Source organism: Lissotriton vulgaris, chromosome 3_1 (genome assembly GCF_964263255.1).
Source record: "Lissotriton vulgaris chromosome 3_1, aLisVul1.2, whole genome shotgun sequence".
NCBI classification, from domain to species: Eukaryota; Metazoa; Chordata; class Amphibia; order Caudata; family Salamandridae; genus Lissotriton; species Lissotriton vulgaris.
The window spans coordinates 1,599,574,850-1,599,719,028 of record NC_141689.1 but is presented as its reverse complement, the minus strand read 5'-3'; the positions used below and the strand labels follow the sequence as shown (position 1 = coordinate 1,599,719,028).

The 144,179-nt window shown below is 45.3% G+C and overlaps 1 pseudogene; it reads left to right on the top strand.

Moving 5' to 3' along the window:
• The first annotated feature begins 32,278 nt into the window (after nt 1-32,278).
• On the top strand, nt 32,279-101,522 carry LOC147728235 (uncharacterized; annotated as a pseudogene).
• Nucleotides 101,523-144,179: the final 42,657 nt, after the last annotated feature.

The window sequence follows — 144,179 nt, the reverse complement described above, 5'->3', positions numbered from 1 at the left end:
CATTCAGCCGTTCGAGCTAAAAGTGAGTCCAACCGCCCTATGGAAAACTCAATGTAAAAAACGCGTTTTGGGACCCCCCTTTTTTCTCAGCCCCCCCTTGACGAAACCCCACCAAATTTTCAGGGGCTGCTCAGAAACAAAATGTGCCATTTTCCTGGAAATTTCAGCCGATTCCGTCCACAAACGCCAAAGTTATTAGACATAGAATTTTCAGAAATCCCATAGGGAATTAATCCTAACTATATATACCTACTGGCGATAGCCAGTAGGTAATATATATATATATATATATATATATATATATATATATATATATATATATATATATATATATATATATATATATATATATATATATATATATATATATATATATATATATATATATATGTATGTATGTATATATATATATATGTATGTATATATATATATATATATATATATATATATATATATATATATGTATATATATATATATATATATATATATATATATATATATATATATATATATATGTATATATATATATATATATCCAACAAAGAGCGAGGCCACTACACGATAATAGTTTGAACATCTTTTTTTGGCAGCTTGCCAGCAGGGATTTTAAACAGGCACACAGCAATATTGATCAAGCCAGACGCGTTTTAGAACATAAGTGTCCTTTCTTCAATGGCAAGTATAGAAACAACAACATTGGCAAAAATCGGCACTTAAATATTCACAGTCCTGCCAAAATAGGTGTGGCCAAACACATGGCCTTCTGGATCTGGTAGTGATTCCGTTCATCGTTGTTTCCCCATACCACAAATCATATTCCCAGTGGTACTGTGAGCAAAGTTCAAACCACCTGCCTCTGCTTTTTAGCTGTAAATATGAACATTGCGCTGAAAACGCTGTGTAACCTTTATGCAGACACCACCTGGCGCCTGCATGGACCTGCTTGGATGCGGTGAGCCTCTCTCTACAGCAGCTGGACGTAGCTGCTAATTTAAATCCAACAAAGAGCTCCCCACGGAGAGAGGTCACTACACGATAATAGTTCGAACATCTTTAATTGCAGCTTGCCAGCAGGGTAGCAGGGCAGCATATGTATATTTGTATATGTATATATATATAAGCAAAACATATAAAACATAAGCAGATAATTAAGGTAAAATACATGCTGATAATAAACACTTACAAGTAAGATATCCTCTCACAGTAACAAATTCCACATCGAAGAGAGTTCAGTTATAAAATATGCACTTTATTTTGCCAACTTTGCACAAAAATTATCCTTTATATAACATTAATTTTTTAATATTTTAAAGGGTATGTGTCTATATGAAATAATATGTAAATTGATGTTGGTGTATATAGATGTCATAACTGGAACGCTGATAAATATTTATTATATTGAGATTGCAAGTTTGCACATATTTATATATTTTAAATATGTATCCTATTTATTGTGAATTTTGCACATATCTGTGGAGCAGCAAACAATGAGGAAATGGTTAAGAATGAAAATACAAATGTAAATAATTCTTAAAATGCTTTTGTTAAAAACTTTGGATTAGGCTGAAGTATTTTGTTTATTTCTATAGGCTTGGGAGCATGTGACCTTTTCTGCACTACAAATCACGAGGTGAATTGCGACCATGTCATGTGATCAAGGGCTCCAGGGCCCGAAACGCGTCATGGCGGACAAGAGGGTGCACAAAAATAAATAAGCGCTGAAACCAACCTGATTGGGTCCGTTTCGTTATTCTGGTTCCAGTTTTCTTGGGGCGGACAACGAAGTTCTGGGCATGTATATGTATATATATATAAGCAAAACATATAAAACATAAGCAGATAATTATGGTAAAATACATGCTGATAATAAACACTTACAAGTAAGATAGTAATGAAACATTCACAAGTGAAATGCACAGGAGCAAAACCTAAAGATAATAATAATGGGCATCCAATGCAAGAAACAAGGGCTGTCAAAAGCAAGTACTCAAATGCAAGAAATAAACACTATCAAATGAAAGGCTCAAATATAAAGAGCATGTGTACACAGAATGGAATCATATTAAAAACATACACAGAATACATCAGATAATGCCAATGAACAAGAACCAATGAATACAAATACTTCACAGGCTGGTCACTCAGCACACAGACAAATACACATGTAGAAATCACTCTATATCTATACATATATCTCAATACCAATAATCAGAGAAAATACCTCACTGGCTGCAATATCTTTATCTTAGCCGACACAAGACTGAGGGATCCTGGACAAAGGGAGGGTGGTGTGTGTTTCTTGCATGGCCAATTGTAGTGTTTTCTACGTTAGCCTAACTGTGCATGTTGCAGTTCTTATTTTCCTTTGCACAGATGGCTATATAAACACTTATGCTTCCGTGCCACATTGTACTTTCACACAGAACCTGCATATGTATTTGCGTTCTGCTCTTTACCTTGGATTTAGTCTGAACACAATAGACAAGGTCAAATAACAATGTCCCTTGTTATTCTTTGTGGCCAGGCACTAGAACCTAGACATAACACAAGAATACAGCTTTTGCTTATGTGCACACATGTCCTATCATATAGATGATCATATGAGCAGTAAAGAGACACAAGGAACAAGAGTTCTGAGACAAGAGCACTGCATCTGCTGAGATGTAGAGTGTCCATCTGTGTATGCTAAAGTATGGGGTCTGCAGATCCCAAAGATCTTTGATGTATAATGATTTAGCTTCACTAGAAAGTAAGGGGGCTTATGTTACTCTGTCTTATAAAATGACAGGGCTTTCTTTAAAATATGGAATAATAACCATCCTAAAATTATTTTTAGTATGCATTTATTTTCTAATTGTGGCATGCATACTCCATTTCACAGCTCAATAGTTCAAATAAATATTATAAGCTGCCTTCATGTCTCTTGGTTATCCTATTGTGGATGAGTACGAGTGAGAGAGCAAAAGGATGTGTCCTGTTCCACGAGCCCTGAGAGGGCCAAAAGTGTTGTGTTCCTGGGGTGCTAATTCACTTGTTTCTTTGGTAAGGTTAAAAGAGTAAGTGAAGCAATATAGCTAGTCGAACTCTGTCTCATAGGTACTAAGGTGGTATGGTGAATCAGGGCCCGTTTCATAGAACTAACTTAAGACAAAATCTAAAACTTAATACCATTTTGGTATTCACAGAAGGCACTTACTCATTTTGGTATTCACATTAGGCACTATGGGCCATATGTATGAAGCTATATTCGTCGAATTTCGGCCTTTGCGAATCGGAAACGGCCATTTTTGCACATTTGCAATGTATGAAAAAGTAGCAAAATAAGGAATTGCAAAATTTTGCAATTCCTTATTTTGCCATAGCATTTAAGGAATCGCAATTTTCCGATTCCTTAATTGCTATGTAAGAAGCTTTTTTCTCTTGCGAATTTGGTTTAAGGAATCGCAATTTACCACCAACTGAAATTTGGTGGTAACTTGCGATTCCTTTTCAATAAGCACAAATTGGCATTTTTCATTGTGGCATGTGACGCACATGCGTGCCCTTAGGGCATGTATGTGCGCCATATGGCGCACACATGCCATTTTCAGGGAGACACCCCCTGCACCCTTGAAAATTCGCACAATTTGCGATTAGCAAATTGCGATTAGCAAATTTCCCCTTCATTCCTATGGGCCTCCTGGCCCACAGAAATGAATGGGAAGTATTCCTTTTTTGCGAATTCGCAATTTGCGAATTCGCAAATAAGGAATAGTAAGGAATCGCTAAAATTCCTAGATTACCTACATATATACCGTTTTGCGAATTCCAAATAGCGATTCCTTAAAATTCGCTATTTGGAATTCGCAAAACGGAACTATGATACATATGGCCCTTACTCATTACGGTACACACAGAAGTCATTTAGGAGTCCTAAAGTTAGCACTCCTTACTTTACTACTCCTAAACTGAGAAAAATCATAACTTTAGGACTTTCGGTATTCACAGAAGGCATTTAGTAGCCCTAAAGTTAGGACTCCTAACTATACTACTCCTAAACTGAGAAAAATCTTAACTTTAAGACTTTCGGTATTCACAGAAGGCATTTAGTCCGACTCCTAAATGCCTGCTGTGAATACCGAAAGTCTTAAAGTTAGGATTTTTCTCAGTTTGAGAGTAGTAAAGTTAGGAGTCCTAACTATACTAGTCCTAATCTGAGAAAAATGCTAACTTTAAGACTTTCGATATTCACAGAAGGAATTTAGGAGTCCTACTGAAGCGACACTTAATCGTGCTACTACAACTGCTAAAAATACAAGGTACCTGAATGGATAGCAATCTTGGCCCGATTTGGTATCCCCCTGACTCCTGTTCACATTACCTTTTTAGAAATGTACATCCACCCCCATAATTTCAGATTGTATCCGCTCAATATGTCTTCTAAATTGTACAAGACCTATACATTCATAAAAAATATTTATAACATCAGTCCCATCCATAGCACATCTGAAACACTTCACATCGTTTGCCCCCCCCCATTTCATCATCCTTGCTGGTGTATGATATAGATTGAATAATTTCTTGTATTGTTGAGCTCTCAAACTAGCTGTCAACAGAATTTTACCAGAAATATCAATTGATTGTTGCACATATATGCCTTCATGTCCTAATTGGGCTTCCCATTTATTATCTTGAATCTTATTTATTTTTAACATCTATAGAGCGCACTGTAACCCTGCGGGCATCCCGGTGCTAAGACCCGGAAAAAAGCTGGCGGATAAGCTACGGAGCTGAACCAGAGAATCATACTTTAGGGAGAAGCCACGTTTTGACTTTTCTATGGAACACCATCTATATTATCCTGCTGTGTTTCCATTTGCACTCTATATAATGTACCTATCTTTGCCCTTTTTTTGATTGTCTCCACTAACGAGTTAGGGGCTATCTCTTCACGCTTATGACGTCTACATAAAAAAATCACATATTTGTAAATATTTAAATAAATCATTTTTTAGCAGTTTATCGCGATCTATTAAGTCTGAAAAAGAAGTTAGTACCCACAAATATGTCTCCTAATTGCCTAATCCCCTTAGCCCTCCACCTTTCCATCCTTAAATCCCAAAAGATGCAGGGAATATAGCTGTAAAGTTCATGGGGGTATAAGAACATATCCCTGTTAAAGCTAACGTCCTGCGAACTGATTTCTATACCGTGTATGCTGTCATCATAACCTTAAATCGTGTTCTTTTAAAATAACTAGACTCCAAAAACGTAAATGAAGAATTTTTAATATCTAACCCCATCAGCCTTTGATAATTAGTTGGTGTTTCCGCCAGCTGCCCTTCCTCTCCCGTCAACAGGATCGCATATTATGCAATAAACATACATAGTAGTAAAATATCAATTGATTGTTGCACATATATGCCTTCATGTCCTAATCAGGCTTCCCATTTATTATCTTGAATCTTATTTATTTTCAACATTTATAGAGCGCACTGTAACCCTACGGGCATCCTGGTGCTAAGACCCGGAAAAAAACTGGCGGATAAGCTACGGAGCTGAACCAGAGAATCATACTTTAGGGAGAAGCCACGTTTTGACTTTTCTATGGAACACCATCTATATTATCCTGCTGTGTTTCCATTTGCACTCTATATAATGTACCTATCTTTGCCCTTTTTTTGATTGTCTCCACTAACGAGTTAGGGGCTATCTCTTCACGCTTATAACGTCTACATAAAAAAATCACATATTTGTAAATATTTAAATAAATAATTTTTTAGCAGTTTATAGCGATCTATTAAGTCTGAAAAAGAAGTTAGTACCCTCAAATATGTCTCCTAATTGCCTAATCCCCTTAGCTGTAAAGTTCATGGGGGTATAAGAACATATCCCTGTTAAAGCTAACATCCTGCGAACTGATTTCTATACCGTGCATGCTGTCATCATAACCTTAAATCGTGTTCTTTTAAAATAACTAGGCTCCAAAAATGTAAATAAAGAATTTTTAATATCTAACCCCATCAGCCTTAGATAATTAGTTGGTGTTTCCACCAGCTGCCCTTCCTCTTACGTCAACAGGATCTGCATATTTTGCAATAAACATACATAGTAGTAAAATATGAAGTTCGGGACTGCCCATCACCACCGGTCTCGTGGCAGCATCATATATTTCAAAGCTCGACTAGCTTTTTTTTGCCCCCATATAAACCTATCGCATACAGATTGTAGTTTCAATAATTATACTCGAATCAACTCCAATGGAACTGCCCTGAAGCAATACATAGCCTTGGAGAGAATACACATCTTAAGTACATTACACCTCCCGACCAGCGAGAGATGTAGGCATTCCACCTTATCCAGTTGTCATTGGGCCGCAGAAACTATACCACCCAAGTTGACCTCAATTAAATCATGCACTGACATCCTAATTTTAATCACCAAATACATTGCTTCATCAGTAACCCATGCATCTCCAGTGCTAGCTCCTTCAGTGCACACAATCTGGGTTTTGGATGAATTCAATTTATAATCCAGCCACTTCCCCAAACACCCAAGTCAAGCTCTCTATCTCTACAACCGCTCGCTCTGGATCTGGTGTTGCCACCGCGATATCATCAGCATAGGATAATACCCGCACTTGATATTGCCCACAGGTCATAACATTTATCCTGTTAGTTGTTTCCAACATTACCAGGAGTGGATTGATATGTATAGCAAAAAGTAAAGGAGAACAGGGACACCCCTTTCTTGCCCCCTACTAATGTACACCAGAGCTGATTCTCTACCCATTACACATTGCCGGCAAGCACCTTTCATCCAGAATTACTACTACAAAAGGTCTAAAGCAGGGATGTGTACACTACTGTCTGCTATGGCCCACCTCCCAAAATTGGTTGCCAGTTTCTTGCCCGTCCCAGAGATTCCATGTCAGGCAAAGATAGCGACGCCACTATTCATGGTAGATTGCCTAATTGCTGCAATCAGTGTATATCCAAGCTCTTTTAAGATCTTACATTTACTCCAGGGTAGGTGTACCTGTTACAGTGGCACCATTAGCCAGGGAGCTACAAGCTGCGAGATTTGCCAATGGTTTTCAATTGCCGGCACCATGCCACTTCGCCCCCGTTCCAAGCTATTGTCGACTCTGCCGCTTCTCCTTACTACCACCTACACACTGTTGCCGAGCTATTACCGAGCCACCAGGGATGCCTCTGTTCCTCCAATCCGCCGCTTCCACAATGCTTGAGACAGCCATGCAGATACCTCTGCTTTACCTTGGCTCCCTCGGCTTGCAGCTTTTGAACATCCTCCAATAAGGTCTTCAGCCTCCGGTGACCGTGCCTTCCCAGCTGTATGTAGCCTAGTCCGGCATGTCTTACAGACTGCCACGTTGAAAACTTTTCACGGTACTTCATTACTGCTTTTTTTCCCCCTTCTCCAGGCCATTATCACTTTAAATTTTCTCCACGGGCAGTACTCCGTCTTCTCAGGCCTTTTAGACAGCAGAATGTGGTGGATAGGTGAACAGTATGGGAGCCACTCACACACACATCTAACCAGTGGACGCCATCTTGCATACATATTTTTTAAAACAGAATTGAAAAATTGTACATCTTTTGAAGCATAGTCATGTAATATTAAAGTAAATATAGTAATAGTTTATTCATTTTAAACAATTTGACTTTCATTATTTATTATTTTTTATGAGAAAAAGTGAACACATTTTCTAAAAACATTTTTTAATACATTTTATATCATTTTATTTTTTAATACAATGATATAATATGTATTTTACATATTTTTTGTTAATTTTATTATTTAGTATATTGAATATTATTTTTATTCGAAAAATATTTAATATATTTTCACATAAATGTTTTCATTATACATTTTAAGATTTTGGTAAATTTACAGTGCATGAATTAAACATACATTTGAATATATATTAAATATTATTTTGATAATATAATATTTAATATAGTGTTTATTTTTGTGCATATTTTCTGAACATTTGTCATTTTTTATAATATATATATATATAAATACGCATTTCGTTTTTTTGCAATTTAATATTATTTCTCCATTCTTTTCTATGGGGAGTAAGTCTTTTATTAATTTTTAGAATGCAGCCTTTTTTTCAATTTGCCTCAATTTACTGACTATAAATTTCGTATTTAGGTAATTTTGGAAGATGGAATCTCGGGGTTGGGAGCTCCGTTTCATCGCTTAAGGTAAGTTTGTTTTAATGAATTTTAAGGTAGCTGTAGGGTAGGGGTGAGTTACTAGTGGTGTAGTAAGGTTTGTGAGAACCGCGTTTGTTCGTTCTAGGTGTTGTTTTGGTAGTTTAGTGTTTTTTGTGTTTGCCGTAGTGTTGGATTAGAGCAGAGTGTTATATTGTGTTTTTATTTGTTTATTGTTAATGTTAATGTTACTGTTTTTGTACTTGTTATTGTGGGTGGGTGTTCTTTTTTTTTTAAGGTTTTCCCAATCGTGAACTTTTTTTATTTTTTTACAAAAAAGGACAATGTATTTTGTTTATTTAAAACAAGGATTTTTATATTTACTATTATTCTTTGTTTTTTTTTAAAGCAATTTTTTGGGTTTTTGATGGTTTTGTTTTTGAGAGGATTGCGTTGTTGAAGCCTTTTTTCCACAGTTTCATTTTTGAATTTTTTTAAAACTTCTTTTCGGGTTGTTGAGGATTTCGATATTGAGAGGATTGCATCATTTGAACATTTTTTCTACAGTTGTATTTTTGCATTTATTTTGGGTTCCCTTTTTGAATTGATTTGTATTTCGATTAATCTTCTATGGATTTATTGGATTTCCAGGATTGTCTACTGCTACACAACTGTAAGTTATTTTAAATTATTATGTATTGGACATTTTTTTTACATTGATTTATTTGTATTTTTTTTAATTTAATAATTATAATATGTCATATTTATTTGTGTTATTTTTAAAATTTTACATGACATAGTTATAATTATTAATTTAAAAGAGTAGAATTATGTTGTTTAAATGTTTTGAAGTTTTAGATGTTTATGGTGTTTAGAATTGTTTTTTATCAGTATGGATTTAGCTTTCATGTCTAAGTATTCTAGACCTTTTGGGGTCCATTAGGATGGCGGGCGGACTTCAGTCCGCCCACCACCCTATCGGTACTAGAACCAGCTGCAAGTGGTGCGGCTGTCCACCAATTAGGATGCAACCACCACCCTGGTTGTCACATCCGCATATTCAACATTGTGGCGGGCAGTGCTGTGAGCAGCACACACCGCAATGTAGAAAAATGTATGTTGTGCATTGGCATGCACAACGTGACAGGAACCGTGAGGTGCCTGCCACCTTGTGTATGCCAATGAAGGGGTATCATGGGTACCCCCAAAGTGCAGCTCCCCACTCCCTGGGGGCCCACAATGGGCCGCCAAAGCGATTCCTGCATGCCTTTCCATGGCAGTCTCCGCCATGGAAAGGCATAACATCACCCACATCATAATATGGATGGCATATTATAGGCCTTTTCTGCCCAGTAGGCAATCGTCACGATTGCCTACTGGCGGAAAAATGGAGGACGGTCTTTCATCCGCTGCAGTACCCCCCGCCATGCTAATGTGGTGGCGGTTAAAAGGCTGGTGATCCACCCACCATGCTAATGGGCCCCTTGGTGTTTGCAAATAGTCTAGTTTTATGTTGTAGATATTCATACATCGTTTTAGTTTGTTTACCTAGTTTAGAGCTGATTTTTGTTAGGGATTGCTCTAGTCTGAGCTCTTGATAGCTTTGTTCTTTTTTAATAGCTTCTATAGGCTTATGTAGGGTTGGTTGTCCTCTTCCAATTTTGGCTTGGAAGGCATTGTGCTATCCTCCCACTGCATTGTTTGTTTTTGCTTTTTGAGCTAAAGTACTGTCATATACGTTCCCACCAAGGTATTTGGGATTTGGCTTGCCTACGGCGCCCTGACCTATCTTACCTTCCCTCCGAAATATCTGCCAAGTAATCGAGGAAGGGAATTAGTTTAGTTTCATTTACGTGATAGAAAGGGCTGTCAAGAAGTAGGTTGTAATGGTTTGCTACTTCAGTTGTTGGTACATAGGCTAGGGCAATACAATGTTTAATTTGGTAGGCGAAGTTGCTATTGGTGGCATAGTCTATGTTTAAGGTTCATTTTTGTAGGTGACTGCAGAAACTCTGATTAAAGTGGTAGTAGCAGCTTTGAATTTCAGTGCATGCTTATAATTTTGAAACTGATCTTTGATCAAAAGCATTTTTTGCGGGAAGTAGTTGTCGGTGTATTGTTTTACTACTGTTGGGAGCTCTATGTATGTGGCGTTCTGTTTATTAGGTAGTAGTGTGTATATGAAAGGTATGTTAGTACATTCATATTTATTGTGGATTGTGTATAATTGATAAAAAGTCTTGGGGCAAACTTTGAATGTGCGATCCATCATCCACGATTAGCAGTTATTAGGTTGCCATTTGTTGCAAAGATGATAATTAGTTTTTCAAGACTTTTGTTATCATGGAGAAAGATTTTTTTAATCTTTGTGAGTGATGGTATATTCAGCTAATATTTGTATTTCAGCAAAAGTTTGAGGGGTGGTTTGTGTTTGAGCTGTAGCTCTTTTAGTTCAGGGAAATTCATCTTTTCAGAACGAGTATTGATGGTAGTTGTCTAGTAACATGCTCAGGTACCCTAGTTAACACATTTTAAAGTATTTGGGTACTTGTTTGTTGTGAGGTGGTACTTGCTTCTCTTATTGTCTTCAGAGCATCTCTAACTTCAATTTCAGTTACATTGGGGGGATGGTTATGTTCTTTGATATTTACTACATTGGTTTCTATTGTAGTGGCTCTACCATGTTAGAGTTAGAGTAATATATCCTGCATTTCCAGGGTGTTTTGCTCCACTCATGCTCTCTTGAAAACAAGTCTATCCCATGTAGCAGAGCAGTAGTTTCCCCGTTTGTGGAGTTATGAATTTTGCCCTGCTATATTTTGGTTAATCTGTGAATATGTCTATATATTTACAAAGCAGACATAAGATGATGATGGACTGAGTGCTGAAACGTTTCAAACACTCACTCCCAGTCACAGATCTGGATTGAATCCATCATCATTCTTTAGCTCACTTTGCAACCCCAGTTCGGACACACCTATATGCAAATCAGTCTTGACCCTGTGACTCATGAGAACAGTCCAGCCCGCACTGCCAAGCCATGTCTTCCCTGGACTAGAAACAAGTATCATGGGACTGCTTTCGGGCTATCAGCCCTCATCAGCCAGGCTACCTTGAATCCAGTGGTAAAGTGAGCAAGGGACTCACATCTGGGCATACCCTGACAACTTAGAGAAAAACATTTGTTAGTTATAATTTCTTTTAATTTTGTTAATTAGTTTGTTGTGTTTGGTGGTTAATTTATATACTTACTTAATGTTGTCTTTCTCTGTAATGTTGATTTTGTTTTCAATGTAAATACTTACTTTGTTGTTTCAAGGTGGACTTTTAATTAAAGTGTAATCTGTGAAATATATAATAGAAGGAGTTAGTTTTAGTTTATTTGTTATACTTTTTTGATCTATTTATTTTATTGAAGAAAAACCAATACTTACTGAAAGCAGTTGGTGAAGTTTCTTTTGTTAAATTTTGTAGATGCTGTTAAGAGAAAAGTGTTTGTTAGTGATTATTTGTTTTTTATTAAATGAATAGTTTTGTAAGAGTAAACTTTAATTGTTGTTTATTTTAAATACTTTGAGGTTGATTACGATGGCGGGTGATTTGCCACCGCCGCCCCGACTGTGCCAATCCACCCAACATCATAACCTGATTTATCCCCTACTACATTATAATGGTGGGGGGTATCGCGGCAGACGCAAAGTACATTAACCGCTTTTCCGCCGGTTGGCAATCGTTCTGATTGAAGGCCGGGCGTACTTGGGCCACAATATGTTGGCGGTGCCTAGCAGGCACCGCCATCCACATTAGGATGTGTAGCTTTTAAGGCCTTTCCATCTCGGGGATGGCGCTATGGAAAGGCTGGTGGAGATTTCCTTTGGGGGCCTGTTGCGATCCCCCGGGGGGTGGGGAGTGCACTTGGGGGGTACCCATGGTACCCCCCTCCATTTCCATGCACAAGGTGGCCGGCACAGCACGGTACCTGAAATGTTCCTGATTTACGGTGCGGGACCACCGCATATCTGGCGGCTGGTCCCAACACAGCGGGGATGGCAAGTGGAATTAAGTCCGCCCGCCATCCTAATCACCACCTTACTTTGTGTTATAATTTTCTAGTATGTTGATATTATATATTTTTTCAAACGTGATGTTTGTTTTGGGGTTTTGAGTGGAGTTTTTGTGACTTATAATCTGTGAAAAATAAAACATTACATTGTAATTTTAGTTCATTTGATTAGTTATATTATTAAGTAATTGTTTTTATTTGTAATTAAATAAATATACTTACTTTTTTGTTGATGGAGTGTCTTTGGTAGATGTTCTATTTTTATTTTTGTAGAAGCTGTTAAAAAAAGAATATTTGTTAGCTAAGTTTTGCTATTTTTTTTCAGTTTAGTTCTTTTAAATAATTTACTTTATTCATTGGTTAGGTCATATACTGACTTTGTGTTAGTTATTTTATTGTTTTTATAGTTTTTGTTTAACTAGTTAGAGTTTTCTATTGGTTTGTGCTTGTGTGTTTTAAATTTATTGGTTGAGGTAGCCTTTTTGAATTTTTTTTAGCTGTTACAGTGTAATTAATTTTATGTATATTATGTTTATTTTATCATTGTTGTTATTTAATTTTATATGTCGATAAATGTGTTATATTTTTTTACATATTATATTTAATTATGTTTTTTTTCATTAGTTGTCATTTATTTTTCATGTTATATTGTTTGTTTTAGAATTTGTTTTTGTATATTTTATTTAGTTGTTTAAATTAATGTGGGTAATTTGTTATTAATTGTATTGTTTATATGAAATATTTGGTATATTTAATTTTATTGTATTATTGTTATAGTATTTTTCTATGTTTACATCTTATTTTTGAAATAGTTTATTTTTTTTTATATATTTTTTTTCAATGTTTGTGGTGTTGATATTGTTTGTATTGATATTTTTAATGTGTTTCATTTTATTTTAATGTTATCAATATTCTTGTATTCTATATGTTTGTTGTCGATATTTTTGTCATCGAGATTTATTCAAACAATAATTTTTTATCGATATTAGTGTAATTTCTATATTGTGTGTTGTGAGTCAATATTTTTGTTTACGGTACTGTTGACTCAATATTTTTGTAGTTCAATGTTATAATAGTCTATGTTGTATCAGTGATCCAAAATGAGAGTTTTTTACTACCATGACTTATAAAATTTAGGGCCCAATTCTGATTCCGCTCGAAAACCCTTCCGACCGACACAGAGCGGAAATGGCTCCCGATCGAAGTAGTACGATGCAACCCGTGTAAAATACAAACGACTCGCAAAGAGCACAAAACGGACAACCGACACATATGGGATTCAACCGGTCCGAGCGAAATGTCCGGAAATGAGCCCGATGCGAATGACTCGTACGCGAACACAGTGCAGCATAAATCGCACTACCCCGCTAATACATGAAAAAGCATATGTTGCGGTCAATGGAACGTTTCCGTCATGCTCAACAAAATGCAACAGAAACAGACAGTAAAAGTCCAAACAAGCTTGTCAAAGGCAAAAAAAATTAAGACACACCCACATCTCCACCTATATAAAGGGCAACAATCCTTGCCATGATCCTTTGCCATTCAACAGACCTGCCAGCAGATACCACTACCATGCTGCACTGATACATACACTCACAACCCACCCACCACACAACCTATACACCACTAGCACCAGTCAAATACCACAAACACACACCTTTACTCATACTCCTTTACTCCTTTACCTTTACTCATACTATTTGTCATTTCCCAGCATGACATTACCACTTTCTCCTCGGAACGACCTCTGCAGCCGTCTGGTATTACATTCTCTCCCTACTCTCTCTTGGGATGGGTTTGTCAAGCTGGCACAACGTGTAAAGTCCGGCTCCCCGGCGGACCCACTCAGACCTGCTCTCTTCAGAGATCCGTCTTTTCAGGGGCGCTCGGCAGTGTGTTCATTAATCAATCTTTCCCTGACTTCAGGCACTGTTCCTGCCAAGTGGAAGCAGGCGGTGGTTTCCCCGATCCTGAAAAAACCATCTTTGGATCCTTTAAAACCGGAAAACTATCGCCCGATCTCATTGCTTCCCTGGTCGGCCAAAGTCATGGAGGCCCATGTTAACCTAGCCTTATCTGAGCATCTGGCCCTGGCCAATGTTCTCGATCCTACGCAGAATGGGTTCCGTGCTGGGCACAGCACGGAGACCGGCCTACTGGCAATGGTGGAACATCTGCGGAGTGTGTTGGATGCAGGTCAAACGGCAGCGCTTATTTTATTAGATCTTAGTGCTGCCTTTGACACAGTGTCCCATCGCATCCTCCTACACCGCCTGGAGAACATTGGCATTTGTGGCCCCGCTCTGCAGTGGTTCCGTTCCTTCCTCAGCGATCGTACCTTCTGCGTTGCCACCCCTCCTTTCCAGTCCAAATTCCATCAGTTGGACCTGGGGGTTCCCCAAGGCTCCTCGCTGAGTCCCACGCTTTTCAATCTCTACGTGCGGCCGCTGGCTGATGTCGCCAGGCAGTGGGGCCTTACTATGGTCTCATATGCCGACGACACACAGCTAGCGGTCACGATCAGCGGGGACGCCGAACTGGATGCCCCCAGGTTCCGAGATGGGCTGAGAGAGGTGGCCAGCTGGATGAATAACAACTGTCTCCAGCTGAACGCAAAAAAAAACGAGGTGATGATCGTGGGAAGAGGAACGGACTGCTGGGGGGACAGTTGGTGGCCACAGGAGCTCGGGCCTGCCCCCACACCGGTGATGGAGCTCAGAAACCTGGGAGTATGGCTCGACCACACCTTATGTTTTACCACCCATACTAAGAGAGTGGCAGCATGCTGCTTTGGTGTTCTGCGCGGACTGAGGCCGGTGCTTAAATTTTTCGATGCTCCGACGAGACAGTTGGTCATCCAAGCGACGATCATCTCCCGGCTGGACTATGCCAGCTCGCTCCTGCTGGGAGCTAACCAAGCTGAGATCGTCCGCCTGCAGCGCGTCCAGAACGCGGCTGCGAGAGCAGTGGTGGGCCTGCCGAGGTCATGTCCCACGTCCAATACTCTGAGGTCCTTACACTGGTTACCAGTGAAAAGCCGAATCCATTTTAAGGTACTCAGCCTTGTTTTTAAAATTTTAAAAGGATCGGCACCTGAGATCCTCAATAACCTTATATCCCCTTATGTCCCGACTCGCTCCCTCAGATCCCTAGGGCAATCCCTTGCGGTTACCCCGCGTTTCAGGCTTAGCCGGATGGGCGGCCGCTCCTTCCGTGTGAGAGCTGCGGCTCTCTGGAATTCGCTTCCTTTGGAAATCCGCCTTTTAGAGGATCTACTAGCATTTCGCAGGGCCGTGAAAACCTACCTGTTTTAATCTTCTTATGTTGACTTTCACTTTTTTCCGCGTTGTGTTATGTTCACCTTTTCCATGCGCCAGGACGCTCCTTCGCTGGAGCAGCTGTGCGCAAAATAAATGCAGCTAACATAACATACTCACTTACCCTCACTTTCATACTCACCCAAACATCCATCTCCACCACCACCCATTCACCATGTCACAAAGAAGAATCCAAAGTTCATAGACAGTGAGTTGGAAGTCATGGTAGATGAAATTCTCAGAGTAGAGCCACGGTTATTTGGTACCTTGGTCCAACAGACCCCGTCCCAGAAAACCAAGATGTAGGAGAGGATTGTCAACAAGGTGAATGCTAAAGCACCTTGCCTGCGCACAACAGACAATATCAGGAACAGGTACTATGATGTGCGAAGGAGGGTCAAGAAGCTTATCAACAAAGACCATGAATTGAGTCAGTGGACTGGCAGTGGCCCTCCTGCACCACCTGTGTACTTCACTTCCTGGGATGAGAGGTGCAGGCCTTCCTTCCAGCGGAGGGGGTCCATGGAATATCAGGAGTACCAGCCCCTGGTGAATCCATACTCAAATAGCCATTATTGATAGCAAATACACTGTCAAGGACACAGTAATACTAATCACTGTCAGCAAAGCCATAACAACATAGAGCAAATGATCATGTGATGCATTTGCCAGTTTGACAAACAAAATACCTGTAATCTCAGAGTAATATGTAACTATTTCATGACATGTACAAACTTACTAAAAACACAGCAAGGCTTTAGGCTCAAAACACCAACCACCAGTGGCAACCATCTTGCCAGCGCTGTTTCATGCACTCACAGGGAAGCTGAGTCACAGGAAGGAAGGTTGGGTTTGCTGGGAAGGTATGTGTAGCTGAAAGTATGATGGGAGTTGTAATCACAGCCAACAGTCCTCCTCCCACATGGCCCAACAATCCTAATTTCAACCATGCTCATCTCACAGAGAGTGGAAAAGTACTGCCAAGATGGCTGACACTGGGCTCTGGTGTGGGGAGCACAAAGTCCTGTTGGGAGTTGTGCTCACACAAACACCAGGCACCACTGTCAGACATCTTGAACGTAAAATTTTACTCACTGTCATGGAAGCATGGTTCATGGTAGTCTATTTGGCCTGGGTGGGAGGAGGAGTGCTAGCTCTGACTACATCTACCAGGAGGCCCTGTCCTACACACACCCCTTCCACCAACACCAGACACCACACCTGGAACTATGCTGTCCCTGAGAAAATGTACTGCCAAGATGGCTGAAACTGGGCTCTTGTGTGGGAGCACAAGGCCCTGTTGGGAGTAGTGCTCAAAGAAACATCAGGCCACCACTGTAAGACATTTTGCCATCACTGTTTCACTCACTCAAAGGGAAGCGGAGTTACCAGAAGGAAAGTAGGGTTTGCTGGGTAGGTGTGTGTAGCTAAAAGCATGATGGGAGTCATAGTAACAGCTAACAGTCCTCCTCCCACATGGCCCAACAAGAACACCTTAAACCATGCTCATATCACAGGGAGTGGAAATGTACGGGCAAGATGCCAACATGGGCCTTATGCAGAAATTGACCACAAGTCACACCTAGGCTCTGGGCCTCTCACACCAGTAACCAATCTCAGCCATTTTCACTGTACATTCCAATCACTGTCTAGGGATGCATTGTTCCAGGTGTGCTCCCTGGGCTGGATGGAAAGTTGTGTGGAGGACAGGACATGGTGTGAGTTGCAGTCATAGCACACAACACTACCCACACACAAAGCAACATGTCCATCTGTGACAAGGGATACCTGACAGTGAATGGAATGGCCACAACAAGATGGCTAACACTGTTGCATGGTGTTATTTTCACAAAGCACCGTTAAGAGTTGCATTCAACTCCTACATCATGCAGCATTGTCAGCATCCTTAGCACTTCACTCCCCTCACTGTCATTGATACTTTCTCCATGAGGAGTACGTTGGCCTGGGTGGGTGAAGGGGTACAACTTCCAGCAGCGTAACACAAGCACACAAACCTATGTATCTCACAGTTCTGACCATGGAAAAGCAAGAAAGCAGCCTAGGTTAACTCATCTGTGGAGGACAAGGACAATATACATGTGATCAGGCACAAAGCTAATCAGCAACACCTTTTGCTACTGAAACCTATTCACATGTGTGCAATGAGATGAGAACTAGGAACACACTTGTCAAAATACTACATACAAAATGCTCACATACATACTGGACTGTGAGTCTGTTGGTAGCCACACCAATGTGTCTCAAAAATACTTGCACAAATGCCAGAACACATGCACAAATCGTGCAACACATTGTAAGAGGAAGAGTATATATGTCATTTTTAAAACACAGATGTAGGAAATTACAACACACCTGTGTCAGGCACAGGATGGCACTTGCCTTTCATTGTCTATCTACAGTCAAAGAAACAACACATGACCTATTTATGCACAGAGCTCGACATGCACAGCAAAATTACAATGTTCTCTTAAAAAGTAGGCCTGTGTCTGTGACAATTGAGGACAATACAATGTACATACACTCTTCATAATGTACAATAGCACATGTAATGTGTAAGATACGTTGACCTATGAAAAAAACACAACAAATATTGTGTTTCTCTTCTGCCCACAGGGCCTGCTAGGGACACTGCAGGAACAGAACAAGAATCTCAGGCCCAGACACTGGTTGACCCTGAGGATGTCTCTCAGCTCTCAACGGACCACGATGAACTACCAGGCCCCTCTGGTATGGGTCAGCATGCATCACAAGCAGCTGTGACAGCAGCACCCCCTGCGACCACTCCTGCAACATCTGTCAACCCCCGGATGACCTCTACAACATGGACACACCAAGGCAAGAAAACACCGACAGCACAGCAACACAAGGCACTCGGGAGTTGGTGGACAACAACACCAGTGTCAACAATGAAGTGTTGTCTGTGCCTGCAACAACAGGTCCTGCTCATGTGGGTAGGGGTGGTGGGAGGGGTCATGGGGAGGGGCCCCGTCAGGAAGATGGTGCTGCTGATCAAGCTGACCCACAGTTGGCACGCATTCTACATGCATATTGAGAATGCACCAGAGACTTTGGTCAGGTTGTTGGGATCCTCAAGGACATGGAACAAAATCAGGCTGCCCATCATGCCAAAATGGACTCACACATGTCCAGAATGGAGACCAAATTGGAACAAATTTATGACCTCACTTCGGTGCACAGGGACATACTCACCTGCCTTTGTCAGATTGCTGACAATATGACCCACCTCCCTGTGTGCCCACTACATCTTTTGCTCCTACATCTGCAAATGCCACAGGGAAGGATGAGGACTTGGGCGGAGAGTCCCCTGCACCGCAGCAGCCTGCACCTGAGGGTCCCCCGTCTAAAATGAGAGGGGTAGTTTGAAGAAGGACAAATGAGAGACAAATGGCCATGCATCCCCCAGGAAGTGAAAACCTGCTCCTGATATCCTCCATTGTGTGTGAAGTGTTCACTTTGTTGACTGTCACTGAACTCTCCCACATATGATGGAGGGTCTAAGTAGGATCAATGGCTCAAATGACTGTGGACCTGTCTCTGAAAATGTCATCTACTACCACTAACAACTCCTCTGTGAATTTGGATTAATAAAATTGGTACAATTTCACACATGCACTGCAATAAATTTATAATCACACAGTACTTGCTTCTGTCATGAATTAAACACTGTTTACAAACTGTTTTGTGAGTAAATGTAACATGGCACATTAATTATTAATGCTGATTATAGAGCGCACGGCTACCTCTGGCGGAGGTGTCCCGGTGCTAGTAGTGGTGAGGACCAAAACTTAGGAAGGAGAGCATTAAGGAAGTACAAATAGCTATGATTTTAAGGTTGTAATAAACCTGAATTCCGAATCAATCCTCCTCAGATGTTCCGTCATGGAGTTCCAGAGTCTTGTTGTTTTGACCACAAAGCCCGGCCACCAATCCTGGCCTTTGCGAACCGTGGAATGACCAGAAGTTTCTGGTCATTTGATCTTGGAACTCTGTTCTTGCTATACTTTTGAAGTCTGTGCCTCAGATACTGTGGACTGGTGTCATTCATTGCTCTATGGGCCAGAGTGAGCGCTTTATGTTCAATTCTGCTTTTTATGGGAAGCCAGTGCAGACTGAGCAAATGAGGGGTTATGTGGTGATGCTTTGGTACGTTCCGGACTAGCATAGCTGCCGCATTTTGGATGATCTGTAGCCTTCTGAGTAGATTCTCCGGGGGCCCCTGGTAAAGGCTATTCGCATAGTCAAGTTGGGATGGAACCAAAGCGTACACCACTGTCTTCTTACAGTCCATGGGAAGGTAAAGGAGAAAGGAGAAAGTTCCTTAAAGCCTTCAACTTCCAAAAGCATTGCGCGGAGACATGAGCAATTTGCGCTTTGCCAGTCAGCTGTGCATCAAACTTGAAGCCGAAATTCCTGGCCACAGCAACAGGAGAGGGAGGGCCACCAGAGCTCAGGCCGTGGGGTAATCAGTTGGTTGAAAAACAAGACCTCCGTCTTCTCTGTATTCAACATTAGGCAGTTCTCCGTCATCCAGGACGAGATATTCAGCAGACACTGCCTAAAGTTGACAAAGGCTATTTCACTGTGATCCCCAAATGAGAACACCAGTTGTGTATCGTCCGGGTACGAGACAACCTTCACCCCATATTGTTCAAATTACTGCCACAAGGGGGGAAAGATACACAGTAAAAAGCATTGAGCTCAAGGTCGAACCCTGCGGGACCTCACATACCAGTGGACTGGAGGTAGAAACATGAGGATGGAGAGTCACCTAGTGCTACAAAGAGACGCCCCATGCGAGCGCGCAGCGGACGCTGATAACCCAGTGGCAGTGGGTTCACGGTTGCTGTGGTCGCGTGTGGGCTCGCTTCTTTTTTTTAATTGTTGGAAATGTTTAAATTATTATTTGTGCTATTCTTCTTACTTGCTGCCGCTGCCTGCCCCCCTAGTCCTTCTCCTGCTCCCCTAGCCCCGGTCCGGCACGGCTGAGTGCCGCTTGTTCCGGAGGGCTGATGGGGTTGCGGGCGCCATTTTAGGAGGGGCAGTGGTGGCTCACAGGTCAGCGCACCAGTCATCGCGCACCTAGTGCTAAAAAGAGACGCCCCATGCGAACGCGTGCAGCTGGTGCGCCGAAGGCGCACCAAAGGCAACCCCATCTGCGCCCGTCCGCGGCCAGCCAGGGCTAGGGGCACCCCACTATGCAGGTTTTATCACCTACTCATCAGCCCAGCTCCATTCTCTTCAAGGTTCGTGGCCACTGGCATCCTCCACCATTGCCCATATTGTTACTCTCGGTCTCAGGCAGACACCTCCCACTCCTTTACTCACATCCCATTCCCCTTCCTTGCCCTCCCCTCACCTTCCCCCCCGGCAACGGCCTTCCCCATCCTGTGGTGTCCCTGCCATCTCGGTCTGCCTCCTGAACACCAGATCGGCCGTCAAACACCACCACAAACTATTTGTTTTGCTGGACACTCACAAACCGGATCTTCAGTTTCTTACAGAGACCTGGTTTTGTCCTGATTCTCTGCATCTTATTTTAGCGGCCCTCCCCTCGTCCTATTATGCTCTCCGCGCTGACCGACCCACGGGGAAAGCTGGTGGTGGCGTTGTCTTGATTGTTCGATCTGAACTTCATTTTCAGTTGCTAACAACCCCCCCGTCCCCCTCAATTAATACCTCATTTTATCCCCGCTGTACAGGAACTACTGGCTACCCTAGCTGTGAACCATTCCTCCATTCTAGTGCTAGGGGATTTCAACTTTTGGCCTTCAGATCCTGCCGAGGACCATATGTCCAGAGAATTCTCGGAATCTCTTTATAGCCTCAACTTCTTATCTCACGTCCATACCCCTACCCACACTCAAGGCCACATCTTGGACCAGGTTTGGTCACTTAATTGGCTTGTCTCTCCCCCTGTAGTAACCCCATGTTCCTGGTCCGACCACTCTTTAGTTTACTTCCTCCTACACCCTACTATTGTTAAAAGATCCCCTCTCCTTAGGAACACCTGGGCGCACAATTGGAACCATGTTAACATGGTCTCCCTCTGCTCTTCTCTCTCTGCCTTAATTCCCCGTATTGAAGACCTCCCCTCTTCTGCTCAAGCAGACACTATCAATAAATGGCTTTCTAGTGGATGTGACCAAGTAGCCCCTCTAAGGAGCGTTACCACCAGGCGTGCCAAATACGCAAATAGGTGGTTCAACGCTGATCTCAAAGAGAGGAAACTTGCGGTTCTGCAGGCAGAGCGCGCCTGGACGCGCGCCTACTGCCCTACACTCAAACTAAAATACACCTCACTTCTCAATCAATATAAAAAAGTCATTCTCTCTGCCAAGACCAATTATTTCTCCTTGAAAATCTTGTCCGCCGAAAATCAACCAAGAGAAATCTTTTCAATTGTGCAGGACTTAGCTTTCTCTGATAGAGCTACCCTCAAACCTTCCCCTTCCCAGGCCCTCTGCGATTCGCTCAATAACTTTTTTATCGAGAAAATTACTACTATCAAGTCTAACATCTCACCCCCTTCCCCCTCCTTTTCCGACCCTCAGCCTCCGCCCAACCAGTTATTTCTTGATTGTATTCCTCCTCTGACCAGGGAGCTGTTCTTGTCCCTACTTCTAAGGGTCAAGTCCGGATCTCCCTCGGACATCTGCCCTGCACGAATCCTTAGACAAATTTACCTGGCCTGTCCTATTCCCCCTCTTACCTTTCTTAACGCTTCCCTTGCCCAGGGCATCGTACCTCAATCTCACAGATTTTGCAACTATAATTCCCATCTTAAAGAAACCCGGTGCAGACCCCACCTCTATGGCCAATTATCGCCTCATCTCCCTCCTTCCCTTTTTAGGCAAAATACTGGAGCGACACGTCACCAAAGTGCTCAGTGCCTTTGCTGAGGAAGCAGGTTAGCCCCGTGCCAGGCAGGCTTTCGCCCCAGGCACTCTACGGAGTCGGTAGTCCTCTCCGTTATGGACAAACTCAGAGAGGGTATGGACACCAATCTGCCCCAGGCCTTGGTCCTTCTTGACTTATCCGCCGCCTTTGACACGGTTGACCATTCCATCCTGCTCACCCGTGTCAGGGCGGCTGGCATCCGGGGATCGGCCCTGGTTTGGCTCTCTTCCTTCCTGAGGGACCGTACTCAGGCCGTCCATCTAGCCGACTTCTCTGCACCTTCCCGCAAGGTTCAATGCGGTGTACCGCAAGGCTCCTCCCTGTCCCCCCTTTTGTTTAATTTGTAAATTTTCCCTCTTGTTTTAGCACTACAGCAAATGGAGGTCACGGTGTATAACTATGCAGATGACTTCCAGCTTATTTTTAATTTGTCCTCTTCCCCATATTCCACTCATAATTTCCAATCCGTTATGATTTTCATCAGGGACTGAATGAATCACAACCACCTGAAGTTAAATCCAGAAAAAACTGAACTGGTCCTTACAGGTGGACGCTCCAGTCCCTGGAACCCTTCATTTTGGCCTTCCTCCCTGGGTTCTCCTCCGGTCCCCTCTTCCTCAGTAAAGATTTTAGGCATAAAATTGAATGATCATCTTACCTTGCACTCCCAGATTAGTTCTGTTGTTTCCTCCTGTTTTATGATTCTCCGCACTATCCGAAAGATTTCACTCTTTTTCTCCCTTCCTGCCCTTAAACTTATTCTTTTAGCCATGGTCATATCCCGTGTTGACTATGGCAATGCTTTATACTCTGTTATCCCTGCTTATGATTTACGGCGACTTCAGTTGGTTCAAAACCAGGCTGCCCGACTTGTCTACACCTTCCCAAATCCCATCACGTCACCCCGTTGCTCATAGCCTTACATTGGCTTCCCATTCGGGAACGTTCCCTCTTTAAGATAGGCTGTATCACCTTTCAGGCCCGGGCAGGGATGGACCCCACATTTATCAATTCAGAAATCAAGGCCTATCTCTCTTGTAGAGAGCTGCGCTCTTCCTCCCAATTCCTTCTCTCGGTTCCTTGATTCAGGAGGAAGAAACTGGGAGGTATGAAATTCTCCACCCTCGCCCCCGTATTTTGGAACACCCTTCCCTTTTCTCTTAGTTCCTCTTCTCATTATTTAGAGTTTCGAAAAGCTCTTAAAACCTTCCTTTTTTCCCAAGCCTTCCCACACTAGCGGCCCACTTCCTGCCCTTACCATGGGTCTGCATCCTTAGCGCCAAGAAACCGCTTGGTAGTCGAGCGCTTTATAAATATTTTAAAATTCAAATTCAAATTCACCTGCTGATTGCCTCCTTCTTAGAAAGAGCAAAACCAAGCCCAGACCGTGCCCATCACCCCTAGACATTTCAGTCTATTTAGGAGAATCCTGTGCAATATCGTATCAAAAGCTGCGGACAAGTCCAACAGCACCAGCATCGCACAGCTTCCTTTGTCTAGGGTTTCACAGATAGATTCGGCAACTTCCAGCAGAGCCGCTTCTGTGCCAAACCCGGTTCTGAATCCAGACTGGGAGTCATGCAGAAGACCATTAAACTCTATGAAGTCCCCAAGTGGTTTCTGGACTTCCTTCTCTAGGATTGTAGCTGGTAGATACACACAAGATGGTCAACACAACACAAAAAGTACATGGCATACATCCTCATTGCCTCCACTGTTGAAAATTAAAACCACATTTCAATGCACAAACACGATTCATTGTTAGATAAAGTGAACACCAGGGCACATATACAGTATTCAAATGAATGTTGGATGTGTGTATACAGACGAGGCATACCTCAAAGTGGAGCAAAGGTTTACTACACAGGCACAACATGTTGCCTCCGCAACAGATCCAATCCAATCACACTGTGACAATAAGGACAGATTAACTGAGACTTCACAAAAAGTTCAGAATTGAGGGTGTGGCACAGATTCCTGATCCCGAGAAAAGTTGCACACTGTAACTGCATTGTGTGTCTGGAAGGTTACATGTCTCCATACAACAGTCGAAGGACCTTGTGAAGGAGAGACACAGAACAGTCTTGAAATATCTAAATTTGTGCATACATCTCCAAGAGACATTTCATACTTACAACTCATGAACTGTGAACACTAGCTAGGAGTCATGTCAACACTGTACTGGTGAACATACTAACTCAATGGACACCTAACAACTCCAAGGATCATGTTAAGTAGCATGCACCCACACATATACATAGATATCATACAACAGGCACATATCATGCAAAGAAAGTGATTTAACACCTCATCATTGCATACTTACAATCATGAGAAAAAGTTGTTGATGAGCTGTCTAAGAACATCCTCCTTCCCCTCATCATCACTGGCAACATGCCCCAGGCCTAGATCCTCCCCTGCTGGAGGCTGCTGGTCCCGTCATCTTGGATGAGAGGTAGCTCATTCCACACTGCCAGGTTATGTAGCATGCAACACACAATAATGATCGTACACACCTTTGCTGGTGCATATTGAAGGGCTCTTCCTGTACGGTCCAGGCAGCAAAATCTGTTTTTCAGTAGCCCATATGTCCGCTCAATCACTCGCCTGTTTCGTCCATGTGCTTCATTAAAACTAGACCCAGCAGGGGTGACAGGGTTCTTGAGTGGTGTCAGCAACCAAGGCATGTTGGGTTATCCAGTCTCCTAAATTTAAACAGAAAATACTTCATGTGTGCGAAAACAGGGTACAACCTGACATACAAGCAACACACAAGATAAACAGACATTACCCACCAACAATCCAGGCACGCTGATTTGGCAGCTGAAAAAATAACAAAGTCCCAATTCGGAGGACAAATAGGATTTGTCCTATTTTAGTGTTGGTGCTACGAGTTTAATCCTTTTAATGAGCATGCCGAGAAATCGACGGGAAAGGCAAAGGTACAAGGAAGTGTGATTGATTATCGATATATATCAGTTCCACACTATAATATCAGGGACAAACATAGGCTATGGCAGGTTCTGTATAATTATTTACAATACTTTCAAGAAGACTATGAATTTAATTAAGACTTATCACAATGTATATTTGGTAACGTTTTTAGATTTTATTACACATTATCAATTTACAGTTCACAATTCATATACAAAACATCATTAAAAAAAATTTGCAATGTGCATATTGATAAAAAATATTTTGCATAAATAAAAACAAAAAAGAATCACAAAGTCGACGCGGCGTTTCGGCTTTCTTTTGTACACCTTCCTCAGGACTGATTCTAAACAGTTAAAACCATTGAAAACACAAAGTTACCAAACAGTTTTGATTGACTAAGATTTTATCTTCTGTATATGAACACATTTCATTTCATTTTCCCAGTTTGTCACACTGATGTTTTTTTACCTTAATATGAAACAATGCCCCTTATTTTTAAAAAACAAGTACATAAACAGTTGGGTACATGATTGAACTCCTGTGCCATACCCCCATTCTCTTTTGCATTTTTTTTTGTTATGACAATTTTATATACACATTGTTGAACATTTGGTTTGCCTCTCCCTTGGAACTGAATCCAATGCTTAAAGACCCATAGTACCACCACTAAAAAAGCATGACGTGTCCTATCGTACATGCATACCTTATTGATCCAGATGGAGTTATTGCCCATGTGGAGATTGTTGTTTAAGCGAAAGGTCCTGTGTAATATGGGACGATCAACTGAGCACAAGATGCTAGCATCAATTTGCAAGGTGTGCTGTCTCTAAATGAAGACATAAAATTTACCGGTAAGTTTTACGTATTGTCAACCCCCATCGGTTTATACTAGGTGGGCGATATTGTTATTACGTACCTAATACCAAAGGAGTAAATTCAATTTCCTTTTGGTCTCGTTTTCTATTTATTAATATATCCATTGTTCACATCTGTTGATGTAAGGAAATAAAGGAAAGGATTGTTTTAAATTACCACTACCCATATTCACATACTCTTGATTATTTTGATATGTTAAGCCTTGTACCTGTGTATAATCCTGCCGGATTTAGCTGCTAGAAGGAGCCACCGTTTTTATGAAGGTTATCGGTAATATTCTCCCTGCAGGGTTACAATTGAATTCCTTATTATAGTTCTTAAAAGCAGATTTTAATAAAGCGGTCTAATGTTATATCAAAATTGCACCAAAATTTCACTCACCATAAGACCTGGGTGATCGGTCATTACAGTCGGAGACTTCTTTCAATTAGGTCTGCGTCTAACGGAGAGACGATCAACACGCTAGGGATTCGCCTCACAGGGTTGTCGTTCACTGTGGAAGTATTACTTACATTAGTTTATCTCCCTGAAAGACTTCTTACTCTGGTTAAATCTGGGAGATGCGAACCTGAAATTCACATCACATGCAAGTAAACAATACGTTGAATTTCTTGATATCATTATCAAACAGACAGATGTCCGCCTGACTGTGGAGTTATATACAAAACCCACAGATAGGAATACCATGCTGCACTTTGATAGTAACCATCCTGCTTCTCAGAAGAATAATATTCCCTTCGGGCAATTCCTGAGGTTAAAAAGAAACTGTACCTCCATGCAAGACTATGAAAGACATGCGGCAACCCTGAAAATTAAATTCCAAGAGAGGGGTTACCCCAAAAAGATGATTAGGCATGCCTATAAACGGGCTAAATATTTTAATAGAGACAACTTGTTCCTACCGAAGGAGAATGCCCAAATAAATCAACAACCCATCATGTTCGTAACCAACTTCTCACAAGTTAGTCATAAAGTCAAAAACATTATAAATAGAAATTGGCATCTGGTGAGGGATAAAACTCAGATTCCAATTCCAAAGCCTATCTTCTCATACAGAAGAAATAAAACAATCAGGAACTCTCTTGTGCACACATATAGAGAAAGTGCCAAGAACTCACAACCAACGATTAATGATACACCCTTACCAACAGGAACGTACCCCTGCTTGGAATGCAGCAACTGCGCAAGCATCATTAAAGGTAACAAAATAACAGTCAACGATAGATCCGCTAATATCAAAAGCTTTATGAATTGTCGGACAAAAAATGCTATTTATTTGATCCAATGTCCTTGCTAAAAATCATACATAGGAGAGACGTCCAGGGAACTTGGACTACGACTTAATGAGCATCGATCCGCCAAAAGAAACAATAAAATAGGAGCACCCCTCACTGAACATTGGCGCATGGCCGGACACCACATTGATGATCTGAAGTGGTGTGGGTTAGAAAAAATTATAGGGAGCAGGAGAGGAGGCAATTTAGACAATAAGAGGAAAAGAAGGGTACAATTTTATATGTCTTCTTTCAACAGTGTAAGATGTGGTTTGAACTCCAGAGAGGATTGGGAGAAAGTAATCAAGAACTAAAGATACCCCAGGATATATAGGTGAGAATGCACATAAGGAAACTAGATAACGGCATATTGACACTTACAGAACAATAACTCACATTTAAATAGGCACATAAAGAAACTAGATAACGGCATATTGACACTCACAGAAAAACGCTTATATTTAAATAGGCACCAGTATGCGATAACGCGGGGGGCAGAAAAAACATCATAGACTATAAGCTCCATGACCCGTAAACTAAGTATCATAGAAACGCGAGGGCACATTACACTGAGGAACACAATCATTTAAGAATCGGGACGTTTGACTGAAAGAAGGCAAACAGTAGTTCAAGCGCCGATAGTATCTCCCACGACAACAAAGAATATCTCTATAGAAACGCATTTGGCTTAAAAACCAATGGGGTCAGCCATGAGCAATAGATCTGTCCAATAGGAGCAGACTGCGAGAGGTAGCAGTAACCATAGTAACTTTACACGAATTAATGAATCCATGACCAATCAGGAGGCGCGAGGTATGCGTCCAATTCCACAGCATGTAGCATATAAGCAGGGAATACGGTAGTTGATTATTTCTCTTGAATGTCGTGTGATTGAAACGAGGACAGGCTGCCAGAAGACAGGAGCAGGGAGGCCGGAAATTGTAACGAAGGTGAGTAAAAGAGGTAAACTGGGGGCTTGATTCAAGTAGTTACCCCGCAGCTTAAGTTTAGTTAATCGGCCTTTAAAACAAATAAGAGCTGGAAGGGACGGTCGAGTGATAAGGAGTGCGAGTAGAAGTCAGCGCCCTTGTCGCAATGAGCATTTAGTTCAGCATACACTGTGCAAATAGCAGTATTGATACTTTAAACAAACTATCAGCCAAGAGAGAGGTAAGTGCAGCCATAAAAAACTATTCCTGAATATAAATGATACGCATAGGATATATCCATAGAACAGTGGACATCTAACTTTGAAGTGATGTTAGCCTAGCCCTATCATGTAAATTGGATAAAATGTCAAGGGTAAAACACACAGATGAAACTAGGACGTATGCCATGATGAAATATGAGATAAACTAATGTAAGTAATACTTCCACAGTGAACGACAACCCTGTGAGGCGAATCCCTAGCGTGTTGATCGTCTCTCCGTTAGACGCAGACCTAATTGAAAGAAGTCTCCGACTGTAATGACCGATCACCCAGGTCTTATGGTGAGTGAAATTTTGGTGCAATTTTGATATAACATTAGACCGCTTTATTAAAATCTGCTTTTAAGAACTATAATAAGGAATTCAATTGTAACCATGCAGGGAGAATATTACCGATAACCTTCATAAAAACGGTGGCTCCTTCTGGCAGCTAAATCCCGCAGGATTATACACAGGTACAAGGCTTAACATATCAAAATAATCAAGAGTATGTGAATATGGGTAGTGGTAATTTAAAACAATCCTTTCCTTTATTTCCTTACATCAACAGATGTGAACAATGGATATATAAATAAATAGAAAACGAGACCAAAAGGAAATTGAATTTACTCCTTTGGTATTAGGTACGTAATAACAATATCGCCCACCTAGTATAAACCGATGGGGGTTGACAATACGTAAAAATTACCGGTAAATTTTATGTCTTCATTTAGAGACAGCACACCTTGCAAATTGATGCTAGTATCTTGTGCTCAGTTGATCGTCCCATATTACACAGGACCTTTCGCTTAAACAACAATCTCCACATGGGCAATAACTCCATCTGGATCAATAAGGTATGCATGTACGATAGGACACGTCATGCTTTTTTAGTGGTGGTACTATGGGTCTTTAAGCATTGGATTCAGTTCCAAGGGAGAGGCAAACCAAATGTTCAACAATGTGTATATAAAATTGTCATAACAAAAATAAATGCAAAAGAGAATGGGGGTATGGCACAGGAGTTCAATCATGTACCCAACTGTTTATGTACTTGTTTTTAAAAAATAAGGGGCATTGTTTCATATTAAGGTAAAAAAACATCAGTGTGACAACCTGGGAAAATGAAATGAAATGTGTTCATATACAGAAGATAAAATCTTAGTCAATCAAAACTGTTTGGTAACTTTGTGTTTTTAATGTTTTTAACTGTTTAGAATCAGTCCTGAGGAAGGTGTACAAAAGAAAGCCGAAACGCTGCGTCGACTTTGTGATTCTTTTTTGTTTGTATTTATGCAAAATATTTTTTATCAATATGCACATTGCAAAATGTTTTTAATGATGTTTTTTATATGAATTGTGAACTGTAAATTGATAATGTGTAATAAAATCTAAAAACAACGTTACCAAATATACATTGTGATTAGTCTTAATTAAATTCATAATCTTCTTGAAAGTATTGTAAATAATTATACAGAACCTGCCATAGCCTATGTTTGTCCCTGATATTATAGTGTGGAACTGATATATATCGATAATCAATCACACTTCATTGTACCTTTGCCTTTCCTGTCGATTTCTCAGCATGCTCATTTAAGGATTAAACTCGTAGCACCAACACTAAAATAGGACAAATCCTATTTGTCCTCCGAATTGGGACTTTGTTATTTTTTCAATATTGTTTTCCCCCCGGTCCCTTATAACACTGTGTGGGGTCCTCCTTTTTCTCCGATTTGGCAGCTGAGACATCATCTATGGGATCTTACTGTTTCTCATAATGTATGCGCCATGTGCTGATCCCAGGAAACACGCACAGACATGTGAGATTGTCATGTCAGCAGATATACCACCAAGGCATTTATGAAGTGATAATGCTTATGATTCCTGTATGTTTGTTCCTTTGCCTGTGGTGGGACCAAAGCCACATGTGTACGCTCAATGGAGCCAATGATGTGGCATTCTTCCCAAAGCATAAAAGTCACTCTTGTCGTGGTGTTGGGAATTTGATGTACCGGTTCAGAAAATGTAACATTGCCTCCAAAAAATCAAGAAGCACATGGCAAAACATTGCCTGTGACATCCCACCAGCAGAAGCCACATTATACTGGAAGGTTCCCGTGGCAAAGAAATGTAGGGCTGCCATCACCTTCACTTTGGGGGTCAGCGCAAATGGATATGGGCGTACAGGTAGAAAATGTGGCACCAACTGCTGTACCAACTCCTCAATGAGTGGTCTGGTGATGCGGTAACATCTGATGCTGTCACGTTCTACCATGGTCTCTAGGTCAGGGAAGGGCCTGTGGACAGCTGGCCTCCTGTGGTACATAGGTAACAAATCAAAACATTATCAATTCATTTTCCAATGTGGTAAGCAACATGCAAAATATCATATGCTACATCAAAGCAAGACTCAATGAAGTCAGATGTGTAATATTGAGCATTGACACAAAGGCCAGCTATGTGACCTTCGCAGAACATTTAATTTTATAATGGTTATTCCACAAATGCAATGCTGTGCTGTGACTAATCAGTGGTGTCTGTCACAGTCCATGTTATCAAAAATTACATACTAAACACACACCTAATTAACCATCAAAGATAGATGTTTGTAATAACTAACATGAGGTGGTAAGGTATACACACAGGGAACATGTACTGCCACCTGGACACTGTCATGATGTAATGTCTGACATACATGTACCATCACATACATAAAACAATCATGGTGTGTAGCAGATTTTGTTTGACAAACATACATGTATGTCTGTGACCCAAAGACACAACAGCCACTCACATGCCTAATACAAGATGATGTCTTAAGTAAATATCATTAACAACCTCAACAATGGAGTGCCTGCATTGTACAAGACTCAGATACTGTGGAATCACTCAAAATAACTTTAACAGTGCACTTTCTAACACACAGTCCAATAAAGCAGTTATTATCAGTGTATGCAACCTGTGTTAACACAATGGTCCCCTAGGACTGTGTCCAGGCCTCGGAGGGTGATCTGTGAAGTGGTCACACACAGTTGTGATGTTCTTCACAAACAATGTATTGGGTGCTCATGAAGGTTGGCTCATCATGGGATTGTGAGTTATAAAGTGCTCTGTCCAATATGGCATGTGAATCACTGTACCCAGACATGTAATAAAGCAGAACATGAAGAGTCGCTTTACTGTCTGACATGCTGATTGATTAGTGTAGGGCACCAGAGCCTCACCCAAAATGTGTGATTTGCATCCTTTGGCTTTTGACTATAATGGTGACAGACGCGGGTGGGTATTCAAACCACGCATTCTACACATCCAAACTGAGCCGAATGCACACATTGGCTATTGGTCGTCATGGAGACAGACGTAGGTGAGTATTCAAAAGACGCGTTCTACACATCCAAACCGAGCCGAATGCACACATTGGCTATTGGTCATCATGGGGACAAACGCGGGTGAGTATTCAAAAGACGCGTTCTACACATACGAACCGAGCCAGATGCATACATTGGTTATTGGTCGTCATGGGGACAGACGCAGGTGAGTATTCAAAAGACACGTTCTACACATCCGAACCAAGCCTGGCCCACACATTGGCTATTGGTCGTCATTGGGACAGACGCGGTTTCGCTTCGTGTACAAATCGCGTGCAAACCTATTCTGTTGGCTTATAACAACAATGTATCAAACTCAATAGTGTCATGATGCGGAATATTTAAGCGACGCAGTAGGCATATCAGATGCGCGCAACGTTATGGATTGGCCACATTCGGATAATGTGAACGTCTCGGACCTATAGCTTTGGACGCATTGATCCGAACCCACCTCTGCTGCACAGATATAAGCCTGTCTGTTCCCAAGAGACTTCACTTGCCTGTACTACATGCTACTTTACAACATCTCTAGCTACCACTGCTGCTGTTTTGACATCCTCTGGGATCTACAATGGCACATACTGTGATGAGAGCACCAGCTTTCACAGAGGAGGAGAACCAGGCTCTGCAGGACAGCCTCCTTCCACAGTAGAGCAAACTGTATGGGAAATCAGGAGAGCAGGTGAGTGTTGATTACACTGCCTTTTCAATTGACCATGTTTAAAAACATTAAAGAAATGGGGTAACCCAAAAGTACTGGACCTGGGTATCAAATTGATAACAACATACAATGGTCTGAGACCTATAACTTAATATAAATGGAATGAATCAAACCATAATTGATTAGAGAGCATATACAATTAGTCGCTGCTCAACTCAACTAATGAAGAAACATAAGAATTGGCAACAACAACACCACGGTCCAAGAATATATGCAATATTTTAATCTATTGTCATATATAGCATTTGTATTGCAAATTACAAATTTTTATGTATTTTTTGTTTTAATATATACATCTAGAATTATAATAGTAGTTGCCCCATATAGAGCGTGCAGTAGAAAAGGGGTGTCAAAGAAAGTGCCAGTGATAAGGTGAAAAAGGGAAAAGAAATCACACAAAGTTAATAGAAACAACAATTTCTGCTTTTTCAAAAAAATGCCAGCCAGTAAGTGCTGGATCAGAGAACCTGACCACATTCAAATAGTCCAAAAAGGCTTCTTAATCATTGTTAATAGACATAAGATGTAACCATTGTCTGCACTATATCACAAGGAGAGGATATAGGTAGTGGTCCAGGTATTAGACAAAGTGTCGACGTTTCGACTCGTCTTACGGCCTTGCGGTCAGTTGTGCCTGGGCCATGCGAGTCTTCTTCAGGACATAAAAGATGGGGCAACGCAGGGTATCTTGTTGACCCCTGTTGATGAAGTAGTGGTCGTATTTTACTCAAGTAGGGATTATTTCATGCAGTCCAGTGGCTTCTATTGAAAGCCCAGATACCAAAAACCTGCACAATGAATCTGATGGGTGTATGTTCCCAGGTGAATTTCAAAGTTACCACGAGGCAGATAGTCAGAGTCCAAAGATTCAATCAAGAGGGTACTGTGTGCAGCTATTGTTAAAAATCCTCAAACTTGTTCCATGGATTTCGGTCCTATTAATGGCATGAGACGCTAGCGTTCAGGAGTGAGCTGCTGCCACTCTAACGCTTGGAGGCGCGTTGGCGATTGGGAAGCCCTGACTGTGATACCGCTCCATCCAAGGGAGTTGACGATTCCGATTGAAATCGGCTCAGTGGGTTTACGTTTGACCCTCTAAACCACTGATTTGGGATGCCATTAATAGGACCGAAATCCATGGAACAAGTTTGAGGATTTTTAACAATAGCTGCACACAGTACCCTCTTGATTGAATCTTTGGACTCTGACTATCTGCCTCGTGGTAACTTTGAAATTCACCTGGGAACATACACCCATCAGATTCATTGTGCAGGTTTTTGGTATCTGGGCTTTCAATAGAAGCCACTGGACTGCATGAAATAATCCCTACTTGAGTAAAATACGACCACTACTTCATCAACAGGGGTCAACAAGATACCCTGCGTTGCCCCATCTTTTATGTCCTGAAGAAGACTCGCATGGCCCAGGCACAACTGACCGCAAGGCCGTAAGACGAGTCGAAACGTCGACACTTTGTCTAATACCTGGACCACTACCTATATCCTCTCCTTGTGATATAGTGCAGACAATGGTTACATCTTATGTCTATTAACAATGATTAAGAAGCCTTTTTGGACTATTTGAATGTGGTCAGGTTCTCTGATCCAGCACTTACTGGCTGGCATTTTTTTGAAAAAGCAGAAATTGTTGTTTCTATTAACTTTGTGTGATTTCTTTTCCCTTTTTCACCTTATCACTGGCACTTTCTTTGACACCCCTTTTCTACTGCACGCTCTATATGGGGCAACTACTATTATAATTCTAGATGTATATATTAAAACAAAAAATACATAAAAATTTGTAATTTGCAATACAAATGCTATATATGACAATAGATTAAAATATTGCATATATTCTTGGACCGTGGTGTTGTTGTTGCCAATTCTTATGTTTCTTCATTAGTTGAGTTGAGCAGCGACTAATTGTATATGCTCTCTAATCAATTATGGTTTGATTCATTCCATTTATATTAAGTTATAGGTCTCGGACCATTGTATGTTGTTATCATGTTTAAAAACAGGCACTACTAGCATTGTGATCCCCAAGGGCAATCATGCACACATAGTTATTGTAAGTCTTACAGTCTGTAGATTCATGTTCTCGACAGGTACAGTGACGTAGAAGTGTATTTGGTGGGATTGATTTTCCTCAACTGTTTTCATGTTATTAAGGGAGACTTGCATACAGGACAACTGCCCATGATGATACTTGGCCAACCTTTAGACATTATAGCATGTGTAGTAATGGTGTGTCAACATGTCATCCTTACCGGTCAACACCCATCAGAAGCATGACATTTGGCAGACCATTGTCCGGGCTGTAAGATCTGTGGGGGTCTTCAAACGCCGCATCGGCCACTGTCAGAAGAGGTGGCGAGACCTCCGTGGCTGGACCTGGAGGATTGCAAAAGTCCAGATGAATCTGTCACCTCCTCACAAAAGGGGTGAACGACGGTATCTGACCCCCCACATAGTCCGGATACTTATGGCGGTCTTCCCTGACCTGGATGGGCAGTTGAAGGCCAGACAGAAGCAAGGAGGGGGTGGGTATGTGCCATGTTGCTGAACTATGTTTGATATGCATGTTGCACCCCCTACGCCTGGTATCCCTCTCACACGTCATCTGTCTGCTGAGACACCACTTCTGTGGCAAAATGTAATGATGCAGCATTATCATCTGTTATCCAGGTGTGTCACATTCCGTCTGTGACAGGTGTCACTTAGGTCCTGTGTATTCCCTGTAGTCCAAGGTTAACATTATAAGCACCATATACAACAGGTGCATTGAGTTGGCCATAATGAGTGATGTAATTGTCTGACATGTGTCAGCACATTGACTGAAATATGAACTGTACTCTGTGTGGAGCATACATTTACGTTCAAAATGGTGATCTTGGTAAACACAGGTTTGTGAGAAATATGCTACACACCCGTGCTGCAGGTGAGACCAATGTTGATGTTTCAGGCAAATAAAAAGGATGAGTGTTCAAAATGTGTAGTCATCTGCATAGTGCTCCGTGTAATCACATGTTTCACATGGACCAAGGACAGGCATGCCAACTCATGCCATCTGAGACACTGTCACATCAGATTTTTGTTTGTCAGGCAACACTTTCACCATTGTAAAATTAAAAATCATGTGTCAGATTCTGTGACAGTGTGTGCAGGCAGAACCTTTTTTAAAACACAGGTAGTAAATATTTGTAATATAGACAGACATCTAATATATGAAATGTGGCTCAGATACACAGAACAGATCATGTTTGTGTCATCCTTTGACTCTGCATAATGATAACTTCAACATATATGTGTATGCAGCAGTACTTTCTTCCAGAGAGCTATAAAAACAGTTCATGTAAACGGTTTTGTTAATTCATATACTCCAATGTCTAAGTTGAACAATGTGAGCTTGTCAAAGTCTTTAAATTGGATGTAGCACATAGGAGACATGTATACTTGAACACTACAGATGTAGCTTTAAAAAGGATTACATGATTGTGACACGTGCTGACTTTAAAGTTGTGATTCACTGCCCCTGTAACAAGAGTCAGTACAGATTGAATAGATAGAATTTTTGTATTTGTACTTGTCTGTTGTTGTACATGCAGACCATTATAGCATTGACGTTCAAGACATAAGCCCATCATGATGGCTGGGGATGGAAGTGTGTTCCACATATCAACTTATTAATTTGTCCATCCCATTTGCTCTGTCACTTCCAGACTCCTTTGCATGAGATGAGACATGTTTGTAATGACACAACACACTCAGGAACATTACAGATCAGACAACAGGCAAATAAGTGCGCTGGTGGACATGTATTTAGTGGTCTTTGAAATACATCTAAGAGATGGTTCCATTGCCATCCTTTGTTTGTGAACCATGGTTTAAAGGGCAGACTGACAAGGGCCATGTTCACATATGTGTAATGAATATAAAAAGTGCCATGAACATTATGCAATGGCTTGCTCTGTGATGTGTTGTGCTGAAACTCATGTCAAGTCTTTGCAGATAACTGATGTGAATATCTTTCTCATCCTTGTTCACAGCATCATCTACGGCCACTGGAGGAGACAGTTCCATGGACCAAAGCTGGGTCTAAAGTGGAGGAGGAGGGCCCCAGTGGCACAGAGGGTGAGGGGAGCAACACTGAGGGCCGGTCTGAAACATCGACATCTGTAGAGGACCAAACAAGCTCCAGTGATGACTCCCTTGTAGTGGTGGGTGTTACCAGAGCAGAGGCCACAACATCAGAGTCTGCTCCCGCCACCACCACCATCTCCACCCTCACAGCTGCTCCCATTCCAAGTGTCCATGGACCATACCGTGTTAGGGAGCATGTCTCCTTTGGGCTAGGCACTGCACCCCCTGCATCTGTCACCCCTACTGCCCTGAGGGTGGAGACTGTGGATTTGCTCAAACAGATACATGTGGGGCAGATATCCATGCTGAGTGTTCTCCATACACACACCAGTCTTTTGACACAATTGGTGTCATAGATGGAGGGCATGTCATCAGACATGTCGGCCCTACAGCGAACAAATATGTCCATGGCCTCCTCACTGATGGCAGCAGCGTCCCTCCTACAGCAGTTTCTCACCCTTCCTACCTCTGCCCCATCAACAGTCCCCACTAACCTACCTGACCAAAGAACACTCACACAGGCACATGCATACACACCAACAGACACAAGCAGCACACAACCACCTAAAATAAGTCCAAAAGATCACACACACACACACTCAGGGGACATACATCACACACACAGGGGAGATGGCCAAGAAACACACACATCCATCCACAACCACTCCGCGTTCCTCAGGTACCTCTCCCTATAAAACCCCTACCCTTGACTCTACTGCAACCCCCCTTACCAGAGGGTCTTCCTCTGTGACCTTGGCCTCTTCCCCACTGATACATCAGACCAGACTTGCAAGGGGAAGAGGAAATCCCCCGGTGCAGAGAGGAGATTCGCCCCTGCACGCTCACCCTCCCCTAAGAGTAGGAACACTGAGGCCCCCACCCATACATCCCCCAGAACAAAGATATCTAAAACCCCACACCTCCACCACAATACTTCCTCCCAAGCCAAGGCTACCCTCCCAAAGTTCACACATCACAACCCATCCCAGGTTTCACCTACACACCATTACACCATCTCCAAGATGATAAGGCCCTCTCCTTACCACCAGCACTTCCCCTCCCACAACACCACACCTTCTGTCAGTTACAGGCACTGCAGCGGAGCCCCCACCCCCTCAATCAGACCTATCCACTGCAGTGGAGCACCCGCCCGCTCAATCAGACCTATCCACTGCAGTGGAGCCCCCACCCCCTCAATCGGACCTGTCCACTACAGTGGATCCCGACACTCCAGTAGCCCCCATCCCTCCCATAACCCAAACTGGTACACCCTAGTCCTGTCCAGGCAGTGCCTGGCATGCCCCTAAAGATGCCACTCCAAGGGGAGATTTCCCCTAGTTGTAGAAGTGCAGGCAAGCGAGGGAGGCAGAATCATTAGTTCAACCCCCTAAAGGACTCAATAAAATGGACTGGCCATTGGCAGTATTGTTCTGCATGTTTTGATTTCTTCGATGCAAATGATAAGTAAAGCATTTTCTTTTCTTTTCTTTTGTAGATTTGCATTTTGTGTACCTAATTGTGTTAAAAAGTCAAATGAAATTGCAGTGGAAATCTTGTTTAGTGAAAATAATTAAATTCAATTAAAAATATCTTTATTTCAGCCAATTTGGCCATAAAAGTATATAAAAAATGCAAGATATTACATACAGTTTAGTTATGCAGGATTAAATAAAATGCTGGACAGTGAAATATTAAAAGGTCTCAGTAAGACGTTAAAAACTACTCATTTCATATGATAAAAAAAGGATAAAAATTGCTTAAAAGTTAAAAAGATCTGATTAGGCCACTCTAGATTTTTAGTACAGTTGAATGAACACACCACATAGAGAATAAATATTGGGAAACTGAATACACAATAGGGAGGCTGGTATCATATTCTAGTATCCTGTATGCCTCCCCACAGTGAGTTTTCCCAAAATTCTCGCAGGCCTCTTGCAGCAATCAGTGCCTTCATCTATACTGGACAAACAAACAGTACATGTTTGTCTGATTCAGAGAAGCTCTCACATACCGGACACCCCTTAGACTGTGCACCCCCCCAGTTATTTGTAAGGGCACGGAGTGGTAGTACCCCGTGCCTAAATTGCAAATAAAGTTTGTTGGCTAGGTGTGGCTGAATAACGTCAAAAACAGGTTCTAACCTATATTGGTCCTTGACTTCTAAAAATGGTGTAGTCAGTATAACAATGGTGGACTTTCCCTTAATCTGGTTTATCTTAAATTCTCTAAAAAGCTTTGAAAGAGCCTTCCTAGGAATTGTCGGGCAAGCTAGGTCAGTGATTGCTTAGCTCTTCGACATTCGCCATTATACCAGGAGTCGCCCATAGACACCTTGTTTTTGGATTTTACAACAGGAAAAAAGACGCTTGCCAGGTCACACACTAGGTCTTTGTGGTTTCTCCCAATTTCTGATATAACTGTATTAGGGGCTGTTGCATAACTACATTGATTGGCAACCTCAAGGTATGGAGTGACAATTTTATAAAAGGAGGCCAACTTATCCTGGGAATTATAAATGGCCCCCATTTTCACTCGCCTCCTACAACCAGTCAGGGTTAACCTGGGCCCATTTAAATGATGATTACCTACTTGGACACCCTTAGAGCAAGGTTATATCAGCTCTAAGACCAGGGCATTGTGGTCGTTATCATGTCTAGGTATAACCTTAAAATCGATCACCCAACACCAAGATTTAGTATCCATTAGGATGTAATCTAAAATGGAAGAACTTCCGGGTCTATCATAAGTGTGGTTTGCTCGGGAATCGGATTTAGGTCGGCCATTACAAGCCCTAAAAGAATGGGTCAATGTAAGAGTGTTCATTTGAAGCACCAAGGGGGTCCAGGCTCGAGTTAGTCGGGCATTCAATTCTGGGATTGACCAGTGCTGGTCTTCCTCATCAATATCACCCCCAATTAAGACCTTCAGTGGCTCATTCTGGCAATTAAAATCACTGGCAAGTACCACCAGAGTGCCATCAGTGATGGTGTGTAAGAAGCTTGTCAAATGCTCAAGAGTTGATGACTCCTGGCTATAGGTGACCATAGGTGACCGGACCGAGTAAACATTGATTAAGGCTATTCTAGTCTTGGTGGGGAAGCTCAGGAGGACACAGAGTATGTTGTGTGAGGATGTGTCAATCTGTTTTGCAGTGCATCCCAAGTGCACAGCAACCTAGACACAAAGCCCTCCTGAAGGTCTTCCCCTTCCCCCACTTGTGGCTGCCAAACAAACAGTCGCACAACCCACTCTATGGGTGTCCTCTCTAGCCCAGGTCTCCTGAACATGCAGATGTTGTGTGCATCAACAAGGGGCACCCACTCTGGGTTGCCCTGTTTGGAAATCAAGCCCGCAATGTTCAAGTATAAAACATGGAACTTGGGTTTGTTGCCACATTGGTAGTTGTAAAAACTGGAATCAGCTGCTGGTGGCCTATGGAGGTTTGTGATATCGATGGAGGTGTGCCTGATGCAATATGATCTAGGTGGGCCCCTCCATTTTCTCACTAAAGGTAGCTTCTACTCTCTCAGCCCTCCTTGCTATATGTTCTTTTCCTCTTGATTCCGAATTTAATTGATGTATTGGTTCTAGTCAGTCAACGGAATCCATGGGTGCATATCTATTTGCAAGTGGAAGGTTAAAAAGTGGTTGATTCCTATGCTCTTGCCTCCTGGTGTAATTTGCTCATATTGGTGTCTGTGCCCTTCTCCACTGACTGTCCATAGATTATTGACTGGAGCAAGTCTTGGGGGGTAAAAGTACCCTAATGGAAGGGGCCTAATGTCCCCTTCGTACCTGTAATGGGTTCACATTACGAGTGACCTGACAACCTGTAGGTTTCTAAAACTGATCACAATGGTATCACCATCTAAATCTTTTTGCTCTTTGGCCCACCCACCTCACGCGAGAATACAATCTCACTTGCATCCTCATAGGAAAATTGAAGTTGTTTGGACAGCCAAAAAAGACATTTATTTTTTAGCTCATAATGCGATTCCCTTTGCCCCCTTTTGAGTTCTGGCACATTTGTTAGAATTATAACATGTGGTGTAGAGTCGGGTGGGAGGTTGATGCATGGTAAGTCTGAACTTCTCTCTGCGGACACATTTCGCAGATCTTGCCCCTCTCTAGTTCTGCACTTTGAACCCAAATTTTGCATATTTGTTCCTGCTTGGGAATCTTCTGCTGGGGATCTTTGCTGTCTACCAGTCTCCTACCTCCGACTTGGTTCCTGGCTTTCCAGGCTAGTGATGCTATTAGTTGGTTTATTAGATGTTATTTAAGTGAGCCACTACTTCTTCCCTAATGCTCTGGGCTTGTGGAGTCGAATTACAGGTGGTTACTAGAGCATGGCCATTTCTTAAATGGGCTAGGTGGGCTAGGGGCTTGATCTGATGGTGGGGGTCTTTCTCCCTAGGACCTGCCTTACTAATGAAGTCATCTAGTAAGATTATCTAACTTTGTGGTCAGAGTGGTCAACTCCTCCTTGATTATATTTCTTATTTCCAAATGCAGGTCCCTGACCAAATTTGACACACACTGTGGTTTTTCTGTGCCTTCATTCACATGCCCCCCCCAGCCGTACATTTCCTGGTACCCCATCATCTGCAGGAGTTTTCCCAGCTTTTGCGGCAGTTTAGCAATCCCTCTTTTTTGAGAGTCCACAGAGGTATCCCTCCAGGTCCAGGGTTTGCACGTCGTGCACTAGTGCACGTGTACTAACTTGGGACCTTGGAATCTGGATTGATGACTGGCAGAACATATTTCAATTCAGTGTGAAAGCTGGGTAGGGCTAAATCTGGTGTAATCGATAAGCGTCTTTCACTCAGTTAAATCTCATTTGAAACTACCCCTATGGCCCTCTGAAAAATCTAGTCGATCGAGGTAGGCTGGTGGCTTGTTGGTGATTGCGCGGATACTTCCGCTTTTTTCCCTGAGCAGATACGCCTCCCCATTTTAGTTGGCAAGCGAGGGCTCCTTGTGGGTCAGGTTGGAGAGGGGACAAGAATTCAGTCACAATATAATATATTCTGCTTTGGGGGTTTCACAAGGGGAGAAATTAGAACAAATTGTATAACTCTATGTCATTGAGTAGTTAGTCCTGGCAATATGTGGATCAATTGTACGATGAGGACACCCACCTTAAAAAGCAGTTCCTACACGAGTCCAGAAACGGCAGGGTGATCTTACTACAAGACCAACGGGAATGGCCCAGCCCGGTCTCCTTCGGGGTCTGACAGGCTTCGCCCAGCCGCCGCCCTCGCACGTTGCGTGCTGCGGGAGGTGCGCTGTGCTTTTGTAGCACCTCCGGGCGCTAGTGTAACGTCAGCGTCCAGGCCGCCAGGGGCTGCCGGGCGCTGTAGTTCTCATAGCCTTTCCCCTCAGGGCGCGTGGTGTAGAGTAAGAGCTGTTCCCCTCACGGTGTCTGATGAAATGACAGGCAGCCGTTCCCTCACGCCAATCGGGTATCCCGCGCTGTGGGAGGCGCTCTGTGCTTTTGTAGCGCCTCCTGGCGCTAGTGCAATGTCAGCGTCCAGGCCGCCAAGGGCTGCTGGATGCTGTCGTTCTCCTAACCGTTCCCCTCACAGCGCGTGGTGTGGAGTAACAGCTATTCCCCTAACGGCGTCTAGTGAAATGAAAGGCAGCCGTTCCCCTCACGGCAATCGGGTATCCCGTGCTGCGGGAGGTGCTCTAGGCTTTTATAGCATCTCCAGGCGCTAGTGCAACGGAAGCGGCATGTCCGCTGGGGGCTGTCGGTTGCTGTGGTTCTCCTAGCCGTTCCCCTCATGGCGCGTGGCGTGGAGTAACAGCCGTTCCTCTCACGGCGTCTGGTGAAATGACAGGCAGCGGATATCCTGCGCTGCGGGAGGCGCTCTGTGCTTCTGTAGCGCCTCTGGGCGCTAGTGCGACATCAGCGTCAAGGTTGCCGGGGGCTGCCTGGCACTGTAGTTCTCCTAGGAGTTGCCCACACGGTGCGTGGTGTGGAGAAACAGCTGTTCCCCTCACGGCGTCTGGTGAAATGACAGACAGCCATTCCCCTCACGGCAATCGGGTATTCCGCGCCACGGGAGGCGCTCTGTGCTTTTGTGGCGCCTCCAGGCGCTAGTGCAATATCGGCGCTGTAATTCTAGCCGTTCCCCTCATGGCATGTGGCGTGGAGTAACAGCCGTTCCCCTCACGGAGTCTGATGAAATGACAGGCAGCTGTTCCCCTCAGGTATAAATTCTCTGCCTGTGGGAGGCTATTTCCATGTCCGTTTCTTCTGCGTCCACAGCAACAGAGTCCTTAAGTGAAAATAATGATGTAGCGATGTGATGTACTGCATGTTGTCCATGGTATGTATGTAACATTACAGTATGTATGAGAGTCAACATTGACTGCAATTGCAGGTTGTCATGATCCACAATGTTTTGGACAAGGAGTGTGACATGCTTTTAACAACCTCCCATCTTTGACTTACACTTTTGCCCATAGGATGTGCTGACATTTGTACACATTGTATAAGATTTCAATGGTACAAGCATCTACGATGGACATGCAGAATAGCACATTGATGATGAACAAGTCATCTGTCTCATCAGTACAACTTGGTAAACATGGAGTTTGACTACATGCAGATGACTTTGGGGACACATATGTAAACAGGCTGATGGAAACAAAGGCCTAGATGTAGGTATCCAAATACTGGTCGGTAACGGCCGAAAATCGGTATTTTCGGCCGTTACCGACCGGTATTTGGAAACTGAGATGTGGGGAATCTCAAAATACAGATTCGGTAATTTTACCGAATCAGTAATTTTACCGAATCGGTAAAATTACTGATTCAGTAAAATTACCAAATCTGTATTTTGTAATGTAGGTAGCACTGTAAACAGTGCTACAGGGCTTTAAGGATTTGTTGTTTACCACCAACTATTAGTTGGTGGTAAATAACGAATTCCTATGTAAATGCAAATATGTGCATTTACACCTGTGCCATGTGGCACACATACATGCCCTTAGGGCATGTATGTGTGCCACATGGCACACAAGCACTAATCAGGGGTGCAACAGGTGTCAAAGTGACACCCTGCCACCCTTGAATTTTTTGGTATTTACCGAATCAGTAATTACCGATTCGGTAATTGACATTCATTCCTATGGGCCTACAGGCCCATTAGAATCAATGGAAAATACCGAATCGGTAAATACCGATTCAGTAAATACCGAATCCTACCGATCCGGTATTTTTTACCGAATTATTACCTACATTGGATTTACAGATTCATAAATACTGAATCGGTAAAATTCAGTATTTATGAATCAGTAAATCCAAATTACCTACATCTAGCTCAAAGTATTCTGTGTGTTGTAATTGTTGGATCCATGTCTGAGTCTCATTCTGACATGGTAGACCCCTGCCAAAACCAAGCTTGACACCGCTGTCCTTCCATAGTAGTGAAATCACCTCATGGCAGTGTGCTAATCTGTGACATATCCTGAGCCCATGGTGTGTGTCATGTGAGCATTAATCTCTGTCTTCAAACCCCATTTTCTCCAAGACTGTAATCGCTGCAGATGTTCCTGTTTGAGAAGCTTTTGTGTGCTGAGTAGTCCAGTGCTTTCTCAACCTATTTGACTTTGAGTATCCGAGATGTGGGCGCCCCAGTAGAATGGAGTTAAGATGGTGACATCCCTGGTTGGTTTGAGACAAGGGCCTGCACTGTGAGCAAACACACATGTGACACATTTTTAATTCCCCGAGCCACATCTGTGCCACCAAAATCAGCGTGTTTTTAATATGCTATCTGTTTTTGCAAGTTTGACACTTGTATGTGTCTATGACTGCTCACACTCAGCAGATTCTACCCTTTCCTGTAGCCTGATGGCAACATGTCTTATTTGTAGGTCTCCTTGAGTGTTTCATTATTCTGAGACAGTTTTAAATTTCGAAATGTGTCCAATACGTATCATGTTATGCACATGTACTCCATCCTAAATGGATGTACAAATTTCACCATGTGTAAGGCCTAGCTATGTGTATAGTGTTTGTTAAGCACAGATCCCACCACCACCCCTGGGGTTGTCAACAGAGTAAAAACTATTAACTTACACGTTTGCCTGTGCATTGGAGTCTACTGACACAGTTGTTGTGTCCTCTATCTGGTGAGCCATATGTCTTCCAAGTCTTCAGCAGTAAACAGTCAGCATTGTCAATTTGACAATAGTGATGATCTGCACATTATGCAAATTTTGTAGTTAGATGCAGAGTTGGTGTGATAGACATGCAAACAAGTTAACATTGTAAATGGACTGATCTTGAGTTGCCTGCAACACACATAGTCACCACATGTTGACTGTCTCATACTTTGTTGTTGGTCCATGCTTTTCTACACAGCTAGTAGGAATCTTGCCTACAGATGTAGTGCTGACAGCTGTGACACAACCACTTCGTGGTTGTTACAGTGGGAGGCTCAAGAATGTATTTTGAGTGTCTGTGGACTTGTGTGGTGTCGTGGACTGTCTCCTGTGTGCTTCATTGTAAATTAACTCATCAAAATGTCATTCTTCCGGGAGTGTGTTTACTCCTGTTGCCCTGCAGGGTTTGAGTGTTGGGCAGATGCTGGAAATTTGTGTACCATACATATGTGTGTCTGGCACCTCTTGTTCAACCATCAAATGTGTGTGTCCTAGTATGTGGCATGCTGGGTCTACCTTGCTGATATAGAGATTACCACATTGGTCATACACTACAGTAAATGGACCATTGTTTGTATTGTGATCACAATGATGTGTGATCAATAATGTATTCCTCATCATACACCCAGTGATCCACGCTGTCATTGATGCCTGTGCAATGTCACAAGTCAATGTAGGCTTAGATGAAGCCCATTGCTGCTGATCAAGGTGTGTGGTGTTCAGACTGACCAAATGTGACTTGTCTCTTGGAAGGGCCCTACCTACAATGTGGCCTTACATTACAGGCCATGCCCTGGGAGTAACGTTTGGGTATGTGAGATGACAATGGTTCTTGCAAGGCATGTGACACAGTGCACAAGAGTGAATGTGCTCAAAAGTATGGCCTATATCCTAATTTAGCATCACAGAGGGTCAGCAGACAGGATATTCTCACCACAGTGTTGTGGCCTTGAGGGTACAGTGCACCAGCTCATCACACATTGCCTGATTGCCCACATTCACTATCCCAATTCATGAAATACTTCTGGATTGTACTCAACACGCATATGTCTCAGTGGAATTCAGCCCCCCATCATGTATGTGGTCTCAGCCTAGCGACACTTCCACACACACACACACATGTTGTGTTAGTTCTGCAGAGTGTGGCTAGTTGGTTGTCTTTATGCATCTTCATCCATGTATTTCAACTGTCTTTGAAGGGCATTGAGTGGATGTTTTGTTGAGTTTTTTTTCTCTAGTGGCCCTGGGACTCCGACATCTTCAATCTGCACATTCCTTATGTTTTGCAGTTGCCATTGCTGCCACATTGTGCTACTGGATCTAATTAAAACTGTAGTTTCAGATTGGATCCTTGGCATTTGTGTCTGTTTGTGACAAAAATGTGTGATTTATGCATTTTGTTGGTCACATGTTACATTGTCTAATTGAACATTGCTGGCAGTGTTAGCGCCCAAGAGCACTGATTGGCTGCACATAGCTGAGGGTATGTAACACAAACAATAATGTTTGCCTCAACAGTTTTTTGTTGTTTGGCAAACAATCACTACTTTATCACTACATTGCTTGTGGTTTTAGGCCCAAACAATACATGATTGGTTGGACATGCTGGGGGTGTGAGACCTACATTCACCTTTTTGTCACTACAGTGATTGGTGGTTATACCCCCTAACCCCTATGTGCCTGAAAATGCTGGGGGATTGAACCCCTCACTCACCTTTTTGTCACTACAGTGATGGGGGTTATACCCCATAACCCCTATGTGCTTTTCAATTCTGGGGGATTGCACCCCACACTCACCTTTCTGTCACTACAGATATGGGTGGTTTGTCCAATATATCTTTTTATGTGTCACTTTTGCAGGCAGTTTACACACAAAACACAGTTTAGGCAAGACAGCACTGGGGGTCTGTTTGGCATCCAGCCCCTATGGGGTGGAAAATGGTGGTAGTGTTAGACATCCACCCCCTTTGGGGTGGACAATGGTGGTAGTGATAGACAGTCACCCTTCCTATGGTCTAGAGAATGCGGGTAGTGATAGACCTCCACCCCTATGGGGTGGACAATGGTGGAGTGATAGACATCCACCCCCTATAGAGTATACAATGGTGGGAGTGATAGACATCCACCCCCTATGTGGTGAATAATGCTGTGAGTGTTAGACATCCGCCCCTAAGGGTTGGACAATGCTGGTAGTGATAGACATCCACCCCCTATGGGGTAGACAATGCTGGTAATGTTAGCCATCCACCCACCTATGGAGTGGACAACACTGGTCGTGTTAGACATCCACCCCCAAAGGGGTGGAGAATGGTGGGAGTCATAGACATTCACCCCCCTATGGGTAGAGAATATGGTAATGATAGATAACCACCCCCATGGGGTGGACAATGGTGGAGTGATAGACATTCACCTCCTACGGGGTGTACAATGGTGGTAGTGATAGACATCCACCCCCTATAGGGTGAACAATGGTGGTAGTGTTAGACATCCATCCCCCTAAGGGTTGGACAACGCTGGTAGTGATAGACATCCACCCCCCTATGGGGTGGACAATGCTGGTAGTGTTAGACATCCACCCCATATTGGTGGAGAATGCTGGTGGTGATAGACATCCACCCCCCTATGGGGAGGACAATGCAGGTAGTGTTAGACATCCACCTCCTATGGGGTTGACAATGTTGGGAGTGATAGACATCCATCCCCTATGGGGTGGACAATGTTGGTAGTGTTATACATCTACCCCCCTATGGGGTGGACAATGCTGGTACTGTTAGATATCCACCCCCCTATAGGTAGAGAATGCTAGTGGTGATAGGCATCCACCCCCTATGGGGTGGACAATGGTGGTAGTGATGGACATCCACCTCCTACGGGTGTGTTGCCTTTTTCTGGGTTGTGGTGTTTTTGTGTGTGGTAGGTATCTGACGTACCGTGTGTGACAAATGCGTTGGTTATGGTTGTTGATTAGACCATAGGCATACAGTATGTGTATGACATGCACTACGGATATATAACTGCTTTGTCTCATATGCAGTGATCGTGTTGTGGCACGAATCCGAGCTGAATTACAGCTCTTCCGGATGCTGTGACATGGTGGAGGTGGCGACCTGTTTGGCACGTAGGAAATACGCATTGCACTTGGCAAGCCAGAACGGCTTTGGAAATTGCTCAGGATGACTCCATTCAGCGTTTACTGAGCCGGGTCGTACGGAAAATGGTGCTGGAGTTGGAGCGTATGTGTCGCTCAGGAATTGGAGACATTTGAGCATCGCACTTCGTTGTTTGGTTGGACCGGCTCCCGGAACGAGTCGGTTGGAAGGTAACCCTACGGCTGGTTCTCGGAGGGCCTTCTGGGCGAGATCGGAATCGACTCCTTCGAAGCACATGTGCAACTTTTTTATTATGACACACCCTTTCATATAGGGGTGACATATGTATTAAAAAGGAAGTTTTAGGTCTGGCAAAAGGTGTCTTTTCCAAGATTGAAATGGTAGTTTAAAACTGGAAAGACAGGCTGCAATGACAGGCCAGAGGCATGTTTAAAAAATCTACTTAAGTGGGTGGCACAATAAGTGCGGCAGGCCCACTAGTAGCATTTAATTAACAGGACCAATGACAAAAATCCAAACATGGGGAACAGGAGAGAGGATTTTTTAAACAAGAGACAAACCAACAAGAAAAAGAAAATTGGTCATATAAATAATCACTGTTTTCAGGTGATGAGGACTTAGATGTGTTTTCAGGCCAAATGCAAGGGACCATGGGTTAGAGACACCAAGCATGACTTGACTGAAATTTAACATTCTCCAGAAAGACAAGGTTGCAGGCTGTATCCAAGGAAGCCCTTGTGAAGCCGGATAGCCAATGGATGGCGGATCTTGTTGAAGCCATTGGTACTGGTGGGAAAAGATCAAATTTCACATCCAGAGAGCTCCGCTCATCAGCCAGATACTTTTAACTCCTTCACCTGATTAAGGTTTCCATGCCTGAACTTAGTCTAGTTCTCAGAGCTCAGAATCCTCTAGCGGGGCAAGGCTAGAAGGCTGTATTCAACACTGGGTTCCAAGAGACCGAACACCTTCTTGCCGAGGTCCCGCTGAAAAAGATTTGGTGCTGCCAAAAAGCTTCAAGTTAGAGAGCATGGTTTCTTTTGCCCAGTGAAGTAGCACCTCAGCTAGATTCGCTTGGGTGATTGGTCCCAGGGCTGGAAGTCCAAAAGGTATTCTAAATATCGACTTTTCAGAGATGGTCTCAGGTACTCAGGAACTGCAGTTAAGGATCAAGATCCATCTCAGCAGAGGCCACCAGCAGCGTTCAGCCAAGATTCAGTTGTAAGTCGTTAAATGGAAACTTCATAGGAAAGAAGTCTTGCAGCTTGTTGTACCTCTGTAGCCACACAGGAGGTCAGTGAGGTGACCCTTGGAATCTACTTCTTTGACCTAGATGCAAGTGTAGGCAGGTCCAGCACCTCATCTTTCATCAAAGATCTAAAAATGCAGGTACAGTCCTTCTGATCTTTCATAGGGCCCGGAACTGCTGAGAAAAGGGTTTCATGTGGTGCCACATTTACACTTGACACTAGATAGTGGGTGGGGGTAACTCCTGGGTCTTCCCTAACTAATGGGGTAAACATTCCCTGAGGCAACCAAACCCACCTATTCAGCAGTTCAGACTTTTCCTACTGCACACTATCCCCTAGTGCGCATTACTCCTAAAATCTAAGATGGGGAAACCCTTTCTCCTTTGCGCAGAACCTGCGTGCCTGCCCATATGTGCACCCAAGGATGGGCTTGCAAAACGGGTTCTGTTGGTAGCTTTCCTGCCACTACGTTTGGAGGTAGTGTGGCTGGGAAAACTAAGGTTTGCATTTCCCAGGTCTCACATTAAATTTTATTGTTGAAAGGCAGGACTTTTACAAGTTATTGAAGTTCCTGGGTCCACCTAAACTGGTCTTATTGCAAGTGGAAGAAACATCTTCCCACATCCAGGCTATTGTTTCAGCTCCAACGCAGTTTTGACACCTCATGAAGGTCAAGCACTGACTGGGCAGCTGCTGTCAGGTGAATGCAAATTAGCATCCAGGAGCTTTAGGTAGGAAAAAGGCAACTTTCTAAAAGGTATTCTTCCTAAATATGCATTACAATTCTGGCTTCAACATTAAATTGAATCTTAGTAAGTATTAGAAATAGTGGTTGAATCATTCTCATGATTGCATAATAAATATTTTATTCTGTACCACATTTTCTCGTAGGACAGCAAGTGAATATATCTTTCAGGTGTCTTTTGCTGCAGTGACAAGATAACATTACATTTCTATGTTTTGCAATTTTAAAGGCCATGCACCCTACCTTGTGGTCTATAAGGCCTTCATAGTTGTGACTTATTAATGATGTAAAAGGTAGGTTTTTCTCCTGTAAAAATAGTTATTTTGACAGATCAGGCTGTAGGTATAAACTGCAGCAGTCAGACAACATTAGAAAGACTGAATGTATCTTTTCCTTGTCAGAGTAGTGGATAGCACAGTAAGCGCTGCAGTCTACAGGCCACATTTATTTTCCATACAATGGGCGTAGGTTCTCCACCTTACAGACGATTTAAATATGTGAGACAGGAGTTTTTCATGTTTATGGAGTATTTACTCATACCACATCAATAATTACATGCAAATAATGTACTTCTTTTCAAACAAATGTAGAAAATGGGTGAAAACTGTAAATATATATAAAGAAATTATTAAAATAGTCATATTGTAATAAAACATATATTAAAAATAGTGTTATATAAACGATTTTTATTTACAATTATTTTTATATATTAAAAAATTGAAACATAAATGGAAAATGTAACATTGTTGTGGTAACAATCTATTAGCAACAATATACATGTAACTATATATGAGAGTTTATAAAAATGTGTATGCTAACATAAATATTACAGTGAACTTTTCTTTAAAAAAGTCAGAAAACGAGAATTTGATAAACAATTCTATAGAAATATGATAGCATTGCAAAAAAAAGAAATGTATTAACTCTAAACTTAACAACGTAACCAAATTAAAAACAATTATGTTACTTACACTAAGTATTCCCTATCCAAACTTAACAACAATGTGTAAAGTGTTGGACTTTGAGTGTCGTGGTAGACTTACTATTTCTTCTTCCAACCTTACCACATTTGGGAAAGAGTTGGAATATGAGGTTGGGGTAAATGTACTATTCCCACTCCGAATTCTGAATGGTGCTGACTCTTTTTACAATGAACTGTGCTGTAACATCTATTATATTGGTTTTATGAAATATTTTTCGTAAAGTTTATGCACATGTGCACTTTGATGGTACTTGGATACGGAAAATTTAATTTAGTACTACTACTACTATTCCGACTCCAAACATAACCAAATTGGTGACGGTGTTGGACTTTCAGGGGTCCATTTACTATTCATAATCCAAACTTAACCACACTGGGGAAAGTGTAGGTGGTTTGGGGGGGATTAGATTTTTCTATTACCACTCCATACTTGTTCACACTGGGGAAACTGTTGGACTTTAGGGGAATAGATGCTCAATTCCCATTCGAAACTTAACCACATTGTGTAAGATGTTGGACACTGGGGGGTAAGATTTAATATTCTACACCAAACGTAAGCATATTGTGGGAAAGTGTGCACGTTTAGGTATTGGGGCATAGATTTACTATTCCCTACTCTGGACAGAGCGAACTGGAGAAAGGGTTGGACTTCGAGCGGGCTAGATTTACTTTTCCTACTCTAAATTTAACTACTTGGTGGAACGTTTTGAACTAGGGGAGTGGGGCAGATTTACTACTCCCACTGTAAAATTATTCACTTTGGGAAAGTGTTATTTTTTTGGTGGGGGTGGTAGATTTATTATTTTACTGCAAACATTATCACATTTCAGTAAGTGTCAGCCCTTGAGGGTTTACCTTACTATTCCCACTACACACTTATCTACATTAGGAAAAGTGATAGATTTGTTTAGGGAAGGGGTAAAAAAAATATTTTCTTTAAAATCTTACAATTAGAAACCTTTAACACACTTATACTTACAACCACATTACATACAAACAGGAAAAATACATCATACATAATGAAAATGTAAAAAGAAAAAATACATAATAAATGACAAAAATATAATTAGCAACATTATGTATAATGATAATTAAAGTCTCAACATTGTATCTACTATAAAAGGTTCTGGTAAAAAAATACTCTTGCCTGAAATAAATATGTTTCCCATTGTATGAATGACATCACAACATTACATCAACTATATTAATGACTTGCAAACTTTTTGACACAATGGTTAGTTTTTACATTGTGCTGGTGGCCTTAGGGTTGGGTAATCTGCGTTTTAACAAGGTGAAGTGAGATAAGTTTAGGGGGTATGTTGGGTCATACAATCGGGTGCTATTGCAACATGATGGATAACTATTCTAAACCCTTCTTGGAATCAAGCATAGTTAAGGAATGATTGCTTTCTATGTGGATTCTTTTGTGTTAATGTTATTCACCTCCTTGGATTTTCCCATATTACTAAGCAGGGAAATCAAGAAGTATGACAATTTACAATTATCCAATGGTGCAGGGGACCTTTTCCTGTCATGTTGTGGCCATGGTCGTTAGATTTGCATAGATTGCTGCTGAGGGATTTCTTGGAATGTTCCAGTTTCTTGCTAACAGTTCTCTTTGGGTTTATCTTTCCAAAGCAGGATATAATTTCCTTATAGTTAGGCACATAGATCACTCCCCCACGTATTGTGCCATTATACTATTGTTGGTATTTCTTCAAAGTGCTAGTGCCAATAAGGTAGCACAACAATTCTTTTGCAGCTCATGGTTCACTCCAGTTTCTAACATACTCAAAAAGTTGGCACATTCTTTTCTGTACTCTGCTGTAGATCATAATTCATTTTCAAAATCTATACGGCATATTATCAAGGACCGGTGTTAAAATTATCGTAGTTTTATCCGCAGGAAACTGCAGATAAAACAGCGATAATGGGCTTGATAATACACCCTTGTTAATTCCCATAGAAGCCCATGTTAACATCAGAACATGGGCTTCCATGGGAATTAACAAGGGCGTATTATCAAGCCATTATCGCCGTTTTATCGGCAGTTTCCTGCCGATAAAACTGCAATAATTTTAACACCGGTCCTTGATAATATGCCCCCAAATTCCGTTCTTGCTTTAAAGCATTTGTTAAAAGTGAACATTGTTTTGAAACATTTGGAGTAAGCATCTCACATCCTTTCACCACTCAATTCAAGTTGCACTTTCATTTCTGATATTGATATCAGATCCTTTGGGGGGCTGCAGGGAAGAGGTACAGCCTGACCCTCCACCCTCCCCTCAGGTACTCCAGGCATAGAAGTTGATGCTCCCCTTAGAGAGCCAACTGCCGCCCAAACCTCAGGCCACTTCCCCACCACCTGATCCACAACCTTCGGGACCTGCCAGCCCATCTCAGATATTTACTACCTTCCACCAGCAGGAAGTCAATATATGTATCAAATTACCTGGAAATTGGGAAAACCTGCACATAAGGACCTGGTAAGTCTGGATCAAGTAGGTTATTCCCTGGAGGGAAATTGTGATCATCTTTATCTCACTGCGAGACACCAGCTAGAATATTTAATTACAGCCCTGGCATCCTCCTGCAGAGATAACAGCTAACTCATAATGGAGGCATTAGACTGTGTTTAGGAGGTCAATATCCTCCAGCAGGTCAAGGTCTAAGGCTGAAGCCAGTCAGTGTCCTTGAAATAAGATATTTCAGCCTTGCGATCAGAAAAAAGCTGTTGGTTTTAATGCCAAAAGGTCTGAGCCTGACAAAGCTGGATCTCATGCCCATTCAGTTCACTTCTTTACGTTATAGATTTGGCTTTACCTTCAAATGTAGTTACTTTTTTGGTTCTCAACATTTGTTGCTGTAGCAAATACTTTTGTAGGTATCTTCATTCTCAGGCTCATATTTAGAATAATGCAAAAATAAGGATCGGTGACAAACCTACTTTATGAGTTACTTGAAAGGACAATGGACCGAAATTCATCGGCCAAACAATTAAAAAAATGGAGGTTACCTATTGTTTTTAGAAAAAAGCATTTCTATGTTTAGCTTTTCCAGAACAATACGTTTGGAGCAGGCAAGATTGATTAAAAATATTCATTCACAATTGGAAATGCAAATATACAATCTGATATACATTTGAAAACTACGCAGCTTTTTAAAAAGTACTTGCTTGATTCTTCAGTGGGTCACTAGTACAACTTTTCCTTTCGATTCTAATTTCATTTGTTTATCTTTAGTCAGTGGGAACATATTTTCTCGGTTACTGAATAGCATTTTCACTGTGCATTAAGGCATTATATGGTCACTTTAAGTTCAATTAAACATTTTCAAGGTTCTTTAAACAATTACTAATTGCTGTGACAGAGGTGTTGCTGTAAAGGTCAATGTTAGCTCTTGTTGACCAGTGTCTTGCAGTTGTGCCTCATACCTGCCAACCACCATGACTGATGCATAATTTGTGCCACTAATATGAAAGTTATATTTAGTACCAAACTAAAGTGAAGGCCTGCTTTACAGACTGCAACACGAATTACATTTTTTAATACCTGTTTGAAAGGACATAAGTCTTGTCTTTAATTCAAGATGGTGAGTTTCATATCAAGTGGGAACATCACTTAGTATTGCAATATTAACTACAATAGAAATAGAAAAGAAATGGAATTCATCCCCTAAAAACTTACAGCAAACAGCAATTCAGAATACTTTTTAGACATTCATGTTAAAAAGCAAATGAATCCGTCAAGGGCATGGAAAATATGGAAACCATGATTATAATAAAAATTCAAGGCAATCGAATGAAATAAAAATGAAAGGAAAGTAATAAATGAGCATTTTAAACACCGTGAATTCTCACTCTTAGTTGCAAGACTGTACTTTATTGAAAGTTTTTCATAAGGTCAATCAAATATTGGCGCCGGGCAGAGTTAGACATTGTGACTCTCAAAATGTAGGCGGATTATGAAATAGTGCATATAACGATCTCTTCAACTGCCAATTTTACAGTTATTTTATGGCGATAAAGCATTTAAAAGTGCAGAATCGTTAATAATAATAAAACTATGTTGAATAACGCTTATCTGAGAAATTTTTTTTATGTAGCCTGAAAGGTATTTAGGGGCAGATTTATGACGGAATTGCGCCACGTTTACGCTGCCGTTGCGTCACGCAACGGCGGCGTAAACGTGGCGAATCCCTGCGACCCATTTACAACGGGATGCATCTAGGCAGATGCGTCACATTGTAAAGCCCTGCGCCACAAGTGGGCGTTCCGGCGCAAAGTGGGCGTTCCGGGGCAGGTGCGCCTCGCAAAAGTGCCTGCGTGAAATCTACAAGATTTCACGCAGGCACTTTTAGGCCAATGCTGCGTCAAAACCCTGCGCCTGCTTGAAGCAGGCGTAAGGCTTGATGCAGCATTGGACAGATAGGGTCCCCTAGAGCATTGCTGGAGCTGTGTCGCGCTTGTGACGCAACTCCAGCAATGCGCTGCCTTTACGGCACAGATGTATCACGCATCTGTGCCGTTTTTGCCCCATGGTGCGCAATGCGGCGCACCGTTGGTGGCGGAGCTGTGGCGCACAATAACTGGCGCATCCCTGGGGATGCGCCAGTTATTGTAAATCTGCCCCTTAATCTTTAAACATGAATCAGATCATTTGTGTTTAAGGCAGTGTGTCATTCCCATGTCATGAGCGTGCCGAATTTGCAATTTATGGTATAATGCTAACAAGTTCATCGTGCTTACATCTATGGTTCATTATTAGCCTACTAAATTCTCAGCTATCAGGGACAAAAGATAGGCTGGTTGCGAGCATCAAATGACCCCCTTTTGTATTTGGGTAGTACAAAAAAGTGAGCCACATCTGTAAAGCTAGAAGGATAACATACTTTTATGTCAGCTAGAGGCAAAGTTTGCGTTAACTTTATGGAATTGTAGCAGTGACGGCATGATTCGAAGATGTCTAAAACCCATTTGTGATTACGAATCCTGCGATTTGTAAAAATCAAAGGATTTGCAGCTACCAAAGAACTTTTCGTGATGTACAGGATCCCTTTTATGAGTCAGAAAATTATTTCCTACTTATACAATGACTTTTGCTATCCTTTCTGTTTCACAAATATAAGGGGGGTATAAGGGCACACCCTCAGGTTTGCAATTTGGAAAGGAACATGTCAATGGTTTCTAACTGCAACTGCACTTGTAACTCATTGATGAGATACCAAACCCCAGGTTTTGGTGGTAACTGATTCACAAAAGGGGTCTGGCACTTTGTGAATTATGTCAGTAACTTTGGGTGGAGGAAGCAGTGGTCCTCCAGACAGGGCCAGTTTTAGGGCAGTGCGACTTGTGCAGCTGCACTGGGTGCTGACCTATGAAGGGGGAGCTGACCTCAGGGAGGCACTGTGTTTACCCATAACGTACGATTGGAGAGACAAGAGGCACTTTTGCCCTGTGGTAGTGACGGTATCCGAGGAGGCGGTTATGGGCTGTGGGGGAGCGCCCAAAATTGATTGTCGTACCAGGTGCCACCAGCGCTAAAGAAATGTATTTATTTATTTAGAAGTTTTGTATAGCGCTAGCTGGACCCGAGGGAATCAGAGCGCTTCACAGCATGTCCAATTATGAGCATTATCGGCATATACAAAATACGCAACTTACATACTTATGAGCATTATAGACATATATATATATATTACAGATCTTGTAGTCGCACAAGAGGATCATGGCTGAGGAGTTTCCTGTGGAGAGGTTACCTTGCTGACAGTGCGTGGGGTGTTTATCGATCCATCAGAGGTCTGATGAGAAATCCCGGCGATTTCAGTTCTAAGACGACTGTTTTAGACCACAACGAGGTTATGGTACGGTGTCGAACTATTTCCAGAGTAACTTAAGATCATCTCGTTAAGATCGACCGCGCCCTAGGAAGAGGGCTTTGAGTAGGATATTGAATGTCGGGAAAGAGGTGATTGTTCTGATGTGGGGGTGGATGGAGTTCCAAATCTTAGGTGCATTTTCCACAAAAGATTTAGTTGCGGTTTTGTGTTTCCGAGATTTCAATGGAAGGAGTAGTAGTGTGTTGGAACTTCTGAGATTCCTGGACCGGCCGGCCCTTTTGAGTTTGGTGGCCAGGTATTCTTGTTTGCCTTTGTGAAGGGCTTTATGTGTGAGGCATGCAGTTCGGAAGCTGGCACTCTGATTTCACCGAGTCCGTTGGGGTGAGGGCGTCAATGGCTTTGAGCCATTCTATGATTTGGGGGTTCTCCTCTCTGTTGGAGATGTGGAGTACTTCTGTTTTCTCTTGATTAAGTTTAAGGTGGTTCATCGTGAGCCATTGTTGGACCTGTTTGAGCGGGACATTTAGTCTGTGAATGTGTAAGAATCCAAAAGAGGTATTATCATAAAAATAGTAGATTTATTATAAGAGAGCACGGTACAACAGCTAACATCTTCAAGAGCAGTAAAAACTTTGTTCCATGGAACATAGAACCTAACAAACCATGGCAATAGATTACAGACAGAGTTTTAAGGAGAAACATGAAATGAGACTAACAATAAAGAAACAGTAACATAATATTATGTGATGAACATAGGTATGCAAAATATGCAACACATCTGTCATCAATGGAGGAGGTTTCCAGATAAAGCTGTGTATCATCCGCATATAGGTGGAAGGGGATGTTGTAATTCCTGAGTAGTGTGGAGAGGGATTCCATGTAGATGTTGAAAAGTTGGGGGAATAGTGCTGAACCTTGTGGAACACCTCTGTTGATGGGAAGGGGGTCAGATTCAAAGTTTTTGATTTGAATTCTCTGCGAGCAGTTGTGTAGAAAGGAGGTGAACAAGTTTAGGACCATCATTTCAATACCTGCTCTTTCCTGTAGGACTTTGAGGAGCAAGGTGTGATCAACCGTATCGAAAGCGGCCGATAAGTCTAGGAGAATGAGAAAGCAAAATTGGTCAGAGTCAAGTGACTTGTGTAGATCGTCTATGACATTAAGGATTGCGGTTTCGGAGCTGCAACACTTTCTGAATCCCGATTGGTGTGGGTCTATTAGCTTGATGTTCTCTAAGTGTTGGGTTAGCTGTGGAAGAACACATCTTTCCTGAATTTTAGATAAAAGGGGTAGGTTCGTTAAGGGTCTAAAGTTGTTCATATCCCCAGTGTTTAGCCCTGTTTCTTTTAGTAGCGGCGTGACTTGGTCTACTTTGAGGCAGTCTGGAATGATTACTGAGCTCAGTGAGCTATAAATGATCTTGCACCAAATTGGGGCTAGGAAGAGCTTCAGGTCTTTAGCCAGGCTCTTGGGAAGCTGATCTAGGGAGTGGGATGAAGGTTTAGCGTTGGCGATAAGGTTGACTATCTCTGCTTCCTGGATGGGGTTGAAGGATCACCAATGATTAGATGTATTCACAGGGCGCTGGCCTTTATTGCCAGCGTCTTGATCTCCGTGGGAGGGGAGGGATTAGTGCTAAGAGAGAGATCGATCTTGGTGATTTTTTCATTCAAAAAGATGGCAAATTTGTTTCATTGTTCTTTGGATGCCACTATGTCGGATGTCATTGGTTTGGATGTTTGTCTCCGAATGATGTTAAAGAGTTCTTTGGGGCGTTTGTTTGCGTTGTCCAATGCGGAGCAGAAGAAAGTTGACTTTTTATTCTTGATGTGCTTATTGTAGTTTCTGTGAGGTACCTTGAGTTGATCACAGTGGCAGGTGGAGGGATTGTTTCTCCAGATTATTTCTAAGGTTCTAAGATGTCTTCTTCCTTCATTGATGTCGGTGAGGAACCAGGACCTGGAGGGGGTGCTTCTGCTTTTTTTTAGTATCAAGGGAGCCAGGTGGTCTAGTTGGTCTAGTGTGAGGGTCATGTTGGAGTGGTAAAGAGAGGTGAGTTCAGTGGTTGAGAGGTGCTCCGTCGTGCTAGGGAGGAGCGTGCTTAGCCTGTCTTCTAGTTTGGCCCAAGGGACTTGAGCTGTGTTCCTGACCCATTTGGGTGGGGCCTGTTTAGAGGGTTGGGTTAGGGGTGGCTGGTTGATATGGAAAAAAATGATGTGGCGATCTGACCAGTCCACTGGAATGATATAGTCAATAGTGATTGTGGTTGCCCTGCCTCCAGAGAACCATTTTTTTCTTAAATGCGTCGCTGAGCACAAGGGTGAACAGCATAGTTCTTCTTTCCTTGTTTTCTATAATTAGAATGGCAACTGTCTCCCATCTCACTTAATTAAAAAACGCACCTCAGCATATGGTGTGGGTTATATCAGGAACAAATATACCATGTATAATTTTGTGAAATATTTCTCTGCACAGACTGCATATGGATGCAGGGACTTATTTACAAGATCAGTGTGCTGGTGGAAAGTCACATTTCTTGATGTTCCGGCAGTGCTCTGGGCTTACCCATATCTACGAGGCCACTGAAAATCACCCTGCGTTGCTTTACATGGCCTCGTGGATGTGATGCGAGGCAACTCAGCACAATTTGCTGCGATGGTAGGCATGACAATAGCGATTCAATGCCTAGGGTTTTTGACACATTCCGAGATTTACATCATAGTGTAAATCTGGGAATGCGTCAAAACTGTGTGCCTGCCCAGGGCAGCAGCACTGGTTGTTTTTGTGTAGAAGGTCTCCCTTCCTGTACAAACATAACCCCATTTCAACACAAGCAACATTTCACCATGGTGCAAGGGTGCCTGCATTGTTCCTTGGCAGTCTTTTGTGCTCCAATGCTGTGAAAGAGGACAGGAATGTTCCATATTTTATAGATACAATACATTCCTACTCTTTTCTTTTGACGCAGGGCAGCGCGGGAACAAGCCTTGCGGTGCTGCCCTGCACCAAAATATTGTAAATGAGGCCCAAATTACTGGCCACTTATGGCATATCAAAATAATCCATTGTAGTCTTTAGGTGAAGGCCTTTGAAAAATGGTAGACAAGTGATATTGGGCCCGATTCACAGAATGAACTTACTACTTTTGGCATTCACAGAATGCACTTACTACTTTTGGTATTCACAGAATGAACTTACTCATTTCGGTATTCACAGAAGTTAGGACTACTAACTTTAGGACTCCTAAATGCCTTCTGTGAATACCGAAAGTCTTAAAATTAGGATTTTAGAATTTAGTAGTAGTAAAGTTAGTAGTCCTAACTTTACTACTACTAAATAGAGGAAAATCCTAATTTTAAGACTTTCGGTATTCACAGAAGGCATTTAGGCATCCTAAAGTTAGGAGTCCTAACTTTACTATTACTAGTTTGAGAAAAATCCTAATTTTAAGACTTTCGGTATTCACAGAAGGCATTTAGGAGTCCTAAAGTTAGTAGTCCTAACTTCTGTGAATACCGAAATGAGTAAGTTCATTCTGTGAATACCAAAAGTAGTAAGTGCATTCTGTGAATGCCAAAAGTAGTAAGTTCATTCTGTGAATCGGGCCCTCAGTGTGGGGTGGGGAGAGGCAAATGAGGCAGCCGGACCCAGAAACTGTATGGCATAGGCCCGCGTTGATTTGATCTCTAAGAACAAATTGTGCCATGGGTGGGGGAGGAGTTGGAGAAAGTGGACTGGCCAGGAGACACTTCAGCTACTAAATCTAGTATATCCTTGGGATGGGCTGTGTAGTAGGGTGAATGTTCCTCTTCTTTCCCTGCTCTCTCTTTCCCCTTGCTGTTCAACCTGAGTATGTATGGAATGTTGAGTATGTCATGGAATGTTAAATGCATGATGTGAGTCAGTTGGTGTCAGCATGCTGAGCAGCTAGGAGGCTGCTCCTGGTAGGGCGGACATACAGGCCTACTTACCATCGTGGATACAACTTAAAGCTTCTGTAACTCATACCAGAATTAAGTTACTATCTGGAACCACTACCTGGCCTCCTATGGACTTTCATACCACAACATTTTGGCGATGTTCTGGTCTTCAAACCCTGCGTTAATTCAAAATTCAATGGACTTACATTACAAGTAAACTTCTTATTGCAACTAAGAAATCTACAATACTACAACTACATGAAGAAATTCAAGCTTAAACCTTAAGAACTTGGCAGTCCCAGCCCCACCAGTGACCAAAAGACACCGGTCAGCCTCATCTGGGCATGCCAACATCCACTCAAGCTTGGTGAGTCTTATTCTGACTTTTACTTTCCAGCTGGTCTTTCATCGTTACCAGTGAACTCCTGGTGTGTGATTAGATTACATGGAGCAATGCCTTAGATGCCTGGAGTAATTCAAACAGACAACAGTAATTCAAACAGAGGCGCAGATGGCTTGATAATCCTGCTGTGCTTCTCTATGTTGTTTGTACCCTGACAACAAGTTGTACTTCGCATTCTGCAGCTGTGTTCAACATTGGCAAATGTGTATTTGGGATTGTGCTTAAATGGAGATAAGAATCTTTCCTCATTGGCCTTCACAGATTATCCTTTCAGGTCATCTACTTCCTTTATTTTATTAGTGGAAGAATTGATGCCGGTGTTCACTACGTTTCCCATGAGTACTTTGCACCACTGCCCCCTTCTCTGCCATGGCAGTTAAACCACCTCCTTTCACTTCAAACCTGGCTCAAGCTGACACAGAGAGCGCGTGTAGCCTTACCTACATTGTAGTCTTCTCCGATGTTTCCATTGTTTCCTGCATGTTCTTTTCTTTCCAATGCATACAGTTTCTTCTGCACTCTAACGTGTCAAGACGTGCCGAGAGCCATTCGGCACAATGTCACTGTGCGTGCCGCCATTTTTGCGGTTGGCACCGCAGTTTGCCTTCCTGTCTTCTTGCCAACCACGTCCTCCTCGACGCATATGACTGGGGCGGTTTACATGATGTTTGACTCCTGCTTCCACTGTGACGCCTGGTGCTTTGGGTGATGTCCCTTTCCTCCTTCTACTGTGATGTCATCTTTTGGCTGTTGTCTCCTGTCAGGTACATTTAGTTTTCATTTTGCATCCTGCCACAGTCATCTGTCATCCTGTTTCTGTATTCAATACCTGACTGCAGAACATGGATATTTAATTCTGACATTCCCACGAGCTTCTGACACCTTGACTAATTTTTCGAAAGGAAAATCTCCATCAAGGTACTGTTGATTGTCAGTCAGTCAGTCAAAATACTTTATTCAATTTCATTAAAATCATAAAAAGATATAAAAACATTTATGTACATATAAAAACATATATTACACTAACATTATAATCAGTAAATTGGGTTATAATCAATACATTGGGTCTAGAGTTTAAGCTTACATAGAGTGTGCAATTAATAAGAACTTCTTACAATACTCTCAGTGATGCTTTACGTGATCTAATTCTAGACGCCGCCACTAGATAATTTGCCATGCAAAATATGATACGAGTGTTGCACAGTGACTGGAGGTAAAGTAGTGCTGGCCTCACTTGAAGGAAGCCTGCCTCCCTTAAAATTGGCAACAAGTATTTTTTCCGTATCGCTAAAAACAAGCCACAAAACATGACAAAATGTATGGTATCTTGGTTTGAAAAATTATCACAGATGCAAGGTGAGGCTAATTCTGGTTTGACCCATGACTGATAACTGCCCAAGTAAAAATGAATCAAATTATATCTGAACTTGATCAATAAAAACCTGTGGAATGGCCTGGTAAAAAAACTGATGTAAGGCTCAAGCGAGGTGGAATTAAGTAACCAGTAATGTGATCTAACTGTAGTTTTCTGCAATTCCCTTTCCTCGCGGCCTAGTCTTGCCCGCATCATAAAATGCTTTTTAGTCGAGTCTACATCCTCTTTCCTAATGCATGATGGAGATGTGAAAAGTTCAGGGTGACCCAATTGTTCAAAAGACATCCTCAAATAATCCAGCCATGGAACTTTTTTAGACTGATGTAGGGACATAACATCATTTATTATTGCATGGTTAGGAGTTAATTCCTTATTGAGCCAAGTCTTTAGCCAGAATATTAAGGGTGCCAGATTGAGCTTATCCGTAACATGAACCAGACCCACCTCCGCATGGATTGAAAAGGTTGGGGTGGACTGGGGGACGGACAAAAGGGAGCGTAGGAACCTGTTTTCTGCCCTCTGAATTGGTTTGAGATGTACATAGCCCCATAGGGGTGAACCATACATTGCTAATGGAATGCATTTGGTGTTAAAGACCTTCAGCAGGGCCTCCATCGGACTAGCCCCCAACCTTTTAACCTTTTTGAGAAACCCAAGAGGGCCGCAGAGGATCTGGCGACAGATAGACTTTTTGCGCTAACCTGGGGACCCCACGAGCCCCTCTCGTCAAAGAGCACCCCCAGGTAGGGGAAAACTGCCACTCTAGAAACCACTTCGCCCTTGCACTTGAATGTTTTTAGTTTGCCCCTATTTCTGTGGTATCCGACCACCATCTTGTCTGATTTGTTTGCGTTTACCTTTAAGTCCAGTTGATCCATGAAAACTCCGAACCCATCCAACAGACGCTGGAGACCGATACCAGTTCGGGCTATGAGGACTGCGTCATCCGCGTATAGGAGAGCAGGGATCTTTACATCTCCTACACGTGGAACGTCCCCTTCCACCTCTTCCAAGTGCCTGCCCAGTCCGTTAATGTAAATAGTGAAGAGGAGGGGGGCCAGAATACAGCCCTGCCGCACCCCTCGCATAGATTTAAAACGATTAGTGCACCTTCCCTCATAAGTGACTCTGACTGCGGCGAACAGCTCCTGATGGAGAGACGCCATGAACTTAACCAGTGCCACATCTATCCCGATCTTTAGAAGGATGGTCCACAGTTTGGTCCTGTTCACCAAGTCGAATGCTGAGGTGAGGTTCATGAATACCAAAAATAATGACCCCTCCTTAGCTATCGTGTATTTAGAGATCAGCAGGTGAAAGTTGGAGCACTGCTCCAAAGTGCCTCTCTTCTCTCTAAATCCATACTGGATATTGGATAACCCACCACAGCTCTCAATACTATCCCTCAGTTTATCCAAGAGGACTCTGCCTAAGATCTTGATTGCAGAGTCTAGAAGGGATATGGGCCTGTAGCAACCGGGGTCGTCACGCTGGCCCTTCTTAAAGTTTGGAACTATGATGGAGGTGGCCCAAGTGGTGGGCCATGGGTTATCATTTGCAGCATTGAAAACATTAGCTAGGACCCTAGCCCATAGTTTAGGCGAATGTTGATAAAAATCTGCAGGGACCCTATCCGGGCCTGGGGCTTTGTTCTTCGTTGTGGCTAGGATGGCTTTCTCCACCTCGCTCTGGTTTAAACACATAGGACCAACCTCGAGAGCTAACATTTGATTCACATCACTATCTGTGGAAATGTCTCCATACACTGCTCTAAAGTGGCCCAGCCATCTGTCATCCAAGATGACACAATCCATATCGGTGTTAGCCGAGTCAGAAAAAAAGGCTGATTAATTATAGCCCAAAATTGTCTGCTGTCCCTCAGGACATCCGAGTGTTGTATCGGGTTCCCAAGGCCTACATGTTCCGAAGATAACCCGCATACATTGGAAGAACTGTTGGCACGGAAACTGTAAAAGTCAAAGAACAAGTTTATTAAGACCCCATGGGGTGGTGGTACACTCATACAGCACCCTTCGGTAATGCAAGAGGTATCACACCGAACACCGATGTGACCCCCTCTTTTATACAATTCTACAGGTAATAAAATGAACACACGGCACAAAGTTACAGAACATTATATACATATAAGGGCATGTTTTGGAATACTGCCAGCTCATTGGAGGGTTTCAAACCCACTGGTTAGTTTGTGGCACATTCCTAAGGAGTGACTGGTCAGTGTAAACTGCGCATGTGTGAGCTTGACCAATACTAAAAATAGCCTGTTGCTGGGCAGACTCGAGTGGTCAGTGGAACGGACAAAGGACCAAAGGGCACGCTGGCCACGAGGCCGCTCATGATCTAAGATGGCCGCCACTACATACAAAATGGCGTTTCTACGTATAGCTAATTTAAGAGGGAAACGTGTAGCAAAGCTAAGCGCTAACCCAGCCATCGTCAAAATACGACAGACGACCCTTTTAGCGTTTAGCTGAAGCTACCTCATAGTGGACATAGTCAGGGTGTTCATCTTCTATATCAATTAGCATTATTTGTGTTACTTCTTTATGAAGCATCATTTTGTCATGAGCAAGAGCTCGTCTCAATGGTACACAAACTGATAAGCACATAGAACATAAAGCTGGGCCACATTGGATACATAAGCATACAAAGAACAGAATCCCCACAATGATACATAGAATCGTTAACAGTTTCCATCCCCAGGTGGTGAGTATTGACCAGAACCATCCTGACAGAGTCCAAGTACCATTATCCGGATGTATTTCAGCGGCTATCTTATGTAGCTTAGTAATAGCATCATATACGGATGGTGAATTGTCAGGTATATAGACACAACAGCTACTTCCGATAATTCTACATGCCCCCCCACGGTCAGCTAACACTACATCTAGAACCATCCGGTTCTGAAGCGCAACAATTCTAGAAATCTGTACTTCTTCAGTGATATTTCCAAGTGCTGTTGCAGTATCATTAGCCACAGCCTCAACAACACGGGTTAGTCGTCGAATCTTTCGACTGTTCAAAGCTGCCCCAACGAAGGAGAACAAACCCAAATTAAAGTCCACATACTGCTGCAAAGTAGTGTCCGTTTGATCTATCTCATCCAAAACAACAGAGCGTTTGTCATGGTTTAAAACAAAGTCATGATATAAAATGTAGTTATTGTGATACATTGGTGGGGCAATGAATACAGGAGGTAATACAAAAGACACGTAGCAAGTGCCTGACCATCCTAACGGAAGCTGATGATAACCCTTCGTTCCACAGATGAAGTAGGTATTGCGGGATGTCACAAACGATATACCATTAGGACTGTCAAATGTGAGTGTGGTGTTGCATTCACTTTTCCCAACAGAAATTACACCTTTATTGCGTATACATAGGTCCGCTTTAGTAGCAATAACATTAATAACATGTGCATTCGATACATTGATACTTCGCTGATTGCTGTAAATTCGTGAAGCAGAAACATTGTCAGGGCGGTATTCCTCCCATTCGAATCGAGTACCCTCAGCTTGTGGATACCCATCCCGGTCATGGTGACACAATTTATTCAAACGGAAAAGCACTCCCCCTTTTGTGGGCCATCTCAAAGTAAAGAGGAGAGTATACAATGCATTGCAGGATCCATTATGCGAAAACGGGAGAGGAATGAGTGGAGTACCCCCTTTCTTCTGGTGCCCAGGCAACATCCCACACACCCAGCAATTTGAGGTATTTGTCATATTGTGTGTATGATGTAGGATCTGAATAAAGCTATTGTTCAGATAAGTCTGTCGGTGCCGTTCTTCATGATAAGGCAGAGTGAAATGAAAATGTTCAGATGGAGCCGGGGTAGTCGGCAGCAAATGTTCACGTGCGGGCACCACAAGTTCAACTACCCAGGCTATTACAGCAATCACCACAATAGTCAAGACAAAGAGAATGGCACCCAAGAGTCGCTTATCTCGTGATGCTGATGATGCCATAGTTCAGAAAAGTTTTTTTTTTCAGAGTCTTAAATAGTTTGAATTGATCACAAAGTCTCACATACACATGCGTGTATACCTAAAAAAAAAGAAAAATATGGTGCTGAACTCCGAGGTAGCCGTTGTTTTCTTCTCCGGGCCAAGACGGGTGTCGCTACACTGGCAGAACTGATCCCCCCCCCTTGGAATTCCCGGTTTCCGTTTCACAAACCTGGAGCGGTAACCAACCAGTCATAAAAAAAAAACAAAAGAAACTCTTCTTTATCGTGGCCGTAGATTATAACGCTCTCGTCCAGAAACAGTGTGGTCCGGGAAGGCTCCCTCAATTTCGGCCGACGTCACAGCTGGGCTCTTCTCCTTTTCCAAAATCTCTTTATAATCGGTCAACACAACAGGATTTGCCACATCAGGAGAAACACGACGGCAGTGGGTTGAGTGTATCCACCGCTTCTTGTTGGTCACTCGTACAGCTGTCCGAGTGGCGAGAAGGACTTGCTCAGGGCCCAGCCACCTCGGTTCCAAGCTATTCGTCCTCTCAAACGACCGAATCATCACAAAATCCCCAGGACGAAGATCATGGCCCTCTCCAGTAGAGTTATCAGGGAGCGCTTCTCGAACCTGTTGATGAATAGAAAGCAAATCATTTGTTAATCGTGCCAAATAGTCATTCATCATTACACAAGGCACATCATGTATCAATCGCGGCTTAGGCACCCCCCAGATATTCATCGGCCTTCCGAACACCACTTCATATGGTGTGAGGCCCGTTCGAGAATGGGGTATTGATCTGAGGGAGAGCAATGCTAGCGGTAAAGCATCCGGCCATTTCAATGACGTGGACGCCACGATTTTGGCCAGTTTTAATTTCAACGTGGCATTGTACCGCTCAACAAGACCTGCAGATTGAGGGTGGAACACAGCATGAAACTTCTGCTGAATCCCTAACCCCTTCAACACATATTCCACTATTTTCCCGACAAAATGAGGCCCATTGTCGCTCCACAGATATTTGCAAATTCCAAATCGAGGGAAATACTCCTTGAGCAGCACCTTAGCTGTTGTCAAAGCAGTATTGTCTTTCGTGGGGAAAGCCTCAACCCATTTGCTAAAAGCACATACCACCACTAAAACATACTTCAGGTTATTACAACGCTCAAGCTGGATATAATCCATTTGGAGTACCTCGAATGGTGCAGAAGGTGGAACGAACCCTCCTTTCGGAGTATGGGTCCCCTTTCCAGGGTTGTGCTGCAAGCATATCAGACAGGTCTGCACTACTCTCTTAGCAGTATTGGCAATCTCGGGATGCTCCCAAACTCGTGTCAACAGTCGAGTCATTGCAAGGGCCCCCACGTGTGCCAACCCATGTGCCATTTGGACCATCACCTGCAAGTAAGCTGCAGGCAATTTCCATTTCTCCATGTCTTTACTTCTCCAACACCCTTCATCATCTAGCACCCCATCTACTGCCCATGCCACAAGTTCAGCTTCAGTAGCTGATTTTTGAATATCTAATATCTCAGCTCTAGCATCATTCCATCGTTCAGCTTGAGACTTTGTCACGTACATGGGGGAGTCAGTTCGAAACATAGCCGTTTGTCTTGCTATACTATCCGCAAAGGCATTTCCCTGACCCACTTTATCAGTGATCTTCTTGTGGGCGCTACATTTTATGATCGCTACCTTCTTTGGACAAAGCAACGCATTTAGGAGATCACGCACCAGTTCTCCATGCATTATGTGTTCTCCATGAGAAGTCAGAAACCCACGTTCTCTCCAGAGTAGCCCAAAGTCATGCGCTACTCCGAAGGCATACCGGCTGTCTGTGTATATGTTCACACATAAACCAGCGCTCAATTCGCAAGCTCTTGTTAAGGCTATCAGCTCTGCTGCCTGAGCCGATTTCTGTGGTATTCTAGCTGTTTCCACCACTGTCTTAAGTGTCGTGATCGCATAAGCTGCGGAAGTCGTGCCATCTGGCAGCCTTAAACACGATCCATCGACCCACAGTTCCCCATCCACATCTGGAAGTGGCATATCCTGTAAGTCGATACAACCCTTTGTCTGTTCCTCGGTCAGGAAAACACAGTCGTGATGTTTTTCTTCCTGACCCTCCTCGGCCGGATAGGGCAGTAAAGTGGCAGGGTTCAAAGTAGCACATCTTTTCAGTGTAATATGTGGCGCCAACAGTGTAAGCTCATATCCTGTTAAACGTGCACTCGTGAGATATTGGGTTTTCGTTTGGTTTAGCAGGGCATCTACTGCGTGAGGAACTAACACCAACAGTTTATGTGATAACACTATTCCCTCACTCTGCCGTATGGCTACTGCTGTAGCTGCTACCGCTCGGAAACACCCAGGCAACCCTCGCGCTACAGGATCAAGAATGGCAGAGAAATACGCACATGGTCTCTGCTTGTCCCCGTGTACTTGCACTAACACTGACAACGCGCACCCATCATTCTCGTGCACGTACAGTGTAAAAAGTTTCGTATAGTCTGGTGTGCCTAACACGGGTGCAGAACAAAGGGCCTGTCTCAGCTGTTCAAAAGCGTTCTGACATTCATTTGTCCATTCAAGGGGCATTGGTGTAGCTTTGGACAGTAACGCTAGCAAGGGCTTTATAATGTGTGAAAAGCCCATGATCCATTGTCTACAAAAGGACGTCAACCCTGTGAAGGCACGTACATCTCTCTGTGTACGGGGGACTGGTGTGTCTAAAATTGCTTGAATTCGATCTGATGTCAGTGCACGCCCCTCCTTAGACAAAAGATGACCGAGGTAGGTCACCTTGGGTCTACAATATTGAAGCTTTTTCTTGGAAACTTTATGATTATTCTGTGCCAGAAAAGAAAGCAGCGCAATCGTACTTTCTTCACATTGTGCATAAGAATCAGCGGCAAGCAGGAGGTCATCCACATATTGGATAAGGACAACCCCCGACTGCACCACAAAAGAATCAAGCTGTCTTTTCAAAGCCTGACTGTAGATACTCGGGCTCTCAGTGTACCCTTGAGGAACACAACAAAATCTATACGATTTATTATTTAACGTAAAGCCAAATAGGTATCTACTATCGGGATGAACAGGAATAGAAAAAAAGCATTCTTCAAATCAATTACGCTAAAGGTCGTAGCCGTTGGTGGTACCATCGTAAGCAAGGTTGTAATATCAGACACCACCGGGTATTGGGGAACGACAATTTTGTTGATCTCTCTCAAGTCAATAATAAACCGATAAATTTTGTCGTCAGTATCTCTCTTCAGAATCGGCAAAATAGGACTATTACAAACATTGTAAGAAACCTCTTCTACCACCCCAGCCGCAATCAGATCTTGGACAATGTGTGTCAAGGCAATTTCTCCTTCCTTCGGAATCTTGTACTGTGGCACACGTGGCAGAGAAGCCCCTTCCTTAACAGTAATGTGAATAGGTGGAATACGCATCTCTCCCACATCCGTGTCTGAGGTCGCCCATAACGTGTGCGGGAGAGAGGCCAAATCTGAGATGTCCTGTATAGTATAAAACCTATTTGGGTCAGGATAGTTGTCATTGAGAATGACACGCACTCCCTCCGGAGCGCACCGTATCGTTGCTCGAAAATATTTAAGCAAATCAATGCCCAGGATATTATCTGGGGTGTAGGGCGATAACAAAAATTGGCCAAAACTAAAAAATTTGCCAAGACAAAGCGCTAGGGGTTTTGCCAATGGGCTAGGGGAGGGTGTGCCATCAAACCCTACACATGTAATCATTTCGACAGACAGGGGAGCCCTCGGAACCAACCTTTTAGACAAAGCGCTACGGGTAGCTCCGGTGTCAACTAGGAATTGATCAGTAGAACCCAAAATACCCGCTGTTACATATGGACCCTCCTGATCTACAGGCACTTCAATTGGTTCCGCACCCCATCCTACGCAGTCCTATGCATGTACATAATCCTGGTGTTCCACATTCTCGCTTTCCGATATCTGATATTGGTTTCGTCTATCGAAAGTATTCCGTTCATCCTGGCCACGGCCCCTGCCCTCAACCCTTCCACGATCACTTCCGCCACCTCTTGCTCCAGTATAACCTCCTCTCGACCTACCACCTCCTCGACCACGCTGACTACGCTGATCACGAAGTACCGGACAATCATCAGCCCAATGCCCAAACTCCTTACAGTAGGCACACTGATCCTCCGCTATGTCCGTACGACCATACGACATAGTACCTCCACCCCATCTTCCTCTATCACTCCCTCTATACTGAGTCCCACGGACCTGTGCCAACATCACCTTCGTCTTCAATTCTTTCGCTTTCTTATCAACACTTTCTTTAGCCTCTATCTCCTGCCGCTCATAATACTGAGCCATCGTTAACAAAGAAGCAGGGGTCACCGTGGCCCAGGAACTTTCACTCGATTTCAATCGTTTTGCAATCTCCGGTAGGAGATTAGCCACATACTTATCTACGAACAAATGCCGGCCCGTATCGTCTGTTAAAGATTGACCACTGTAATCATGGAATGCCTCCTCAAAGCGTGTAAAGAAATCTGAAACCGTTTCATCGGGCTTTTGTTTGCACGAAGCTAACATGGTCCAATCGATCTTTTTAGAAGGAACAAGCGTTTTTAATTTAACCAAGATAGCCGCCGGGAGGTCTAGAATCAACTGACAAGGCTTACATGCCGGTTCCCTATCTAAATCGGCAGCATTTATTTCTTTCCATGTTCCCCCCAATATTGTTTCATCATTATTTTTACGAATTTGCCTCCACATATCAGGTGGAAGAATTAACCCAAAAAACAAATCTATATCAACAAGAGTCATCACACAAGACGAGATAGCCCCTTCCACCCCTTCATAGAATGCCGCTGGATTTTTCCGAAGATCAGGCAGAGAATTTTTCAATGCCATAACATCTGCTCTATTCCAGGGCGTGTACACCCAATTGTATACAAAATACCCCTTCGCATCCTTAGACAATTTATCCTCATCTGTACCTTGCCCTTTAGGAGGGACATACAAAGGTGCGGCTTCACGCATAGGCATAACATGCAATGCAGAACTCTTATCTGAACCCCGGAGAGAACACTCCTTAATCTGCTCGCTATTCTTCGACTCGGACTCCTTTTGCCTCCTTTTTCGCTCCTCCCGCAATTTGGTTGTTTCATCCCGCAGCTGGATCAGTTGCTTGAAAAGGTCGTCAACATCTGAAAGAGCAAATAAACCTTTATCCAAATTCTCACGATGTACTGACACAGATTTAGGCTCTAACGTGTCTGAAAGGTCACGATACGCGGCGACAACTTCATCCGCCAAAGTAGACAAGAAATACATTAATTCAAGATCCGACCACTTACTCCTCTCCGCAATCACCTCCTCCTGAGAAACACATTTCTTATTCACTTTACGAGCCCAACTACGTAAATGTGCGGACCTCTCCGTAGTAAACCTGAGAGCAGATATACCCTTCTTTTCCGACTTATCCTGCCCATCATCACCCGAATCTTCAGCTGGAGCCGTCGGCGAAACATACGGAGGCGGTGACCGATCTAGCAATGAAAAATCATCAATTTCATTATTAAGGACAGGATAAAGCGGTCGACGAATAGGGAATTGACCCGTCGTTTGCAATTTACGTTCCCGTTCCTCCCTCTCTCTTTTCTCCTGAGCCTCTTTTTCCTCAAGCTGTAAAGCCTTATCCCGAGCAGCCTTGCGCTGCTCTTTGTCCGCCAAGGCAACTTCACGTTTCATTCGCTCACGCACCGCTTTCTCCCACATTCGCACACAATCAAACATGTTTTGTCTAGACCTGCGTTGAAACAGACATTGCTCCACAAACTGTACTTTTTGCAAATCGAACGACCCATGTAGTGGCTATTGCAATTCAGGATCCGACTTGGTATACTTGTGCCAGAGTTTACTGTACATTATAGGGGGAAGGCCATGTTTAATGTACATTTCGCGATTTGGTGTTCCCTCTGGGGGAGCCGGCTGTGATTCCGCTAACCTAATTGTGGTACCATTTCCAAGACAGCACATCCCTCGAAGCGTGCTAAAAACAGGCATGTTCAAAGAGTATCACGAAAGCGTGACACCGTATAAAAAGGCACTTACAGTACTTCACACAAATGTGCCGCTCAGAGGAAATAAAACAAAGTTAGAGAAACATCTCTACATGCCTGCCTATGTGAAGTGCACTACACATATAGATTCAAAGGTCACAAATTCACAAATTCACAAATGTTAGCTAACTCAAATCAGAATCATAGGTCACAAATTTTCGGTAAGCGTCCGAGGACTACCTCACCGATCACAAATCATAGAACTCCAGTAAGCGTCCGCAGACTACCTTACCGATCACATATCTTACCCAAAATCTCAAAGGTCCAGATTCCAACTGCCAAGGTCTTTTAATCGAATCAGCCAAACGGCACTTTATCCAGCAACACAGACGATCGAAACTCAGTCGGAGACCTGCGCCACCTGGAAGGTCAGATCGGAAGGAAAGGAAAAAACACCGTGGGAGCCAAGACTTGGGTCACTTAGTGGCAGCGCGTGTCCATGGCGAGTGTCCAAACCTCCGTCACGACCTCTCCTTCGGGCATCCGAGTCGCCGATGAGTCCCTTCGTGGTCGCCAATTTGTTGTATCGGGTTCCCAAGGCCTACATGTTCCGAAGATAACCCGCATACATTGGAAGAACTGTTGGCACGGAAACTGTAAAAGTCAAAGAACAAGTTTATTAAGAACCCATGGGGTGGTGGTACACTCATACAGCACCCTTCGGTAATGCAAGAGGTATCACACCGAACACCGATGTGACCCCCTCTTTTATACAATTCTACAGGTAATAAAACGAACACACGGCACAAAGTTACAGAACATTATATACATATAAGGGCATGTTTTGGAATACTGCCAGCTCATTGGAGGGTTTCAAACCCACTGGTCAGTTTGTGGCACATTCCTAAGGAGTGACTGGTCAGTGTAAACTGCGCATGTGTGAGCTTGACCAATACTAAAAATAGCCTGTTGCTGGGCAGACTCGAGTGGTCAGTGGAACGGACAAAGGACCAAAGGGCACGCTGGCCACGAGGCCGCTCATGATCTAAGATGGCCGCCACTACATACAAAATGGCGTTTCTACGTATAGCTAATTTAAGCGGGAAACGTGTAGCAAAGCTAAGCGCTAACCCAGCCATCGTCAAAATACGACACGAGCAGAGTAAATTCTCCCAAGCAGCTTTCTTGATACCATCTTTCCTAACTTTAAGTGCTTGTTTGTACTCCTTCCTTAAGACAGTAATGACCGCCTTGTCCCTCGGTGTATGTTTTAGGGCTAATATCAGTGCTTTATGCGCCTTGGAGCAGTTCGAGTCAAACCAGCGACAATGATTTTTGGTACCCTGCCTTGTTCTCGTCGTCAAGTCAGACGAGATTTGACTACAAATTGCTTCAAAGGCCGCTAGTATGTCGTGATACGGGGCCATGGTGTCCTGACAAATCGCCATATGGCCCCCTATTTTTGGGAGGAGCTCATCATAGAAATTTTCGGGTACCACATTTGCCCACTTTAGCCTTCTCCCCTGATCCACCAAGCGTAAAACAGGTCTTGGCTTAGCCTGGCACGGCATAGGTCCCATTAAGTCTCCCCAGGACACCTCGAGTGCAACAGGGTTGTGATCGCTGTATGAAGAGGCAATTGTTCTGTAGGAGATAACCCTGCTCAAAATGCCAGGGGACAAGAATATATAATCAATGATGGTACCGGGTTCCGAGCCCTTGTAAGTGATTGTTCTAGTCCCACCTTCCGAAGAAGTTGGCTCAGATAGATTACAATTGGCCAATAAGTCTTCTAGCTCCTCTCCAGCTTTTGTATGCTCAAAACGGGGAGCCTTTAACCCAGCCTACCCCATATAATTACTTATCCCACACAGGTCACTACAGGGATGAATGTTAAAATCGCCCAAGAGGACGAGCTCAGAATTAGTATGTTTATTTTGACTGACGGTAAATAAGAAAGATTCCAGGGTAGCAATATTATTGTTGCCATTCTCCCTGTTCCATGAATTATAAAAATTTATAAAAATGGTTCTCCGAGTGAGAGTGATTTCCCTTTCCACTATTAAGATGTTTGTTGAGGCGATTTTAACCATTCTTAAAGTCCCTTTAAGTTTTAATGAAAAGAGAAATATAAGGCCTCCCCTAGCTCTTCCAGCAAGACTGGGGGCTGCAGGGACAAAAAAGCTGGTGAAGCCATCTAACCAAAAACTAGGTGTGATAGCCCATGTTTCCCGAAATGCTATGACTTTGTGGCGGGAAACAAAGCCAACCCATTCTTCGTCTTCTCTTTTGGCTCTAATAACAGCCACGTTCCAGCTAAGGATTTTTCAAGCTGCGTCCTCTTCAGGGTCAAGAGTCCCGTCCGTAGGGGGCAGCGTTGAGTCTAATGGTCAATCGATATCCTCGAGTCCTGACAGGGCGGCGAAACGATTACTCAGAATCGGTCCACGTCCCTCTGTCAATCTATAAGCTACCCTGGTGTATAGTGACCGGGGAGCAATCTCAGGCCTCGGAGGGTGTGGGAATGTAAACTCACCAGAGAAACCACCTCCCTGAGCTGAGCTCAAAACCCTGGTCTCTCACTGGGTATCGATGTTTCCCATTGCTCCACGCTTTGGGAGGATAAAAGTACCCCAGGGGAACTGGTCTCAACTGATCTCTCAGAATCGGTCCACAGCCCTCTGTCAATCTATAAGCTACCCGGGGGTATAGTGACTGGGGAGCAATCTCAGGCCTCGGAGGGTGTGGGAATGTAAACTCACCAGAGCAACCACCTCCCTGAGCTGAGCTCAAAACCCTGGTCTCTCACTGGGTATCGATGTTTCCCATTGCTCCACGCTTTGGGAGGATAAAAGTACCCCAGGGGAACCGGTCTCAACTGATCTCTCAGTGATATGTCCGAACCATCCCAGAATAGTCTAACTGCCAGGTCTGCCATATCAAAATTAATTACTAGGCAATCCCCTGGGTGTGCTTTGGCTGCTTCCTGATCCAACCCACCCTCCTAGCAAAAATTATCTTATTTGAAATGTTCTCCCCACAACAGGCTTCAGCACACCAGGTGTTAGCTTTAACCATAAGGTCAGCAGCAGATTCTCGCTCTCTCTCTTTGAGTGAGTCGACCCCAATAAAAACTGCGACAAGTGGGGCAGCCTCCGGGGGGTAGGTCTAGATGAGATTTACTGACCACCACCCTCCTATAGGTAGGTGTACTATGCTGAGTCCCGGCGCATACCGGGTCTGTAAGGTTAGGGGCAAATGCCTCCCGACTCAGAAGAGGGGCTCTAGAGACCCGCTGTCCATCTTCAACAAGCACTGCCTCACTTGATGATGGGTCCACTCCCCTGGGGCTAACTACCTTCCTGCAACCATCTCCCTGTGTTGCTCTACCTATGTTAGGGACCTCTGGGGGCGGGATATGGGCATTTGCGAGTCTATCTATCAGAGAACATTTCTTAAAGAGACCTTCCAAGCAAGTATTAAAAGTGTCCACAATGTCTTTAGCCATGCCCAAAAGCAGAGGCTCGATCCTGGCAACAAAGAGGGCTTCCAGCGTTTCTCCCAGTGCATCCGATGGTAAGGTGGGTGTGCCTGATGCATTTTTATTCTTCCCCCGTTTCCGCTTTGGTGGAGGTGGACCATTAAACTGGGTACACGGTGGTGTGTGCGGTATAGGAATATTGTCTTGTGTCGAACCACCACCCGTTGTGGTAGGGGGGTAGGATTAGAAATAATAACCACTGGGTCTAAGGGAATAGGGGGGACATCAGTGACAACAGTTAACAGGTTCTCCTGGGGGATCGTAACATTAGAAGGAGAAGGGGATATCAATCCCAGTTTGTGTTCTGCATTTGCAATCTCTTTGGTTAGTGCCCCCACAGCAGAAGAAAGATACAACATGATGGTGTTTGGATGTCTTGGCACCTTAGCTTTACTCCCCCCTCTTCAGCATTAGCAAAATTCTTGTGCTTACCCATTCGTAGATGTAAAGGGTCCGGCCCTGCCCTGCCCCCTCCTGTCCCGCACGGCCACAGATGGCCAACCCTTTGCCTGGGCTTCGCGGGGGCGGGAGGCGTTCCTCCGGGCGCAGCAGTGTCGTCAGGTGTGCGCCTGGGCGCCGGGGTACCTGGGATATGTGGTCCCAGCCCTCTCGATGCGCCGTTTGATGCAGGTGTTTGTAGGAGACTCCGGCTCAGCCGTTCCCCTCACGGCAAAGACAAGTGCAGGAAAGTGCCAGGTATGGGTCCGGGTCAATGTTGTAGGCTTCCCAGAGAGCGCTCGGCGCTCCTCGCTTTTCAAGCGCCTCCGGGCACAGTAGTGTCGTCAGGTGTATGCCTGGGTGCCGGGGCACCAGGGATATGTGGTCCCAGCCCTCTTGACACAGCCGTTCCCCTCACAGTGTTTGTAGGAGACTCCGGCACAGCCGTCCCCCTCACGGCAAAGACAAGTGAAGGAAAGTCCCAGGTAAGGATCAGGGTCAATGTTGTAGGCTTCCCAGAGAGCGCTCGACATTCCTCGCATTTCAAGCACCTCCGGGCGCAGCAGTGTCGTCAGGTGTGCGACTGGGCGCCGGGGCACCTGGGATATGTGGTCCCAGCCCTCTCGACACAGCCGTTCCCCTCACGGTGTTTGTAGGAGACTCCGGGGCAGCTGTTCCCCTCACGACATAGACAAGTGCAGGAAAGTGCCAGGTATGGGTCCGGGGTCAATGTTGTAGGCTTCCCAGAGAGCACTCGGCGCTCCTCGCTTTTCAAGCACCTCCAGGAGCAGCAGAGTCGTCAGGTGTACGCCTGGGCGCCGGGGCACCTGGGATATGTGGTCCCAGCCCACTCCACACAGCCGATCCCCTCACAGCGTTTGTAGGAGACTCCGGCGCAGCCGTTCCCCTCACGGTGAAGACAAGTGCAGGAAAGTGCCAGGTATGGGTCCGGGTCAATGTTGTAGGCTTCCTTTCTCCAGAGCTGTTTGTGTTTCCTTCTCACTCAAGACTTCATGAGACTATTCTACTGAGCCCTCTTCAAGTATTGTTATGTTTAAAATATTGACCTGCACGTGCTGTAGAATGTTGTAGAATGTTCTAGAAAGTGTGTTGATAGAATACGATGCAAAAAACTGATTATATGGAGAAAAAAACAATAGAGAGAAGTTTTGCAATCTAATAAAATCAAGGAACTATTAAAATGTGTTCTTTATATGTATTTATATGTGGAGGAACAAAATTACAGACACAACAGCACCAAGAAGAGGAACAAGCAGGGAGTGGGGGGACGGGGTGAGATGGGCACAGTGGCACACATGCACAATTAAGTACAGCACAACTACAGACAAACCATGGCCAAAATGAAACACAGCAACAAGGAGAAAAAGTCACACAACCCGCCAACATCACACCACTGAACAATCATAAAACTGTAAACCACAATGCCAGAAAGGGAGAAGGGTGAACAAAAGATCACATGAAGGGACATCTCACACACAATGCAGCACTCACACATAGGAAGCAAAGTACACAAACATCCAACACAATATTGTCAAACACAAACATTCGCACAATCGAGCACAGGACACAAATGGTTGCAAGATAGCTCAGACAAAGAACCTTTCATCCCTACAGTAACTTCTCTAGCTGCATTCATACTGTATGTGTACAAAGGCCGGTCGTGGGTGTTGTGGGATGTCTGCGACCCAGGTGCTCCTCCCTACCATGAGCCACCACACTTTTGTGCGCTGCACTGTTGTATCCCGTTCACTCCTACAGCACACCATTGTAATGCCTATTGATTAGTAAATGTCCTGCAGCATTCCAACCATACGTGACACTGCCGTTTGGACGTGGTGCAATCCACTTTACAACATCAATTGCTGTGGCACTTGTGGCTGCCACACCAGAACACAGAGACACACTTACTGCACCTCCTGCACACAGACACCCCTGCGCTGACCTGTGTACGCCGGACCACTTGTGCATGCAGGAGGATGCGTGAATAGCTACATGTCCTGGCTCACTGCCAATGCTAAGGTGACCTGGTAACGTCCGCTGAAGGCAGCACACTGTGATGTTGTAGGGCCCATGCCCATCGTGCTAACACAATGACCACACAGACACACTTGCATGTTTGGGGGGCGCGGCTGTCCTGGGGTTGTTGCGATGAGTTTTGTGGCCCTCATGAGTATCCGTGTATCATGCTCATTGACTCTAAGGCACCTGTGGGTGTTCGGCTGTGGCTCTTGGCTGTGTTCCCTTTCATGTTGGATGTAGTCATCCTGCTTAACACCAGCAGAAAGCAGGTGTAAAATGCCTTGTGCTAACGCGGCTTATCGCCGAAATTTGTTTCGCAACGCAGTTTTTGCCTTTCATTGTGAAAGTTGTGATGTGGTTTTTTCGTGTACAGAAAAATAAACAAACTGGGCAGTGTATCCCATCAAGACACAGCACCTGACTCACTGTTCCCAATCAATATAAATACAATGAGATTTCTTCATTGATTTTGTGTGTACACTGTAAATGCTCCCACTACCACAGTACAATTCAATACAGGATTTTAGTATTTAGAATAAATCATAAAGGTGCACCTCGTGTCTTTTTGCACTGGAATGCCTACTCTGCATCTCATTATTAGCACTTTAATGCAACTAAAGTTGAGATAAATCTAGCACACTATTCATTTCATTTCATTAATCTTTATTTCGATCACAGATCATAAAAGATGTAGAACAATACATACATTTAAAAACTTATTAAACATAGTGTGATCCAATTTTATAAGAAGTAGTTAAAATATAGATAAGACATTTGTGGAGAGCCGTTAGTCATGTCCATTTATACCAGACTTTTCATCATTCGGCTACGGATAAACCACAGTGAAGTTAAAAATGTTGACAGTGCAAAAACGGTAGGAGGGGAGAGATCAGATTTTAGGACTCTATAAGCAGTTTGGTGAGATCTAAAACCCAGGTTCCTGAGCATCGGAACAAGCCAATATTTCCTGCTCCGCTCGTAGCCCTTGCAGAAAAGGACCGCATGCATGTCGTCCTCCTTCGGATGTGCACACATTGGGCAAATTGATGTAGTGGAGCAGGTTGACCAGGATGCTGTAAACGCGGTTAAAGGAAGGCATCCATAACGCCATTGTAAAAACAGTTTCCTGGTTAATGCAGGGGAGATCTCATCTAGAGTTTTTTCAAGGGAATAGGTATCTTTTATATTCAAGAAGAAGTTTGTCAAAGACCCCTCACGAGTGTCATTGGAGGCTCTGGTGAGCATCATGGCGTAGTAGGTATTCGCAAGTGCCTTTTTTGGGATCTTAGTGCAGGAATTGAGAGGATCAGTCCATAGTTCCGGGAATCCCATTTCCTCGCACCGTCCTTTGACGTAAGTCAACCAGGGAATCCTCTTTGTGCTCCGTAGTTCCAGGAATTCTTGTAGTTCTTCTCTATAGCTTGCGAGATCTGGGCTGGTCCACAAACGCCTCCAGAATTTTAGGGGTTTTAGTCCTAGCTCCTCTGTAATGGGTCTAATTCCCAAATCCAACCTTAGTGGTAGTAGTGGGGTGCTCTGGGGGAGGGCAGCTACCTGTCTCAAAAACGTATTCTCCGTGGTCTGTAACTTGGGGTACGGCGTGTATCCCCACAACTCTCCCCCGTAAGTGACCCCTGCCCTAGCTTGTGTTTTGTATATGTGAATGACTGGGGTGAGTGGTCGATAGCTAGATTTATTTGCCAGACGCAAAGTGCCACCCGCCAACTGTGCCAGTTTGATGGTCACTTTGGCCTGGTGGGTTGACCAAGTTAAGTGTTCATTTATAGTAATTCCCAGGTATTCAATATTATGCACCCGTTCTAATTGAACCATGCCTAGCTTGGGAGGGGTTCTATTTCGGGAGTTGGGATTTAAAATCATGAATTTTGTTTTTTGGGGATTGACTTCCAGTCCCCGGTCGGAGCAGAAGTTAAGGAAGCCGTCCAAAATGCGCTGAATCCCCATAGGGGATTTAGACAGCAACAGAGTGTCGTCTGCAAACATAATTGCAGGCACCCTGTTGCCAGTCAACTTGGGGGCGTCCGAGTTGGCAATCCTGTTGAGGTGGGCAATTACCCCGTTCACAAAGATGCAAAACAGGGTGGGTGCAAGTACACAACCCTGTCTTACACCTCTGCGAACGGGAAACCGCTCAGTTAGTTTTCCACCTTTGCCACACCTAACGCGGGCATAGTTGTTAGTGTGGAGTCTTATCAGGATTGCCAGGATGTCGGCGGGGACATTGAGTTCTTTCATGACATTCCACAGCCTCGCTCTAGGCACCAAATCGAAGGCGGCACGTAGGTCTACAAAGATGGTATAGAGACTACCGCCTTCGATTATTGCTGTTCTCCAATAGAGCAGTTGTAACCTAAATATTTGGTCTGTGGTGGAAATACCCTCCCGGAATCCTGCCTGATATGGGGATAGGATATCCATTTCTTGGATCCACGCTTGCAAACGATTTAAGATCAGTCTGCCAAAAAGTTTTTGAGAAATATCTATCAGACTGATAGGTCGATAGTTGGACGGGAGCAGGGGGGATCCCTTTTTATAGATTGGGACTACCTCTGCTCCCGTCCAAGTATCGGGCACAGTCATTCCCTCCTGGATGGCATTAAATATTAGTGTGAGGTACGGTGCCCAGATCCCTGGTTCCTGTTTGAACAGGTCCCCCGGGACCCCGTCCAACCCCGGGGCTTTTCCAGCAGCTAAACCTTTAATGGCCTCCCTTACCTCTTTTTCAGTAAATGCAACCCCCGAAGGGGTAGGTGCGGGCAGATGGCTCACGGTACAAGAATCCTGACCTCTCTCAGCGTATAATGCTTCAAAGTGGGCCTGCCACACCGAGGCGGCTATGTTGGGTTCTATTGCTGATGATAACTCACCCGTGCCATTCGCTACTACACGCCAAAATTTGCGTGAGTCTCTGGTTGATAATGCCTTCACGAGATTCTCCCAATAGTCGTAGTCCCATTCCGCCCTAGCATTCACTAGGAGGGACTTATACTTATTTCTTCTCTCGCGAATTACTTCCCTGCTAAGGCGTCCCTTTATAGCCGATAGCAAATGAGCCTTAGCCTTCCTACATGTAGCATTATACCAGGAGCAATGGAGAAAACTACCTAGGCAGTAATTCTTAATTTGAACACACAATACGAAAGGACCAACACTGAGAATGAACAGCTTCCAATTAAAAACAAAAGTTTATTACAGTTACATACACAATCGCTAAAAAATACATTTCATAAAAAGTTGAATTTACATCAATCGTAACATACAAATTCTTGAATTTAGAAGAGTAAGTTGACAACTGTCAATCCCATATCCCTGTGATGTGTCCTTACTACCAGGAAGGGAGTAAGTCAGTTCCAGGGAATTATGGTCACTATCGTTTCTTAGGCACACTTTGAAGTCAACTATTGCTGGCCACATAGAGGTTTTGACCATGATGTAGTCAAGTCTGGATTCACTACCAGGTTTGTTGTAGGTCGGGTTACTGGGTATATCCGAGCTACAACGGCCATTACATGCCCTAAGACCGAAATTAAGAGTAAGGGCATTTATTTGTAGGGCTAGGGGGGTCCAGGCCCTTGGCGGTGGCGCCGCCGTCTCAGGTATGAGCCAGCAGGAATCTTCCTCAAGGGAGGGGCCGTCGCGTAATCCGGGCAGGGGTTCATAGTGAGAATTAAAATCGCCCCCGACCAGACAGGCGAGATCGCACGGAATGCCCTCTAGGAATCTAGCTAATTCCTCTATGGTAGGCGACTCTTTATGCATTTGGGTCGGCCTAGAGTAGATGTTAATAATTAGTAGCTTTGTTGAGTCCGGCCATTCTAGTAGGACAGCCAGCAGATCATCGGAAGCGGTCTCTATATCAGAGGCTTGGCAACCTAGATCCGTTGCTACCCCTATCATTAACCCCCCAGATGGTCTCCCCTTGCCCCCCCACTTGGCTATTTTGGAGAAGGAGGCAAAGCCAGTTATGTCTATTGTTTCTCGCGCCCAGGTTTCTTGCAGGAGTATTAAATTCTTAGATCTAATGTAGGAGGTCCATTCTAGACAGTCTAATTTGCTAGAGAGCCCTGCTACATTCCACGAGATTGCTGTTATGTGTGGTGTTTGGGCGCGCGGCGGACTCCCAGCAATTTCAGTGGGCTCTTGGTGGGCCCTATAAGTTGAGGATGAATATGTGATGTCTAATGGACTAGTGGCAATAAATGAGGGAGGGTTCACCACGGCTGGGATCTGGGTCGATTCACCTAAACCTGTTATTAATGTACCCGCCAGTGTATGTGAATTTATATCGCATATGGAAACTGCAGGTGTGTTAGTGGTAATTGGGTGGTTTGCAGGAGCAGCGTTCCCCTCTCCAGCCGTCTGTCAATCTACCATATCTAAGTTGCTGTATCGATTCTGTGTTGGTAGATAGGCAGGGTAGTGCATTCTATATGGTCCAGGTATTCCCCTCCTATGACCACCTCCCCCCTCCTCCTCCTGGTGACAGTTTCCCAACCTGCCTCATCCCCGTAACCAGAGGTATACTCAGTTGGTCTCCCCCTGTAGGGAGGATAAGTGTTAATGTCTCTGTGACAAGTTTCCCAACCCTCCAATAACTCTTGGTGGTGCCCCCACCTGTAATCCTCAGAGTCATAAAGATTGGAGGGGTAGAAAAATGAGAGGGGAAGTGTTTGGATGGTATTACCGAAGTCCTCATCGGTAGCACAGGAGCAAATATATGCAGCTGTGTTGGGGTCTCTAAAGGAGACCAAAATGCAATCCCCTCTGATGGACTTCCTAGTATGCCCCACCCATGCTACTCTCTTTGTCGTGGATATGTCACTCGCAGTACCTCTCGGTAGTGGTCTATTAACCGAGAGCCAGTTTATTACTTTATTCTTGAGTGAGGTGTATGATTCAAATGTGGGGGGGTCGAGTTCTGGTACCCCAGCCAAAACTACAGTATAGGGGGCTGCTTCTGGTGGGAGGTTTACAAACTGTAGTTTTCGTTTGAAGGGTGGCTTCTCTCCTTCAAGTGGGGGGTTGTCCTTGGTTTTAATCAGAGGAGTTGGGTTTGGTTTTGATGAAGAGGCCGGTTTGGGGGTAGTAGTATTAGGTTGCTGTGAGGGTGTCGGGACTGTAAGTGTAACAGTAGGTTTTGATGCATTGTTTTTTGCAGGTTGTGTGGATCTAGGTTTTGGATCTGATGGTTTGGAGTTTAATACAACCTGCACGTTATTGTTTTTAGCCGAATTGGAGCCTGTACCCTCCTTTAGTGTCTTAGTGATATTGCTGTCGGTTTTCCTAGCATCAGCGAGTTGCACCGTTGCCTTTTCGATGCTCACTAGTCTTGCTTCGATCTTAATCAATCTTGCCTCTAATGGGCTTAATAAAGACCTGAGCAGTGAACCTATATCCTCCAAAGTGATGTCATCCGAGGAGGTGTCTAGTGGGGGATTGTCATTAGATTGTAAGGGTGGGGTTGACTTGGGTGGTCTGGAAGTGGATGGAGTTCCTGGTCTAACCCCCATTGAGGCAAGGGCGTTTAATTTCCTCCCCTTACCTCTAGTTTGTTTGGATTTTGGGGTTTTGGACCTAGGTTCTTCATGATTTTGTGGCCCTTGCTTTTTCTTTGGGATCGCTCCCTCTCTGGCTCCCTTATTGTTATTGCTATTGGATTCTAGAGTTGGAGCTGCCTCAGTATTCTGTGGTGGTATAGGTTGGGTGTTTTGAGTATTGGGTAACACCATTAGGCTCATGTCCTCTAGATCGCTTGGGACGTCAAAAGTGATTTCTGGGCTATTTGTTATGGTGTCCGTAGGGTGAAGTGATGTCTGATCGATACTATGCATAATAGGCCTACCCGAACTATTTTCAGGCGTTCTAGCTAGTGCCATCGGTCCCATAGACGATCTCCTTACCCAATCAATTTCTTGTGAAATTCTTCGCTCCAGGACTTGGATCTCCTCAATCAGGAGTGAGCCAGCCTTGGCAAAGTAGGTGTCGATGGGACCTTTAACTGCTCCAGCTGCGGCAAGGGAAGATGTTTTACTTCTTGTTTCCCGTGTGCACATTGTTCGGGGTGTCAGTGGTCTTGGGGGGGCAGGCAAAGAGAGGGGGCCCGGACCGGACTCTCCCGTCCTCGAACGGCCTCAAACGGCCCGCTCTTTGCCCGGTCTTCGCCCCGGGCTGCGTCCCGCGCTGCAGGAGTGCTGGGAAAAAGTAGGTAGCCGGGTCGAACAAGGGGGCGTGGCAGCGGGGAGAGCGGACTGGAAGTTGGAGGATGGTCTTGCAGGGACTCCTGGGCAATGGAGTCCCCTGCACGCTCGCAGCCCCGCTGACCGCACTCACCCGGTAGCCTGCTGCAGTCCTTCAATGGCAACCCAGTGTCCAAGGGGCGAGTGGTAGCTCAAGTCCAGGAAAGTGCCGCTGTAGCTGCAGAAAGTGCGTCCGTGCTCAGGGCGTCCCACAGAAGCAGAGGTAATAGGGCTCTTTAATACTGCAGAGGGGCGGGGGGCGGCAGCGGGGAGAGCGGACCGGAAGTTGGAGGATGGTCTTGCAGGGACTCCTGGGCAATGGAGTCCCCTGCACGCTCGCAGCCCCGCTGACCGCACTCACCCGGTAGCCTGCTGCAGTCCTTCAATGGCAACCCGGTGTCCAAGGGGCGAATCGGCACCCGCGGAGCGGGTGCGGCGAGTGGTAGCTCAAGTCCAGGAAAGTGCCGCTGTAGCTGCAGAAAGTGCGTCCGTGCTCAGGGCGTCCCACAGAAGCAGAGGTAATAGGGCTCTTTAATACTGCAGAGGGGCGGGGGCGGCAGCGGGGAGAGCGGACCGGAAGTTGGAGGATGGTCTTGCAGGGACTCCTGGGCAATGGAGTCCCCTGCACGCTCGCAGCCCCGCTGACCACACTCACCCGGTAGCCTGCTGCAGTCCTTCAATGGCAACCCGGTGTCCAAGGGGCGAAGCGGCACCCGCGGAGCGGGGAGTGGTAGCTCAAGTCCAGGAAAGTGCCGCTGTAGCTGCAGAAAGTGCGTCCGTGCTCAGGGCGTCCCACAGAAGCAGAGGTAATAGGGCTCTTTAATACTGCAGAGGGGCGGGGGCGGCAGCGGGGAGAGCGGACCGGAAGTTGGAGGATGGTCTTGCAGGGACTCCTGGGCAATGGAGTCCCCTGCACGCTCGCAGCCCCGCTGACCGCACTCACCCGGTAGCCTGCTGCAGTCCTTCAATGGCAACCCGGTGTCCAAGGGGCGAAGCGGCACCCGCGGAGCGGGTGCGGCGAGTGGTAGCTGAAGTCCAGGAAAGTGCCGCTGTAGCTGCAGAAAGTGCGTCCGTGCTCAGGGCGTCCCACAGAAGCAGAGGTAATAGGGCTCTTTAATACTGCAGAGGGGCGGGGGCGGCAGCGGGGAGAGCGGACCGGAAGTTGGAGGATGGTCTTGCAGGGACTCCTGGGCAATGGAGTCCCCTGCACGCTCGCAGCCCCGCTGACCGCACTCACCCGGTAGCCTGCTGCAGTCCTTCAATGGCAACCCGGTGTCCAAGGGGCGAAGCGGCACCCGCGAGCGGGTGCGGCGAGTGGTAGCTCAAGTCCAGGAAAGTGCTGCTGTAGCTGCAGAAAGTGCGTCCGTGCTCAGGGCGATTTTAGTATTTAGAATAAATCATAAAGGTGCACCTCGTGTCTTTTTGCACTGGAATGCCTACTCTGCATCTCATTATTAGCACTTTAATGCAACTAAAGTTGAGATAAATCTAGCACACTATTCAGAAGCTGGTGCAAACTGCAGACATCACCAGTATTCCCGCAATAACTGCCCCAAAATTTAACACCATGGTGGATACCACCAAATAACAGTAATAGGAATGAGAAAGAGTCACACAGCACTTAAGTAACATCTAAAAACTTTATTGAATTTTTTTTTCAAACTTTATTTTTCCTTTAACCTACATATAGAGGATAAACTAAATTTAACAAACTCAACACAAAACAACAAGGAGGAAGACTCCTGTTGGGACCATGAATGTTGACGACACAGCCTGGAAAATAAAGCACAAAATAAGGATGTGTGTAATGCGCATATCAAAAAATCCAGAGAGGGAAGGGAGTGAGAAAAGGAGAAGGAGGAGATAGTAAGAGAGATAGAAGGAAAGGAAGGAAGAGAGTGAACGAGAGAGTGAAGTGAGAGAGAGAGAGAGAGAGAGAGAAAGAGAGAGAGAGAGAGAGAGAGAGAGAGACACTGCTGCCCCTGCGCATCCATGACCAAATAATTACCTGCTGCCACAGGAGTGTTTACTAGTGGGCACCGCACGTGCCCGTGAAAGCTACAGGGCCCGGTCCTGCCACCATGGCTTGGTGCACATTATGTGGACCCGCTCTGCGGCCTAGGACATCCCACACATGTTGCTGAGCCCTGAGTCATGAAAGGCAGAGAACAGATCAGCATTTGGTGCCGCTAACCCTGTGCAACGCAAGTCAGCGCCATGTGGTGGTAGGCTGCTGATGGCCATACAACTTAGGGTGCGACTAACCCTGTGCAACTCAAGTCTGTGCCATGTGATGGTAGGTCCCTGACGGCTACATCAGCTTCGGGTGGAACTAACCTTTGCAACTCAACTCTGCGCAACGTGCTAATATGCCCCTGAGGGCCACATCCTCTTCGGGTGGCACTAGCCCTGTGCAACTCAACTCCGCGCCACATGGTGGTAGGCCCCTGACTGCCACATCCACTTCAGGTGGCACTAGCCAGGTCCAATTCAAGTCCGCGCCACGTTATGGGATACAACACACCGGCAGGAGCGTCCGTGAGCGTCACAGCCGGTCAGGTCAGCATAGCATATCAACGCACATATCAACTGTCAGACCAACTGTCAAATGGTAGAATATCATCTGGCATTCTAGAATGCCACCTGTTGTCATGGCAAGGTTAGCGTAAGGGCAGTGGGCGAGCGTGTCGGGGACGGGAACCTGCAAGGGACAAGCTGCCAGCGAATTCTAATAGGAAACAACATAACACATCTCCTTCCCAAGGGAAGAAAAAGAACAAGGGATATAAGGAAAACATTAATGATGAGTTAACACAGCCTACTTAGTTATTCACATACAAAGTCTTTCAACTTGCTAGGCATGCCCACAGTATGCCCACATCTACTGGTGGTGTTTCCCTCTGTAACGGGACCACACTCAGACTCAAGTTCTTCCTCTGACATACCAGTACTGTCAGCACTGGGGGAATCGACAGATTCACTGCTGCTGAAATCTCTGTTTTCCCCTATGGATTCTATTTGTTCCTGGTTGGAAAGAGCATTGTCAGCTGTGGTTTGGAGTATTCCCTGTTCCCCACTCTCTACTCCCTCTTTCTCCAACCCTTCTTCAAACAGCCAATCAAAGTTCAATTGCCTGTCAAAATCCATAAATACATCCTTCTCGGCTAGTTTGTCTGTTTCAAAGTCTTGCACTCTTTCGTTTTCTCTATTGACCTTCCTCTCACATGTAGATAGTGCGGATGCATGCCACACTTTGCCATCGCTGAGAAGGGCAGAATTGCAAAATATTTTTTCGACAACTAATGGCTGAGTGAATCTGTTCTGCCCTTTCTTGATGAATCCACTTCTTTTTCCTCCTACCTGTGAGAAGTTGGCCCGATATGCAACGTTCGCTATTCTAGCGACCGCTATGTATCGTTCCAACGACCCTTATGGTGTTTGGTTGTAAGTCAACCTATAGACCAGCTATCCTAGTAGCGTGGATACGAGCAGTCTAAGGCTAAAGACTCGAGAGGGCGCGTTAAGCCAGCTGTTTACCACACATGTACCCCTTGAACACCCAGTGAAAGGACACCACACAAGTGTTATGAAAATAAACAGTATATTTATTAAGAATCACAACAGCCCTGTACTCTTTAGGAGGACAGGGTACTAAGCACAACCAAATCTCTTTAGCAAATACTTCAAGTGCACGTTTAAAGACAAGTGTCCGAGGACACGGAAAGGTTAAGGCAAGTCGGAAGCGAGGGACTCGGGACCCTAGAGTAAGGAGGCTATGCAGGCACCGAAATGCCGAGTTACCTAGCCACGAGGGCTGCGGCTGCAAGTCTTACAGGCGTCGGGGTCTTCGCTGACGAGCCAGGAGCCGGAAGAAAAGGAGTTGCTGGCCGGCGACCAGTGGTGTATAGTTCGTAGAGATTGATGAAACCTGAAAGCAGAGGGGACCAAGTTCGTACTACTAGCCAGTAGTCAGAGGGTACCAGGAAGGCACCGGTTGGCCGTCACCTTGACCAGGTGAGTGGGCGACGCTCGGCTCTGCAGTCTCACGGACCAGGAGGCGTTGTCGGCGACCACGGTGGAGGTGCGAGCTGTCCCACGACGGATGTCGCTGTCGGCGTCTTGGGTGGACCAGGAGGGTCCGGGGTGCTTCTCGGAAAGATGGAAGCAAGGGCCAGTCTGGAGCAACCAGACCGGCAGTGTTGATTCTTGGTCGTCGTCACGGAAGGGCACAAGCCAGCGGCAAGTGACCAGACAACGTGCTGAGCAGCGAGCAGAAGGGCCCCACGCAGATCGTGGAGATGCTGGGAGACTGCACTTCGGTGCTGGAGCGGCTCAGGGTCGGGGCTTCTCGGACCCCAGAGCACTCACCAGAGAGTTACCTCGATGGTCGTGCTGGTTTTAAGAGCGTGCAGGTTCTGATGATGGCCGGTCCCTCGAGGTCTCGTCGCACCCACAGATCACAGCTGAGCTGATGACGTGGGTAGAGGTCAGAGGTGCCAGGGAAGCCGGTTCTCGTCGAGCTGGGCCGTCGGATTCCTTGAGGAAGGACTTACAGCAAACCGCAGAGTTCTTAGATGGTGCCCGCTGATGCAGGGTGACTACTCCTTAGCCACAAGGGAGAAATCTTAAGAAGAGTCTTGAAGTCCTTTCGTAGAAAGTATTCTTGATTCAAAGATGATCTAATTTTGGAAGGGTCCCCGCTCCGGCCTTTATCCTAAAGAAAGGGGTGGGTACATGACTAGGTCCTGCCCTAAGGGTGGGACCAGGAAGGGGGGTAGTTACACCCCTCTCCCCTGCCGGACTTTCCCCAGGCCAGGGCTGTCGCCCCTGGAACTGGTTCTAACCGGCAGATGCGTAGTGAGCACCGGGGTGCCACTCCGCAGTCACCTTCTCGCAAAAGCCCTACCTACTCAGAATACACAAACCCTGTCTGGGACGGTGCGAACACCGCCCTTGACAGGAAACCCTTTGTCCAAGTGCTCCTCGCTGGAAGGACTCCCAGCAGCAGGAGGTCAGACTTGTGTCTGTGGTGGCAGCATCCATTTTGTGGAGCTGAGGCCTTCGTTAACTTTAACCGGGGTTCACAGTTACGTACATGTCGTGTCCCTCTAGAAGGGCGGAATGCTAACCTCGTCGCCAGAGGTGGTGAGAGGGCAGCATCCCGATTCGTATGACACCTTACTCGACATGTCTTGATAACGCGACACCGGAGTTACCGATGTGGTACGCGTTATCATGGAACAGCCATTGGGTCTCGATTCCGCAAGCTGCAACCGGGCTCGGCTCGGGCCAGAGCTTAGTTCACGCGAGCCCATGCACTCTGCCTTCAGGATTGTCAAGGCCTGCCATAGGAGTGACTGATAGGAACTCGGGTGTCCATTGGAGGGTTAGATATAGGGCTACTATATCTACAGCAAAGGGTGATTACACGACTTTGCCCCAGCTGTCATGCAGCCAGTTGTGTCAAATTTAGGAGGCCAGCCAGGGGTGGCATAATACATGCTGCAGCCCCTGACGGCCCTGGGTACACCTACGCCCTGGGTTACAGGGTCTGATAAGGTGGCCCAGTACCAATTGGTAAATGCACCTAGGGTACATCTCGTAATTTATAAAGAGAACAGCCAGGCTGTGGGTCTGATTGGCAGGCCCACAGCCAGAGGAAGTCGTAAACCAGTGAAACAAAAGCAAAAAATCTGGGTGATCATAGGATTGCAGACCCTACTCTCCTACATGACCCCCCCCCAAACGTCGGAACAACTAACTAACCTTGACCAGGTAAGTCTTCTTGTTCTAAGTGGAAATATCTGGAGAGCCCATCGGCATTGCCATGATCAGTACCAGGTCTATGTTCCACTGTGAAGTCCATCCCCTGTAGGGAAATGGACCACCTAAGCAGTTTGGGGTTTTCACCCTTCATCTGATTTAGCCACAAGAGGGGCTTATGGTCGGTCTGAATCTTGAAGTGAGTGCCAAACAAGTATGGCCTCAGCTTCTTCAGGGCCCAAACCACAGCAAAGGCCTCCCTCTCAATAGCTGACCAATTCTTCTCTCTAGGGGTCAGCCGTCTGCTTATAAAAGCAATGGGCTGGTCTTGACCATCAAAATTCAGTTGAGAAAGAACAGCTCCCACACCCAACTCAGAAGCATCTGTTTGGACAATGAATGGTTTGGAGTAGTCCGGACTCTTGAGGATAGGCGCCGTGCACATGGCCTGCTTTAGGTCATCGAATGCTTTTTGACAGCTCGCTGTCCACTGAACCTTTTTTGGCATTTTCTTACTTGTCAGTTCATTTAATGGTGTCACGATGGACCCATAGTTCCTGACAAACTTCCTGTAGTATCCAGTCAGGCCCAAGAAAGCTCGAACCTGAGTCTGGGTGGTTGGAGGAGCCCAGTCCCTGATTGACTGTATCTTGCTCTCCAGTGGCTGAACCTGACCTCCACCTACAAGGTGGCCCAGGTATACAACCTGTGTCTGCCCTATCTGGCACTTGGTGGCCTTGATAGTGAGACCTGCTGCTTGCAGTGCCTCTAACGTCTTCCGCAGGTGGACCAGGTGATCCTCCCAGGTGGAGCTAAAGACAGCAATATCGTCAAGATACGCTGCACAGAAGTCATCCAGCCCAGTAAGGACATGATTCACCAACCGTTGGAAGGTGGCAGGTGCATTTTTCAGACCAAAGGGCATCACCACGAACTGATAATGCCCACCAGGGGTTGAAAATGCTGTCTTAGGCTTGGCGTCCTCAGCTAACCTGATTTGCCAATACCCAGCTGTCAGGTCAAACGTGCTTAAGTAGTTGGCTGAAGCCAGCCTATCAATAAGCTCGTCTGCCCTTGGTATTGGGTGGGCGTCAGTCTTAGTGACTGCATTGAGACCCCTGTAGTCTACGCAGAACCTCATCTCTCTCTTACCACCCTGGGTGTGAGGTTTCGGCACTAGAACTACGGGACTAGCCCAAGGGCTATCCGAGGGTTCAATGACTCCCAGCTCCAACATTTTCTGCACTTCACTTTTGATGCAGTCTCTGACGTGATCAGGCTGCCTGTAGATTTTACTCTTTACGGGCAGGCTGTCACCAGTGTCGACTTCATGGGTGCACCAATCGGTCTGACTGGGTGTCAGAGAAAACAGATGTCGGAACGACTGAAGAACCTGTTTACAGTCGCTCTGCTGATGGTCGGAGAGGCTGCCGCAAAAGACAACACCATCTACCGAGCCATCGTCAGGATTCTGAGAGAGCAGGTCGGGGAGAGGGTCACTCTCCTCCTCCTGTCCCTCATCGTTTCAAGTCTTCTCCTCTACTTCTGACTCCTCTATTTTTCCTTCCTATCACGGTGTTCCCCAAGGTTCTATTCTCAGCCCTCTGTTTTTTAATTTATATGTGAGACCTCTTGCTTTTTTGGCGGAACAGGCAGGCCTCTCTATTTACTCCTACGCTGATGACACTCAGGTCATCTACTCCCTTTCTACTAATAAGCACCTCCCCTCCTCCTCTCTTCAAGCTGGTCTTACACAGATCTCGGCATGGATGTTGGAGCACAAATTAAAATTAAACGGGGAAAAAACTGAACTTCTCCTGTTTGGCCATGACACTCCACTCTGGGGCCCACAACATTGGCCTCCGGAGATGGGTCCTCTCCCTACCCCAACCTCTTCTGCTCGCAATCTTGGTATCCTCCTGGACAACCAATTGTCCTTCAGGCAGCACGTCGTGAAAGTTTCCGCCACCTGTACCACCATCATCAGGTGGCTTAGGAAAATCTCGTGGATGCTGCCTTCCGACACCCTGAGAACTGTAGTCCAGGCTCTTGTCATCTCTCGCCTGGACTATGGCAACATCCTACTTTTGGGTGCCTGTAAGGAGGTAACGAAGAAGTACCAGGTAGTACAAAACATGGCTGTTCGCCTTATTTGTAATCTACCCGCTAGATCCTCAGCCTCGTCCCATCTGCGTAAATTACATTGGCTGAGGATCGAGAGTAGGGTCAAATTTAAGGCACTATGCTTCATGCATAAAATAATGTCCGGAAAAGCTCCTCGCTACTTATCCGCCCTGGTTCAGCACTATCTCCCTCCACGTACGCTCAGGTCCTCCACCCAGAATAAGTTCCGGATCCCGCGCATCAAGAGAGCAAAAATGGGAGGGCGCTCCTTTTCCTTCCTGGCTCCCTCTCTTTGGAACTCTCTACCTCCCCCTCTGCGCTCTGAAAAGTGCTTCCTTGCCTTCCGCAAGGGAATTAAGACCTGGCTTTTCGATCTGTAAAACGGCTGACCAGACCCTCCCACACTTTTGCATACTGCGATTACTCTCAGCGCCGGGAAACCTACGGGTAGCTGTGCGCTTAAGAAATGTAATAATAATAATAATAATAATCTATGGCCATGAGCAAACTCATGTCCTTCCTGTCGACATATGCTTTTAGCCTGTTGACATGAAGCACCCTGTGGGGGCTCCGGGGAGTTCCCAGGTCGACCAGGTAGGTGACCTCTCCCTTTTTCTCCAGGATGGTGTGGGGCCCGGACCATTTGTCCTTGAGTGCTGCTGGGGCCACTGGCTCCAACACCCACACCTTCTGTCCGGGCTGGTAAACAGTCAAGACAGCCTTTTGGTCATGCCAAGCTTTTTGGAGTTCTTGGCTGGCCTTAAGGTTTTCGGATGCCTTCTCCATGTATTCAGCCATCCGCGAGCGGAGGCCGAGCACATAGTCCACTATGTTGGCTGCAGGCTTTTTGAGAGGTCTCTCCCATCCTTCCTTCACCAAACACAGGGGTCCTCTTACAGGATGCCCGTACAAAAGTTCAAAAGGGCTGTAGCCAACCCCCTTCTGTGGGACTTCTCTGTAGGCGAACAAGAGGCAGGGGATCAGGACGTCCCATCTACGCCGAAGCTTTTCCGGTAGTCCATGAATCATCCCTTTTAGGGTCCTGTTGAATCTCTCAACAAGCCCATTGCATTGTGGATGATAGGGTGTAGTGAACTTGTAGTTGACACCACATTCCTTCCACATAGCAGTTAAGTAGCTCGACATAAAGTTTGCACCTCTGTCGGAGACGACCTCCTTAGGGAAGCCCACTCTGGAGAATACTCCAACTAGGGCTCTTGCCACAACAGGGGCTGTAGTGGTCCTAAGGGGAATAGCTTCAGGATACCTGGTGGCATGATCCACTACCACCAGTATAAACTTGTGCCCTGATGCTGTCGGTGGTTCCATGGGACCGACGATGTCGATCCCCACCCGTTCAAAGGGCACCCCCACCACAGGCATTGGTATAAGGGGGGCCTTTGTCGTGCCACCTGACTTACCACTGGCTTGGCAAGTGACACAGGAGCGGCAAAACTCCTTGGTATCTTCGTTCATGTGAGGCCAGTGAAAGTGCGAGACAAGCCTGTCCCACGTTTTCGTCTGGCCTAAGTGACCTGCTAAGGGAATCTCGTGGGCCAAGGTAAGTAGGAAACCACGCTGAGACAAGGGGACGACCAGCCTCCTGGTCATGCCAGGTTTGGGGTCTCTTGCCTCAGTGTACAGGAGTCCATCTTCCCAGTATACCTTGTGGGTACCTGTGGCGTTCCCAGCAGCCTCAGCAGCAGCCTGCTGTCTGAGGGGTTCAAGAGAAGGGCAGTCTAATTGGTCCTTCCCCAGATCTTCCCTTGAGGGTCCCCCTGAGCCCAAGAATTCAACTTGATCAAGTTCGAACTCTCTCGGCTCAGTTTCCCTCAATTCCTGTAGGTCAGCCTCCTCTGAGACTTGATCCTCGACCTGGGGCAAGGGGGAAGGCGCAGCCTTAACCCTACTGCTCTTTTTCTTGGGAGGTGTCTGGTCCGTTGTTCCAGGATCCAGCACCTGTTCAGTGGGGCATTTCCTGACCTGTGACCTAGTCACAGCGAACACATGTGCTGGCAAACCTAACATTTCCATGTGAGTCCGGTGCTCCACTTCTGACCATTGTGACGACTCCAAATCATTGCCCAACAAACAATCCACTGGGAGGTCTGGACTAACTACAACCTTCTTTTGGCCAGTTACCCCTCCCCAGGAGAAAGCTACAATTGCCATACTGTGATTGGTAGTGACATTGCTTGCATTGGTCACCAGGAATTCTGTACCTGGCATGATCTGTCCAGGGTCCACAAAGTTAGGCGTCACCATGGTGACGCTGGCACAAGTGTCCCTATAGGCCTGAGCCATCTTTCCATTTATGAAAGGCGTCTGTCTGTATTTGCCCAAAGTATTGGGGCTTACGTCAGGGGACACGTCTACGTCCCCTGTACTGACAAGGACAGCCTGAGTGAGTGTGCCAACTAAGTTGTCACGCCCCTCAGAACCCAGGGTTAACCCTACTAAACCCTTGGGAGGCGCACTACCACTGCTGACTGTACTAGGGGGCACAGGTGCCTTAGGGGCTGCAGTGGCAGGAGTCTGCCCTCCTCCTTTCTTGGTGCACTCACTAAACCAGTGAGACTTACTTTTACAGTACTGGCACCATCGTTTGGATTGGCCTTCTTTCTTCTTTTGGGGAGCCTGACCCCCACCCTCTTTGGGTTGTTGGGGACCTGTCGAAGACTTCTGGTCATTTTGTTCCCCCTTAGAATCTTTACCCTTCTGGTCTGCTTTCTTCTGACCACCTTGATTCTGGCCCTGGTTCTGTTTAACTCTCGTACGAACCCATTTGTCTGCCTTCTGCCCCAATTCTTGAGGAGAGGTCAGATCCGAGTCGACAAGATGCTGATGCAACAACTGGTTCTGACAATTGTTTAAAATTTGTTCTCTCATCATCAAATTATACAATCCTTTGTAATCAGTAACCTTACTGCCCAGCAACCAGCCCTCAAAAGCCTTAGTGGCACAATCGACAAAATCAGACCAATCTTGAGACTGCGTTTTCTGGGTATCCCTGAACAGCACCCTGTACTGCTCAGTGGTTAGGCCGAACCCTTCAACGAGTGTATTCTTCAAGACTTGGTAATTGTTGGCGTCCTCTACCCTTGTGGTGAGGAGCTTGTCTCTTCCTTTACCTTCAAAGGAGAGCCACAAGATAGCTGCCCACTGACTCTGGGGAACGCCTTGCACAGTGCAGGCCCTCTCCAAAGCAGTAATCCATTTGTGGATGTCGTCCCCTTGTTTAAAGGGGGGCACTATCTTCCCAAGGTGTTTCGTATCGAAACTCTTTTCCCTATTACTAGGTACATTGCTGCCACCAGTGGGGACTGCCCCACTTAACTGTTGTTCTCTAGCGAAAGCAAGCTTTTCCTTGGCCAGGGCAAGTTCTTCCCTTTCGATCTGCAGATTAGCTGCCCTTTCCTTCGCTTCGTACACTCTCCTCTGAGGGGACGTCATCCCTCTTTGAGAAGAGTTGTGAGAGCCGTTGGTATGAAGGGATCTGCCACAGCCTCTTGATAGAGATCTGGCTCGTCCATTCCCCATGTTAAGCTGACCTGATAGTGGCCCCAGGGGTCCCCCAGTACCGCTATCATGTTTGCTTAAGTTGGACCTGCTTAGTCTGACGACTTCTACCTGTCCCTTATCTGCCTCGTCCCCAGAGAGATCCTCATCCTCATCCTCCTCCACATCCTCGTTCTCGGTTGCGAGATGAATGAGGTCAGGATCGTCTCGGGTTCCCTCGAGGGGAGGCATGTCTCCTTCTGGATTAGAAGAGCTACGAAGTTTCTCAGCTCTCCTGGCATCATAAGTCTCCAAGAGACCAATCAGAAAGGACGTTGTGGGGTTAGACCCCTGCTGAATCTTCCGGGAGTGACACAATCGTCTTAACTCCTTGAAGCTCAGCACAGTATATCCTGAAGGGATGACCTGTGGAGGGTCAACTGACACAAGGGGAGACTCAGAGTTTCCTCCTTGGCCCGACATACTGTTTCTAGTGTGGTGTAAGTGATGCACCTACCTACACTATGTGTTTTCCTACTTTTCCCTTGCTAAGAGTTGTAGCCAAGGTGTGCTAAGCCTTGAGGAGCTACAACAGCTGGTTCAGTAGAACTCAGAGTATTCTAAGCTTTTAGTTATATGTACTAACAGTACTTGTGCGATCTTTCAACAAGATATTCTTAGGATACGTGTGGTAAAACAACAGCAAGCTCAAATCCCAACCGCTGCTCACCAATGTGAGAAGTTGGCCCGATATGCAACGTTCGCTATTCTAGCGACCGCTATGTATCGTTCCAACGACCCTTATGGTGTTTGGTTGTAAGTCAACCTATAGACCAGCTATCCTAGTAGCGTGGATACGAGCAGTCTAAGGCTAAAGACTCGAGAGGGCGCGTTAAGCCAGCTGTTTACCACACATGTACCCCTTGAACACCCAGTGAAAGGACACCACACAAGTGTTATGAAAATAAACAGTATATTTATTAAGAATCACAACAGCCCTGTACTCTTTAGGAGGACAGGGTACTAAGCACAACCAAATCTCTTTAGCAAATACTTCAAGTGCACGTTTAAAGACAAGTGTCCGAGGACACGGAAAGGTTAAGGCAAGTCGGAAGCGAGGGACTCGGGACCCTAGAGTAAGGAGGCTATGCAGGCACCGAAATGCCGAGTTACCTAGCCACGAGGGCTGCGGCTGCAAGTCTTACAGGCGTCGGGGTCTTCGCTGACGAGCCAGGAGCCGGAAGAAAAGGAGTTGCTGGCCGGCGACCAGTGGTGTATAGTTCGTAGAGATTGATGAAACCTGAAAGCAGAGGGGACCAAGTTCGTACTACTAGCCAGTAGTCAGAGGGTACCAGGAAGGCACCGGTTGGCCGTCACCTTGACCAGGTGAGTGGGCGACGCTCGGCTCTGCAGTCTCACGGACCAGGAGGCGTTGTCGGCGACCACGGTGGAGGTGCGAGCTGTCCCACGACGGATGTCGCTGTCGGCGTCTTGGGTGGACCAGGAGGGTCCGGGGTGCTTCTCGGAAAGATGGAAGCAAGGGCCAGTCTGGAGCAACCAGACCGGCAGTGTTGATTCTTGGTCGTCGTCACGGAAGGGCACAAGCCAGCGGCAAGTGACCAGACAACGTGCTGAGCAGCGAGCAGAAGGGCCCCACGCAGATCGTGGAGATGCTGGGAGACTGCACTTCGGTGCTGGAGCGGCTCAGGGTCGGGGCTTCTCGGACGCCAGAGCACTCACCAGAGAGTTACCTCGATGGTCGTGCTGGTTTTAAGAGCGTGCAGGTTCTGATGATGGCCGGTCCCTCGAGGTCTCGTCGCACCCACAGATCACAGCTGAGCTGATGACGTGGGTAGAGGTCAGAGGTGCCAGGGAAGCCGGTTCTCGTCGAGCTGGGCCGTCGGATTCCTTGAGGAAGGACTTACAGCAAACCGCAGAGTTCTTAGATGGTGCCCGCTGATGCAGGGTGACTACTCCTTAGCCACAAGGGAGAAATCTTAAGAAGAGTCTTGAAGTCCTTTCGTAGAAAGTATTCTTGATTCAAAGATGATCTAATTTTGGAAGGGTCCCCGCTCCGGCCTTTATCCTAAAGAAAGGGGTGGGTACATGACTAGGTCCTGCCCTAAGGGTGGGACCAGGAAGGGGGGTAGTTACACCCCTCTCCCCTGCCGGACTTTCCCCAGGCCAGGGCTGTCGCCCCTGGAACTGGTTCTAACCGGCAGATGCGTAGTGAGCACCGGGGTGCCACTCCGCAGTCACCTTCTCGCAAAAGCCCTACCTACTCAGAATACACAAACCCTGTCTGGGACGGTGCGAACACCGCCCTTGACAGGAAACCCTTTGTCCAAGTGCTCCTCGCTGGAAGGACTCCCAGCAGCAGGAGGTCAGACTTGTGTCTGTGGTGGCAGCATCCATTTTGTGGAGCTGAGGCCTTCGTTAACTTTAACCGGGGTTCACAGTTACGTACATGTCGTGTCCCTCTAGAAGGGCGGAATGCTAACCTCGTCGCCAGAGGTGGTGAGAGGGCAGCATCCCGATTCGTATGACACCTTACTCGACATGTCTTGATAACGCGACACCGGAGTTACCGATGTGGTACGCGTTATCATGGAACAGCCATTGGGTCTCGATTCCGCAAGCTGCAACCGGGCTCGGCTCGGGCCAGAGCTTAGTTCACGCGAGCCCATGCACTCTGCCTTCAGGATTGTCAAGGCCTGCCATAGGAGTGACTGATAGGAACTCGGGTGTCCATTGGAGGGTTAGATATAGGGCTACTATATCTACAGCAAAGGGTGATTACACGACTTTGCCCCAGCTGTCATGCAGCCAGTTGTGTCAAATTTAGGAGGCCAGCCAGGGGTGGCATAATACATGCTGCAGCCCCTGACGGCCCTGGGTACACCTACGCCCTGGGTTACAGGGTCTGATAAGGTGGCCCAGTACCAATTGGTAAATGCACCTAGGGTACATCTCGTAATTTATAAAGAGAACAGCCAGGCTGTGGGTCTGATTGGCAGGCCCACAGCCAGAGGAAGTCGTAAACCAGTGAAACAAAAGCAAAAAATCTGGGTGATCATAGGATTGCAGACCCTACTCTCCTACACTACCATATCTCCTACTTTGATGGTAAGTGGTTTACACCCACGTTTTATGTCAAACCATCATTTGCATACATTTTGTACCTTTTGTACATTCTTCCTGACCTCTTTCGCATACCATTCTGCCTTTTTACTTGTCTGAAGCCAACCCGCATTGTCTTTGGATAGTGGTGTTCTGCCTATCATCATTTCGAATGAACCTGTGCTCTCCCCTGGTGTTATTCTGTATGCCCAAATCATTTTCTTTACTTCCATTTTCCAACATAGCCAGTTGTTGTTGGCTAGTTGTATAGTGCCTTTCAATACTCTTTTAAATCTTTCCACAGCTCTGTTGCCTGCAGGGTGGAATACGGATGTGGTTGTGTGAATAATGCAGTTTCTATCTATGAACTTCTTGAAGACAACAGATGTAAATTGTCTGCCATTGTCACTGACAATTGTTTTGAGTATCCCTTCTCTTGTGAAAACACTGTTGAGAAACTTGACAATGTCATTGGCTTCAACTTTGTGGAGTACCTTGCTCTCCGGCCATTTTGAAAAATGGTCCACCAAAATCACAGCATACCCTAGTTCCCCCTGGTAATGTAAGGGGCCTATAACATCTATGCCTACTCTCTCCCAAGGCATATCCCGGCAAGGCAACGGTGGTTTCAGTGTAACCTGAGACTTGTCAGAGTTTTCACATTGGACACAGTTCCTGACTTTACTCTCAATTTCCAAGTCACAACCTGGCCACCAGTACCAACATTTTATCCTTTGTTTTGTCTTGTTGATGCCCATATGCCCCTCATGGCATATCTCCAGAATTCTGCTTTTTAGTGTTTCTTGTTAGTATTACTTTCCCTTGTCTCAAAATGAGTCCCCCTTCTACTGATAATTCATTCCTGAGTTCCCAGTATGGTCTCTAATCATTTCTGATATGTTTTTTGCTTGGCCAACCATTAATAATATGTTTGTTCACTTCTTGTATCACCTCATACCGTTCATATTCCCTAAACCATACTTCTCTATGAATGCTTGGAATGTCTTCGCTAATGGTTGCCACACAGAACTCATCTTCCTTGCATTCCTCCACATCATTTCCCGGTAGAGGTAAACGGCTGAGAAAGTCTGTTACCACGTTTTTAGCACCTGGCAAATTCTGTACATCAAAGTTGTAGTCTAATAGCCTGACTGACAAACGTGCCAACCTAGGAGAAACATTATATAATCCCTTTGTGAGTAGTTTGTGATCACACCTTAGAGTTACCCTTTTCCCACTAATATATTGTCGGAAATGCTCCAAACCCCACACGCATGCCAATGCCTCACGCTCAATCACTGAGTATTTTTTCCCTCGATAAGGATGAGTGAAAGTAATGCAAAGGCAATAGTCACTTCCTCCCCCGCTAATCCAATTTGCGTTAGCACAGCACCTATTCCTCTTCCACTTGCATCCGTTGTGACCACGCTCTTGAGACTCGAGTCAAAGCCTTGTAGTGGTGGAGCATCACAAATTTCACGTTTCAGAGCCACAAACGCCTTGTTGCAACCTGCTGACCATTCAAATTTATTTTTACACTTCAGTATTGTCTAATGTCATATGTTTTTTGTTGAAAAACTCCTTACAAATTTTATATAGAATTCTACTAGCCCTCAGAAAGCTCTCCACGTCTCCCTAGTTTGTGGCACTGGAGCATCCTGCATTAACTATTTCTTTCTTTGGTTTTATGCCCTTTGGTGTGATTTTATGCCCCAGGTATGTCAATTTCCTTTCTGCAAACTTGCACTTAGCATACTCTGCTGTCAAACCACACCTTTGAAGAATTTTTAGTACTTGTGTTAGCTTTTGTTCATGGTCTGCTTTGTTTTTTCCCGTTACTAGGATGTCATCTTGGAAGATGAGCACATTTTTGATAGCTTTGAAAATCTCCTGCATGAGTCTTTGAAATAATGCCGCTGCCAATGCCAGCCCAAAGGGTACTCTCTTAAACCTATAACACCCAAATGGCGATATGAAGGTGGTTAGGCACCTGCTGTCCGGGTGTAACAGAACCTTGTGGTACGCTGCGGTTAAGTATATTGTTGAGAATACCTTCATATCTTTTGTCAAGGACAGCATTTCATTTATTTTTGGCAGAGGTTACTGGTCTATATGGATGCTTTTGTTTAGATTGCGTAAGTCAATACATAATCTCAACTTGCGATTGAGGTTGCGGGCAACCACCAATGGTGCTACCCATTCAGATGATTCCGTCGGCTCAATGATGTCTGCTTTAAGTAGCACCCCTAACTGCGCCTGGATTTCCTCCCTTAAAGTGAATGGTATGTGTCGCACCATGTGTATACATAGCACAGCATCTTCTTTCAGTTTTATTTTGTGTTGAAACACTTTCAATCATCCGATGGCGCAGTTGTAAACTTTAGGAAACCTGTTTCCAATATTTGTACTAAGTTCCTTATCCTGCTGTGTCAATAAAACAGGCTTTGCACTGTTAGGATTTAGCGTAATACCTAACCTTCCTTGGTCCTTCCACCCTAATACAAATGGTCCGCTAACTGCAACCTATAATTAAAAAGTAGTTTCACTGTTCTTAAATTCAAATTTCAACTCTCTGTACCCCACTAGCTCCATGGGTTGTCCTGTAAATGTTTTCAGTGTGATGTCAGGAGATGCCATTCTTTGCCCAAGAGCCCTCTGCAATTTCTCTCTTCATACCTTTCTGTTAACAATTGTACAGGGCGATCCTGAATCTGCCACAATTTCAATGATCACTCCTCCAATGGCAACTTTACATGTGGGTTTCTTTTTCTTATCTTTCTCCTTTTCTTGTTCTTCAGATTCTTAGTTCACGTTGAGTACACAGAGGTTGTACTTTGACTCATCATAGGAATCCTCTTCATACTCCATTTCCCTCTACTAACCTGACTCTTCCGCTCACTTTTCTGTGACACAGTTTTTGAAAATGTCCAATTATGCCACATTTGCTACATTTGACATTCCATGCAGGACATTTCCAGTCATTAGCCAAATGCCTATGACTTCCGCATCGGTTGCATTTATGCTGCCCTCATTCCTTTTCTCCACTTTTCTGTTCATTTCCAGCACTTTCTTTGCTTTTACACCTGTATTTATCCTTCTGCCTTATCTTGTAGCCACCACGTTTGGTCCCTCCTCCTTTGATTTACTCTCATATATTACTGCCTTGGCACATCTACCTGTTAATTCTGATCATTTTACTATTTCAACTACGTCATTAAGTGGTTTTTCGCCTTTTGCCCATAGCGCATCTTGAATATTTAGGTTTGCTGTACACATAACAATCTGGTCTCTAATTAAGTCATCACGCAGTTCCCCAAATTTAGATGTTAGCGCCAAATTTTTAAGTATGGCAACATAATTCTCTACACTTTCATCTTTCCCTTGCTTGCGGTGGTAAAAGTTATACCGGTTCACAGCAACACAGACGGGAGGCTTATATTAACTGTCTAAATCTTCCAATGCATTTGTAAACACATCGCCTTGTTGGACCTCCTTGTTCATTTTATTGTACACCTTTAGTCCACCAGCCCCCAAGCAATGCAAAAATATTTTCTTTTTTTCCTCTGGTTTTAGTGGTTTATCCTCATCCTCACATTTAGATGTGTAATTGTTGAAATACTCCCAGCATTCTTCCCACTTCAATGGCGGTTCTCTAGACACCGCTAAAAATGCTTGGGGGCGTGCTAAGTTGTATTTATTATTATGGTCCTTATTTTATTCTTATAATTCTGTTTATGCTACACAGTGTTTATATTGAATGTTAAAGACAGTATCACATTTGCTTTCCCAACTTTTATAAGTCTGTTTCCTTCCACATTACATTCTTTATAACTTCTGTTTATGCTGCACAGTGTTTATGTAGAATGCCTTATCCCCACAGTTCTCACTTGTGTTCTCATGTGTTTCTCATTTTTTTCCTGTCTGGTCAGCTGACACCACTGTCACTTGTGCCTAAGTGCGGTGTACCTTTCACTTCTATGATTGAAATTGACTCGCTGCTTCTCTATTGTGATTGTTCCAAAATGGAGTCACGTCAGCTTGCTGTTTCACTTCTCCACTATACCTCTGACTTTTTCCTTCACTCAAGATGGCTTCCACGCAGCGTGCTTACGTCAGCACACCACGCTAGCCAGCACTGCAGCAAACTCATTTCTTTGCTCTCTTCACGATTCACCTCAAGCGTTCAAGACCATTTTCATGAATGTATCATCAAATTAAAACTGAATCCTTCCTTACTTAATTTCCGTTGGAGCGTTTCACTCATGTTGATGCTTCATTTCCTTTCCGCTTTACCGTCTAGTTTCATACTTCGTCACTCCTTTTTTTTTTCTTTGTGTGCTGAAGCACTTCTTCTTATCCGATTAGGATCTCCTTATTCTCACTTCGACTCATATACTTCTTCAGCTCCTTCAATGACAATTCCATTTCAATCTTCACTTTTCTTTTTCTTCCGCGTGGTTTCTTTGGTGTGTTGCGTTCCTCACCTCGTCGCCATTGTTAAGAAGAGGATGCGAGGCAAGGTAGGATTTCACAACTCCATTTTTTTAGGTTACGGGATACAACACACCGGCAGGAGCGTCCGGGAGCGTCACAGCCGGTTAGGTCAGCATAGCATATCAACTCACATATAAACTGTCAGACCAATTGTCAAACAGTAGAATATTATCAGCTGGCATTCTAGAATGCCAGCTGATGTCATGGCAAGGTTAGCACGAGTGTAGGGGATGCACGTGGAGGGGATGGGAGCCTCCAAGGGACTGCCAGCAAAATCTAATAGGAAACAACATAACAGATAGCCTCAATAACTCAGACGGCTCGTAGTACTGTGCCTGTGAGTCGAGCTGACGGGCAGCAGCTGTCCCTCTGTGAGCCTGGGTAAGAACTGCTTATAAGTCACACCACATAAGCATTGAAAAGCCATTTTGTGATTCAGTACCTCAGCTGGCATCTGTCTGAGGCATTTCTGAAAACATACCAGAGTTCTTTCTGTGAGAGATACCCCTTTCACGCTACGTCTGCCCACATCAGTAGGTAATGCACCCTCTTCCCACATTACCAACATACCCCCAACTACCTTTTTCGGCCCGGAAGTGTCCTTTTGCGGTTGGACAAACAAGTATCTTAGTCATGTACAGATTTACATATAAAACATTTTATTTAAAGAAAACAACAACAAATAAAACTGAAGCGAGTCTGGTGCTGTGGTCGCTGCCACGAAGTTGGGGTCACTGCCATTCAGGACTCAGGACACAGTTCCACCTGTGGGATCGGATTGTGTTGAACAGGATTAGTGGCACCACATGTCACCAGATGCGTTTAACGGGGTTAGTGAGACCACGTTTTGTGGCTTGTGTTGAACATGGTTAGTGGCACCATGTGTCCAAAACTAGAATTACAAGCTCCGCTGCCCGCAGTGTAGACTTGTATTGAGTGTTCGTTTGAACTTGAAGATGAATTTGGTGATGGTACTAAAGCTATAAATGATATAAAAAAGTTCTTGAAGCAAGGATACTAAAAGGATATTATATAGGTTTTAGGCCTGTGATAGTTACTTGCCTAGTGGACTCTGTAATTAATGAATCAAGACTTAATTTTAATTGTGAGACCTGATGAGGCCTGTGATAGTTACTTGCCTAGTGGACTCTATAATTAATGAATCAAGACTTAATTTTAATTGTGAGACCTGATGATCGCAGTGTAGGCCATAGGTAGCGGTCAGGAAGGGCCCATAGCCACGTGGCGTTGAGTTGAGGTGCACAGTTAGTGGCACCAGAAGCATTTAGACTGTATGAGCCTATGATGATGCTTGGTGCGGATGGGCAGCACTGGGAGCAATGTCTCTAGCCTACTGGACTGCGTCAACTGCAATCAGGACTCTATCTGAATTGTGAGCCCTGCTGACAGCAGTGTGGGCCACAATTAGCGGTGAGCAAAGGCATTGAAAGAATCTTCCTGTGTCGATTCTGTCTTCCCAGACTTGGTAATATATGACGTGGCATAGCGAGAAGCAGCAAATCAGTTATCTGCAACATATTGTATGTCCATATTTGCATTCCACATCTTGTAAATCACCACATTGTAATCTTTATTGTACTTTGATTGTTCTGTTCTTTTTATATTATAAGTATTTTTGGGTGATTTTCGAGTGATAGTATGCCTCACTGCTGACATAAAACTGTTCAGTCTTCTTTTCGATGACTTATTGTACACTGACTTAGTAGTACCTTTGGCGCTCAGCCTGTAAGTACCCTGCAGTGATACGTGGTTCAGGGGGGGCCGACTTGGACCAATGTCTTTTGTCTATTGAATTCTGTCTGGCTTCTGTTGAACAGGGTTAGTGGTACCACGTGTCACAGCTTGTGTTGAACAGAGTTAGTGGCACTAGGTGTGGTGCCTTGTGTTGTACAGGGTAAGTGGCACCATGTGTCCCAGGTCTTGCATATGGAAATACGCCTCACTGATCGTAGGGAGTCTGGTGCTGTGGTCGATGCCACAGACTTGGGGTCACTGCCATTCAGGACACAGGACACAGTTCCACCTGTGGGATTGGCTTGTGTTGAACACGGTTAGTGGCACTACGTGTCGCCGGCCTTGCATATGGAAATATGCCTCACTGATCAAAGGGAGTCTTGTGCTGTGATCGCTGCCACGGACTTGGAGTCACTGCCATTCAGGACTCAGGAAACGGTTGAAGATGTGGGATCTACTGTGCTGATGATGCGTCGTCCAGGCAAGCCGTACTGGTAACAATGTATGTTGCCTACTGGACTGCGTCATCTGCAGTCGCAACTCAATCTGAATTGTGAGCCCTACTCACCACAGTGGAGGCAGGAGGCAGCGGTGAGGAAGGGCCCACGGGCCCGTGGCATTGAGTTGAGCAATGTCTGGTGCTTACTGGACAGTGTCATTTGCAATCGCGACTCGACCTGCATTGTAAGCCCTACTCACCGCTGTGTAGGCTGGAGGCAGCGGTGAGGAAGAGCACACAGGCACGTCCTGTTGACTTAAGCAATGTCTGTTGCCTACTGGACTGTGTCATCTTGAATCACGACTCAATCTGAATTGTGAGCCCTACTCACCGCAGTGTAGGCCAGAGGCAGCAGTGAGGAAGAGCACACAGCCACGTGGCGTTGACTTAAGCAATGTCTGTTGCCGACTGGACTGCTTAATCTGCATTCGTGACTCATTGTGGATTGTGAGCCTTGCTGTCTGCAGTGTATATCGAAAGCAGTAATTTGTACAGACATAAGTCTGTGGTGATTTGCCGCTGGGAGCCTGTGTGGCAGATGCCCGTCATCAGTTGAGGAGGCTAGCGGTCACAACAGGGGTCTCGTGGCAGTGAGAGGGGCACTGCCCTGGAAGATGCTTTGGCTTTCCCACAAGTGATACACACACAGAGATCCAGCCTATTTATTCACACTCCTACGCAGAAGTGGTGTACGTCGGACCAGCCCACTGCGGTTACGCTAAAGCTTACAGGGGGCCAATGTTTGACGTAACATGGTTGGGTCCACTCTCCACAACACTACAAGCACCAGTAGTATTTGAGGACATGGAAAGGTGTGTGTTGTGCATACTGAGATGTGTCCAGCACATCACCGCTACACTTCTTATTGTGCGCAATGTTTTTCAAGGGTGAATTACTTCCTTCACACCTGTCCCAATATTCAGCTATTGTGTGGAGGAGGGGCCATATTGATTTCGGAAAGTTTGCTGTCTTGTTTTGCGCTGCCTCGGTGGTAGGGGGGTCCTGGAGATGGTGGTGGGTGTTGTGGCATTCTTGGGTGTTGGAGCTGCTTGATCTTCAGATATGGTACAAAAGGGGGTGGTGATGGACGGAGCATCTGAATCAATCAAACACTCACACCCAGTCAAAAGATCTGGGTTTAATCCATCACCGTTCTTTAGCCCACTCTGCCACCCCAGTTCAGACATGGCTATATGCAAATCAGTCTGACCCTGTGCCTCATGGGAACAGTTCAGCCCGAACCACCAAGCCATATCTTCCCTGGACCGGAAACAAGCTTCCGAGGACCGGTTTCTGGCATTCCAGCCGTCTTCAGCCCGGCTTGCTTGAATCCAGTGGCAAAGTGAGCAAGGGACTCACGTCTGAGAATACCCTGCCACACTTATGGCGGCCAAAAGCGGTACAAAAGGGGGTGGTGATGGACGGAGCATCTGAATCAATCAAACACTCACACCCAGTCAAAAGATCTGGGTTGAATCCATCACCGCTCTTTAGCCCACTCTGCCACCCCAGTTCAGACATGGCTATATGCAAATCAGTCTGACCCTGTCCCTCATGGGAACAGTCCAGCCCAACATCCAAGCCATGTCTTCACTGGACCGGAAACAAGCTTCCGAGGACCAGTTTCTGGCATTCCAGCCGTCTTCAGCCCGGCTTGCTTGAATCCAGTGGCAAAGTGAGCAAGGGACCCACGTCTGAGCACACCCTGCCACACTTATGGCGGCCAAAAGCAGTACAAAAGGGGGTGGTGATGGACGGAGCATCTGAATCAATCAAACACTCACACCCAGTCAAAAGATCTGGGTTTAATGCATCACCGTTCTTTAGCCCTCTCTGCCACCCCAGTTCAGACATGGCTATATGCAAATTTGTCTGACCCTGTGCCTCATGGGAACAGTTTTGCCCGAACCGCCAAACCATGTCTTCCCTGGACCGAAACAAGCTTCCGAGGACCAGTTTCTGGCATTCCAGCCGTCTTCAGCCCGGCTTGCTTGAATCCAGTGGCAAAGTGAGCAAGGGACTCACGTCTGAACATACCCTGCCACACTTATGGAGGCCAAAAGCGGTACAAAAGGGGGTGGTGATGGACGGTTTGCTGTCTTGTTTTGTGCTGCCTAAATCGTAGGGGGGATCCTGGAGATTGTGGTGGGTGTTGTGGCATTCTTGGGTGTTTGAGCTGCTTGATCTTCAGATGTGGCTCTGGGCTTGGCTCCCTTTCATACTGTATGTAGTTGTTTAATATTTTAAAAACAAGAAGACATTATATAGTTTAAATAATAAATAAAAAAAATACAAAAACTATTTTTAGAATATTAAAGTAATGAAATATATATATTTTTTTTAATTACTGAGAAAAAGTTATTATAACTGTATAATTAGAAATTAGTATTTAAATAACCTTTGAAATTCACAAAAAAATGTCTCAGGAACATTAAAGTTAGAAATTTGTATTTAAAAAAAAATCTAATTTACTGAAAAAACTATTGCCACATTTCCCAAAATTGAGCTGTTATATGGGAGTGGGACCATGCCATTTTTGGAGGGTTGGCTGTCCTGTTCTGCACTGCCTTGGCGGTAGTAGAGAGAGGGGTGGTAATGGGGGGAGGTTCTAAGGGTTGTGGCAGTGGGTTTTGTGTCTTTCTTGGGTGTCGGAAAAAACTATGGGGCAGATTTATGATAACTGGCGCATCCCCAGGGATGCGCCAGTTATTTTGCGCCGCTGCTCGGCCACCCATGGTGCGCCGCATTTAAAACGCGGCGCACCATGGGGCAAAAACGGCACAGATGCGTGACGCATCTGTGCCGTAAAGGTGGCGCACAGCTCCAGCAAGGCTCGGGGGTGCCCCATCTTTACAATGCTGCGTCAAGACCTACACCTGCTTCAAGCAGGCGCAGGGTTTTGATGCAGCATTGGCCTAAAAGTGACTGAGTGAAATCTTGTAGATTTCACTCAGCCACTTTTGCGAGGCGCACCTGCCCCAGAACGCCCACCCTGCTCCGGAAGGCCCACAAGTGGCGCAGGGCTTTACAACTTGACGCATCTGCCTAGATGCGTCACGTTGTAAATGGATCGTAGGGATGCGCCACGTTTACGCCACTGTTGCGTGACGCAAACGTGGTGCATTCCCTACATAAATCTGCCCCTTTAGGTTAAACGAACATTATAATTAGTATAGCATTAAAAAAACATTGAAATTCACTGACAAAAGCATAGGTTTGAGACATGTTATAGTTAGAAATTAGCATTTAAAAAACCTTAGAAATCAGTGAGGTCATTTGAGATGTCATCAGTGATGTCATGATTGATGTAATATGTGACGTCATCAGCAGTGCATTGTGGGGCGCAAGGTATAGTTAGCTGAACTAACTATAACAGGGGAATTTCTATGGTTTTGTACGAGTGAAATGTCCAACTAACTAAAACATGTCTGAAAACGATGTTTTTTTCTGTCAATTTCCAAGGTTTTTGAAATGCTAATTTCTAACTGTAACATGCCTGAAACCTATGGTTTTTTCAGTTAATATATATATATGGGTACAGAGTTTCATAAAAACTCCCCTGAAACCAGAAAACCAATAACGTGGTTACAAAATGTAAATGGGTTCAGAAGATGCACATCTTGTTGTGCCTGTAAATTTGGTTGCAACAAAACTACTTATTGCACCTCTTTTGAAACCTCTCCTGTCCCCATTAAGGGCAGTTACAACTGCAAGACGAATATGCTGTTTACATTCTGTCGTGCACCTGCGGCCTTAACTACATCAGTAGTACCAAGCTGCAGGTGCATGTCAGAATATTGCAGCATATTAGGGCAATTTTGCATAATGATCCCACATACCTTGTGGCCCGGCATTTTACCAGTGGCCAAGATAAAGACATTAATTGTCTGACGTACTATGTCATCAGTGCTGTGCACATGTCCAAGAAGGGCGGGAACAGGGAACGTCAGTTAAGACAACTGGAAACAAAGTTTATATTAGATTTCGATAGCAAATGGCCGCAGGGGCTAAACAATACTGAGGATATGTACACTTTCTTGTAGTATTGGTTGATCATATATCGCTGCAGTATGGTGTTTATCAGAATTGTAAATATTATATATTTTTCCACCATTCCCATTTTTACGCTTTACGCAGAATCTTTCCATGACCATTTGTTAATGTTTTTGTAGGTTTTTTAGCAAACTTTTTTACCAATTTTAGAATTGTTTTAATAATTGCTCCGGCTGGAGTATTTTAATATCAATGAATTGGAATGCACGTTGCTATGAATTATTATTATATCAACTATGGTTTAATGTATATTTTTTTACTGCACTGTACTTTCCCCTTTTGATATAGGGGATGGGTTTGCTATTTGCACAATATTTTAAGCAACTTATAAGTAGTTCACTATAGTATAGTTAGCACTTAGGGACTTTATAGGTCTTTATGCATTCTGGATTCATCCAGTTATTGTCACGAGATTAATTCTCATAAGCATTTATTATCAGTTATTGATGTATTATGGATTTACCCAGCTAGAATAGTAAATACTATTATGTATTGATTCAACTTGGAGAATAATTTTTAGTTATACAGTGATGTATTTATGCTTGGTTCTTTTTTTGTTAAAAATGCACTGACATTTTAACATTTTAACAACGAACATGCATTTCTCTGTAGGGCGAGTAATCCTAGCGTTACATATCATGTTCGCAGTCTGCCCTCAATGTCTATGATCACGTGACTTTCACTAATGCAAATTGGGTGTGCATGATCACAAGATGTATAAAAAGAAAAAAATGGCGCAGTAAACGCTGTATTGGATCAAGGGCTGGACAGCCCGAAACGCGTCGTCGTAGGTTGTGAACAATAAAGATTTCTCGCCTGAATTAATGCTGCAGAGGTCTAAGTATCCTTCTTCGCCAGGGGTCAACCGGAAGTGGTTGGAGTGTTTCCTTTGGATATATATATATATATATATATATATATATATATATATATATATATATATAAAGTCAATAAGAGTCAACGAAGCGCCTGCTGCACACCAACCGTTGTTCTTCAGTGATTTATTTATCTGACATGAGTAGAAAGAACACGTAAACATGTTTCAACATTTCTGCCTTGCTCACGAACATGTTAGCTCTAATCTCTGATTACATTAATTTAATTACAAACAACATGAAATGCTAATCTCTTAACTGCTGAGTCTTTTTCACCCCAGTGCTGAGCCCTTTTTTTTTTAGCTATTTGGGGTAATTGCGCATAGGCCTCTGTAACTTTTCTCTCCACATAACCTATCCATGCCAAATTTGAGTAATTACTTTCTCCAACATCATGGGGATTGTAAAGGTACTCAGAGTTTGCACATTCCCCAGGAGGGGGTAAGGGAAAATAGTGTATAATATAGCAAAGTTTGGAGTTTTTAGGACAGAAATTGGAAAAAAGTACTCAGCAAAAAAAGTCTATTTTTTTACTCAAAAAGGGATCAACAAAAGGTTTGCTGTGCTAAAGTCACAATTTCCCCAACTTTAAGGAACATGCAGCTCTGAATTAAAAAACCTACACTTTTGGCATTTTTCTAAGAAGTACCCATTTTCTTGTTTTCTGTGGTTTCAACCTAATTCTAGTTTGTGGTGGAAAGCCCTTACAGGGTTGAAAGACTGTTTCATCACTATTTTGTTTCTTAACAACATTTTCCTGTGGTCTAATGGAATTTCTTCCCTAGGATGGGCAGATTGGGGGTAAACACCCACATCTACCCCTCACAGGGCGGAAATACTTACATTTTTTGGGGTGGTGTTTTGTTCAGCACAATCCCTCACCTAAGGGGCACTTCCCCATATCCCTGCTGTCTAGTGGGTGGATCCTTGCTTTGAAATTGCTCTCCTGTGGCGATCCTCAAGCAGGAATTCCCTAGCAGAGATACCATTGGAAAGAGAAGATTGTCCCTTTTCCAGTGTAATTTCCCCCTCCTCCTTCAGTGCTCAGGTCTGAGATATGCCCCAAGCACTGATGCAGTGAAAGTAAAATGAGCCCATTGGCTTGTTTTACTTTCACTTTGACAATAATGATGTCAGCACACCATGTGAACTGACCGTCATTACAGAAAAAAACATTCCTTTAGTGCAATGCACCAAACAGCCCTTTATACCCCTACCCAGTGCTGACCAAGGGCTGACAGGTGCACCGGGGAGGGCGTGTAGGTGTTGCCCTCATTTTAGGAGTTAAACAATGAACGTAGACTACCCCTTTCTTTTCATTGCATTTTTAAATTGCACATAAAATTCAGTTTGTAGTATTTGATTCCATTTGTAATAAAATATTCCTACACCCAACATGTTATTTTTCTTTTTTTTTCAGGTGACGGAGATTCAGTCCCAAAGTCTTACAATGGCAGCCAACTATAGCTTTTCTTTTCATGTGTAGGCCAGCAGTAATATCTATATTGATATATCTATGCATTTTAAACCTTAATTTCACAAAATCCCTTGAACAGATTGAAACAAAATCCCAAAAAGCTTGCTTTCTCAGAAAAGATCAAGCTTTCTAACAAATGTTGTGAAATTGTGTTCACCTGTTTTGGCTGTAGCCAAAGGACCACTTACCCTTTGTGTGTGTTAAAATATATTTTTTTAAAGAGCAGGTAGGGGGTCCCACAGACCACTGCCTACTCTTAAAAAATGAAACTTAAATGTTTATTTTTTACTTTTGATACATATTCTCCTTTAAGAAGACTTTATTTAAGAGCAAACACAGAGATGGTAGTCTGCTAATCCCGGCACGCTATCCACCCTGTCATTGCTATCAATCCTAATGGGTCTCAAACAGAGACCTACCTCATTAATATTCATGAGGTAGGTTGATTTGTATCCTGCTAAGAATTGCTATTTTTAAATTTAAAGTGTAGTACAATAAGAGTAGCAATAACCAAATAGCCAATTTGTTACAAATCTCCATTGGACAATTGCTATTCTTAATATTTGTAAATGTGACAGAAAGGCTACTGCTGTCCTGTAGGAGTTAATGATATTCTCTTAGCGCAAAATGCATCCTCCAGTCCTTTTGGTTGCAAGGGTTTATTTTATACTAAGAAAATAGCATTACATTTTGGATTACACTTCTCACATAATTATGCATAATTTCGAGTACCTTTTCTAGTAATTTGCTATAGAGAATTACGTCAGTTATGCCCACCCCTAGGTTGACCTAGATATTGACTTCCAAAAGCAGTTAACCTACAAGAAAGTGTACAATCTTTAATATACTCAAACAATGGAGCTTACCCACAAGCAAGCACCTGGAGCTTGTTTAACACAGATGTGTTACTGTCTCAATAAAAAAGCTTAGGGCCTATTTATGAAAAAGTCACATAGTGCATGGTTGCAAGTCACCTTGCTGTGCTGCATTGAATTACAGGGAGAGGGCTGGAATGCATTGTATTTAACCCTTTCGATGCTGATGACGAGCTGGGCTCGTCATGGTGCACGGTGGTCGTGTGCTGATGACGAGCCCAGCTCGTCATGAGCCCCACCCTCCGGGGAAGCGCTGGCGCTCCCCCCGAGGTTCTCTGATCTTCGTTGTTTTGCTGGGGGCGGCAGCGGAAGAGCTTCCGCTGCCGCCCCCGCCCCCCCCCCCCTGGGAATCCCTGATGACGTCAGCGCGCACAGCGCGCGCTGACATCATCAGGGATTCCATGCGCTCGGGAAGCCATTTGCTTCCGGCGCGCCAAGGAGAAAGGTGAGTTTCTGGTGTCCGGCGGGGGTTTGGGGCCGCAAAGAGGCATCAGGGGAGAGGAAAGAGATTTTCCTTTCCCCTGAAGTCTCTTTGCAGGGCATTTATGCCTCACGATCGCGCACAGCGTCGCGATCGTGCGGCGGAAATGCCCCCACTAGCACCAGGGATTGAAGATTTAGCTTTTCGGAAGCGACCCCTTGGGCAAGGGTCGCTTCCAGGTGGGCAGCCATTTTCTTGTTGATTTTCTGCCCCCCCTGGGGGCAAATCGGCCCATTATTTCGGCCGTTTTGCCCCCAGGGGGGGCAGAAATAAACCACTGGCACCAGGGATTATTTGTTTTGGCAATGTTTGTTTTTGGAAGCGACCCCTTGGGTAAGGGTCGCTTCCTGGGGCCTTTATTTTGGCGTTTATTTTCTGTCCCCCCTGGGGGGCAAATCAGCCCGTTTTTTTTGCCGTTTTGCCCCCGGGGGGGGGGGGCGAAAATGCCCACTAGCACCAGGGATCGTGAAATTAGCTTTTAGGAAGCGACCCCTTGGGCAAGGGTCGCTTCCAGGTGGGCAGCCATTTTATTTTCGATTTTCTGCTGCCCCTGGGGGCAAATCGGCCCGTTATTTCGGCCGTTTTGCCCCCGGGGGGGCAGAAATAAACCACTGGCACCAGGGATTTTTTATTAGGGCAATGTTTGTTTTGGGAAGCGACCCCTTGGGTAAGGGTCGCTTCCAGGGGCTTCCAGGGGGCCTTGATTTTGTTGTTTATTTTCTGTCCCCCCCCTTGGGGCAAATAGGGCCGTTTTTTTGCCGTTTTGCCCCCGGGGGGGGGGGGCAGAAAATGCCCACTAGCACCAGGGATCTTGAAATTAGCTTTTAGGAAGCGACCCCTTGGGCAAGGGTCGCTTCCAGGTGGGCTGTGATAATCTTTTTGTTTTTCTGCCCCCCCCCCGGGGGGCAAATCGGCCCATTTTTTTAGTTGCTTTGCCCCCAGGTGGGGGCAGAAATTCCCCACTGGCACCAGGGATCTGTTTTGGGGCAATGTATATGTTTTGGAAGCGACCCCTTGGGCAAGGGTCTCTTCCTGGTGGCAAGTAATTGTTTTTGAATTTCTGCCCCCCCTTGGGGCAAATCGGAGTGGTGTTTGCCTGGCGGTGTGTGTAGTGGTGCTTGGCTGGATGGTGTGCGTGGAGTGGTACTTGGCTGTCTGTGCACGGAGTGCTGCTTGGCTGGCGGTGTGTGTGGAGTGGCGCATGGCTGGAAGGTGTGCGTGGAGCGGTACTTGGCTGTCTGTGCACAGAGTGGTGCTTTGCTTGCGGTGTGCGTGGAGTGGCGCTTTGCTTGCGGTGTGCGTGGAGTGGTGCTTGGCTGGCGGTGTGCGTAGAGTGGCGCTTGCGGTGTGTGTGGAGTGGTGCTTGGCTGGTGGTATGCATGGAGTGGTACTTGGCTGTCTGTGCGTGGAGTGGTGCTTGGCTGGCGGTGTGTGTGGACTGGTGCTTGGCTGGTGGTGTGCGTGGAGTGGTGCTTGGCTTGCGGTGTGGTGCTTGGCTGGCGGTGTGTGTGGAGTGGTGCTTGGCTGGATGGTGTGCGTGGAGTGGCGCTTGGCTGGATGGTGTGCGTGGAGTGGCGCTTGGCTGGATGGTGTGCGTGGAGTGGTGCTTGGCTTGCGGTGTGCGTGGAGTGGTGCTTGGCTTGCGGTGTGCGTGGAGTGGTGCTTGGCTTGCGGTGTGCGTGGAGTGGTGCTTGGCTTGTGGTGTGCGTGGAGTGGCACTTGGCTTGCGGTGTGCGTGGAGTGGCGCTTGGCTTGCGGTGTGCGTGGAGTGGCGCTTGGCTTGCGGTGTGCGTGGAGTGGTGCTTGGCTTGCGGTGCGCATGGAGTGACGCTTGGCTAGCGGTGTGCGTGGAGTGGCGCTTGGCTTGCGGTGTGTTGCTTGGCTGGCGGTGTGTGTGGAGTGGCGCATGGCTGGATGGTGTGCGTGGAGTAGTACTTGGCTGTCTGTGCACGGAGTGGTGCTTGGCTGGATGGTGTGCGTGGAGTGGCGCTTGGCTGGATGGTGTGCGTGGAGTGGCGCTTGGCTGGATGGTGTGCGTGGAAAGGTGCTTGGCTTGCGGTGTGCGTGGAGTGGTGCTTGGCTTGCGGTGTGCGTGGAGTGGTGCTTGGCTTGCGGTGTGCGTGGAGTGGTGCTTGGCTTGCGGTGTGCATGGAGTGGCGCTTGGCTTGCGGTGTGCGTGGAGTGGCGCTTGGCTTGCGGTGTGCGTGGAGTGGTGCTTGGCTTGCGGTGTGCATGGAGTGGCGCTTGGCTTGCGGTGTGCGTGGAGTGGCGCTTGGCTTGCGGTGTGGTGCTTGGCTGGCGTTGTGTGTGGAGTGGCGCATGGCTGGATGGTGTGCGTGGAGTAGTACTTGGCTGTCTGTGCACGGAGGGGTGCTTGGCTGGCGGTGTGTGTGGAGTGGCGCTTGGCTGGATGGTGTGCGTGGAGTGGCGCTTGGCTGGATGGTGTGCGTGGAGAGGTGCTTGGCTTGCGGTGTGCGTGGAGTGGTGCTTGGCTTGCGGTGTGCGTGGAGTGGCGCTTGGCTTGCAGTGTGCGTGGAGTGGCGCTTGGCTTACGGTGTGCGTGGAGTGGTGCTTGGCTTGCGGTGTGCGTGGAGTGGCGCTTGGCTTGCGGTGTTCGTGGAGTGGTGCTTGGCTTGCGGTGTGTGTGGAGTGGCGCTTGGCTGGATGGTGTGCGTGGAGTGGTACTTGGCTGTCTGTGCATGGAGAGGTACTTGGCTGTCTGTGCATGGAGTGGTGCTTGGCTGGCGGTGTGTGTGGAGTGGTGTTTGGCTGGCGGTGTGTGTGGAGTGGCGCTTGGCTGGATGGTGTGCGTGGAGTGGTTCGTGGCTGTCTGTGCACGGAGTGCTGCTTGGCTGGATGTTTGTGCACTGAGTGCTGCTTGTCTGGCGGTGTGTGTGGAGTGGTGCTTGGCTGGCGGTGTGCGTGGAGTGGTGCTTGGCTTGCGGTGTGGTGCTTGGCTGGCGGTGTGTGTGGAGTGGCGCATGGCTGGATGGTGTGCTTGGAGTAGTACTTGGCTGTCTGTGCACGGAGTGGTGCTTGGCTGGCGGTGTGTGTGGAGTGGCGCTTGGCTGGATGGTGTGCGTGGAGTGGCGCTTGGCTTGCGGTGTGCGTGGAGTGGCGCTTGGCTTGCGGTGTTCGTGGAGTGGTGTGTGGCTGGTGGTGTGTGTGGAGTGGCGCATGGCTGGATGGTGTGCGTGGAGTGGTACTTGGCTGTCTGTGCACGGAGTCGTGCTTGGCTGGCGGTGTGTGTGGAGTGGTTCTTGGCTGTCGGTGTGCGCTGAGTGGTGTTTGGCTGGCAGTGTGCATGGTCTGTCGCTTGGATGGTGGTGTGGGTGGACTGGCGCTCGGCTGGCGGTGTGTGAGTACCTACTTTCTGTTGGTCACTACACACACTGCTAGTTGAGTGACACTCTACTCAGTCCATCATTTTGTGTAGTTGCTGTGGCAGATATTTGGGTGTGTGAAAGTGATGGGCCCTTGAATGGCGCTGTCTGCTGGTGTGAGTGTTGTAATGTGATGGGTCTGCGGCTGGTGGTGTGAATGTTTTGTATGTGTCACACGTACGAAAGGTGTATGAATGTCCTTACTGCCCCCGTGTGATGGGGGTACTGGTAGGAGCAGAAGACCAACTGGCACCAAAGGGGTTAGGCAGTAAAATAAATTCAAAAAATTAACCAGTGTCTTGATGTTAAACCTCATCTAATCCCAATTGGTCTTTGCCCTATTTGATGGCCCCTCTGTGCAAATGTAAATTTGGGGGGCAAATTTGTGTGTGGTTTTTCAATTGTTATATTGTTTGTGAAATGTGGTAGTAGTTTTTTTATCTTCTCCATTTTTGCCTTGTTCCAGGCTTTTGCTGTTTGGATTGTTGTAGGTTGCGGGTCTGTCACTGTTGGTTTTGCAGCTTGTGTAGTTGCTTGTGCTTGGTAAGTGAATGTATTTTGTTCTACTTTCCCTTGATGTTTGTCTTTTTGAAAAAGGGTGTACTTATATCACTTGGTGTGGCTCTGTTTCTTTTTTTCTTCAGCATTAGTGTTTGATGTGCACTTTGATTTCTAATTTGTTTTTTTTTCTTTTCTTTCTAGTGGGATATCATTTCTTTTTGCTGTGTCTCAGCAGAGTAGGTGCTGGTGAGTGTAGCTGTATTTGGTAAGAGTGAAATTGTTTTGGATTGTATTGATCTTTGTGTGAAAGCCTTACCTTGTTTACTTCTTACTTTGCACAGTGTAGGTTGTTGTTCACTTGTGTGTGCTGTCTTTCTTTGTAAGGATAATGGCTAGTCGCAGGATTACTGCTCAGCAGGTTCTTAGTTTGCTTTTTGAGTCTTCCTCTGACCACGGTTCAGAGACTGACTCTGATTCGGATTTGGAGGTTGGTGGAGAAGATTCAGGCAGTGAGTTTTCTCTTTGCCTGGATTCATCATCATCGGATGAAGAATCTTCTTCTAGTGCTGATGAAGTGTCTTTGGTAGCGGAGGACATTGTTGCGCCGGTAGTGGACCAAGAGGCAGCTGTGCTACTTCCTAGGGCTGCAAGGTATCCTTTCTTTTTACGTCGGCATGAGGCAGGTGGGCTGCAGCCTGCGCCCAAAAGGCTTCACATTGCTGTGGTGCGCCAAGCGACATCTGGTGCTGTTAGGCCTCCTATTGTTGTAGAGCGGCGAGGTGCATCAGGGTCTGATTTGTTTTCCGGTGGTGTAGTGCAGCAAGAAGCTTCTCAGGCTGCTGGGCTTCCCATTGGTGAAGTGCTGCAAGAGGCATCTGGGGCTGTTAGGCTTCCCATTGTTGTAGAGCAGCAAGATGCATCTGGACCTGCTTTGTTTCCCGGTGGTGTAGTGCAGCAAGAGCCTTCTGGGGATGCTATGTTTTCTGTTGGTGATGTGCAGCCAGAAGTATCTGTGGATGTTCGGCTTCCCGTACGTGTACAGCAACAAGTGGCTACTGGTCTGCAGGCTGAGGTGGCTGCTCCCCCCGTTCATGGGGATGGCCTCTGGGTTCCCCCTGGCATGGTGCAACCGGCATTGCCAGAGTTCACTGGTGTTCCTGGGTGTAGAGTGAATACTGAGAATTTTCAGCCAATACATTTTTTTCAGTTGTTTATGGACGATGTGTTTTTGCAAGAGATTGTTGATCAAACCAATTTGTATGCAGAACAGTTTTTGAGGGACAACAGTGCCAGTCTTAAGCCCCATTCTAGAGCTACTCTGTGGACTCCCACAAATGTTGAAGAGATGAAGAAGTTTTTGGGATTAACTTTTTTGATGGGCTTGCTAAGGAAGCCATCAATGTCTTCATATTGGTCCACTAGTCCCTTGATGACAACAGCTATATATCCAGCAGTCATAAGTCGTGATCGGTTTTTGCTTCTTCTTCGGATGATGCATTTTGTTGATAATGGTTTAGCCTTGGCACGCGATCACCCTGATTGTGACCGTCTGTTTAAAATTCGGCCTGTCCTTGATCACTTTGTTGATCGTTTTTCTGAGATCTTTGCTCCTGGAAAAGAAATTGCAGTGGATGAGTCTTTGCTATTGTTCAAGGGCCGCTTGGTTTTTAGGCAGTACATTCCTAGTAAGAGGGCACGCTATGGAATCAAACTGTATATGTTGTGTGACAGTGAGACTGGATATGTCTACAATTTCAGGGTGTACACTGGTAAGGAGTCCAGCATTAACCCTCCTGGTTGTCCTTCCACTTTTGGAGTGACTGAGAAGATTGTATGGGAACTAGGTAGAGGATTATTTCACAAAGGCCACCATTTGTATGTAGATAACTTCTACACTGGTGTGCGGTTGTTCAAGGAGTTGGCCAAAGTGGGCACTGTTGCTTGTGGCACAATGCGCAGTAACCGGAAAGGTTTCCCAAAGGAACTTGTTTGCAAAAGGCTTGTGAGGGGACAGTCTACTGCATTGCGATGTGGGGAGCTTCTGGCTGTGAAGTTTTCAGACAAGAGAGATGTGTACATGCTGACTACTATCCATGACGAAAGTACTGTACCTCTGCCTGTTTGGGGTCAGGTTGCTGAAGTGCGCAAACCTGTGTGCATTGTAGATTACAATAAGTACATGGGTGGTGTTGACAGAGTAGATCAGAGGTTGGAACCTTATGATGCTATTCGAAAGGCTTACGTTTGGTACAAGAAGTTGGCTATTCATCTTTTCCATTTGGCATCCTTCAATGCTTTTGTTGTGTTCCAGAAGTCTTATCCTGAGTCGAAGATGCCTTTTGTTAAGTTTCAGGAGTCTGTAATAGCCAGCCTTGTACTAGTGGAGCAGGCAAGTGTTCCTAGATTTGGAGTGGTGGAGGATGTGGCTAGATTGAAAGATCGCCACTTTGCTGAATTCATTCCTCCCACTACCGCAAAAGACTTTCCGACTAGAAGATGCAGAGTCTGTTGGCGTAGAGGCGTGCGGAAGGAGTCTCGTATGTACTGCCCTGACTGTCCTTCTAAGCCTGGATTGTGTCTGTCAGCTTGTTTTAAATCATACCACACGAAAAAGAAGTATTGGGAGTTTTAATGAGCTGTGAAGTGAATTGCCTGGTCTGTATTCTGTAAAAAAATTTGATTTGTTTCAAGGTTTGGCTTTAGTGCAATGTGTTTAGTTTTAGAATTTGTGTAAGTTGATTTGTAGGTATTTCCATTTGTTTAGTGTTTTTTTGAAAAGAATAATTCTAAATGTGATTGTGGTGTGTGCAGGCTGGTGCTTGGATGGCGGTGTGCGTGGACTGGGGCTTGGCTGGAGGTGTGTGTGGATTGGTGCCTCCCTGGCAGAGTGCGTGGTTTGGTGTTTTGCGGGTGGTGTGTGTGGATTTTTGTTTGGCAGGCGGAGTGCATGGTTAGGTGCTTGGCTGGCAGTGTGAGTGTATGGTGCTTGGCTGGTGGAGTGCAAGGAATGGTGCTTGGCTGGTGGTGTGTGCACTGGTGGTTGGCTGGTGGGCTGCGTGGACTGGTGCTTGGCTGATGGTGTGTGTGGAGTGGTGTTTGGCTGGCGGTGTGTGTGGAGTGGCGCTTGGCTGGATGGTGTGCGTGGAGTGGCGCGTGGCTGGATAGTGTGCGTAGAGTGGTGCTTGGCTTGCGGTGTGCGTGGAGTGGTGCTTGGCTTGCGGTGTGCGTGGAGTGGTGCTTGGCTTGCGGTGTGCGTGGAGTGGCGCTTGGCTTGCGGTGTGCGAGGAGTGGCGCTTGGCTTGCGGTGTGCGTGAAGTGGTGCTTGGCTTGCGGTGTGTGTGGAGTGGTGCTTAGCTTGCGGTGTGCATGGAGTGGTGCTTGGCTTGCGGTGTGCATGGAGTGGCGCTTGGCCTGCGGTGTGCGTGGAGTGGCGCTTGGCTTGCGGTGTGGTGCTTGGCTGGTGGTGTGTGTGGAGTGGCGCATGGCTGGACTGTGTGCGTGGAGTAGTACTTGGCTGTCTGTGCACGGAGTGGTGCTTGGCTGGCGGTGTGTGTGGAGTGGCGCTTGGCTGGATGGTGTGCGTGGAGTGGCGCTTGGCTGGATGGTGTGCGTGGAGTGGTGCTTGGCTTGGGGTGTGCGTGGAGTGGCGCTTGGCTTGCGGTGTGCGTGGAGTGGTGCTTGGCTTGCGGTGTTCGTGGACTGGCGCTTGGCTTGCGGTGTGTGTGGAGTGGCGCTTGGCTTGCGGTGTGTGTGGAGTGGCGCTTGGCTGGATGGTGTGCGTGGAGTGGCGCTTGGCTGGATGGTGTGCGTGGAGTGGCGCTTGGCTGGATGGTGTGCGTGGAGTGGTACTTGGCTGTCTGTGCATGGAGTGGTACTTGGCTGTCTGTGCATGGAGTGGTGCTTGGCTGGCGGTGTGTGTGGAGTGGTGCTTGGCTGGATGGTGTGCGTGGAGTGTTTCGTGGCTGTCTGTGCACGGAGTGCTGCTTGGCTGGCTGTTTGTGCACGGAGTGCTGCTTGTCTGGCGGTGTGCGTGGAGTGGTACTTGGCTGGCGGTGTGCGTGGAGTGGTACTTGGCTGTCTGTGTGCGCTGAGTGATGTTTGGCTGGCGGTGTGCATGGTTTGGTGCTTGGATGGTGGTGTGGGTGGTCTGGCGCTCAGCTGGCGGTGTGTGAGTACTAACTTTCTGTTGGTCACTACATACACTGCTAGTTGAGTGACACTCTACGCAGTCCATCATTTTGTGTAGTTGCTGTGGCAGATATATGGGCGTGTGAAAGTGATGGGCCCTTGAATGGCGCTGTCTGCTGGTGTGAGTGTTGTAATGTGATGGGTCCGCAGCTGGCGGGGTGAATGTTTTGTATGTGTCACACGTACGAAAGGTGTATGAATGGCCTGTAAAGAGGTTGGTGCCTTGACGTGGCTTTACAGCTCACGAGCTGTGAGTCAGTGGTTCAGTTTATCATACTTTCAATTATACGCAGTGTATTTCATTTTTGTGAAATTACTTGCAAATAAAATTGTATGTACTGAATCATCACTCATCCTCGTGCCAAATCCAACCAGTATGTGTGTGTGTTTGCGGTTTAGATGGCTGTCCAGTAATATTTGTTTTCCCTTTTAGAAGTAGGGTGTACCTTGTCCCTTTTTGTGAATGTTGTAATGTGTTGCTTTTCCTTCCGGATGGTGTCAATGGTCTGGTGTGTAACAGGTATGAAAGGTGCGTGAATGGCCTGTAAAACGGTTGGTGCCTTGTCGTGGCTTTACAGCTCACGAGTTGGGAGTCACTGGTTTGGTTTTTATGCATTTATTTATTGACAGAGCATTTCATTTTTTGAAATATCTTGTTAATAAAATTTTATGTACTGAACCATCACTCGCCCTCGTGCCAAATCCAACCTGTATGTGTGTGTCTTTGAGGAATAGTTAGCCGTGCTTGAATGTTTGACTTTTGAGTAACTCTGTTACGGTGTACATTATAGCTATAAATAACTTACTAAATTTAGATTTTATTGTTAAACCATGGAAGTATATGGTCATGTCTTTCTGGTGAATTTTATTGATTTTTTTCCACAATCTCCTGCAAACTTGAAATTGTCTGTCACAGTTTCCTTGAATCACACGCTCTCAAATTGAAAACTTAATTCGCCACTGTACAATTTGGACCTTTTCCTGTTGCAGCCACTATGCCTACCCACGCAAGTGAGGTACCATTTTTATCGGGAGACCTGGGGGAACGCTGGGTGGGAGGAAATTTGTGTGAGCCCAGTGACGCCACGCTTTCCCACGCAAAAAAAGTGTGTAAAAACTGATTTTTCCAGCAAAAATTGTTTGCAAGGGATTCTGGGTAAAGGAACGTTGGAGGATCCACGCAAGCCATACCTCCTTGGAAGCCCCTGGGTGTCTACTTTTCAGAAATGTGTGGGTTTAGTAGGTTTCCCTACATGGCCGTCTCGCACGGGGCCAAAAACCCAGGTAACCCCTCTTTTAAAAGCTGGTGGTATTCAATGTCAATACCACCAGCTTTTGCAAGAGGGGTTACCTGGGTTTTTGGCCCCGTGCGAGGCGGCCATGTAGGGAAACCTACCATACCCACACATTTCTGACAAGTAGACACCCGGGGGCTTCCAAGGAGGTATGGCTTGCGTGGATCCTCCAACGTTCCTTTACCCAGAATCCCTTGCAAACCTCAATTTTTGATGGAAAAATCATTTTTTACACACTTTTTTTGCGTGGGAAAGCGTGGCGTCACTGGGCTCACACAAATTTCCTCCCACCCAGCGTTCCCCCAGGTCTCCCGATAAAAATGGTACCTCACTTGCGTGGGTAGGCATAGTGGCGGCAACAGGAAAAGGTCCAAATCGTACGGTGGAGACATTACAATATCCAATAGCAAGATTACCTTCTTTTTTTAGGGGGGGGACTGAGTTTTTGGACCGGGGCTCGGCGGGCATCTTTGGTAACTACCAAACCCAAACATTTCTGAAAACTAGACACCCGGGGGAGTCTGGGGAGGTATGGCATGCGTGGGTCCCCTAATGTTTTCCTACCCAGAAATCCCTGCAAACCATAAATTTAGGTTAAAAAAACAGTTTTCCATACATTTTTGTGTGGGATCGCCGTGTCGGCACAAATGTCCTACCACCCTGCGTTCCCCTTGTTCTCCCGAGTAAAATGATACCTCACTTGTGTGGGTGGGCCAAAGGCCTGTGACTAAGGCAGGGGGGCTTAATTTGCAACACTGAAATACTACTTTTTTCAACATCCATTTTTGGCCTGTTCTGCTTTGGGGCACCCACACAAGTGAGGTATCCTTTTACTCGGGAGAACAGGGGGAGTGCTGGGTGGTAGGACATTTTTGCCGGCACAGTGATACCACGCAAAAAAGTTTGGAAAAGTGATTATTTTACCTAATTTTAAGGTTTGCAAGGTGTTCTGGGTAGGAAAACGTTCGGGGACCCACGCATGCCATACCTCCCTGGACTCCCCCGGGGGTCTACTTTTCCGATCTGTTTGGGTTTGGTACTTTCCAAAGAATACCACCGAGCCCCGGGCCAAAAACTCAGGTGCCCCCCCCAAAAATGAAGGTTGTTTAGCAATTTGGTATTGTAAATTCCCCACCGTACAATTTGAACCATTTCCTTTCGCAGCCACTATGCCTACCCACGCAAGTGAGATACCATTTTTCTCCGGAGACCTGGGGGAACGCTGGGTGGGTGGAAATCTGTTGATCCACGCAGATTCCAGAACTTTCCACCACAGAAATGTGAGGAAAATGCGTTTTTTTTTCCAATTTCTTAGCTTTGCAAGGGATTCTGGGTAAGATAAACTGGGGGTAGGCAGTCGAGTGACCCCATCCTGAATTTCCCTGGGTGTCTACTTTTCAAAAATATATAGGTTTGGTAGGTGTCCCTAGGTGCCGGCAGAGCTAGGGTTCAAAAACAAAAGGTAGTCTCTTTCCCCAAAAAGGGCACGATTTCACTGCAAAATTGAGTTGTGACCACGTTGCGTTTTGCGCTGTTTCCTGTCGCAGGCACTATTCAGACCCAGGCAAGTGAGGTAGCATTTTTTTCAGGAGACCTGGGGGAACGCTGGGTGGGTGGAAATTTGTTGATCCACACAGATTCCAGAACTTTCCACCACGGAAATGTGAGGAAAATGTTTTTTTTTTCAAATTTCTCAACTTTACAAGGGATTCTGGGTAACGGAACCTGGAGGTAGGCAGACGAGTCACCCCATCCTGAATTCCCCCGGGTGTCTACTTTTCAAAAATGTATAGGTTTGCTAGGTTTCCCTAAGTGCTGGCAGAGCTAGAGCTCAAAAACAAAAGGTAGTCTCTTCCTCCAAAAAGCTCAAGATTTCACTGTGAAATTGAGGTGCAACGACGTTGCGTTTTGCGCCGTTTCATGACACAGCCACTATGCCTAACAATGCAAGTGACGTACCATTTTTTTCGGGGGACCTGGGGGAACGCTGGGTGGGTAGAAATTTGTTGATCCACGCTGATTCCAGAACTTTCCACCACAGAAATGTGAGGAAAATGTGTTTTTTTGTCATATTTTTAGCTTTGCAAGGGATTCTGGGTAACAAAACCAGGGGGTAGGCAGACGAGTCACCCCATCCTGAATTTCCCTGGGTGTCTAGTTTTAAAAAATGTATAGGTTTGCTAGGTTTCCCTAGGTGCTGGCAGAGCTAGGACTCAAAAACTAAAGGTAGTCTCTTTGTCCAAAAAGCACAAGATTTCACTAGGAAATTGAGGTGCAACCACTTTGTGTTTTGCGCTGTTTCGTGTCGCAGCCACTATGCCTACCCACGCAAGTGAGGTATCATTTTTCTCAGGAGACCTGGGGGAATGCTGGGTGGGTGGAAATTTGTTGATCCACGCAGATTCCAGAACTTTCCACCACAGAAATGTGAGGAAAATGTGTTTTGTTTGTCATAATTTTAGCTTTGCAAGGGATTCTGGGTAACAAAACCTGGGGGTAGGCAGACGAGTCACCCCATCCTGAATTCCCCTGGGTGTCTAGTTTTCAAAAATGTATAGGTTTGCTAGGTTTCCCTATGTGCTGGCAGAGCTAGGACTCAAAAACAAAAGGTAGTCTCTTTGTCCAAAAAGCACAAGATTTCACTGGGAAATTGAAGTGCAACCACGTTGCATTTTGAGCTGTTTCGTGTCGCAGCCACTATGCCTACCCACGCAAGTGAGGTACCATTTTTCTCGGGAGACCTGGGGGAACGCTGGGGGGGTGGAAATTTGTTGATCCACGCAGATTCCAGAACTTTACACTACAGAAATGTGAGGAAAATGTGTTTTTTTTGTCAAATTCTAAACTTTGCAAGGGATTCTGGGTAACAAAGCCTGGTGGTAGGCAGTCGAGTCACCCCATCCTGAATTCCCCAGGGTGTCTACTTTTCAAACATGTATAGGTTTGGTAGGTTTCCCTAGGTGCCGGCAGAGCTAGGGTGCAAAAACTACAGGTAGGCACTTTGCCATGAAAGGGTCAATTTGTAACTGCAAAATTGAGGTGTGACCACGTTGCATTTTGCGCCGTTTCCTATCGCAGCCACAAGGCCGACCCACACAAGTGAGGTACCGTTTTTATCGGGAGACTTCGGGTAATTCAGATTTGTAAATCAACTGTTATTACCAAATGAGGTTTCTAGCATATCTCCCTTTCAATGACAGACATTGTGTAAAAAAAAAATGTTTTTGAAAAATGACCAATAATTCTCAAGCTAGTATGGGTATTCCCAATTTTGAAAATGTGCAATTATATACTGTTCCTGAACTCTATATTTTGTACCCAATTCAGAAATACATAGGTGTCTTTCATACAGATTTTTCCATGTATACATTTTCTAAGACAAAGTGCTCTATACCCAGTAAAAGAAAAAAAAACATTGCAAGTTGCTGCTCAGTTTTTGGATCTGGGTTCGTTGGGTTCTTGGTGAAACTACAAGTCCTATATATCCCCACAACCAGGAAAGTCTATCGGATGTAACAGTATATTGCTTTCCAAGAGCTGTCAAGATTAGAAAAAGTAATAGGTGAAAACGTTGAGACAAAAGGCTGTTTTTTTCAACAAATTTTCTATTATTCCAAGATTTAACTGTTAGTTTCGATAAAGAATCCTTCATGGATTTAGGCAAATGACCCCTTTCTGAATTTAGAATTTTGTTTACTTTTCGAAAATGTACAGCTTTCTAGGATCCATTATTGCTTTCAAACTCTTTTCTATCATTAACTGGAAGGAGGTGGAAAGCTCTAAAAATAGCAAAAATAGGCTATGTCCCAGAAAAATGCCAAAACTGTGTGAAAAATGTTGGTTCCCTGACAAAAGACTGTCATTCCCTGAAAGCTGAGAAAATGGAGATTTCAGCCCCATAAACCCTTTTTTGATACCATTTTCAGGGAAAAACCCAGAGGCTTTCATTTGCAGCCCGTTTTTCCCATTTTTCTGCAAAAAACAAAAAAATCACTATATTTTGGTTAATTTCTGGGACCCCTCCAAGGGAATCCACAAACCCTGGGCGTCTTTGGAATCCACATGATGTTGGAAGAAAAGGACGCAAATTTGGCGTGGATAGCTTATGTGGTCAAAAAGTTACAGGGGCCTAAGCGCGCACTACCCCAAATAGCCAAAAAAGGGCTCAGCACAGGAGGGGAAAAGGCCTAGCAGCGAAGGGGTTAAGACAATATGGCACATTCCTGTCCATTCACACACACACTGACACCCTTTTGGCAGCCTAGCACCAACACAGGCACCCTTGCACCATGGTGAAAGGGTGCCTGTGTTGCAGGCAGGATTATTTTTGTAAAGGAAGTGGAACCTACCAGAACATAAAAGAGAAAGAAATTAGAAAAAATAGATATTTCTTCTCATTATGCCTCCCCTGGGAAGGCATAACTTTTTGGCACATTGCCAGATTTACCAGTTCTTGTTAATCTGAGAATGCATCAAAAACCGACGGAGTTGCATGGCCCACACAATGCCCATGGAATACCTGCCCAGGTTAGAGTAATGCAGCACTGAGATTTGCTCTGCATTGCATTACTTCAGATTTATGAAGCCAATCAGAGTCCCATAAAGATTTTTTGTGTGGTTTCATAAATCTTACTTAAGGTTTGTGTCAGACATGTACTACGGTGCGTGGTGCAAATGGGAAGCAAACTTCCTAGTAAATAGGTCCCTTGGTATTTTGAGAAGCTAAAATGTTATACTAAGTGAAAGCACTTTCTTTGAAAAACATGCTCCTTTGACATGGTATATTAATGATATCTTTGTCATTTGATAGGTCAATCTTATTAACAAAACCATGAATTTCCTTTCTTAATTCATGTCTTAGGGCCTGATTATGATCTTGGCAAACAGGGTTACTCCATCACAAATGTGATGGATATCCAGTCCTCCAAATTACAATTCCATGTTGTCCTGTGGAACTTGTAATAGAGCGGAAGGGATATCCGTCAAATTTGTGAAGGGGTATCCCATTTCCTAAATTCGTAATCAGGCCCACATTCTAAAATTCACGAATAATAGAAATGAAAATTTGACTGACTTTCTTGATGTTTCTGTGAAGCTTGAGAATATTAACATTCACACCAGCTTACATATGATTCTAAAACCCACAGAAGGGAACAGTGTAATGCATACTCATAGCCAACACCAAACCACATTAATATGCACAGTGAAATCCTTATGGCAAAAGATGGCTTCAGCACTGATACCCTTTACTTTACGTTCATTTATGATCACTACTCGAATCTTCAAATGTGCAATAATATTTTTACTTATGCTTTGGGCTAAAGTAGGCTATGAATAAACCCTTAAAAATAAAAGTGTTGATTTGTTTGTGTGTTAAGACTTGGAGCTAGAGGGGTGCCAGTAACTCACACAAGTAAATCAAATGCTTAGCAGGTTTTGTTACATACCTAACATATAATCTCTCTACATACATTTGAGACAGATATGTACGTAATAACATGTCTATTCTCCTCACTCTGCACTACTAAGTTGGTAAACCTGTGCTTGCCCAAGGGCCAAGGAGAATCTACTGGTTCACAATGAGGGAATACCCTGATTTATAACACCTGCAATGGTCAAATCATGCAGAATTGATGGGTCAATGAGGGACAATGCTTACTGCTCAATAGAGGTGTGTGAAAAAGACATGCTGTGGTGCACCACCTGGCAATAGATCTGCTCCTAAATCCTAATGTCACTCTCCTTTCAATATGTATTCACATTGTGCCACTGAAGGGCATATTTATAAGATCATTGCGCCACCAGAGCGTCACTTTTTAGGACACTCGAGTGGTACAATGTCCTGCCCTATATTTGCAAAGCGGCATTTATGCCACTTTGCATGGCTTAACGCCGCTTTGTAAATATTGTACCCTTCCACGCAGATATCTGTGTTCAAGGGGCAAGCAATGGGTGTTCCTGTGGGCATTTCACTGATATACCCACTGCGTTTTGACTCTGTCCTAGATTTACAAGGATCTGTATATCTGAGGCAGCACCAAAAACTAATCCCACTAAAAAGTAGGTGTTAGATTGTTGCATTGAGGAGAAATACTTTTATTTCTCCTCGTTTTTGCTCTTTCTATGTGTGCTGCAGTAGCAAAACACCATTAATGATTGTTTATGTGCAGGAAGGTGTCACGTCATCCCAGCAATGGTGCAAGGGTGCCTGAGTTGCTGGGAATCATCCCTACAGCGATAGCCCTCCTGCACCATGGAGCAAGGGTGTCTCTGTTGGTGCTAGGCATCTTTTTTTAGCACAAGGAAAAACGCTGGGGTGGGCCGTATTCTTGTGAATAAAGAGTATCACTGCGTTTTGTAATGAGGCAGCGCTGCAGTGCTTAATTGCTTGCAGCACCGCACTGCGACATTGCTTTGTGAATATGCCTTAAAGTTTGTAAAAAAGAGAAGAGGTAATAGTATTGGTATTTGCTACGAAGCAGTAACACTGTGGCATCAGGTACTAAATGCCGTTAACATAAATTATCATGCATTTGAACGTTATCTTTACAGAATTCAGTCCCACGTACAATTGTTTATTGCAAATATCAATCTCCAGGTCTTCCTTGTGTTATTTTGCTTTGATGTCTTCAGTAGAAATGCTACATAAAATCGAGCCCACGGGGAATAGTTGTGTAAAGATCTTATTTTCAGACACCAGGGATATGACACCGACAGATCAATGTAATTTTGGAAACTGATTTCTCATTAAAAAACGATATTCAAATGTCATCCACACATTCATTTAATCTTATCACTGTAATGTATGGCTGATGTATTCCCAATAATTGTTGCTTTCAATTGCAAACAGCAAAGTTAATTCAGTTTTGTAACTAATATGTGGAAAAAAATCGATTTGGTTTTTTGTATTAATAATCCCTCATTTAGAGCGAAATAGCTCAATACATCAGCAAGGCAAATACATCAACAGACACAGTAAACGTCAATTTGATTAAAATAACCGTGCCGAGAGCAGAGCAATTTCCACTTCCTTTCAATTACTTCGGCAATCATGCACTTTTATGCATACAGTGCCCTTTGATGGTACCTACATGAAAGCCATGTCACCTTTGAAAAAACACCCTTATTACTTTTCCTTTATAGATCTGTACCCGAGAGCAGGCTCACCACATGATTCTTTTCCAAGGTAACCCCAAGAGACCTAATTTGCAATTTAATCAGATACTTTGAGAAATATCTTTTGAAATATAACAGCTATAATTGTATTAATATTTTCTAACACCCTGTGTATTCATAGCTAAACCTGTTTTTTCTCACGCCAATGGACCGTCAGAGCCGTTTTAATGTCAACAGAGTGGCTTGAGTTTAAGTTTACTTGTATTGCAAAGGCATTTCCCATTGGCTGCTAGAAAATATTTTTTATACTTATGCATGTGCTGAGTTTGCGGATAACATTCCGCGATTTACAATTAAAGTACGATTTGTCAGTGCCTAAAGATATGCTACAAACATGAGCAAGACGCAAAAAAACGTATTTTCAAGCTCTTTACGTTAAAGATGTATTCTTTGGATGGACTGAATAACAAAACATATTTCACTTGTGGAAAATATGTTGCATGTGCAAAACCTACCTACGCTCAGATCGACTGCCTGTTTGCACAGGTAGTCCTAAGTATTGTGAACAGCAGTGCCACCCAACTGACGTCACTAAGTGACATTACAGAGTGTAGGGCCAGTTTCCTAATTATGTAATTTACCCGTAGGCAGTTGTCTGAAATATGCACTGGAGGATGTCCCACAAGTAGAGATGTGACCCTGCTTGCTTGTTTTTACTCCGCTGCTAAACGCGTAGGACCTGATTCTCAAAGGTAAACGTATACTTTATTGAATGTTTACTATTTTTCAGTAGTTAGAGACTATGTGGGCTTTTTAAGCGTCCGCACTCCCGATACTCAGGGTCAGACTGGGACAACAAAATAGGCCCAGCCACCATAATAAAAGTGGCCGCCATTAGCGAAGCAGATAGCTAAAATAGTGTGGAAATATCAGAGAAATCAACAGTAAAGATGGCCCATCTGGCCATAAAACCGGCCGAGCACATCTAAAAAATGTGGCCCACACACTGATCTGTTAGTGAAGTAGTGTGGCTCACTGGTTAGAGGCGGCAGACCCGAGAGCAGAGGACAGCCCGGGACCAGGGTTCGATTCCCGGCGCGGCAGGTTTCTGGACCAGGGTCAGCGGACTCGATAATTCTCTCGCCTCGGTGCCCACTCTGATCAGCGATCACACTCGGCAACTCTGGGCATTAGCTTGCCTCATCTTCACTAACGGCCCCACCAGACCGCTGGGGATGCCTGGTCTCACCCTGGAGATACCCATTAAGGGACCATCTCCCAGGGAAGCCAGGAAGGGTTTCGCAGCGGTCGAAGCGCCTTGGGACCCTCCGGGTAAGTAGTGCGCTATATAAATGCCTATACATTTACATCTGTCAGACCAGCCCATCCGGCATTGCCTGATTGTCCTATAGGCCAGTCTCTGATTATGATCCGGAGAGGGGGCAGAGACCTCCACACACTTAAATATAGGGAGTTGGGAGTACTTTGTGAATTGCATTTTGCAATATGTTTTATAGTACTACAAAACTTGCTTCAAAGTGTACTGTGAGAATCAGGCCCCAAGTGTTTGGTGATTAGCATCTTGCAAAAACTGCTTTTCAATGTACACTGCTAATTACATCATCAATGTACAGCTCTTTGTAGACACAGCACTTCACAATTATTTACCCATATGTCCGACACTGCAGATTTTCACTTTGTGCTGTGCAAACGTTAGTCATTCTGGGATGCACACTGCAGATTTGTGCTGGTTAGGGGTGTGCTAGCAGTCATTACTCATTTAAAATGCCTTGGACCCGCTTCTTCTCCCACTCCGCCCTCCCCTGGGCTTGCTTGTGGCATGTTTGACCTCAACGGAAATAAAGGCCCCCTCTGTGCACAGTGGTGCCTTGCAGGGTAGGATGCTTGGTGTACTTGGTTTCATTTCTACCCGTTTACTAATAGTCTGAATTAACAGGTAGATTCATCAAAGACCCGTTTAATAGCGATTCATAAGGAATCGCTATTACAGACTCGCAAAATGGGATTCATGTAGGAATCGCAAAACAAATTGCGATTCCTACACATTCCTTATTTGCGATTAGCAAATTGCTAATCGCAAATAAGGAATAACTCCCCATTCATTCCTATGGGCCCATAGGAATGAATGGGGAGTATTCCTTATTTGCGATTAGCAATTAGCTAATCGCAAATAAGAGAGCGATTTCAAGGGTGCCAGGGGTGTCCAAAGGACACCCTGTAGCACCCCTGAAATACAAATTTACACAGGTGTTGCGCACACACATGTCCAAAGGACATGTGTGTGTTTAACATGCAACAGAGAAAAATGCACTAAAGAGCTTTTTTCTATTTTTTCTCAATTTACCACAAAGTCAGACTTCGTGGTAAATAGCGACCAAATATTGCGAATTCGCAATTTCAAATTGGTTAATGAATTGCATTTAAGGAATCTCTAATAGAGATTCCTTAAATCCAATTCCTCGCAAATATGCGATTTCTCAAATAGCGATTTTTGCATTTGGGATGATGAATCCCAAATGCAAAACTTTCACTCACAAACTTTCACTCGCAAAGGGCCAGATTCTCAGAATCTGGCCCTTTGCGAGCGAGCGCAATTTAGCTTGATGAATCTACCTGTAAGTTGTGTTAAATATTTTGAGCAGTCACTTGGAGACCCGTCCAGTAAAACAAAGTTATCATCCCATGTGGGTGGAAGTCAAATAGTCTGCTGTCATCAGCAGACCCGCCTTTCCACCTGTGTGGCTCTCTGCTAAGCATAGCCTACACATATGGGGCTAGATGCAGGTAAATCAGATTTACCGATTCATAAATACCGAATTTTACCGATTCGGTATTCATGAATCGGTAAATCTGATGTAGGTAATTATTCGGTAACAAACACTGATTCGGTAGGATTTGGTATTTACCAAATCGGTATTTGCCATTGATTCCTATGGGCCTTGAAGCCCATAGGAATCGATGGCAAATACTGATTCGGTAATTACCGATTCGGTAAAAATACTGAATTGCCAAGGGGGACATGGTGTCACTTTGACACCCTGTTGCACCCCTGTTTCTGGCTTGTGTGCCATGTGACACACATACATGCCCTTAGGGCAGGTAAGTGTGCCACATGGCACAGGTGTACATGCACAGATGTGCATGTACACAGGAATTCGTTATTTACCACCCAATAGTATTGGGTGGTAAATAACGAATCCTTAAGGGCCTGTGGCACTGTTTACTGTGCCACCTACATATTGATTTACAGAATTGGTAAATTTACTGATTCGGTATTTTACCGATTCTGTAAATTTACCGAATCGGTATATTTACCGATTCTGTAAATCAAAGGCCCCCTACATTACAAAACCCAAAAACCGGTCGGTAACGTCCGAAATCGGCCGTTACCGACCGGTATTTGGTCTCCTACATCTGGCCCATGATGACTTCTATATGCATGTACAAGCGGGCTGAGCAGTTTCTGTACTTGCTCTTCCCTCCCCCAAGAAGTGTCCCCTTATGGAACATGTAATTGTACTTATGCCAGAAAATGTAGTTGTATGACTCTCATAACAAGGCCACGTATATGAATGGGTTAATACTGCCTTAAGCCATGAAAGAAGGTCCTGATTTCCGAAGGTATTTTGTACTAACTTACGACTGTCTTAGGTCAGTGAGGTGACTGTTCTTCTTGACCTAAGACGGCCTTACAGCTAGATTATCTACATCAAGTCTTAACATTATTTTCAAGCCAGGGGAACCCACGTAGATCAGAATCATGTTTCTTGGCTCACTACACCTTAAGTCTCTCTTGACTTGGCTAAGCAGGAACTTAATAAATGTTATGTTATGTTATGTTATATTAATTTAACTTTAAAGCGCAACGGTTACCCAAGGGTGTCCTGGCGCTGAGCACTGCCTAAAAGGTTGATGTGGTTTGAGCGACTATAGATTAAATAACCACGTTTTCAGTCCCTTCCTAAAATAAATGAGCTCAGTTGTATTTCTGAGGTGAAGTGGTAGTTGGTTCCAGGCCTTTGCAGCACATGTGAAAAAGCTCTCACTGCCCCAGCTTGCTTTTTTGACTGGGGAAACTATCACTGGTTTTGCTCTCATAGAACGAAGGGTCCTTCTGGGAATGTACCATTGAAACTGTTGTTTCAAATAGTCAGTGCCCACTCCTTTTAGGGCCTTCTATCCGTATATAGGGCTTTAAATTTAGCCTGTTGTTTGACTGGCAGATGCAGATGCTTTAGTTCTTTCTTAACAGAGATGAACCTAGGTGTCCCGTCAGCAATTTGGCTGCTGCATTTTGCACGATTTTGAGCCAATTTATGAGGTGTTTTAAAAAAAATATTCAAATAGAGAATATTAAAATAGTCTAATCATGACATGATGAGTGCTGTGACCGCTGTCCTAAGGCTGTCTTTCGAAAGAAAGATTCTAAGGAGGAATACACTTGCAGATACAACCCCACTTATCCCCAAAAGTAAGTCTATTATCCACTATAACCTCCAGATTATTCACTTTCTCGTTTGGTTCAGGGAGGGTTCCCAGTGCCACCAGCTGGGCATTCAGAGGTTTTAATTGTTGCCAAATATGACAAACTCTGCTTTTCCTGAACTAAGTTTCAGGCAATTTGATGACATCCACCCGAGATGGCTTTCCTACAATGCATAGATCTACAAGTTCGAGGATGTCATCATTGGCAAGTAACTCTGGAAGACCATGTAACATGGTTCGTGAAGTCGCCTCTCAATCTGACACCTGAAAACCATGTCAGCAGGATGTGATGTAATGGAGTATGCCCCCTTTTGGGCAGTGACTCCATATGAGGAACTATCTATACAGCTGATGACAAATGTATGGGCTCCTACAGCAATGAAATCCTAACTCCCATTATGAAGAGACAACTACATAATCAGAAAGATGCCCGCTTCAAACTGTGAGCACTATTGACTTTTGGTAGTATTCCTGCAGCATGACATGTATGTAATGGAGCAGGCTTTTGCAGCAGAGGCAACGGTTTGGGGCCGGAATGTCACTGATTTTAATGAGGTGATCTGCCAGAGATGATCAAACATAGCCTCAATGAGAGCTTGGCTAGGATAGCCAAGATGGCGGACGCAATCTAACGTGGCTCCACTCGTCCATGCCCCAAGCAGAACGAAATAACCTCCGCACACAGCAGGATGTACTAGCGATCTATTGGAGAGAAGACCGACTTGAAGATCGATAGGGCTTAGCAAGTTGTATTGGATTGCAATGTGGCATGGATCCCGGTCTGCTGACGTGGCAGCTGCCTCCACGATCATCCGGCAACTGAAACGAGGCCAATGATATGGGGAGGGTCACTCTCACTCCCCGAAGGTGAGTCAGAGCAGCGGTGTGGCCGGTGCAGTCGGGGGGGGCTCTGCAGTCTTTGCAGAAGCAGGTGCACAGCGGGCCCGTAGCGGGATCGGGTCCACCCGGTCGCAGGCGCGCAATCCATCTGGAGCCCCCCATCACATGAGGGAGGCATGACACTTCATTGAAGGACCTGGCTGGCATATTCTACAGCGGGGGCCGGGGCTGGTTGTGCTGGTTGTGCTGGTTGTGCTGGTCGCATGGTTGCCTGCGGCATAGTGGCAGGTCCAAAGGCCCCTACACATCAGTGTCCTCGATGTGGAGGAACTGAGCCCACAAAGCGTGGCAAGGCAGTAGTCAGGAGGGCGGTGAGAGCTCATCTCCAGGACCATTATCTCAGCAGTACCACATCCCACTCCTGCATTGCGGCGGCGAAGGAGGGAAACCTATAGGGGTATTTGAAGGTACTGGCTGGCCCGGTGTTGGGACTGGCAGGAGGTTGTGACCCCCCTGTGGCCATCCAGGAGATGGTGTAGCCCCCATAAATCTGGTTCAACAAGAGACATCCGACGGGGAAGGACCACGGGTTGGAGGTCCAGCGAGTCAGGTCTCAGTAGGAGACCCGCTTGGCCAGTCACCTTAGGCTATGGAAGCGGCTGAGCTAGACTCAGTGCAGCTTGCGGTCTGGGGTGGTCCGTAGTTCGTGAGGCCCGGCCCGTGAGCCGTCCCCCAATGTGGATGTAGAAAGCGACGGGTAGAGGTAATTTGTGAGGAGAGACAAACATCTCGATGAAATCCGTGGCCTCCAACCCCCACTGTCAAGTAGCCAGAAGAGCATCTCCAACCATCATGGGCAGAGGCAAGCTGGGTGGTGCCAGTCCCAAACAAAGCCCTCTTGACCACTACACAATGCCCCCTGGTGGGGCTGCCAGAGGGAATACCAGTGGAGTGACACCAGATAATGCAGCACTCCTAGCTGCCATTATGGAATCAAGAAATGCCCAGATGCAAACACTGGGGCTGTAGGATCTGAAGTCTCCTTGCTGCGTCAAGACCTCCTGAATGCTGTTGACCAAATCACAGAGGCAGAAATACGCGTCTCCACAGTCGAAGATTAAGTAACGACTCTCCAAAAGAAGGTGAACAAACTGGCAATGGCCTCACGAGTAGAAGATGCCAAAGATCGAGCTTAAATGCAATAACCTGGGCTTCCGGAGGGCTGCAAGGGTACCTTGATGGTTCACTTCATCACTAATTTGCTCCGGTAGGTGCTGCCTGATGAAACGCTGTCTACATGCTTCATTGTGGAAAGGGCGCATCAGGCCCTCATGAAGAAACCCCTTCAGGGAGAGAACTTGAGACCATCATTAGTTCATTCAAATTACGCAGATAGAGACATTATTTTGCAGTTTGCCAGAACACATAAGGACAAGCTAATGTTTGAGGCGCGTCATGTCATTGTCTTCCGGACTACACTCGGCTGGTGCAGCAGCAATGCCAGTCTTTCATGGCCGCTAAGAACAGGCTCAGGGAAATCAATATTCAATACATGTTGTTGTACCCAGCCAGGATGCATGTTGCCTTCAACTACAAAACTTTCTTCTTCGACACCCCAGAGCCAGTTTTTGCTTGGGCAGCTGAGAGGTCCCACCTTCGGCCAATACACCACAGCCATTGGAATGCGACTCCTCCAAAACCTCACTGGGCGAGCAAAGGAAATGTCCGAAAAGGAACAAATCCAAATGAAGGCATCGTTCCGGATCAAATTGGCGAGCATCGACCACTGAGACTTCATTCTAAGCAGACCGTAGATGCCATATTCTTGGCTTAGAGGAACACAAATTGCTTTTCCTTCCAGAGACTTTTTGTTCTTTTTGAAGGCTTTGATGGCGTGAAGGTCCAGCCACAGAACCACCACTCCCCTAGGCTCTTATGTTATATTTCAGGGGAAGTTGGAGTTCGATTGGAGGGGGTTCTCTAGTAGGCCTGGGTGGTAACTTCTATTCCGCTCACGGAATTTGCGGAATTTGGGTATTTTCGCGTTCCCCAGAGAACGCGGAATTGCCAAAAATTCTGCAAACCGTGGCTTCAGAATTTTCTGCTTGTTTGTACTTTCAAAATGCGTGTTCACAACATGTTTCTTCCCAAGCACGCAAACAGCATTCGCAAACAGGAAAAAAGCATTGCAAACGGGCGGAACAAGCTATTCAGCGTTTTCCCTGAACTTTTGTTTGCTTGCAGAGATTTTTTACCGTTTCGCCGAGCTTTGCAGAGCTTTGCGTAGCAGGACTACAGAAATTCCACCCACCCCTATTCTCTAGGCCCCCATTGGGGTTCTGGGGTTCCGTCCACTGCGACAGATGCTCCTTGTTCATGGCAGTATCAGGGTAGGGGAGGGGGATTCTTTAAGTTATTTGTGTATTATTGTTATTTGTACACAGATTCAACGCCAAGATTCCACACACTTAGTACCAAAGTCGATTCACACAGACGGTAGATGATTGCTCAGACACACCCGCCCATGCAGGGGGAACTCACCATTGCAAGCTGGAATGTCAGAGGGATACTAAATAAAATCAAAAAGGGTGCCGTCCTTTGCCAAGAGATACGAGGCAGACATCCTTCTCCTGCAGGAAACTCACTTGCTTGGCAATAAAGTCCCCTGACTCGCTAGATTTGGGTACCATACTGTTGGACCCGGCTCTTTTGGCAGGTTCACCCCGAGACTTTTTGCTTTTTCCTAACCTGTTTCTGTGACCTGGTGTTGGTGATTTTAGGCCTCTGCGTACTTTTTCACTGTGGTACAGTGTAAAGTGTGTGAGCTCTCTGTGTATGTGTGGTGAGTGACCTGCCCTCCCTTAGGAATGAATGGGGAATATGTATGCCCATGGTAGTTCCTGATGTGTGGGGAGTGCAGGGTCGAGTTTGGTATGTGCGAACCTGTGAGATTGAATGCTGCGTAAGGATGTATGCGGCATGAATGTGTCTAGTGTAGAAGTGCCACTTTTAGAAGTTGGCATATTTGTGTGATTTGTGTCTGGCGTGTGATTGGCTGAGGCTGGCTGGTGAACCTAGATCCAAGAGTCTGGGAGGGTCTGCCCCGGTGGTGAATGGAGTGTTTAGCATGCTGATGTGAGGGGAGGAGTGAGCCTGGGCCTGCTTGTGGATTGACCGTCTGGTTTGAGGGTCCTGAGTGAGGCTGGGTTTTCCCCACACAATGCTGGCTCCACCACCTGGGGTGCGTCTGATGCCCCTAGCCTGGCCAGTGAAAAGAATTCCCTATACCCAGTTCTAGCTGGTTCTCACACTGCCTGCACCCTGTTAGACAAAGGATTTTATAGTATAATAAGGGGCTGTGTCCCCTTCCAAAATGTTCTTGTTTCTGACTTGAATTGCCAGGGGCGTGCTGCTGCTTGGGCTCAGGGGCAGGCTTGCCTCCCTGGGCCCTGCCCAGCCCCTGGATACCTGATGGACTTGGAGACTGATGGACTTTCCCTGGGGACCTTTGCCTGTGGTCCCCTGCTTGCAGACTCCTGGGAACTTTTTCTTGCTTTTGCCAAGGCTTATTTTAGCCTAAAGCGCCTGGAAACCTTGTCCTGTGATGTCCTGATTCCTTGGAGGACCTTGTGGCTGGACTTTTTGCTTCTCTAGCACCTGGGAGCACTTCATTTTTGCCCTAGCGCCTGGGAGCGCTTTATCTTTCCCCTGTAGCGCTTGGGAGCGCTGTGATCGCCCTTCTAGCGCTGGGAGCGCATTGGTTGCTGGGGCCGGTGCCCACCCGGCCTCTTTGGTGTGCTGTGGCTGCGCGGTTGCCGCTATTTTATTATTTAATTCGAGGGAGCCCACCCCTCATCATTTATTGAGTAAAAAGCCCCACCGCCGGCCCGGAGATCTTGAAGGAGGCGCTGCGCCCACCTCCCCACCAAGAGCCGCGCTGCCATTGGCGGCCCTCGAAACCGGAAGTCGGACAGGCCTGGCCGTGACGAAGGCGGGGCCTGCCATCAGGCGAAAGTGCGGCGGGGAAAAAAGAAAAGAAGCATGGCGGCTGGTCTACAGCGCTCCCGTGAGCTGAGGGAGCCCTGCAGCAAGAGGAGAAGTGCGGCCATGGCGTTGAAGCCCCGGGTCCCAGGAGGGGGCCAGGAGGGAGAAGGAAGAGGCGTCTTCTTGAGCAGGGCTCCCGTGTATCATTAAGGAGCCCTGCGTGTGCGAGCGCTGCAGCGGTGAAGAGCGGAGGGGGCGGAAGGCACATTGCTGGTGCCTGCCCCCACCGCGAACCCAGAAGGTGTCCTGCTGCCTGCCCGGAGGAGCCCCGCCAAAGAAGAAGCAGCCCGGTGAGTGAACGGGCTGGGGGGGGGGGCTCCGTAGGGGTGTGTGTTGGCACCAGGGCACTACCCAGGATGTTCGGGGTAGTAGCCCCGAATGGCAGTGGGCCGCCCCACCATTCTTCCCGAGCCCAGATGGCTCCACCGAGGGGGCAAGTTGTTTTTCGAGCCCCGAGGGGCTCAGGGACATATTTGTGTTGGTAGAGCCCACGAAGCTCTAAAAAGGGGCCATATTTGTTTTAAAGAGCCTGAGTGGCTCAAGGGCATGTTCGCCTTAAGCAGCTAGATGGCTCCCTCTCCCCTTTATGTCTCAAGGGCCGCAGTATTTGTTTCAGAGCCAGATGGCTCCTGAGGGGCGTAGTTGATACCAGAGCCTGTGTGGCTCCAACATGTGGCGCAGTTTACTAGAAGGGCTACTGAGAGCCCATGCCGCAGTTTTGTTATTTCCCAGCTGTCCAGCAATTAGTGGGCAGCTGCACCGTTTAGGCGCTTGGGATTGTCCCCAGCTGCCCAGCAATTAGTGGGCAGCTGCAACGTTTAGGTTTTGCGCCGGTGGCGCACCCCTGACTGGCGCTGCATTGGCAGCGCACCCTGACATTCTGGATACAGGGCTCTTTAGTCCCTTTATTAAATAGGGGCTGGTATGTAATTTTATTTGGGCGCAATGTGATTATCTATGTGATGGTAATTGCCTAATCTGAGTTTTGCGCAATGTGATGTGGTGCTAGGAAATGTAATGCATTTAATATGATTACGAACCTTGATCTTACACCTCTGAATGTTTTTGGGCATCATGTGTTTTTGCGCTATTGAGTTATGTTCTGGCACCTCTGAATGTTTTTATGCATCATGTGTCTTCCTTGATTTTATACCTCTGAATGTGTTGGTTTATGCATCATGTGTTTTTCCTTCCCTGCACCTCTGAATGTGTTTTTGATGCATCATGTGCCTTGTTATTACACCGCTGAATGTATGTTTTATGCATCATGTGTTTTCCTTCCCTACACCTCTGAATGTTGTGATGCATCATGTGTAATGTGTTCTTGCTTATACCCCTAATTGTATTGTGATACTTAGGCAGTTGTTCTTTCTAGTACAGGTGGTCCTAGTGAGTTCCTGGTTCCCTACGTGACATTTCTCCTAAGGTGTTTAGGGTTGCGTAGGTGGTACTTACCTGTAGTTACTGGATGTGATCTATAACTGTTATTTCGTGCTATACTTATTCTAAGTTCTAGAAGTTCGATTTCTAAAAGTGTTGATTCTGACAGTGGCCCATGTGGCCCTGTCCTGTAAATAATCCCTTGTGAATATTGCCTGTGCCAGTTGGCACAATGTACATGTGTGACTTCTATCTGATGTGTTTTTATAATACATAAGGTATTTTTATATAACCTTGTGTGGAGTTCCTTTTGTGGTGTGCCTAGGATGTTGTTGCTATTGTGTGCTGGCGCAAATGCTTTACACATTGCCTCCGGGATAAGCCTGTCTGCTCGTGCCAAGCTACCAAGGGGGTGTGCAGGGGTTATCTTGGCGCGTGACTCCCTTGCCCTGACTAGAATGGTGGTTTCTGCCTAGCTTTGGCATCAGCCTTAGCCAACCAGAAACAGCCAGTTCTAACACATACAATATATCACTCCGGATTTGCCAGGGGTTCTCGAGGCACAGCCATCCTGATACATCACCAAGTCCCTTAAGTTCACACCAGTCAGTTGCTAGATCCCGGGGGGGGGGGGGTGCTACACCATCATCTCTGTTAAACCCCTTTGCAAAACAATTAATATAGGCAGTATATACCCCCCCTCCCTTGGGAAACACTTTCCTTGACAGAATTACACAACATTGGGGAGAACTTCCGGAGGGCATGACACTGTTGGGGGGAGACTGGAACAATGTGATGGCATCCATAGGCTGGCGGGGAAATGCTGAAGGGTGGGACCAAATTACATCTCCTTGCCACTACACTGGGATGGGCTGACATATGGCATGAATATCACCCCTCTGAACAGGGATATATATATATATATATATATGTCTGTGGTTCAAGGATCACTGTCTGGATTACACCATATTGCTATATTCACTGTATTTCCCACACATCTCATTTACCGCGGGGACTCTCCGACCACTCTCTGGTCCTACTTAAGTATTACATTGACTGCAAAAAAAACGTTCAGATGGGGAATGTCAGCATGGCACCTCCGTCACCCAGAATATCAGGAGACTCTGGCCCGGTTGATAACAGACTATCTTGCCGCAAACGTGGCCTCTGCCCCATCCAAAATTATATTCTGGGAAGCAATTAAGCCCACAATCTGTGGATTATACATAAGCTTCAGTGCGGGAAACAAGTGCAAACATCGGGAACAGTTGGAAGACCTTGAATGCCATCAACGGAGCTTAGAAGCTCAACTCGTAGCTGACTTCAATCCACATCGCAGAGTAATCTACTCCTAGCGCAAAGTCGCATGCAGCAACATCTTACTCAGAATGTGAAAGAGATATGGCTAGCCACACAGCATCGGAAATACCAATGGGGAGACAAATCCAGTAAGATGCTGCATAGAATATGCCAAGCCAATACTTCCCCTTCGAGCACTCTGATGCTGCGAGGGCTGGATGGAATCTTATGCTCCTCTCCTGAATCAGTTGCTGCCAAGTTCGTACACTACTTCTCAAAGCTTTAAAGGCGCAACAAGCAAATATCAGAAGATCAAATTGCCAAATTCCTAGAGACATCCCCCTGTATTCCTACAGATCGTATGAGAGAACAATTAGAAGGCCCCATCCAGTAGACAAGATTAATACAGCCCTTGGCAATATTTGACAAGCTCAAGCCCCAGGACCTAATGGGTTCCCCGCTGAATTCCCTAAGCCACATATGGGTGCTTTGGGCGCGCATCTCCTGGTGGCACTACATGAGGCGTGTGACTGCCAGGTGTTGTCCTTGGATTGGCGACATGCAGAGATCTTCCTGTTCTTGAAACCTGAAGAACCATCAACATATCGCCCCATCTCTCTTATAAATTTGGAGCCCAAACACCTGGGAAAAGTTCTTGCAGATCGCCTCCGTGTATGTGCTCAGGATTTGATCCATCCCGATCAATCCAACTTCATACCACATCGCTCAACCAGACACATAATACGTGGGGCTCATGATGCTATGGGAAAGGCTTTGGAGCTGGGTCGTCCTGCGGCAGCTCTGCTCGTTGATATTGAAAAAGCATTTGATTCTCTCAGTTGGACATACTTGTTTCAACTCCTTGAAGCTGGTAATTTCAGCCTGTGCTTCCTGTCCTATGTATGATTATTGTATACAGACCTATAACAGCCTCATTCAGGATAGTGGGTCATCGGTCTGCCCCCTTTTCTATAGGTTGCGGTACAAGACAGCACTGCTCCCTCTCACTGCTATTATTTGCGTTAGCTGTGGAGCCCCTGGCAGTGTGGGTTCAGAGCGACCCCGTGATCCGGGTTTTGAGTGGTTGCGGTCTTGCTCCGACCGCATCGCACTCTACTCAGATGATGTGTTGTATTTTCTGACAGACCCTTGGTTCCCAGGCCCCCGTGTCCTGCAGATTCTCTGAGTATTCTGGCAAACATCTGGCCCTCATACAAATCCCACCATTCCAGTTCTTTTTCCCATATGCCGTGACCAGGGACGCAATAATTGGGCAAAACAGCTGTCACATGTGATCACAGGCTTTAAATATCTTGGCATTTTCGTTTTACCCTGCCCAAAACTTTTTTGAGACCACAATATCACCCCATTATGGCCAGCCTACTGGAAAAGACAGCAATATGGTCTCACCTCCCACTGTCATTTTATGGGCGGTTCGGGTAGCATTGAGCACTTGCACACAGTCTACATACTGTGGCGGCATAGCGGCAGCAGATGTAAATGCATA